A 107,706-nucleotide genomic window follows, 5' to 3' on the forward strand; every position below is an offset into this window, starting at 1 on the left:
GAAAGTTGACATGAAAAAATGTAATGTTTGTAGTAAAATATAACACATTTTCCAAGTCTATAAGGTGTAACAATAGTTAGGGTCAGGTTTAACAGTATCTACTGATCCTAAATTCGTCAGCCTCCTGTGACCCATGCTGCACTGTCACCTATCGATCACCTCTGATCTGCGTGCTCAGCCAATCAGGTGTGAGAAAGGCGGTCCGTTGCTAAGGAGGAAGTTTGGTTGAGTCTCCGCGTCGCAGCCATTCAGCAGCGGTGGTTGAAGCGATTGGACTAACAGCGTCTCTCTCTACGCTTTCGGAGGAATTTGAATTATCCAGGCACGGTACGGTTCGGCATACGTAGGTGACTGCATAGCCGGGGGCGTCTTCTGGGTCGCGGTGGTGATTTGCAGGTAAGTGTTAAGCCCGTGTGACTGTGTATTTAATTCAGACATGTAAACCACCACCACCACCAGCAGCTTGTTAGCCCGCGGAGCTAAGCTGCACTAGCTTGTGTGTTCGGATGCGGGGCACGCAGCTACCGTAGCTCCTAGTTACACCGTGGTTAGCACACTGTGCTAACAGCACACACCAGCGGGTAATGTACCGTATCCTAGGAGTGTCTCCCATGGCAGCTGGATTAACACCGAGTGCTTGCTGTGTCAGTAACTCTAGCGTTATTATTAAAAGCAGCCATACTCAAGTTACCTGGAGAACTCATGGCGGTACTTTGTGACGTGACAGAGAAAGACTGTGTGAAATGCTGTCACTTTCCAGAAAAAAAAGCTACCGCCTATGTAAACAAGTGTTCAAAATACCACAATAGCTCGATATTATAAGTTTCAATCATTTAACATGTTGGTCTTATAAGTCTAATTTTAAAATTATACACCCTACAAGTTGCTGCTAGTTAATTTTTAACAAATGCTTCAACAAGCAGGGCAATAAACTAGTTATTGGACTGAACTTCTAAAACGATAGGGTTTAGTGATGCCAGTGATCAGACTATTATTATTGTACTTTTAATGTCATTTATATCATATAACAACAGGGAATAAATAAAGTAACATTAGTAATGGTAATACATGTTCCTGTATAATATAGTTTAATGGATGAAAAGTCCAATATTTACACTACCTTGCTCTTTTAATCAACTACTTTAAATACTTTAGTCATTTTTGACTGATATGTTCATTAATACACACATGTATACTTGTGTCCTCTTATTTTTATTTATTTAGTTTTAAAACATTTGTTACCACTGCTATTCTGGAGTCTGCTTACGTCACTCCCATTTCGCACCAAACTTTTACTCACATTCATACAAGGCAAAGTGGGTGTTGCTATTTGTGGGTTGGACATCATCATGCTTATCTCCTGAGCTAATGCCTTTAATGGACTAATGATATCTCTACTAGGAGTTCATTTTAAAGTAAGCAAGCCAGTAATTTGACATATTAGGTCATCTATTTATAAGACATTTCTGCCAGGGTTGGGTTAAAAGCAATTTGTTAATCAATTAAAAATGCTTTTTCCATTGATTTGCCCGACATCGATTTCTAAAATACTAAAATGGATTATTTAACACGTCTTTTCTACAGTGTTGCATTCATATTTATAATACTGCACCAAGTCATAGTTAGTTTCTACCATTTACAGTATTTAATTTCTTAGAATCTCTTCCATATTATTCAAGTTAAATTGGTACTGTGACTGAAAAATCATTTACTGCGTTAAAAATTTGATGGAATACATAAAATCGCGTGACGTCATGACACACATCTGGGACATTTGATCTAGTAACTTGCCCTGCCTTTTTTTAGGGGTTCCAACAATTACATAGTAAGTACTACTGAAAGCGACACACAATCTCTCACATTTCTCTACCTTTTTGAGCCCCCGTAGAATGTTTATCATGCCTAAAAGGTGTGCTGCTTTTGGATGCGGCAACCATTCGCTGCAGGGTGAGAAGGTATCGTTTTTCCTGTTCCCAACAGAGTCGGAAAAACAATCGAAATGGGAACAATCTTTAAGTAGAGTCAAGACTGACGGAACTCGATTTGAAATGACTTAAATATGCGTCATTGGCAGTGAATGAGTTAAAAATAGCCATGCCTATTAGTCTTACCTCAAAAAAGATGTATGCCTCAAGACTTTTGTACGTTTGCATTTTCTCTTTTGTGAACACACCAGGAGTCTCGACCAGGTACTCGTAAATAGCCGGCCACTCCAGATCAGGCCACCCAGTTGGGTTGTCTTTCCACGAACCGTGAGGATTTTGGTAGGACAACACTCCAAACCGAGCAAGGACAGCTTGTTTTCATACTAATCCCAGTCTATATCAGAAAGACATGGAGTTTTCTTCACCAGAGTCGAGTGTGTTGCAAGCTTGTTTGTTGGGACCTCTCAAAATGGGGGGGCGAGTTACCAGGCCGAGTGTCCCGGATGATGACGTCACCGCGAACAGTTCTATTGAACTTAATCACTAACTGAATAGAGTCTTTGTAATGCAAATTGCTTTGATACCCAGCTCTAGTTTCTTCCTCTTATTGGGTGAAACTTCCAAGGTGATGATTAAAGTAGTAGTTTCAGAGTTATCTGTCAATACAGCCCAGTTTTTTTTTTTTATATTAGAATGATTATAATAACATACTGTTTGACATGTAAAATAAGATGTGCCCTCAGAGACATATTAGAAATATGTAAATAAAAGTATAGACTGTTTTTTTTTGGCAAATATATTGTGTTATTTCCTGGTCATCGGACTATTGCATGTATCTCTTGTTCAATGTCCTCGTCATAAATTTAAGGCGTGTTTAGTCTCTTGCAGGTTAATGGTGTGATGTAGCTTTTTATGTAAAGAATAGTGGCATAATTTAGCCACTAAACAAAAACCACCATAAAAACAGAGTTAAAGTAGTTGCCTTTTCAGCAGCCAGCTGTCAGGCATTACCCTAAAGATTTAACAAGTGACTCACAGCCTTAACAAAGTCTTTGGTGTAATGTGTGTAGTCATGTAGTAATCATAACTCGGCCTCTATCCACAAATGGTCTCATTTAAGTTTGAGGTACAGAATAACTATGTTAATGCTCAAGACGAGATTTAAATGCTATAGTATGCTAGTATGGTTCAATATAAACAAACCTTTTAGATTTCATTAATTCAGGCTATGCCAGTGCACACTAAATAGGCCGGGGCAATATTTCACATATACTATTACAGGTGCTGATATATCAATCTGTCCATGGTAGCTTTTAGATAAAATAATGCCACATTGCATTGCAGCAACTGCAGATATCCTGACATTTATTTAGAGATGCAGGTGGAAGGAACTTGCATCTTAGTAGGTGTTTGAGAAAGCTTGTGGCTTTATGATGTGAATGAGTTGCATTGGATGGAATTATGCTTTGAAAGCACTTTGTCTTCATTTGCTCTCGCCAACGACCAACGAGCCCTTCATGATGGGTTTATTTGATTGACAACAGAGCCGCACACTCGCAACCAAAGTATCCTGTTTGAATCAAGATAACCTTATTTGGCTTCTCTCATCCGGCTATCATGTCATTTCAGTTTTGTTGATGAGGAAGTAATGAAGTTTGTTGCTAAGGCCATCTTTAGTGTGTATTTGTGTGTTGAACCCAGTGTTTCATAGGACAGAACATTGATGGAATCAAATGTTTTATGTTGGCTTTTAAATGTTTAGGTTTTGTACACTTCTAGTCTCCCTTTACACTCGTCTCATTTTTTTAATCCAGTGTGTGATGTCTTGGACCAAACGGACAGTGGGCCTCATGATTGACAGGTAGTTAAATGGATCAGATTCAGCAAACCCTTCCCAGAGCACAGCCTTATTTTAGATTCAAGAAGGATGCTGGCAACACAACCAAATGTCGAGAAGTCATGTCCTTTGGAGAGCTGCTTTGTGCATCATCCATCGTCTCCTGCTCTCTCTTCAGGGATGCAGGGAGTTGGAACCTATCCGGGTTTAATCAGGACTAAAAAGCAACTCCATCACTTGGGTGATTTTATTTTGATGGCAATGATGAATCGATTATTAAATTCAAAATTTTATTTGTTACATTTTTCAAATTGTAATAAAAAACAGATGATTCCTCCTAATTTTAATCACACTATGCATTATTAAATGCGCTGTGAGGTGTGAGGATAATCAAAAATCAAATCAATAATTGTAAATAATTGAAAAATAATTTGCAATAGAATGAGATTGAGAAATTTGGGATGATTAACCTCTAGTTAATAGTGGTGGGATAATTAATGAATGCATCATCACCATTGAGACCTAGCAATCACTAGTTGATTCATACATTCCCATACGTTTATTTAAAATGTAAGTTAGAAGAAATCCTGTAACTACTTAATAGACACACAGTAACATTCACTTATAGGTCTGTATTTTAACAGTAATGTTTTTGGCTGCAAGAGGAAAGTTGGACCAAGGCATTAACCCTTGACTTTTAGATAAGGCCAAAAAAAATAATAGTTATGCTTCCGGTTATGCGACCGACCCTATTTAAAAACGTCAACCCTAATTTTTTTTTCGTGGTCAAATCAAGTGCAGTCTATAAAAAGCGCCACCATGTGGTAATGCAGGAAGTTTGACGCATCAACTTCCTGTTTGTGTAATAATAATAATAATAATGATAAATATAAAGGATGAGGGATAAATAAAGGATAGATAGAGAATAAAGGATAAATAGGATAAATATAAATATATATATATACAGTGCAGCAGATAATGTCATCATGGAGGTGGTGATCGGGTGGGGGGGTTCAGTGGGTGAGTTGGGGTGTGTTCATGTGGATGGTGGCAGAGGGAAAGAAGCTGTTTTTGTGTCTGGAGGTTCTGGTCCTGATGGACCGAAACCTCCTTCCAGAAGGGAGAGATTGAAATGCCTCGTGTGATACAGAAATGTGTTGATTTCTTCATGGAATATTTCTTTAAAATGCTAAAATTTCTAGCAACAAAACATTGGTTGATATCTCTGAGAAAAATTTAAGGAAAAAAATTTGCGTAGCAATAATTGCAGCAATTTTCAACATTGCGCATCTGTTATTTTATGTGTGAAAGTATTGCTAAATGTGAATTTTTGTGTAGCAGTCACATGAAATTGCATTGCAAATTGCTATGCAATACCAGATACATTTTTCCCTGTATCTTATTTTCAAATCTGCTAAAAGCTTTATAATAGGTCTTTAGTGTTGTGCATAGATCTACTTGTCATCCATAATAGTATTGGAGTGTAATATTGTTTTTGCAGTGTAATACCATATTTTGATTATATACACATGTATTCGGTACTTTTAAAGGCCAAATTTGCACAATTATCAATGTAAAAAAAAATTGCAAAAATGTTTTTTTCTCCTACTTACCTACCTACCTACCTACCCTATTTCTAACATCTACGTAATTGGAAGCACAACTATTTTTTTTTTTTTGGCCTAATGAAGCACCACGCTGCAGACTATTGCCAAGATTTGTGTACGTGATACTTTACGTACTGGTTTTTGTACCACTGTATATTGATTATTTGTGCAAAAATATGAAACTCTAGGGACAGTAAATCCGATAAGGCCCAAGGCAATTTAAATGTGATTGATTAGTCTGCTGCTTAAGTAAGGCAATTATTATTTTGCTTTGTGTTGCTATGTTAAAGTTCAGAAAGTTTTAATTGCTTCACTGTTTATTGCGATGCTTCACGTTTGAAAGTATGACATGATTTTTCTGCACCTGCTAAAATGTTCTCCAAATTGTTTTCAAGGCTTTTCTGCTCATGAAATCATGTAAAATGAATAACTTCCCATTTGCATTTTGTTAGTCATTGATGTGTAGCTCATTTCACAGCAAGTTTGGCCATTGTCCACCAAACCCACTGTGAAAGTCTGTCAGCCGTTTTATAGAGGAGAAGAAAACAAGATAAAAGTCTGTGGCCGAAGCTGTATGATTCACTCTGCTGGAGAAACATGTTTTCAACTTATCGCCCACCTTTAAAAAGAAAAGTCTTTCTCTTTGAGCCCAGCGCTTCATGTGCATACCGAGTAGTGATGCAACACCAGGGGATAGACTGCTTGTGCAGAGAAAAGGCAATCAGAAAGGCTTCACTTTTGTCCCCTGATAACAGAGAGATAGCTGAGCCTCATGTTGTAACCAGAGCCGGGGCCAATTTAAACTCCGCTTTTAGTCAAGTCTTAGCTGAATTGATTGTTGACAGTTGGAGCCATGCCTCTGTGTTTGTGTTCTTTATCTTCCATAAATCGTCTCGGATCAGTGCCTTTAGTCTGAGATTGTGTCCTAAATACTACCTTCAAATGGGCACTTTTAGTTTGTGTAGTTGTTTTCATCCCTTCCCGCAGAACATCAGCTTTTACTATCACTGTTGGTGTGATCAAATAAAATGCTCCTCTGATGTTTACTTGCATGCTTTGACCTGTGTGGGAATGTGAGAATAAGAATATGTAAACTCAAGCTTTATAGAGAGGCCTGAAAATCTGGTTCTCAAGTAAAAAAAAAATAAAAGAAAAACGACATGTTAATCAACAAAATGAAGAATGTGATTCAGATGTAGTTTAAAATTATTGACAATACAAGAAAAAAGATCGCTATCTTTATTAGGGGTGTGTATTGCATGGAATCTGGCGATACGATTCATATCCCGATACATAGGTCACGATACAATACGATATATCTCGATATTAGAGTATAAGGCGATTATTACGAGATATTTATTTATATATATATATATATATATATATATATATATATATGTGACTTAAGAAACAACTTATCTGTAAATGTGTACACCATCATGAGAAAATTATGTATGAAATATATTTTATTGGCATATTTTACACTTTAAACATTGGCTTTAACAAGCCATGTGCCAACAACTTAAAATAAAAAAAATATCATACAATCTGCCTGTGGCTTTTAAACCAACTTTGACTTATAATCTGAGGTATATGCTTATGACAACAGATAAATGCAGAAAGTTAGTACTTTCTTTTTAGCTTTTATTGTCTCCTGCAGTGGAAAAGATTTTCCTGGTTAAATAGAGGTAAAATAAAAATAATAATAATTTTAATAAATAAATTAAAAAAAAAAATCGATATTGATGCATTTAGAATCAATTCGAGATTCGCGCAACTGAATTTTTTTCAACACCCCTAATCTGTAGTAACTTTTGTCCTTTTAGTCATCGGAAAGATGGAGCACAACCAAGTAGGCTGCCTTCAAACTTCAACCCATAATGCACCAGAGTAAATAGGAGTTTTAAACCCAAGACCATGAAGTATTCATAGCTCAGTATTAACATGAAAAGGCAGGCCAACATTTTTGGCTGATTGGGATGAGATCCAGTCGGGACACTGAGAGAGGATTTAACTGGAGGGAGTTTTCGTGAGCAGGTACTCAAATGTGCGGCTGACCCCATTTCAACAGGAGCGGTCTAAAATAGGCTTCACTGGATTGATTTGAACACATCCTAGATGGAGATGCTGGCGAGCAGTTATTACCCCACAAAGAAACAACCTTAGTCAACCATAAAATAAAATCAGAATCGATAAACATTGATTGTAAAATTCCTTGTTTCGCAAAGAAAACTTAACCCATTTTGAGATTAATGCACAGCAACCCGCTGAATACAGACCATTTAATATGCTCTACAGACATGTACATATAAACTACTAAGTTTCTAGCCAGCTGGGAGTTTTTTGTTTAAGTCGCAGAGTTTTGTTACTTATTGCTTAGAAAACCTCAGAACTTCATTCACACAAAACACTTGCTCAACAAAGGCTGAAAAATGGTATCGGCATTTAATTTTGAAGTTGTATTAATGGTAATATTGGCATATCAATGAAATCAGTTAAAATCATAATTAAGAACATGCTGTCTGATCTTGAGGATTAGAAATAAGATTTCCCATTTTTGTCTGTGTGGTTAAGCTTTCTTGTATCTTTCAACAATAGTTAAGTAAGTATTATGTGGTTTTTGTATTGTTTCCTAATTGAGGCGTTAGATTTATTATAACACACATCAGTGTGAGGTCGTCCCCCTTTAGGGACTAATATCTCTAGTTTTTAATTAGGTCCAATGGGCATTGGGCACTTCATCTTGCCTATCGTGATGCCTAAAAACGAGGATTAGCTTCCTGATGCGTTGCAGGTGCGTCACTGAGTTGTCCTACAGGTTTTTATGTGCGTATTGCCTCTACTGAGGTGAATGTATGGGGCTGAGGGACTCCTTTTGTCTCCCTAGATCCCTGTATGCTGTGATACCTGAGCCTCCTGGGTTGGAACAAGTCATGCTTTATTCAGCCCTCACATCACTACTTTAATTATGAGTGACCCAGCACATAGTGAACACTGGTTGGTTCTCACAGGACACAAAACTCTCACAGGCACTCATTCTTTTGGCATGGATGGACCCATTTTACTTTTGACTGACCAAAAGGCCAGGCAGCCTGCCAACAAATCTGCTATCTTCAACATATATTGCAACTTTTCATAGGGCTAATATTACAATACGTAACCACATCCAATTAGACTTGGGCGGTAATACCGTATACCACAGTAAAATAGGGAGGAGGTTTGACGGTATCAAAATTTGGATACTGCCCAAGCCTACATCCAGTTATAAACAAGTATTAATCCACTTATTTTTTTAAGTGACCATGGTTCTCTTTTCCCTGCCGTCTCCCTGGATGTGGTTGAATCCACGTTGCTGTGGCACCAGTTTCCCAGTAACCATCAGAGGTTGCTGGATGATGCAGTGATGGGAGTAACAAGACCAAACACAACATTAAGAATGGTTTCTTAAGTTGGAATTAATGAATAAAAACATCTGTTTTGTAAAATAGTGTGTAAAACAACTAGAGCTGCAACTAACCATTAGTTTTGCTTAATTTTTTCAATGAGTGAAGATTTTTTTTTTCTGTTTTTAAGCACGTTTTTGGACTGCTATTTTAACACACTTCTTAAAGGGGACATGTCATGCTAAATCCACTTTTTTAGCCCTTAAATGCATTTTGTTGTATATTTAGAGTGCTTAGAAGTACAGAAAAAATCAAATTAGTCTCTTCAGGTGCTCCGTTGATATCTTTATATTCTGTTTTGCTCATATTTTTCAATCTGTTTCGATTTTTCTATTCTCTATTACGTTTTTTGAACTATCACATCATAGTATTTGCAGCAGAACTGCCAAATTAGTACATCAACTCCAGGTCCAACACTTCGAGCAATCCGCCATTTTTATTTCTCGCTTTTATTTTGTAGTCCAAGCTCAAGGATGCCGAAGTTACGAGAGGATAAGTCAAAATGTTCGGTTGTTGGATGTAGTAACCGACACGCTTCATTACACCATCTCCCAGCATCAGAACCTTTTCAAAGTGCCTGGTTGAGTTTTATTTTTCACGGAAATGTACCCACATCTGTGGGTAAGGTCATTTTTGTGTGCGCGAAGCACTTCAAGGGTGACTGCTTCTGCAACCTCCGCCAGTATAAAGAAGGATTTGCCGAAAGACTTTGTCTGATTGAGGGTTCAATTCCTTCTATCTTTGGAGCTGACGAACAGAGCACTTCGGTAAGCTGTAAATAACGCTAAAAAGTGTGGTGATTAGACGTCCCTGTCATTGTTTTGTTAGCATTACCAGTTGCACCGTCTTCAGACTTCATATGTTAGCGCTGTGTGCTCGTTTTAGATCCTTGATGATATGGCCTACGTGATTTAATTTAAGTCTAAAGTTTTCATTAGTCGTTTCATTTTGCCGTTTTTGTCTTTGAAAAGACTGTATTAAAATGCATTTCGTAACGTTAGCTTGGCGCTACCGTTAGCTCGGTGCTTGTGTTAGCTCACTTGTTAGGGTTCTGCAGGTTCATCATCTTCATTTTCATCTCGCTCCGCTGGGTCCGACTCTGGCTCGAACATGTAAGGCTGGATGGACAAGTCTTCTGTTGTTGACATTTTGTAAATAACCTCTGAATAAAAAGTTTATGCGCCGCTACATAGCCATATCTTAAACTACAAAAATGGCCGAGCAGGGTGGAGTTGAACCGAGTGTCACCTGAAGAGGGGGCGGGGTATGGAGTGTCTCATTTGCATTTAAAGAGACCGCACCAAAACGAGTTGCTCTCAGAAGCACATCAGAAAAGGGGTAGAAAAGGGGCCTGTGGAGCTATAATAATGAGGAATTCAGACCCAAGCATTGCAGTTCCGCTTTATTTAGACCACAACTGTATGATTTATATGTAAAAAGGAAGGATTTAAAACCATGATTTGTCCCCTTTAAATCTTCACACCTGTGAAAGTTATCCTGTTGTACAAATTAAAACAATGACACATTAAATACCTTTTTAACATAGTTGTAATCACTTAAAGTCCCTCAAGGATATTAGCATTAAAACTTTGCTACAACCTTCCTTCATTTCTAACTTGTTCACCCTGGCAAGTCAACGTTGGACTAGTTCTGTTTGCTAACTGAGTTTACTCAGGCTCTTGTGGATGTTTCATTGGGCATTGGAACTAGTCTTTTGAATGTGTGATTTTGGACAGAGGAATCTGAAACCTGTTCTTACCTGTTAGCTCTGAGGTTGACCACTAGGAATTTTATAGACTGCTTTTCCATGCAAAAACAAACACAACTTGACATACTTCCAATATATATATTCCAATGTATACAAGTACACACAATATATACTTAGTGATAACTGAATGGTTAGCAGTATTAGGAGTATTAATGTTTTGGTATTTCTGATGCATTGCAGCATTATGTATTAACAGTGTTAAGCTAGAATTCAAGCTTCTTCCTAAACCAACAGTGTTGCAAAATAACACTGCTATTTTGATTGTCTTTAATGGAGATACCGGTTTTGCTGCGAAATCGGTTGACTGTTAAAAAGAAGGCGATTGGTGTAACACACAAGGTTTATCCTTGGTGCGGAAATTGAAAACATCATATAAATCATTATCAGCATTAAAAAGGGAGGAGGTATACCACTTTGAAGTTCCTTGTTTTTGCTCTCTCTCTTTGACTCATGGTTTACAGGAAACCCACTTTCCAGCCTTTACTAATCTAACAGCCTGCTGTAAAACCTCTCTGTGCCAAATCCAAAGTCCTCTGGCTACTGAGAAATTATCAAGACAATTATGTTTTTCAGTGTAATCAAGGCATTCATCTGTGAAAAGGTTATTGTAATTACCCTGGATCAGTTGTTTGGTTGCTTTCTACTGGGAGTTGACAGCAGAGACAGGAGCAGCACTACAGCCCAGCCTGATCAATAGTGAACGTTCCACAGTGCAAGAAGGAAGTAAATTATTAATGATCTGAATATCATGTTATGTCTCAAGCAGAGATGCAGCAAAATAAGTCCAGCAAAGTTTTTGATGACGGATCCCTTTAGCACTCGCTGCATATAGTTCAGATGCCCACATGCTGAAATGAAATGAAAAAGAAGCAAAGAGCACACAGGCAACAGTTGGACTTTTTTTTCTCTTGTGAAGGTAGCCTTTGTCCTGGGAGTTAAAGGGTTATCGGTTATCTGGCAGGTGGACAAGGAACATGTTTGCTGTGTGTTGCATCACTATGAGCCTGAGGCTGCTTGTATCACTGCAGTGTAGTTTTCACTATTGAGATACAGGGACAGGTGTCTGACCAGCATGTTCGTGCACATTAATCCTTCCATTGTCTGCATGCTGATTTCTGTAGCATAAGAATATAGTGTGGGGAAAGCTAAAAAATTGTGTATTTTGCAGGTTCAAACACATACACACGCACACCAAACTCTGTCACACCATAAGCCCAGAATCAAGTAGTCTGTGCGTAGATGTCTGCAACACTGGCCAGTGAGAGCATGACTGTGCTGAGTTGACAGGATGGGAACAATGGCTGTACTGTGCTGCCTGTCTGTTTGGCTGACTTCATAAAGCATTTGAGCACAGGCCACCATCAGTCTTTGGCTCCGTGAGCCTTGTTGACCAGGTTTTTGCCTTCTGGGCACTGACCCGTTGTGCCCATGCTGGCAGAGGCTCAACAAACCTCTGAGGCTTGCCGATTATCCCACAGTAATTGGTGCCTGGGCCCTGATTGATCAAAGGTGTCCAGCTGATTGTCAAGCTGTAGTAATTTTCCGTTCTCTAACGCTTCATAGCTTTTGGCCTATTCATATACCGAGAACTATTTTAAGATAAGAAGAGGAAGGCTTCACCTTTGTCAGCTTTATTCCACTGTTAATTTTGTCAAGAAAAATGTGTAAATATGTTGTGCTCAAGCTTTTTTCTATGAAGATATGAGACAATGATGAGCTAAAAATGTATCTTTCCTAATAAAAACAAAGTTTATAGGTTTATGTTATTTGAATGACAGGGGTGTAAACAGTGTGAGTCATTGTCTGCGTGTTCCCCCTTCGATGGACTGGTGCCCTGTCCATGGTATACTCCCACCTAGTGCCCAATGAGAGCTGGAGATAGGCACCAGTAAACCCCTGCAACCCTGAAAAAAGGAGTAAGAAGGTCAAACATGGATGGATGTAAACAGATTACAAACCACTTTGGCAATTATATTCTAAACCAGTTAAACAACCATCTACAGTTCTGACCTTCACACACGCAACAAGGTGGATAGTGGGTCGGGTCGAAAACAGGCTTCAGGTGCATACTGAATGTATGCACTCTCACAGCACAGTTAGCCTAGTGGCTAGCCTCTTCTTACCAAGTGCCTAACTAACAGAATTTAAAAGCCAACACTGGAAAGGTGCTATCATCATTCAGTTCTCTGTGGATTTCTGGTGAAGTCCGACAATGAGTAAAAATGAGTAGATAAGATAAAGGCGTTGTGCCAAAATTGTACTGCTGTGATCGGGTTAGTTGCTATGCCAACATGTCTGCTCTTTGGAGATAAAGTGCTTTGAAGTAAATTTTTCTGACAAAATAAATTTAAGTTGAATGAAACTTGACTGTATGATTGGCATCAACAGCACAAGCTACAGCTGAGCTACAAAAGAAGGAGAGCTAGCAAGATGTCCTGGGTGAAAACACTGGTCAGTGATCTTTGTGTGTTATGAGGATGTATGGCAAAGAGCTGCTTAATCATTGTGAATGCTTTTTTAAAACTAAAATTACACAACAACTTGTAATAGTGGAAGAATCAGTTGGGGGAAAATTGGTGATGCTTTGACTATTCAGCCACGGAAAACATTCATGTGGCACTTTTTTCATCGAAAAAACCCGACCAAAACAGGATGTTGTGATGACACAAGCAAATACTGTGGCCAGCACACGCTGGGCTAGATATGGGCCAAAGAGACTGCTGTGTGAACGTACTGTATTTCAGTGTATGCAAGCACTATGGCATCTTCTAAGCAGAGATTGCGACGGACCATGTAGTGAAAACAATGAAAAGTAAGCTCTCAAGTGAGATTTATGTTTCTGCGTCACATGGATGCAATAGCTACGCTAGCCCTCTGCGTCGCCGCGGACTCCTATGCCAAAGCGCGCCTACAAAAAATTCTAACCACGCTTCCGAAGCATAAATTAGGCTTCAGAGTTTGTCAGCTTACGTTTCACAGCGATCCTCTGCACTTAATCACGACTGCACTTCATGTTCTAAAGATCATTGCTTGGATGTAGGAATAAAGCAGCGCGCACAGGAAATTGTCCATGCTGCTGGGAGACAGACATGCGAGAAACAGACTTCACTGTGATAAAGCAGAGAAGCTACTCTTCATTAAGAACTGAACTTAAATACATTTTGTTTTTTATGAGTGTACATTTTATTTGACTACCTTTCATCAGCCCATTCAGTTATAGGCCTGTACATTATTATTTAATGTATATAATCTGGTGGGGTCAATTAAAACATTTTCTTGTATTTTATTTTATATTTTGCGTTTAATGTCAGTGCTAAATATTTTAATATATTTTAATCTATTTTTAATTGATTTATTCCTTGAAGTATTAATATTTATGTATGCAGTTGCAAAGCCTTGGTTTTAGTGAGGTTATTACAGTCATAGCCATAAATGCAATGGTACTGATGAGTGTTTTGGTTTTTGTTTTCGCCCAACAATTTTCATTCCAGTGCATCCCTACAAGATGTAAATGTATTAATATTTATCCTACATGTACACCACCCCAAAACAATGTTTTACTTAGTTTGAAATGAGACATTGATGAGACAGTAATCGCTTTTTTTAACCATGCTTTTTTTTTTCTTAACTTGTACCACTCTTTGTCAAATGTGAGTGATCAATTCAGCAATGCCCTAAATTTACTCAATTAGTGCAGACAATAAAATGATATCCTATGTAAATCACACATCTGAGAATATCACTTCAACTGCTAAAACGTCCTACAACACCGTGAATTCTGCCCATTCTCTTCTACACTATATTGATAATGCACATATTTAATTACTCTTAAAGATTTGAAAAGTTAACATACTGTATGTGAGTGAAATCCAAATCAAAGGCATGCTGTATGATTTTTTGAAGTGATGGTTTAAAAATATATTCAATGTATGAATTTAGACTAATATCAAATGATTACGTTTCTGGACGCAAAACATCTTCAGTGTGTGTCGTAAGAAACACTGGTTATCAGTATGTTACAAGTGTAGCTTTTGTATTAATTAATTAAATACTTTACCTTAATGCTCGTCAAAATTAATCAGCCTTAGTACAGAAGATGTGGATTATCACAGAAGATGTGGATTCTTTCCAGCTTTTCTTGGTGGAGGATTCAGGTTCACTACGTGTGGCTTTTCTTGGGTCAAAGAGGGAGTTCCTGGAACGGTTTCTGTGGTCGAACATTTGGCTTGTTCTCTTTGGTTTGCTGCACTTACGTCACCTAGGATCTGTCTTTTCCTCATCTTGAGACTCAAAGCACAAAATAATTTAGTTTACAAAGTAAATTATCATTAGCATTTGGGTTGTCATATTCAGACTGTGCTGTGTTGTATGGAGCATTGATTCTAGCCTTTTGAACTGTAAGTTTGATATGCATAATGTTTCTGATTTGTTAAGGACATTTCCCCATTTAAGATATGTTAGCTTTAACCAGTTTAGAAGTTAATGAAACTAATCCATACCTGAACAACATTAGTCAACTGTGGTACAACATGGTAACAAACACAAACAGATGCACAAATTAAATGTTGCAACTAGGTTTGCAAAGTTCAGGGAATTTTCATTAAGGCTGAACGATTTTGGAAAATAATCTAATTGCGATTTTTTTTTTTCCCCTCAAAATTGCGATTGCGATTTATTATGCGATTATTTTAAGATTTATTTAAACTTTAAATGAAAATAAAAAAATTCAATTTTGAAGCACAGATAACAAGAATAAAGCAAACAAATCTGTGGCTTTCCCTCTTCAACATATCTAACTAACTTCACGTTTCATTAAACATGTGAACTGCACTTCTTAAACACACTCTGAACTTAACAGGACAGGACAATAAAAAAAATTTGCAGCCTTTGCGATTAGAAAATCACGTTTTATGATATCACGATAATATGCAATTAATCATTAAGCCCTAATTTTGTGGAAACTTTCCATGGGAACTTTACAGAATTAAAGGTTGGCTCTTAGCAGGGGTGTTAAATATACTGTAGTTACATTTGTGTCAGCATCATTTTCAATTTAGTATCATCTTAACTTAATGATTTCATGCAAGTATACTTGAGAACTTCTCTGTTATTCCTCGGTCACACATTTTTCCATCAGGAAGAGGCAACTTACTGAAATAGTTTTGAACAGGGCTTTTTTGTTGTCAGGGAGATGAGTAATGTTTTACACAACATTGATATTTCATTGTGAAATAATAATTTGAGTTGAAACAAACACTGCACTGTTTGTGCTTGAGGAGCAATTATTGGTATCAGTTTCATTGTTTTTTACCCCTGAGAATAGCAGTTATAAAAGTATTGAGTTGAAATCACATTTTTGATGTTTAAAATCATTACTTTCTGCAATCGTCGTCGTTAGGGAAGTGGGCATTGAGTAACCGGTTCAAACCCAACCTGGTCCATCACTGTGTGATGTTAAGCAAGTCCCTTAACCCTTCTGCTCGTGTTATACGTCGCTTTGGATAAAAACATATGCCAAATTGAATTGTAATTGAATAATTGTAAAATTCTACTTGCTTACAAATGAATCTGTTGAAATGTTTGTGTATTTAATTGTATTTTTGTATGGATGCAATAAATTATGTTTGGATATAATAGTTATTTAAAATTACTCCCAATTTCCAGTTAATTCCAATAACTAATTTGTATGAAAAGTTTCTACTTTTGGATATTTCCGAGACTCTGGAGTTTAAGATTAAAAATTACAGGAGATTTTGCAACCCTAGCTGAAACTTACCTAGTTACTGAAAGGCTGCTCTTGTGTTGATAGACGTAAAATCCGTAAATCTTTTTATTTTCCATTCTAATCCCTTAATTTCTGACTGCCTCCCTTCAAAGTCAATGAACCAATGCAATGCTGCTAATCGGTGTATGTGCTGTTTGTAATGACTCAAGTGTGCATTGCCTAGCCATTGGAGCTAACCTGTTGCATCATTTGATACTCCACAGTCTACATGACAGACAGTCAAACCATGACACAAAACAGAGCAGTAAAGTATGTGTGAGGCATTCTAGGAGTGTGTAATCGGCCTCCCAGCTGCAGATAGATCAGTTTACATTCACGCTCGCACGACCTGTTTGGTCGGCTTCCCTCACAGAAACACAACCTGGCTGTCGTCATGTGAATCCAGATTGCTGTCTTTGAGTCAATCATCTCTCCCCTTTTCAATAAGAGTTAAGCTCACACAGGCAGGCGTGGAGTTGCAAAAGTTCAGATATTTCTATTAGTTTATAACACTTTGATGCATTTTAAAGGGATACTCACCTAAGTTATTAAGACAGCTTAAATATTTTAATGTGTAAACTTTACTAATAGGAATGAGAGGTGATTTACAAGCTGCATGTGCAATAGTAAGCACTGACCTAGTGACCCAGAATCCTGTTTCTCTTACAAGTTTATTGACAAAAATATATCAATTTTATAATATGTTCAATTGTTTTTTTTTTTAAGAAAAATATCGATTTGAATTCAGCCCTCATCACGCAGCCCTAATTAAAGTTGTTAAATCTTTAAAAAAACTACCTTTAGTGGTTTTTTTTGTGTTTTTTTTTTTTTTAAAGAAACTGCTGAATTTAGTTAAAAGGCTCATCCAAGTTAAAGGCACTCCTTTTTTCAACTGAGAGGGAGATTTTTTAATCATTTTATTGTTGTTTTCATGTTTTACTGTTGATTTTTATTGTTATTTAATATTTAAGTGGTTAATGTTTACTGTTGCACTTTTGAAATATGTAAAGTATACTTGTGTATGAAATGTGCTATACAAATAAATTAGCCTTGCCTAGAAATCTGCACGTTTTGATAATCGGTAGTACATTAAACCCATTTCATACATGACTAGTACAGGTACCCTTTAAGGGGCTATAACTTGTATATCAAGTTGCTATATGATTCAAATTAATAACACACTTGTTGTGTTCAGCTGTAGGTTTAGAATTTTCATGTGATGTGTTGCATGTCAAGTTCACAAATGTTCTGTCTTTTTGGGTGAACAAAGACAATAAAATAACAAACCTTTTTGGGAATTAAACCATATGACAGACTAAACGTACTGAAATGAAAGTGGCTATAAAACAGACATGTTAAATCTGGCTTTGGGTGAGGTGGTTAATCAGCCCAGTTTCCTAATTTCATTGGATTATGATTATTGAAGTCACAATTAGATTACAAACCAATTTTCAATTTGATCTTCATTTCCATCTTTCATCAGTCAGCTGCTGAATTATTATTTGACTTCTTTTCCAAGTAACTCCTCAAAGCCCTTTCAGAGTGCTGATTTGTATTACAATTTAAATCATTTAAATAAATGATTTTTGGAATTTAATAATAATTTCATTGCACATTATTATAATTGATTATCAATGTTGTTGTTTTTTCACCATGCCTTCTTTCAGGGCAGTTCTGCAGAATTGAAATATGAAAATGATAACAGTAGTTAACTCAGTTGATTTCATTAAGCATATTTGAAATTATTTTGGACAGTTGGTAATGACATCTAAATAGAGGGAAAGCAAATGAAACAACAACAAAATAGAAGAGGGTAAAAACGAATGCAGAAATGACTATTTTAAATCATAATCTAGTACGTATCATTTTACTTCCAGTTTGCCCTTTTTTCCTCTGTGGTTCTCATCTTATCCAACCTAAATGTTTTAATAGCGATTAATTCACAGTACTACATGTTAGGGATATCCCGATGCAACTTTTTCACTTCCGATACGATACCAATATTGCAGCCTTGCATTTTGGCCGATATCGATCCAATGCGTTATCAGCACAAAACATCCAACCATCTTCAAACCCGCTAATTCCTGTTTATCAGGGTCGCGAGGGTCTGTCGGTGCCAATTTCAGGCTCTCATTGGGCGCTGGGCAGGGGTACACCCTGGACAGGGTGCCAGTCCATCGCAGGGCGACAGCATACATACTTATATCTAGCACTTTATTGATTGATTAATCGATTAATCGGATTTTTTTTTTTTTGACGTTTTTAAGCAACCAAAACAAATAATGCATAACAAAAATGACGTGTAAAATAATCAAGCATTTGGGTTTTATTTCTTAAGCAAACAACATTTGGCTCCAAAACTAAGCCCATTTATTGCAATTTAGCCATGCAGTGTTAATAAGTGCCAGTGCCAACAATTAAATAACAATACAGTTAAGTCAACCAAACAACTACTAGCAAATAATATATAATTTCTGGGGTGAGCCTATTTGCTATGGTAACCTAGAAACCTGTGTGTATGTGTTTGACAAACACTGGAATTATGTTTTCTAGCAGCTGAGAAAATGAATTTATCTCGGGCTCAATAAAGTATTTCTATTCTATATCAAAAATAATGTGCTGCTGACATTATTAGAATTGTCACAGTGATGATCAGAGACGGTGTTTAAAATCCACAACACTTCAGAGCACAGACATTGAGGCGTACCACAATATTTAATGCTACAATTTCTCAAATTTAAAGCCCTTTTTTCAAATGTAAAGCTTTTAAGGCCTTACAGTAAATTTGGCTACATGAAAAAAAAATACCATACCTTTTTAAGGATTTAAAGACCGTCTACCCTGGTTTGTGTGTACACGCGTGTTGTGCGTGCTTCCGATCACACCGCTGACATCTATCCACTGGCGGACAATGCTGGTACAAGGCTCCGCTGCTGCATAGGCCGCTGGATGTAGCCGCTGTAGCAATCCGAAGCTGTTTGATTTACATAAATCTAAGATTGCCTGGCAGTCGTAGACAATTTTAGAGTAATTACGCTGCAGGTTCACTGAGAAATTATTAGAACTGACTGAGTTATCTGCTGTTTTACATGCTTTGCTAATGATAACCTCTGCAGCTGCAGTCAACACGCACGCAGCCAAATACACATGCATATGGCCGGAAAACTTCTGCGTTCATTTTCATTTATTTTCCGGTTAATTTATGTATTTATTGCTAATCGGCCCAGTCCTAAATTAGCGCTACATTACCTTGTTTCAGCGACGCTTGTTGAAACAGCTTGTGGATGCTTTCGGTTCAGATGCTGCATCATTGAAGTCGTACTGCTGTGCTATGCCAGGTATTGTTTGCAGTAAACACATGATTGCACCTTGTTTTCTTTTTAGGATGTAATGATCCCAGACTTTTGACGTTCTCTGTCGCGTACTCTCCTCCATGGCGCCAACTAAATGCAGAATGTTTGTCACGCATTGATGACGCGCTAGTGGTGTGCGGGTCCTGCACTGATAGTGCGCGTCATAGGAATGTAATGATGCTTCGAGGCACCATATTTGCCTCGAGGAATTTTTGTAATCGAGTTAATTGAGTAACTCGATGAATCGTTTTAGCCCTACTTATTTTGTATTGTGGATTGTTAGAAAAGGCTTGATCAAGTGATGTTACTCAAACAGAGAACATAGTCAGCAACAGTAGGTATGAGAAAAACTGACCCATTTATTAATAACCAATTGATTACATACATTTTAACCTTCAACATAATATCGACAGATGTATTTGAGTACTTTTAAATGTTAGTCAGTTTATCTTACCTTGAGCTACTGAATTCCTTTCTAAATACTGTTTACCGTTAGATTAATTTCTCAATGGTGTGTTTGCTTAAGGGTGACTCTGACGGAGAGCTGAGCTTTCTCCTGTGATAAACAACTCTGTCAGCTGAGCTGAGCAGTGTCTCTGTAAAGGATGAATACAGTCGTTCCTGCAGCTGTTTTTAGAACATTGAGCAGCCACGAGCCACTGCTCTTCGTCACCCTGTGACCACAAGTTTTTACTGTCTGGTTTGAATGCTCTGACATACTTAATGATGTTGTTGAGTTTGACAACAATACAGCTATTCATCCTATGCTCAAGAGTAATATTTTAATAAATGAGTATAATTATTGTTTATTTTTCAGCTTGTGCTGTTTTTGTTGCCATGGGTTCATTTGCATGCTTTTATGAAAAGAAACATTTACCGTATTTCAGTTGTAGCTGAGGCTGTCATCTTTCTGCCCCACATACAAACAAGATTCAGAGAAAGTTACATTCCTTTTCAGGACAGACAGAAATGGACTATGTACTCCAGCTTTGTTTTATTCCTCCACCTCTCTCCCCTTCCTCCCTAAAAATGACAATGTTTAAGAGGAAAAGCAGGGAATACCACACCTACCTGTCTTTTCCCTGCATGTCTTTTCAACTTTGACCTTCTGCAGAGACATGTAGACAGTCGCCTACTGAGAAAAGTAAAACTAATTTTTACCTAAAGGATGATAAAAAAATCCTTACATGATGCTTAAACAACTCCAATAGAACATTTGTTTGTGAAGGATTTTATTGTAATGCAAATTTAAATGTAGAGTGGAAATGTTTTTTGGCTTCTAATTCCAGGTGGATCATCTAGACTATTGGTCCTCCTAGTTGTCAATCATTCTGATTGTATGTTTACGTAAGGAAGTTGTATGTGCTCGTGCATATACTTGGTGCACACCAAGTCCTTTGAAAATGGATTTTCACTCACCAGTGGCGAGTCTGACATAGTGAGAAAAGTGCTACATTTAATTTGTCTATGATTAGCGACAGCATGTGTAAGTACAGTTTGTACGTAGTGTGGCTTGTTTCAGAGCAGGTCTGATTTGCAGTTGTTAGGATGCACTCAGCAATTCATCACCAAATAACTGATCTGTAATGCTTAATCTGTGAATGATGTGCACTGTTTATCTTTGATTCTCTATTCCCTTTTTCTTCTTTTGTTGTCAACCATAAATTGAGTCAACACTTTTGAATCTGTGCTCACACAGCAGTCGCAATTGAATCAATAATTGTTGATTTTTTTTTTTTTTTTTTTTTTTTTTTTTTTTTTTTTTTTCTTGCCTCGGAATCTGTCTGTGGCCGTCTGGCCGCCACAATTGATTGAAGCCTGCAGTCGCGGAATGTTTTGAAGGGACTGTTTTTGCTAACTCTGGGTGCAGCACATCCAGGTTAGACTTTAATCTAACATGTAACCTTTGCAGGTTTTTTGTTTTGTTTTTGGCAAGCATAAAGCAATTTTGTTCCGTCAGAAAACCTCATTTTTATGATTTGTCAATTTTGAACTTTAAATCCAACCAATGTTTAAACAAATGTGATAGTGATCTCATACAGATAGATAATAACAGGTCCCAAAACAAAAGCAATAAGCATCAAACATTGATATTCATGTGTCATTGACTAACCCACCAGCATATTCTTCTTGAGGCCACTTTTACTATTTCATTAAACTTATTCCATTTTTGACGTCCAAAAGGGCATTTTGGCGACTTTCTGTTCTCTTTGCCTACACTATTGTTTTTTTTAAATGGTGGACAAATCCATAATTATCTATTAATCTATAATCTTTGCACATTTTGAGCATATTTTTTAATCAATATTTGAGCATCATAACTGACTAATGACGAGCCATTTGGAAAATAATAGTGATATGTTTAGTCAAACATTTCAATAATCAGTGACTAGTTAAACTTTTAAAATAGCAGCCCCCGTTAAGAAATTCATATATTTCGTCTTGCACCATATTTTGGTCATTAAAGAATGCAGAGTTTACGACTGTCAGTGTCAAAAGTATTTCTTGTAATTTGTAATACTTTAGCTCAATAAAATAACTAAGATATTTCACAAATAATACCTTGCAATATAATTAATGGGGGTGGGGAAAAATCGATTCTGAAAAGAATCGTGATTTTAATCATCCACAATTCTGAATCAATTCAGGTGCAGAGCATGTAAAGTATTAGCTGCTTACAAAATAAAGTGTGTGGGATCTGCAGATAGAGGTTCATTTAGAACAGGGGTTCTCATCTGGTCTCACCCTGGGACCCACATTTTTCCATGGTCATTAAATCACAACCCACTTTTTTATTATTATTATTTTTTTTAATTCAACCAATTAAATCTAGTTTTTCAAAAATAGCTGTTGAAAACATACACATATTTAATATTTTTTAAAACATGAATCCATATATTTTTCCTTGCAACATGCATTTTACAGCAAGATTGTCAAAAGAAAAGTATTTGTTAATTTTTGACCAGCTATCCATGACCTACCCAGTACAGGTCTGCGACCCACTTTTGGGTCCCGACCTACCAGTTGAGAATTGCTGATTTAGAACACACCTACATGTCCTGCTGTAGGCGAATACTGCATTAGATTGACTTAGGATGGTCTACTTTCACACACGCAAATCACGCTGGCGCAAGCGCGCACACAAACACGCATGCACGTGCAAACAAACACTTGTACGGAGCACACAAACAAGCCCTCAAACATCTGTGTGCAGTGTGCACACACACTAGCATCAGGCTGGTTACCAGAGGCTAACGATACGTTTGGTCTCTTCTAAACAGAACAAATGTTGTAGGGATTCACCTGCTGTTGAACTCCTTTATTCACAAACGTCTGAGAACTTGGGTCTAACTCTCCACCTCCGCTTTGCATTCAACTTGTTCTGCCGACCAAACAACAGACAGGGCTCCTCTTTTTGACACAAGTTCTTCTGTGTCATCATGTTCTACTAGTTCTGCAGCTTCAGAGCTTTCTTATCCATTTACACTGTAACCAGAGCGCTACTGTTTACCTTTGCATTGCAACATTGAAAAGGCTCCAGTCTGATGCGGTGCAGCATAGCGTTCCGAACAGTGTGTAATCAATATACTGGTACGGTGGTATATTAAAAATGTATATCATAACAAAAATATATACTGGTATTTGGTATTAACCGGTATACCGCCCACCTCTATATTGATAATAAATATACATATATATCAGAGTCTTGATCGGGAGATTATGTCTGATTCCAATTGAGTCTGAAACCACGTGATCGGAAATCAGGCCCGATCACGAATCAAATCGTGAGACACCTAAAGATTCACATCCCTAATAATGAATACATGCAATACTTTGAAGGTAAATTGAAAGTACTATTAGTAATAAGGAGGGAGGGTTGGTAGTGCCAGTAATTACAGCGTATCAAAAGCCAACGTGAAGCTGTCACTATCCCTTGAAATGACAGCACTGCTGGGGCAGAGGAAGAACTGAAAGCTCAACAAGACAGTTTTGACTAGGGATCAAAACACTGTTTGTCAATGAGGATTCAAACATGAATTAGTTATTTTGAGGTGACTTAAACTCCTCACACAATTTATTGTATGTTTATGCGTGAGATTTATCATGATTCCTCCGCTTTGAGAACTGGCAGCACTCTGTCTACTTAACTGGTGAGAGTGGGTTTTCAGGAGAATGGAGTTTGATGGATCTACTTCTGCTTGTGCTGCTGCTGAGTAATATGAGCAATGTCAAGTGGAAAATGTAAACATAGCATTCACGAGTAGCTTTTAACTCAGAAGTTTAGTCAAAGTTTCCAAGGACGGCACACTTGTTGGTCAGGAACATTGTGCAGCATTTCCAGATGTGATGGACTGGAACATTTGTTATTACACGTTTCTGTGGTGACTGAAAATTAATTGCATAACAGATTTACAAAGTTAACACTAAATTATATTTCAGTGAACTGGTATTAACATATTCTTACTGGTAATGCTCTAAACATTTTTATTTATGTGCTTTCAAACCAGTGTTTTTTGTCTCTGGAAATTGCATTGTGCTTAAACAAAGTTTCTTCTGCATTTTAATCGAAATAAACTCTCCTACACTTTGAAAAGCACTAGTATAAAGTAACAACATTTTTTTATGTCACAGTAAGGTTAAAGAGTAACTAAACCCCAAACCCACTTTTGTGCTGAATACAGAAATACTTAATATTTGGGTATTAAATAGTGCTGTTTATTAATACTACTCTTCACATTTTAGTAAAAGTATTTTAATTTTACGTATTTTGTTGTAAAATGTCAGATATTCTGGCCTCTAAGGGTTGAACGCTGGCTATTACAATTGAAATTTGCTATTGGCTGGAATGGATTCTTTAAGATTCCCCTTCGTCATCAACTTTCACTGTTGGCCCTGTTCCTCCTAAAAAAACTGAGAGGAGGGAGTGGCTTTCCTCCAATCACAGCCCATGAAGTCCACTGTGGGCAACATGCGGTGATGTTTTTGACTCTGCGCTTCTATAAAGAGTAGATTCTGGTCTAATCAGTGGGTTCATCAACCTATGTGTGTATTTACAGACACATCATGCTATGAGTGTATTCCCGTCTGTCTTGCGTGTGCGCGAACGTGTGTGTCCATCTTATCGCTATGTGCGTGAGAGCAGGGCTATTTGTGTCTGTAATGCTGTGTGAGAGCTTCACATCGTGATTGTGTGTGCATGTAATTATAGTGATACATTTTATCTTATGAACTCACTGTGTGTGTGTGTGTAAAGACGCATCATTGTGTGTATTACCGTCTGTTTCTGTGCACAGCGATGTGGGCGTGTCTCACTGCTACAGCAGTAACACCCGTAATCAAGGCATTTTTTGAATTTCCCTCCTAGTGGCAGGTCAGCAGAACGCAGAGGTTTAGTTACTCCTTAAAGGGATAATCAAGACTTTGCTGACCGCGGCTCCGGTGTGAAAGGTGTTGTCTGGGGTTTAATTCTACAGAAATGCATGTTTATCTGTCAAAGCCTCCTTGGGCAAGACATTCAGCACAAAGTTGCACCCAATTAGGCCTGGATAATGTATGAAGATTAGCGGTATAACGTTCAGTAAAATGAGCATAAAGAAAAGCATGATCTGTTCTTTTTACTGCTCTAAAGGTGACTTCAACAAACATTTACCGGGTTGGTATAAATGGTTAAAATGTGTGATCATCAGGCTTGGTTTCAAAGCAGATCTCCTCAGAAATGTCTCCCAGTGGGATTAGCATTGAAACGGCTTTATACATCCAAGAGAAACTGCTGAAGGAGATTTTCTATTTTCAAACAAAAGCAGCACTATGATCACTGGATATGATGCAATTATGTTACTGTAACAGATATTAGAGCTAAGCTTTGCTAAATGGACTTGGTAAATGCACTTGATTTATATAGCGCTTTATCACCACACTGAAGCAGTCTCAAAGTGCTTTACATATCAGCTCAATCACCCAATCACTCACATTCACACACCAGTGGGACAGGACTGCCATGCAAGGTGCTAGTCGACCACTGGGAGCAATTTAGGGTTCAGTGTCTTGCCCAAGGACACTTCGACACACAGTCAGGTACTGGGATCGAACCCCCAACCTCTCGATCAGAAGACGACCCCCTACCACCTGAGCTACGGTCGCTAAGTGATGGTACATCATCTAAACACAAGAAGTGTGCCTACTCTGCACTATGACTGTAGCAAATATACAGAGAGCCACGTACCACAGCACTGCATACAGAGGAGAAACTCATAAGTGAAAATCTCATCACACTTTTAAAGGTGCAATCCTCAACTCAATCGTCAACTCTCAGATCCCTCTCTCAACCTCCCTCCCCGCTGCTTTCTTGCCCTGCCTCCAAACTTTCCAAAGTCCCTCCCTCAGAGGAGCTAACAAGCTAACGTTAGTCCGACAGCAACATCACAGTAATATAACATGCTCTGTTAAAAGCATATTACTGCAGCGCTTCACTCTCTATGTGCACAAACCTCAGCAGCAGCAACAACACAGTGTCACTTACAGTTTCAGTGAAACAATTACAAATCAAACATAATGTAAATCAAGCAGCAGTAATTACCTTTCAAGCAGAAAAGTCACCAATTCCATCTTCTACTCCTACAGACCATGCACTATAAAAAAGGCGGTGCTCTAGCTCAGGGAAAGGGGCGGGACCTGTGAGCAACAGCTGTCAGACAGTCCATCAAACACAATCCTGGCTCTGATTGGTTCTTTTTGCGCGGTCGCGTTGCATTCTGGCAATCTGCCAAAGGCTGCAGTAGGGGGACTCAATGAGTGTTTTTTTTTTCACACAAACTATTAGTTTGATATAAAGCTGTCCTTACATAGTGACAGCTTTAGCAAATATGACAAAAAGTCACTTTTATAAGAGTTGCAGACTGCACCTTTAATACCAGTGTTGGTAATGATCAATCGATCTGCCCACTGTCTACCTCTCTCTTTCTCTCTGATTGCACCCTAAGAACTGCATTCAGCAACCTAGACCTTAAAGGTCCCATATCATGCTATTTTTCACCCATCTTCATTTGTTCTAAGAACCCCAAAAACATAGTATTTGAGGTTTATTTTCTCAAACTTGCCTGTTTTCCAGAGTTTTAGCCTCTGAAAAGTCACTTTCTGAGCAACTCTACATAAACAGGCTGATTTGCGGCCAACTTATGCATATTAAGGAGTGGGCATGTTTATAGACGGTACACTGACTTCCTCCTCCAGAGGAGGGCCGGCCCTCCTCCAACCCACTCCGTAGCCAAGCTCATGCTGCTTTATAAACACGAGACAGAGCGTGGGGGCGGGCCGTTCACAGGTACATACATAGACTGTAGAAAATACATACATAGCACTGCGTGAAGGATGCTGACATGCTCACCTTCGTGGGCGTGTCTGTTTACATGACAATCACGGCAGAGAGCTTCCTGGAGGCGCGGCTTCTCCAGCTCAGTGCCACGTCAAATTTGTCATCAAAGTCGGAACGCGTCATCAAATTGGAGCGAGGTGTTTGGGCTCACCCTGCAGTAAGAAAGGAGCAAATCACCCTCTCACTATTGATTGAGGGAATCAATTAAAAAAACACTTTGGGCATGTGTATGAAGCCCAAATAGCACTTTTATCATGTTTAAAGCACAGAAAAGTTGATTTAGCATAAAATGGGCCCTTTAAACAATCCATACTATAGTACGACTATAGTACTTACACATTCCATCCCTAACAGATTTCTCTTTCTGGTAAGAGTTCATCAAGAAGGGAATATTGAGACTTTTAGCATATGTCCCCCTTTTGAGGAAAAGAAATCAAAGCATGAGTGTTGGTCCACTACCACCACCACCTGACAACGCTTTGTAATTCTTTAAACTGGAATGACAACAACTGACACAAAAGACTGCACACAACTAGCTTTTGGTTTAAAAACCCCCGACATGTATAACCATTATTTCAAAAATCAATAACATACCGTGCAGATTTTTTTTTTAAGTGCAAAAAGCAAAAGTGCACACGTGTCTGTGCTGAAGGGATGAACAAAGACTGAGAGATGGGAAGCAAACAGCCCTAATATGTCATAAATAGGTTTTGTGGCTCCAGGTGTATTTAATTTGGGCCCCAATCAATACATTATTTTATCGCCAATGGCTTGTGAACTCTGATTTAGATGAGTGCATCCTAAAACACCAGTTTCATTAACATGTTCTTTTTTGGTTTTTGCTATATTTTTACTCCTCGACACATTATGTTAACACTTAACTATGAAAACATTGGCAAACATATGTAGGGCCCTATAAAATCAGTTATTTTTTCCCAAATTCCATTCCCCCAGTTTGCTTTTTTTAATATTTATTAGTTTTTTTTAGAAAACATAACTTTTTTTCCTACTGTGAGTAAACAAAAATTATTTATATAAATATTAAAAAAGAAAACCAAAATGTATGTAAATAAAAATGGCTGCTCACGTTTTCACGAAGCACACCGGCGCTTGACGAGAAAGGGGCGGAGCTTTACAGACGGTAAAGTTACGCAGGAACTGAACGGCTCTGTATTTTGGAGTAAGTGAAGAGTTGCTGAGTTCTTTGGCGGTTTAGACGGTGTTTCGGGTGGTTGCTTCTACATGTTGAAGTAGCCAGGACAGGAGTGGGGCGGGCGGTGGACCGGAATGAGCAGTCCCCATAAACGTTTCCCTGTAAACAAACACACTTGCCTCACAATCAATCAATCAATCAATCTTTTATTTGTATAGCGCCAAATCATAACCAATGGTATCTCAGGACACTTTACAGTAGAGCAGTCTTAAGGACGGACTTTTCATTTTATGGATACACACATATGCATATATACGTTTATACACATACATTTGTATCCCACACCCAACATGAATTCATCATGGCGGCAAGGAAAACCTTCTGTTTAGCAGCAGGAACCTTGTGTGCATCCCATTCCTATGATGAACAGCCATCCACGTTATGCTGTGTTGGGTGTGTGCAGAGGAAAGGGTGGAGACAGAGTTGTTGAGACTCTGTAACTCCACACTGAGGATCCCACGGACCTGCAAGACAAAAGCCAGAAGGAGTACAGGAGCAAACACACAAGGGAAGAAGCAGACATAGAGGGAGTGTTAGAGAGAGGAATGGGACCCTCTCCGGTCCCTCTCTAACCTAAATGACCTCTCTCTTAACGCCCTCTCCAACCTCTCTCCAATGACGAGGTTTCATCCTCTTTCCGTGTTCAACAGTAGATTCTATTTTCATTAGTCGATTCCATGATTCCGTCCGCGATTCCGTTGGAAATTATAGGGCTCTACATACTGTATGTAAGACCCTGGCATATTTTACCCGACTGCTACGTTATTGGCAAGTAAGTTTTGAACACTGATCCAGACCCTGAGTATCGATTCAGTCTGAATCATTGCTAACTAAGGCATGCCTGTAGGGAGATGATACAGTGATTGGCCAGTGGCCACCACTCTGTAGCAGGGTGCTGCATCCAGCTGTTAGAATGTAGTCTCAGCTATTATCATAGTGACATTGACTCACTGTGTTGAATGGTCAACTGCCTTTTACACTTGCCTGGCTCCCTTAATTGAATGCCTGATTGTTCCTTCACTCTCAAAAAGAGGTGGATTCTGATAGAGACAAGAGCACCATAATATCCCCTGAATAGCAGATGGTCTCAGTCCGTGCCCTATTTATCTTCTATATGTAAAGGAAACTGAGGTCTTCTGGTCTTGCTAAAGGCAGGAAACAGTTTGTGGGAATCAGACTTGTACAGCGAGTCAGTTAGCAGTGCAAGCGTAGCCACTATTTCTATTTGCACTTATTCTTGTCTTTGTGGAGCACCACCCATTTGTACTACGCTCTGATGTGGAATGTGGTTCTCCTCATTTTCAATCCCTATAAATAGGGCTTGAACTGATGTAAGGGTGAGTCTTTATCCTACTCACATATTACTAATAGGTTATTGGGCTCTCTTGGTCACTAAATACAAATACTAGCCATATAACTTAACCTATAACCAAAAACAACAACATTAGATTGACTGTATTACAGTCAACTGATTTAATTGACTTTTAAAGCCTCGTCTATCTACCACAAGCTTGGATCCACTTCTTCTTTCTTCCTCTTGATTTAGTAGATATGTGGTACTTTTTAAAGAAGTGAAAGTAAATAAAGAGTTGCATCGTCAATAAGCCACTGTAATTTATTCCAGGTCACATTTCTACACGAGTGGCTGAGTGTATTACTTTAATTGATTAGCTATAGTCAGATGTGACCCAGAATCTCATGTTTGGATATTGATGAAAATAGCAGCAGGAGGTTTTATTGCAAGCTGTTTCTTTTATACTTGAAATTTGTATATCAGTACCAGACAGTCAAAAAAATCAATTTCAGCCTCAAGCAACACCAAAATACATCTGTTTAAAATTCCCACTGAGTCTTCCTGAATTAATATAGTAATGGTAATGGTACTAGTCCTGACCTTGACCGTAACAGGGGGTCTAACTGTGTGTTCCATGTAGTATTTCCTAATTTGTCAGTGCCATTGAGGCCATTTTAAATGCACTAAACACTGTCTTCAAGTTTCTTGTGTGATATTTATAAAGCATTTGACTTTTTATTCTATACATGACAGCAGAGCTCCCAGATATTGGACTAAGTTTAAGGGACCCTCCACCTTTCTACAAGTTTGCCCTAAAGACTTCTAAACAAGCTCATTAAAATATCTGTGCTTAAGAAAATGCCTTTTATGCCCCATATTAACTTGATTGTCTTTTAAAGACGGCCTTTATCGATTCTGTAATATGCAGATGAAGTATATCGAGGGACAGTTGAACTTGTTTTCATTATTTTTACTGCCTGTTCTTATGCTTTCTAATTTGTTCTGGCTTTGAGTTTTTCTCTCCTCTGGTCTTCCTCCTCTGTTTCATGTCTTGCTCGTTGAAGCCAACCACAATACTCATCCCTACGATCATTTTGCAAGGATTAATCAGTTCTCCATTCCTGGAGAGATTATTTAAATACTGTTACATCTAGCCTGCCAGCATTGGCACTCCTTTCTGCTTTCTTTCTCAGGGAGCTGCACTGGATTCACTGCTGGGAAAGTCCTACTTCTATTCTTTGTTGTATTGTTCATTTTTTATTAAATTGTGTAACCTATAACAATCCCACTATTCATTCCATTTTGTATGGGTTAGGGCTCTACGTTGTCCAGATATTATGTTGAAGGTTAAATGTATGTAACCAATTGGTTAATAACAAATGGGTCAGTTTTTCCTCATACTTACTGTTGCTGACTATTGTTCTCTGTTTGAGTAACATCACTTGATCAAGCCTTTTCTAACATTCCACACTACAAAATAAGTAATGAAAGTATGTATGATTGGTGCTGATATCATATCGGATCGATATCGGTATCGGGCAATACTCAAGGCTGCAATATCGGTATTGTATCGAAAGTGAAAAAGGTGTATCGGGACATCCCTACATACCACGTTCCAGAGAAGTCAGTAAAATGATTCGGTTCCACCTAGTAAAACAAAATAAATTGTACGACGTAAAATGGTACATACGTTGAATTGCCTTTGAAACGATATATCAACATGACTATGTTCCGATAAATTTAGAAATTACTGGAAAAGGGTGCCCCCCCCTTCAAAAAGGTCTCAGAGGCTCTTGATGTCTGCTCAAAAAATATCCATGTCAAATTACAGCCTGATTCAACAAGCATTAACAAAGGAGTAGTTATTTGAAAAATTGGGCCCCCGTGGTACATACAGAGTAATGGGCCTCATTCATATATTGGTATGTATCAATGATTCGGAACCACCAACTGTCACAATATTTGACTCACAAATAAATGAGAAAACATCTTTAATGGAAATTGCCTAAAAAAGGGGAGTAGGCCCCTAATCGAATTGTGCAAGGCATAATCGTAATCTACGTTGAATTACCTTTGAAACGATGTATCACACGACCATGTTCCCATAAATTTGGAAATTACCGGAAATAGGTTTTATATATATATATATATATAAAAAAGGGCTCCGAGCGACTAATCATATTCATTCATAGAGTGTTCATACCAAACTGCATACCAATCTAACGAGAACTAACGGAGGAGTAGTAATTTGAAGAATAGGGCCCCCATGACACGTACGGGGTAATTGGCCCCACTGGTATGTGCCAATGATTCGGTACTAATATTTGACTTGCAGAGAAAATCGGGCTCTGAGCGTTGATGCGTACGCATTCATAGATTATACCTACCAAATTTCACCAAATAACAGAGGAGTAGCGATTATAACTTGTGTACACAAGAACAACAGCAAAGTGAGTGGCGTTTTGAGTCCGGTAGCTCGGCCTAAAAATAACAAGTTCCTCTCAGATTTTCAAAGTGATTCATGCTTTCTGCATTCAAGCAAAGAAAGCACAGTTGAAGAGGAACCATTATTAAGGTTGCATGAGATATAGCTTGTTTGTTTATTTTTTGCACTTCCACAAGAACTGGCATGCACTCTGTTCTAGATTAGATTTTTTATTGTTTTATTCATTTTTGCAACTGTTGGTGAACAACTGATTAAATTGGCTGTTTAGCATCTTATTGATTGATACTGTTTAGGCGATACAGTACACCAAGGCTTCTAATTGGAATGTCATTGTAGAAGTTGCATATGCAATAAAATGCATAATACATGTTTGATAAAGTGTGATGTAGTGATTACTCAAGGAATAACTCCATTCATGTAACTACTAACTTGTTTTATGAGGTTAAGGCGTCTAATTGTTCTGATCAAAGTGTAGATCTCCCTGTTTTAATATTCACCTTTAGATCTATCATCTAAAGTGCATTCATGTGATGGGTTATCTATTGTTTTCAGAAAGATTACCTTAGAAATACATTTGGAAAAACAAGGTGCTGCATGTCGTATTAAGTAAGCTCTCATTGTTGATTTATTAAATAGTGTGGTTGCGATTTTGACGCAGATAAGTTGTGTAAATGTATGTCTTTGGTTCAAAAAAAAAAAAATCAGAACCAATACAGGTTTCTTTCCTAATTTACCTTGCAATAGTTGCAGTCTGTTTGAGAAGTACTCTGTCCCAGTCCTTGTTTTCCCCTGGGCCATCCTCTCTGCCTCCTGGCTTATTGCCAAACGGGGACTAAACTGGTGTGTCCTCTCATGACTCACACTTACCCTCACCTCGGCTCTCTGTGGCAGGCAAAACAGCCCAGATGACCCCTTCTTTGCCCCTCTGGTTGCTTCCTGCTGACTGACCTGTGTCCCTCTGACTGCTCATTTTCTAACCAGAAACACACACACACACACACACACACACACACACACACACACTCTACTGATGTTGCTACTGCAGTGTTTAAACACTATTCTTGTTTACCATGTGAGGGAAGCTTGTGCTCAGTTGACCTACCTTGCTTCTATTTCAGGTTAATCCCTCATTGCTGCTGTTGACACAGACCTCCCTTTGCAACTTTAGCATATGTAGCTAAGAGATTCTTGACTGGGCTGCAGTAAACAATTATTTTTGTAACCGAATAATCAATTCAATTTGTTAATAGATTAATCGGAATATAAGAATTTGCCATTTTTGCTGTTTTTATTAAAGGGCTTGGCATGTAAACGCTTGGAGTCGACTGCCCAAAAAGGGTGATAAATGTAAAGCAACACATGAAAAAAAAACCCACAACAAGAACATTTTAAATGGTCAATGTTCTGATGGTAAATACACAAACAGCGGCACATTTGAACGTGCCATGCTGTTGCACGCTCCCATGCATGGAGCTTCTGTGCATTGAGATGATGACGGCTCGAAAGAAAACTTGTGCCGTCTGGGAAAACATTCTGCTAAAAAGTGAAAAAGTTGAATACAAACTGCACAATACAAAGTTTGATGCTTTATTTGAACCAGGTCAAAGCAGAACCTCATTAAACAGCAGCTGGATGTTAGCACACAGGCTGATCACAGCTAGCAAAGACAGAGCAGTTCTGCAAGCTAACGTTAATTTCTTATATTCATTTGGTAATGATGTCACAGCAGAGATATTATATCTAAGAAGTCAACTCAGCTACTTGTGAGTGAGTGTATTTATTTGAGGTGTTTGTAAATCTAACAACGATCATTTGTATGATTAAGAAGTCAAGGCTTGACTTTTTTGTGTTCAGTAATATGTGGATATCTCCTCTCACTCTATCTTTCTGTTGATTAGAAATGTGAGGCCTCAAATGTTATTAAGAGCTGAAGATTCATTCTGATGAGTGATTTATTATCTGATTGTTTATTTTGTTCCCTTTGATCCTAATACTACTTCTGCGTGTTGGACTGTAGGGCTGTTATTGTCCAAATGTGTTTTGTTCAGTGCTTAGTTTAAATTAAATAATGTGGAAATGCTACACATTGATTCCAATGGTCATTAGCTTCTTTTCAGTGCGATTAGCTTCCTTTGTTCAGCTGTCTCACACTGTGCTCATCTCTCAGTAGAATTTCTACCAATAACTTCTTGCTTTCTACCAATCAATTGATGTTGTAAAGGTTGGGCAGAGGGGAAAAATATTTTTTTCCCAGTTACTTGGTTTCCAGCATGTAAAAATTGCTGCTGTTAGCTGATTTACAAATTAATACGAGACAGTTTTGTAGTCGACCTAATCGATAATCGTTGCAGCCTGACCATTGATTCTGCCTTCTAATGATACTAATGGTTTGTTTTTTTTTTTTAGTGTGAACCATAAGCCTCTTTCATTTACTGTCAACTCTGTCATTTAGAAAATATGAATTAGACATTTATTAATCTGTAAGGAATCTGTGACCATACTTGCGGAATCTGAAATATTTTTATATTTCTTTTATCTATGATGGCTCTAAGCTCTGTTTGGACTTTAGAATATTAACTCTCTAAAAGGATTTTGTTTATTTATTCTTTTACTGGTACTTTTATGGATTTAATTTGGGCAAAAGCAACTCTGGAGTTGAATTAAACCTTATTATTCCACAACTTGCAAGCTAGGTTAGCTACAGCTTTATAAAGTTACTGATTTACAAAGTGTTTTTGTTTTTTACTACTGCTTTTTCACTTCAAACCACTCGCACATAGTTTGTATTATTAAATGTTTCCTCTTTTATTGTGATGATAATGATGTTTTATGTTGGAAATATACCAAATACTGTGTTACAAATGCATGTTTAAAGTTTTTTTTTTTTTCCCCACTGGTGTAGGCAGGTGCATTAAAATAGCAATCCAAAATATGTGCTTAAAAATGTAAAAATAATTAGGACTAATCAACTAAAATGAATCATTAGTTGATGCTCTTTTTTAATGAGTTTTGAAGAATAGTCACAATTTTAACTTTTTTCAGGGAAAGTGACATTCCTTATCCATTTTTGCTAATGTTTTGTCCAAATCATTTTTCATTCTTCAAAGGGGGTTGCAAGAGGAAAAGTTTTGGAACCACTGGTTTAGACAATGTTCTAGTTTACACTATTTTACCTATTTTGGGTCCATGGCTTATTTGGAAGTATTTTAATGGTCACAATAAGCTTCAGCTAGGTGCCATTTGTTTGGGAGATATAAGCGTAGCTCTCTCTTATCAATGATTCATGTTTAAATTTGCGACAACAAATTATTTCCCATTCTACAGACCTTCTCTACTCTGCATACATCTTGCTTAAGCCCTGTTACCAAACAGGATTTGTATTATAATTAATCTTTCTTTGCACAGCGCACATAAACATGTCTTTTTCTGAGGATTTAGTCGTCTTTTCTTCTTTCTTGTAGACACTGTTTGTATGTTTGGAGGTTGTGACCTGGTGGAAAACAAAGTGATAACAGTGGGAGTTTAGGAAGGTGCTGAGATCAAATAATTTCATTATCAAATATTGAACTATCCAAAGTTAGTTCCAATATTTTGCTAGTAGTGTTGTGATACTTTTGCAAATATTGTATCCAGATAAAGTGTTTTAGTGTTTATTTTTTGGGTAAGCGATACTTTTGACTCTTTATGACACATGTCAAACTCCAGACCCGGGGGCCAAATCCAGCCATTTAAAGCATCCAATTTGGCCCGCAGGAGAAATAAAAAAATGACAGAGAAAACATGAATTATTGTGTAAATGACCAAATAATCCAGTTGTAGATATTTAGGCTTGATTGTTTCTTTTGTTTAGATCACATGAATGCAGTCTTTTTTAACTGCAAATTGTGGAAAGAACTCTCAATTTCCTGCAAATCTTGCAATTTCTCACAAACGATTCCCCAAAATTCCTCTAATATACACAAAAATTGGTAAAAAAAAAAAAAAAATCAAGAAGTTTTGAAGTGAAGTGAACTATTTAAAACTAGGGATCAATAATGTTAATGTAGTTTTTTTTTTCCCACCTAAAATCTACGGCCTACTTGAGGTCAAACTGGTCCATATTTGGCCCTTGAACTAAAGCGAGGAAACCAATTTCATGCAGCCTCAGCTAAAGGAGCTGGACATCTTAAAATACATGTGTGTATGCATGAAAAAAGATTTTCATTCATTTTAATCTTCCCCTTTGGGTCAACAGAAACTACCTCATTACACAGTATTTTGTAAAGATTATAGCACAGGCTATGTAGGCGGAGCCTAACGACAGCTGTGTGCATGTGTAAACATATCGACTGTCTTCTGAATATATTTGGATATGATTATCATGTCCATGATATCATTGCGCTGCATTTTTTTTTCTCTGCCAAGCTTCTCCTCATCCTGCAGCTTTGGCCTCTTCAACACAATACTGTGTTCTCAGTGAAAGAATAACATCAGATTTTTAGCATTAAGTTCTGCAACAACATGGCAAAGTTGATAGCTTACAATTTATGTACAATTGATTCCAGATAACATGAGTTCTTTCATTACATGAGGTTAGAATATCATATTAACAATGGCCACTTCGTTTCACTGTTCTCCTGCATCTTACACGCAGTACGTTTTATATTGCTCTTGTTTTACAGACAAAATCTGATCTCATGGGAAAAAACAGCTCAAGACGATGGTGAATTTAATATTTCAGTATTTTATAAAAACGATGCATGTTAAAATCAATTCAGGAAGATTATAGTATTCTTTAATTGCAAAATAGCTATTTATTATATGTACTTCTTAGCAATGATAAAGCATTTTTAGGACCTTTAGGATATTGTATTATGCACAAAATTAACAAATTCAAAAGTGCTCTACTTCAGAGGTTCTTAACTCATTTGTCGGTACCCACAAATGGATCTTGAACTTATTTGTAATAGATCATATCCTTTTTTTTTTCTCTAGCAAAGTTTGGGGGATGTTACTGATGCAGGCATTTATTTTATTTAATTTGAACCTTTATTTAATTGATGTAATGCTCTTTCTATGATGGTGTAAGAGTTGATTCTTTGTTCTCTTTTAAATGTCAGCATTTAAAGTCCTTTTTATTGCATATGCAGCTTATAAACCACCTCTGTCAAACAAATAAAATGTAGACCATATTCTGGAACCATTGATCTTCAACCATGAACAGTGGGAGAATGTCCATAATGATCATGTTCAAAATGTTCTCTGTAAGATCAGCTGCCTGCTGAGTTGAACTTTGGAACAAAGCTGTCCATAGGAGTCTGCAATTTAATGCGGAAAAAGAAGTGTATCATTGTTTATTCATTATTAGATCTTCGTGAATATTAATCTTGAATAAATGTCACTGGCTAATCAATATTTTAAAGGTTGAGCTGACTGTCAAAATATGTTTTTAAGTGGTGTACTTTAACTACCAGTTACTTGGTTTCCAACATGGAACAATTAAAATGAAATGAAAATGCACTGCAGCATTCAAGAAAAGTTTCTTCATAAAATCACAATTTGTTGAACTACTATCTTCCAGGGGGTTGTTCAACTAGAAAATTATTCTTTAAATGTTTAAATAAATAACAGTGCAATGGTTTTTAAAGAAAAAAACATTTAATTGCACTGACATATGCATAGCACATACATAAGACCTTGTTAAACTACCTCATTCTTCAATGCATTTTAGCTTGGAAGTTGATTGCACTTTATTTTCATAAAACATACTGAGTACTTTTATAGAATTTAGGAACAGAATCAGTCTGTTGTAGAAGCAGTTTGATAAACATACCACTTATTTTTGATATTGGTAATTTCATTACAGCTGGTTAGTACCATTTACTTGTTCTTGCAGGTTTTTAAAGAAATTAAATAAATTGTATTTCATACTAGGGGTGTGAACCTCTGGGTACCTCACTATATGCGATACAAAGCTCACGATAACGATTATCTCACGATATGACAATACTGAGATTATCAATATATTGGTCAGAAATCAATCTATGATAATCCATGACATAACAAGAAAAAAAGAGATTAAGTAAAAAAATAAAAGTTTTATGTTAATTTCTGAAAGACAGTAAATTAAAAAAAATGTCCTATGAACAGTGACACTATTTTAGTGCAACATTTCTGTAAATAAATGTCAACATACCATTATAAATGAATAAGTATCTCCAATAGTGCTTTCTGTAAACAAAAAATAGGGTCTTTCTTACCAGTGACACCATTATAAGGCAATATTCCAGTAAACAAAACATTGACAAAATTTCTGTGAAGCTCTACCTGCATATTTTAGTGAAAAAGCAGAAAAGGTTTTGAAAATAATATAATAAATCTTAAAGGTCCTATATCATGCAAATCAACTTTTTTGAGCTTTTAACCTTGTTACAATGTTAATTCCTTATCAAAAACACCCCCAAAGTATTATTGGGCTTCCTTCCTGCATCTCTGAGAAATCCTCAATAATCCTGCTCTCTAAGTTGCTTCTCTGCCCTCTTCTGAAAAACGAGCGGTTCAAATTCTAGTGACGTCTCCTCCAGGAAGTGCCTACTGCCGGTGCCGTGCCTCCACAGTGAACGCTGCAGTTTAGGCACCCAGGGAATAGACGTGACGTGTTTGTGACCCAATGCGACTCAACAGTTGAGGTGATAAACAAATGATATTATCGTAGTTACACTATTCCTGTATTTAATAAAGATGAGAAGTTGAAGAAAGTGACTTAACAGCTTAAAACTCTGGTGAGCGTTTGAAGCTGCTGCTGCTGCTGGAGTAACACACAGCGCTGAGACGGACTTACACAAAAGCCGCTTAAATATCCATGTATTTTAGGGTAATGTGCTGTTTTTTTTTTGGCTGAAAACAATAACAGTGTGTGGATAGCAAGATAAAGTCGCTTTGGTGATCACTGATCTGCCTCACAGCGAGTCATGCAGGCAAGCCAGTGTATAGACACGCCCACTCATGAATATGCATAAGGAGGCAGCAAACAGCCTGTTGGTCATAAAGTGATTTTTCAGAGGCTAAAATTCTGGAAAACAGGTGAGTTTGGTAAAATAAACCTCAAGTTTTTAAATTGATACTTAGCGCGAGCATATCAATAATCGATCGTGCGGAAAAATAATTGTGATATATCGCCGTATCGAGATATTGTCACACTCCTATTTCATACCATGTTGTACTTGTTGCGATATATCGTAATGTATATCATATTGTTCAGTATCGGTATATGTCGTATTGCGACATGCAAATCATGGATTGTATTGTATCAGATTCAGGGCAATGCACACTCTTTGTAACATGATAAATAAACTTTAACATTGACTGCTATTTTTTTCATCGTAGTTCCATGCCGTTCCTTCTGAGTGACAATCTATGGTAAAATGCTGTATATTCTAATGGGAAAGGAAATTTGTTCGCTGACGCAAATACTTAAGTTTTAGCTTGGTGTTTGCAATTTTGTGTCTGGCTTTGTAGGTATTTATTAAAATAAAATAAAAAAATTATAAAAAATTATAAAAAAAAAAAAAACACCTGATTTGTCAAAATGTCTTCCTTTTATTGGATCTGAGACTCTTCTAAAGAATGCACATTATTATTGGTCTTCTCATGTGCTTTTCCTTTAGTGTGAGGTGAATGTTTGATAGGTTTAAACATATTTGGTGTCCTGGTCAGGGCTCAAGCTTCACTCTCAGGGCTGGTTTTATTTATTATGCCACCAGACGACACAGGCCCATGACTTTTTGCTTGTCTGTGTTAAAGTAATTCTCTCTCTGTGTGTGTGTGTGCGTGTGCGCGGGTGGCAGACGGGATTAAAAAAACCTTTAATCCCACCAGATTCTAATCAGAGTTAGTGGAGTATGCTCTGCTCACATGTTAAACGTCAGGAGTGCATGGCTCGCTGACTTCTGGTCCCTGATTACAAGTTACTTTCAGAAAGGTGAGCCATGCTGTCGATAATGGACGCAGCTTTCAACTCTCATTTAGATCAGCTGCTTTTAATTGGAGCTCTGCCTTTTGTGCCTCCTGATCCCCTTTTAACCTCAAGAAGACATGCTTTACTGTTCCAAACTCTGGCGTCAGTGTGAAGTATTATGCTACATGTTGTCAATATAGGTAGTTTAACTTTTAACTCACTAAAGAGAAAATGGACCTCGGAATTTTACCAAGTGTAGTTTTTGTTTTTGCTCCATTTCTCTACATTTTCATGTTTTCTTATGTTTAAATCAGGATAAAGATGCTGATGACTGAGCTAAATGCAGATCTTCTCTGTTAAATGCGTTTTTCATACACAAACACACACTGGTATGATTGGATTCACACCTTTCATAAATGAGCCCAAAATACACAATGATGTAAACACACCTAACCTGTTACAGCATGAGCACACCTTAGATTCTCAAATTAATCATACAATGCTCAAAAACTGGACATGTATGTTATTTTTTAATGTACTTGTGTGCATTATTTACTTTTTCTTTCTCATTTCGTTCTGTTATGTTTATATTGCACTATATTTCCATTCATTTCTGTTTTTTATGGAAGCATAAAAATGACAATAAAAAAACTTGTACCTTGATTAAATATACGTATGTTTTGCTCCGTGTCTGTAAACATGTTTTTTTTTATTTATTGATGATTTATGTGTACAGTAGTACATAAGTATTTCTTTTTAACTGCCATTTATTTCTATCTATATGTGGATGAATCCATGGCTGATGTCCGAGTGCCGTTAAAAGCCGAACTGAAAATGTCAGACCGTTTAATTTAAAAAGGGTCTATTAAAATATGGATTATTGTGTAGTTCTAATCCTGCAGTCTTTTTGCAATTAGCAGATAAACATTTCTTTTGGTAAAAGCAGTATTGCTATTTTTAAGCCCCTCAGACTCATTGAGAATAATGCTTCTCACATTTTCTGTTTCATTTCTAAGCCGGAGTCACCCATTAGGTGACTTTGGCATACACTAGGATGTTAAATGTAAAACATGCAATGCAATTACTCCACGAAATTGCAGCAATAATTAACTTCTTTTTTTGTTTTTGCAGTATTTCCTTTTAACCTTCCCGTTACTGTAATTAACTGATATCAGCCATTTGACAACATAGTAATAACTTTTACAGAAGAAGGGCAGTGATGTACTTTCATTGCTTCATTCTTAGCCAAAAACTCATATCTTACAATTGGTAGAAAGAGGTAGTATATAACGCATGCAGAATGATCCATTGAGTTATAAACATGATGAGATGCTTCATGCGTCGTTACACGCTGCGTCTGGTTGAAGCATACTGTTTATATTGTCGGATGATTACGGTCACCAAGCGGAAGATGCACACAGGCAGCATTACGGCAGCATGTGGACTGCAGGTGTTCGCTGGGTCATCAGGTAAAGACGGGAGCATCCGAGCTCATCGCGTGTATTAAATGGACAGGGCAGCTGATGTATGCGTTTCTCGGTTATGGAGATTAAAAAGAGTTTAAACACCACGGTTATGCCTGGAAGTGTGCAACAGTTATTACGATGGTAGTAATTAAAAAAGGACGCTGGTATAAACACACCGTAGGCAACATCACACGGGGCGGGGCCTCTACACTCAACAGCGCTGGTGAGAACTAGTGATAGACTGCTACATCAGCTGGCCGATATTATCGGCCGTTTTTTGCATTTTTTACGTGCATCGGCCGATGCAGGCTGCTACGTTTGCCGATCCGCATTATTTACAGAAAGCAGAAATATTTTTTACTTGTTCTACATCACCTGTTTTTAATATTTGTTAAATATGTATTACTTGTTCTTGTTCTACATCACCTTTGTTAATTTCAATAAATGTTCTTTTTATAAAAATTGAGACTTGTGCTATATGTTATAATCATTGTGTAATTTTTATGATGTAAATTACGGGAACAAAAGGAGTATCAGCTCCAAATATTGGCTCAAGAAAATTGGCAGTCCGTATCAGTCATCGGCTAAGGCTGATTGAAAAAAAAAAAAAAACGGTATCGGCATCGGCCCTAAAAAAAAAAAACCACATCGGTCGATCCCTAGTGGGAACCCTGTATGTCTTGTTATCATGTGGGGAGATGCTGTGGGCTATGAGTGCCACGCTTAATGTAATCATTATCGTACTATATGATCCTGTACAAATGTTTAGGAGAATATGTTCTACACTGTTATGGACTCGTACAATTTTTAATAATATCTCAATAATCCTGATTTGTAAAAAAAATATATATATTTTTTTTCCCCCCCCTTTGCTTTTGCTATCCACATCGTCACCCCAGGATTAATGAATTGTCCCTTCTTATTCACAGGGAGCTCAGTGATGAATAAGCTACGGCAGAGCTTCCGCCGCAAGAAAGATGTGTACGTGCCGGAGTCGAGCAGACCCCATCAGTGGCAGACAGATGAGGAGGCGGTTCGCAGTGGCAAATGCAGCTTCGCAGTCAAGGTGACTCCCCAACACACCAACACATCGGAGCACTTTCACATTTCACCCACACTGTGTAAGACTAATATCTCTGAGAAACCTGTAGGTAGTGCCTGCTTCCCCAAGGACACAGCAGTGATTAATCAAACGCATTCAGAGAGCGCGAGCACAGCTTTTATCTAGGCTGCAAGATTATCTGCAGTAACCATTCGAACCCTTCGAGTGTTTGTTTGGACTCTGTAAAGTTAAATCCAACTCCCGGACTACATAGATACCACCAAACATTGGATTCATAATACAGTTATTTACAATAGTACTGACAATAGATATAAAGTAGAGTCCATGCTGCACACATTACGCTCACCCGGCTGTGGTACCACTCATGACGTAAAGAGTGCATTTTATTTTGGCAACAAAGGTGCTTACTTTTGCAAACAGAAGTGCAATGGTACATTTCCTCCCATCACATGAAAGTAAAACCCTCGCTTCACTCTGTATTAAGGAGAACAGAATGTTTAAACTTTATTAATGATCAAAAGGTTTTATTCAGATTTAATTTTACTTTTAAAAAGTGTCAAATAAATATTTAATTTTAAAAAGTAAATTAATACCAAAGAATGCAAAGCAATTAATAGGTGTTTAATTGCTCATTGCAATTTAAACACCTATTACTTTATACATTGTTAAAGAATGAATATGGGTCGATGACTTTTAAGGATTTCACTGCATATTTCATAAAATGGGTGTCATCGGGCAAGGTTTGCTTGAATATTTTGATGGAAATAAAAATAGAAATATTTTTGAAATGTTATACAGGACTGATGTAACTAAAATATGGCATAAAATAAATTTTAATAGATTTAGAGTAATTTTAAAGATTTTTTTCAAAACAGCAGTCATGGCCAGAAAGTCGCACCACATGATATTTCAACACTTTGAATAACAAAATCAGTTGATAAATAAAGTGTGCACATATATACTAAGTTACTAAATATTTGGCATATTTTTATGCACTTAACCCTTTTTTTTTTTTTTTTTAAACTAAAAGTAATGCAGTTGGACAGAATATTTAGGTGTATATACTGTATATATTTCTTTTTTTTTAAATATGAATAACAAATCTTTGAATATACATGCATGTTCACACATTTTAATTGTTTATTTTAATGACATAGAACAAGTACTAATATTAAAAAAGTTTTTCAGCTACAGTAAAGTAGACCTACAAAACAAAGCCATAATTTTAGCTGTAGATAAACTGCTTTATACAGTGTGGATGATATATATACACACAGTTTTCTGTCTTTTTTGTAATGCTTACTGTTTGAAGTTGTCTACTTTCCAATTGTATATCTGCTTCAAATCTGCTAGCAAGGGTTTCCAATTGACACAGTGTAGTAGTTTTTAGTGTAAATTTGTGACCTTTTGCTCTTATTAATTGTAAAAGTGTTGTTCTGGATTAAGGTCCTATTCTGACATGTGAAAGTACAGACCATCAATTACAATGCAGAAACTGTAAATAGGATTACATGGAAGAATAAATTTGATTGATTGATTGATTGATTGAGGTCTGGTCTCATTGCAGCCTAGTTCCTCTACAGAAAGCTCATTTATCTTTATTCTTAGTGACCTTGCTTTGTGCTTTGATAATTCATGCTTAAACAGGTAAGAAGAAGTGGCACAAAATGTCTTGTTGTGCTAGCATCTATCTAATAAATCAAGGAAGTTCTGCATGCATGCGTATGTGTGTGTTTGTGGAGTGAATTTCTCCCTGAGTATTTGTTCCACCTGAAACTATTTTGACTGGTTGCACATAGGTTGAGTGTGTGCATGCATTATTTTGGACTTATTTGGTGTTGCAAAACGTTTATTTTAATTGTGTTTAGCCCGGACGGCACATTCATGTTTACTCGGAAATAAAACCTATTCAGCTTTTGATTTCAATGTGAGGGGGCGCTAGCGCACCAATGTGTTAATTTAAAACCTCTAATAATCAGTAGAAGAAAACCCTCTTCCAGTCCACAAAAGAAGGCCAATATTAAAAATGTTTTTGTACTGCTAAAAGTTCTTTAAGTGTTGCAAAACGTTTATTTTCATTTTGTTTTGAGATTATGGCTCCCAATTTTGATCGCGTCGTGGTACTTCCGGGTCCGTTTTTTTTTTCCCCCCCCTCTCTCAATGCGTGAGACAACCTGTGACTGAGTATGTGCATGGGCGCGGCGTGTGTGAGAGAGAGAACCCACAGAGGAGATGGAGAGAAAAAACTAAACCAATTTATACAAAAAGTGCACAAAAATATACAAAAAGGCTCCAAAAACACACAAAATGACTCCAAAAAAACATACATTACAGAAAAATACACCAAACGACAACAAAAATATGAAATTGAGTCAAAACACAAAATAAATATTTTAACAAAAAATCCACAAAATGACAAAAGAAATGCACAAAACTACACTAAAAAATATACGAAGATACACAAAATCACACTACAAAAACAACAAAAAACAATGATTATTCAAAAATGCACAGAAAGATACAAAAATACACATAATGACTCCTATAAACATACATTACAGAAAAATACACCAAATGAAAAATAAATAAAAATGAGTAAAAAAACACAAACTCACTCTTTTATCGCGTATAATTAAACCAGGGAAATCACACACGCTATTTTACTTTGCACCTGCAAATACTGTATACCCCTTTATAACAGTACAGAGTATGTACACCTCTTTGTACATCCAACATTCAAACGCATACTGATTTGGCCATAATTGACAACTCTACTTAAGCTCCACTATATGAATGCATATTTCCGACGGGCACTGTACTAGTTCAGGGTTCATTTCAATGAAACCAACCAAGAAAAATCCTAATTTAACAAACAAGTGAGGCCATCACTGTTCTCCTGCCATCCATTGTGATGCAAGTCTTCACTGCAACAGTCTCCAGTGTGCTTTATACTGTAGTATGTGGTTTGCATTGCACTTGTCATGAAAACACATTTTTTATGTTGTCTATACATCATTTTTGAGTAAGTTTGTCAGCCACTTTGTGTGTGTGTGTGTGTGTGTGTGTGTGTGTAGTTGTTGAATTTGGGAAAGTTTCGATATCTATGTGATGAGAATGGAATTGATTAAAACACTTAAGTCCAAATATGTTGTAGTTTGTAAGTATGGTGTACTTTGATTGCTACCTTCTGCTAACTTTGAAGACATTAAATCAATAAATTAAAAGTTGCCATTAAGTTATCATGCTGTGATATTTCCAATTAAAGATAATTGTAAAAAAATTATCAGTATACATGTTTGGTGTTTCTAAAGCCTAGAAATCTGTAAAAAATGTCTTATATATTAGGATTTTTCCGTTGTGTTGCACATCAGATAACAGGGAAAAGTTTTTTTGTTTTTTTTCCCCCCACTTTTAAAGGTCACAATATGTGTGAAGCTAAATGAGAGAGAAACCATTCAAGAGTTTTGTTTACTCCATAAATATATATTTTCTTTTTTAAATCAGACTAACACGTCTGACTGACGAGGACAGATGTGTTTCCATACTTACTTGTACTTGTTTCCTTGCAGTGTTTTTATGGTGAGGTTTGACAGCATGTCCTCTGTATCAGCTAAAGACAGAATTTTGGGCATTGTATTGTGGCACAAGGAGTCCTGTAGATGATAAATAGAAGTGTTTTTAATTCATTCTTAGTATGATTTCTTGTCTTTTCCCACCAAAACTCTGCCAAAGTGACTGTTAGGTTTGGGGTTTACACAGAACAATCTACATTAAATCTGGCCCAAATTGAATGTGGAGTGAGATAATATCACTGTCCACTGTGTTTCCATCAATGTCAGTAATAGTGTTTACACTTGATTTACTTTCTTTTTCCACCAATTTATATTATTGATCTGATGCCTACACTGTCTTTATCTGACAATTTTTATCCCCCGCCACAAAATGTAGAAGAGGGCTATAGCTTTGAGCTCCATGCGTCCGTCCATCTGAGTTAAAGGGGACAGCTTTTCTTAGAAACTGTTTAAGACAGGAAAACCAAATTCGGTGTGTGGCTACAGGGTATCAATACCTTGATGGAGTTCGAAAATGAGAAGTGCTCAATTATTTCTTCCGGAGTTATTGCCCTTGTGCCGTTTTTTTTTTTGCTCTGTTCAAGGTATCTGCAAATGGGGCATCTTTTCTTCGAAACCGTTTAAGATGGTTAGTAATTTTATATTATGATGTGATAATATTTTCTTATGTATACATCTAAGTTAGATTTAGGACATTTAGGAAATGATTGTGAGTTATGAGAACCAATTTGGTGGGGGATGTTGATGACTGTCTTTTTGTTATTATCATTTTAATAGATTAACTATTTAGTGTAAATTGACTGTAAATTAACCGCTTCAGGTCTCAGAACCATAACCTTTACTTAGTACACGATGTTGGTTCAGTTTGTGGATACCTTTCTAATTGCATATATCTGGATTAGAAACTCTTCTCCTTCTCCTTTGTTTGTGCCAGTGAATCACTAACAACTGTTGGTTAAGATGCTGCTGTAACGCATCTGCTGTGACAGTCTGACCCCCACCGATCTAACCTCTGTTACATCTTCTGTCTGAATCCCTATTAATGGTATGGCTGCTTTTATTCTCTGTGCCACCCACCGCTGCTTCTTCACACCAGTGTAGGCCTTACACACCCACAGTGTTTTCACACACATCTCTTTAAACATACACGATTGTGTACACATGTGTATTCTAGGCGGTGACTGTGTGATTCACAGCTGTTGCGTCACATCTTAAAATAGTTGGCCCAGAGGGTGAGCTGGTTGGGGGTCGGGGGGCGGGGTCAATGACACTGACTGCGAGCGTGTATCTCAAAGGAAAGGGTAAGGACTTCCTCCCAGGCTCAGCATGCACAATGGCCTCTGGAGTGACACACAACATTGTGGTGGTGATGCAGCTTCAGGAGGAGGCGGCGAGTGTGGTCCAGGAGGCACGGCCCTTTTCCACATGTGAACTAATTCACACAGTTTGGGCTAATTTAGCATTTTTACTGACACATTTTATCAAATAAAAAGTGAATGAAAATTACAATAGGGCTTATTTTAACTTGTTTCACACTGAAAACATTTGTGCACATTTTTTTATTTTTTATGTTATTGTCAACCGATATTTATTCAACCAAAACATATTTATGTTACCATAGCTCCCAACAATAATAAACTACTGATAGAGAACAGCTCAAAACACAAATGTAGTGTAATATAATCTAATTTACCCAGAGTTCTGGCGTCCAAAGAATACATTAAGACTAGTCTACTACCAGGGTTGGAGTCAATTATAATTGTAATTGTGTAATTGAAAATTAATTACAATTATGACATAATTGTAAATGTAATCTGGCCCTGTTGTAATCATAATGAAATTGTAATTAAATTCAGATAATATTTTTTGTAATTGTAATTGTCATGGAAATTCTATAAACACTGTCAATAACAATTTCATTAAACACAAACTTGGGTAAGACGCCCACACCAGTAATATTAATACCAATATTTTCATTGATTAGGAAGCCCAACAAGGTAACCAAGAGAAACAATTTAGATGATGGATAATATTTGTGTGTATTTTACTGCTGAATTAAGACATGAGTTAAAATGGACCCATTATCATAAGAGATGCTAACAGGAAGGTTACGTTTTATGGGCTTATTTATTAAAGGCTCAGTAATTGACTTTTAGGGGAAAAATAACTATAATTTTGATTGTAATTGTATAAAATGCTGACCACCGTAATCCTAATTTAGTTGTAATTGGGCATGGATAATTGAAGACGTAATTATAATTGAAAACTGTATTTGACCCCAACCCACAACATTACCAATCGGAAAGCCAAGAAAAGATGGATAAGACCTATTTTGGGTTGTGCTACCATAGTTTGAGAAACTGTTATAACAATTTGATGTAAAACTTTACTTGACCACATGGAACACTGAAATCTTGTTATCACATTAACAGTCACTGTTCATAAAGCTGAAGCCAAACCTGCCCAGTGTGAAAGTGCCCTCAGTTTGGGTTGGTTAGAAAGGACTCTGCATGGTTGATGCACAGGTTTCCAACAGGACAATGGTAAATGGAGTCAAAGTCTAACGTGATCAATTATTTACTGTCATTTCCTGTGCTGAGCCTGATAAATCTCTGCACATCTGGCCTCTTGATTAAATAGGTAAATAGTTGATGTTTTATTATTATTGTTTTTTTTCTTCAAACTTTTAATTTCTATTAGTCCATTTAAAAGATGCATGGACTTTGTCATATGTTTGCGGTACATTTGGATTCATTTCATCTTACCCCCAATTTCCACTGGATGCGACTCCGCTGCGTTACGTCACGGCCGCGTCACCGGAGCTGATAGGTTTCCACTTAAGTCTGTGTTAATTTCCACCGGATCCGCTGTGGTGCGTGTCTGCTCCTTCTCAGCTGCAGTAGTCCGGTGCCCTCCGCCAGATATATGCAGGGCTTCTATTTCTGGTGGAAACTGGGGCACGACGCATAATTCACCACAGAGCAAATGAAGCTAAACAGGAATTTAAGCACGTATTCCGCAATAAAATAGTGGGTTACCTTTCAAAATAAAACACTTCAGATTATTTTTCAAGTATCTACATCACTTTAACGTCATAATGCGTAAAAACAAAATCACATTCACTCAATTGTTTCCTCTCATACTGTAACTCACTGTAAACTGCAGCAACTTTGATTTAGTTCATGTTTTACTGGTGCAGTTTTATCTCTTCTCTGTTGGCTGTTGATAAAAAATGTGGCTATGACAAATCCAGAGTCCAACCTTCTTGTTCTCCTTCATTAGGAACACTGACCTGTTTATCTGTTTATTGTTGCATTTATAACACATACCTTTAACTGCGTTATCGCGTGATTATATAAATATCGTGAGAACTCCTCTGTCTCGTGACGTCACAGTCGTGACAAAGGAACTGTAGCACTTGTTGATCACTTCTGTCCACCTGCTTACATTTCATATAAACCAGTTTTCCCACAGTGGTAAACCTTGTGTTGGAAAGATTACAGAGAAGTTGATTACTTTTTTTTTCTGTGAAAAGCGTTACGTGGTCTGATTTCACTTGACTCTGACTGTATTCACTAATCAACAGCTTCACTCATTAAGGTCATTATACTTAAAATAGGATTACTTTTTAAGTCCTGAAAGGTACTGAAATGTTTGGACTTTGTGTTTTTTACCAGTGAAAAGCAGTCTATAAATAAAGATTGCTTACTTAGTAATTCAGAAAAGGACCCAACTACTGTTTCTGCCAGTTTACTTTTTATGAGGAAAGTTATTAATGAGCTGGCAGCATGTTGATCATGATGAATTACTGGTTCTTTAACTTGGGGTACAGGCTTTTTTTTTGAGGAACAATGTGATAATCTCCAAGAGGAACAACAACAACAAAATTCTCCTTAGTTTCTATTAAACTCTGGATTTTAAGATGTCACAAAATCCTCAATATCTGATTTGTCATTTCACAGGTTGATATTTATGATTAGTCAGCTGTTTCTAAGCTTTGAATATTTACTCACTCTTTCCGTCTGTGTGCCTCTCTCTGCCCTGCAGTACTTGGGACATGTGGAGGTGGAGGAGTCCAGAGGAATGCACATCTGTGAGGAGGCAGTGAAGCGGCTAAAGACGGTAGGTTTCACTTGAAAACCCCAGTCTGTACCTCCAGGAACAAGAACACTCGTAGCAGATGTCCCGCTGCCTCTCTTTCTAGCCTTTCTACCGTATTCTCACATTTTTCATTGTCTGTTAAACTAACCTCCATGTGACCTCTTCTAACCCTCCCTACATCACTTTCTCTCCTCCTAGCTTCATCTTTATTTGTTCCTACTTTTTTTTCATGGTACATAAAGACTGGAGTGTGGCTGATGTCTGTTGCTTGTCAGTGTGAGTCACCATGAGTGCCCTCCATGACGTGGAGTCCACATTGAAATCCTTTTCCTCTGCTCGTGTACACCGTCTAGGCCGGCATGTACTTCCTGCTACCATGGATTCCGGAGGAGTTGCGTAAAAAGGAACAAATTCCAGTTTAATGAGCTGGAGGAAGGGATGTTACGGGGAATAGCAGAGCAATCACTTTTCCATTTTGTCAGTTGTTTGCTCCACCCAGGTCATAAACTCCTGAGGGTCTGTGTGGTTGTGGGGACCTGACAGGTCTGCTACTGGGATCTGTTGCTGTCTTTGATCTTGTCTGAGTATATTCAGCTGGATTAACCCATAACCCTCTGGCTCTGCAAAGATTTTGGTTTCATTTCTCTGCCAGAAAAGATTATATAACTTGTTATACAGTATATACCGGCACACTTACATTTTCTTTAGTTGAATAGGGCTAATAGGATTTACACCTCGGATTTTTAAAAAAAGAAAGTCTAATTCAGGGACTCAATACCTTGGTGGAGTTTGTAAAAAAGTTCCTCAAACCTAGTAAAGAAAAACGGAACAAGGGCAATAACTCCGTAAAAATATTTGCACACTTCTCATTTTCGAACTCCATCAAGGTATTGATACCCCGAAGCCACACAACGAATTTGGTTATCCTATCTTAAACGGTTTCCGAGAAAAGCTGTCAGTCAAAAAAATGGAACAAGGGCAATAAAAAATAATTGCACGCTTCTCATTTTTAGAGTTATTGTCCTTGTTCCATTTTTTGACTATGTTTGAGGTATCTTCAAAGGAAACAGCTTTTCTTAGAAACTGTTAAAGATAAGATAACCAAACTCGGTGTGTGGCTTCTGGGTATCAATACCTTGATGGAGTTTGAAAATGAGAAGCATGCAAATATTTTTACGGAGTTATTGCCCTTGTTCCGTTTTTCTTTACTATGTTTGAGGTATCTTCAAAATGAACAGCTTTTCTTAGAAACCATTTAAGATAGTTAGTAATGTTATATTCTGATGTGATAATATTTTCTTATGGATGCATCTAAGTTTTTAGATTTAGGACATTTAAGAAAAGGTTGTAAGTTGTGACAACCAATCTGTCAGGGGATGTTGATGTCTTTATGTTTACTCTGTAGTGTGATCAAACTGTGGCTTTGCGTTGGACACAGTGTTGCATAGTTGACCAGCGTGGACATCATTCTGAGGTCTGTCAGAGTTTAATTCACGAGCTGCAACTGACGTGCGCATCGCGACACAGCTGATTTGCTCAACGACGCAGCAGCCACAATCCTTCCGCCTCATCTGACATAATGCATGTAGCCGCCTTGACTGGCTTCATTACCTGGATAAGTTTATTCAATATCCCATCCAGGGTCAGTTGGTCTGCTGCCGGGGGTCTTATCTTGCTTGCTTTAGCTTTATGTCTGGATGGTGACGGACAAGACGAGCAGTAATGTTCATTTTGTTACACAATGCGCTACTTGTCCGGAGCAGAGTTTAATACACCTTTGGTCATGTCTAAATCCGTTCTCCATGGAATCGATCAAAATTATGTCCATACTTTTGATTTAAATCGTACAGGTGCAGGTTTAATCACGGTTGTTGGTTTGTTAAAGGGAAATCCCAGCTGCAACTCTTCTTCGTGCTGCAGGTGTTCCTCGTGTTTGCACTCACTTGTTGGTGCATTACCACCACCCAGTGGTCAGCCACTAAAATGTGGGAAAAAATGCAATTAAAAAAAATTCATACTGGGAAGCAGAATCAATTTGTCTTCCCACCCTTACTGGTGATAATGTAGTATGTGATGCATCTGAACATTGTGCTGCGGGTTAGAATATGAATGAATGAATAAATGATTTGCCAGTTACTTTACAAATGTTTTTTGCACAACATTTGAAATTTGCACAGCAAAAAGTGTTTTTATTATGACTGCAACTACCATGTAATTTGATCCCTTTACTTCATTAGAATATTAAGGGCCTCATGACTGTAAAATAGCTCATTCTAAGCCAATTTATTGCGGTATTTATTCTCAAAATGATTAAATGTAGTTATAATCCAGTCAGGCTTGAAATGTAAAACAAAGTCATATATCATGAAACTGACATAGTTTTGAATTTTATTGTGACTAAATTCTTGCTCAGCACTAGTATTAGGAGTCTTCACATGTGTTCTAATTAGCACTGTGAGGTGATGGAGACAGATGGATTTATGGATTCACATTTAATAAAGGGCAACACAACGTAGATGTTGTGGGATGGAGCTAATCAGTGCATGACTTGTGAGGATTACCCAGAGGCAAACCCAACAAGCATTCCCTGTAAGTGCAGAAAACACAAAAGCCGAACACAAACATAAGCCAGCAACAGGAACACGCTTGTGCTTGATGAGGTCACATGGTTTACAGAGCCAGGAGCTTGAGGGTCTGATTGAGTTACACTAACTTAAACAAGGAGGTCAAAATGACGGTGTCTTCTCCCTGCAGCCTGGACCATCTGAGCCTCCTCAAGCTAATGATGTTTCTCTTCTGCTGCTCTCCGTCACTTTCTCAGAGACCTCATTTGTATGGCGGCTTACGACAAGCTTCATTGATCTGAATCTGCAATCCGGTTAGATACTGACTCACATCATGGAGGAGGCTGGAGTTCTTGAGGAAACAAGTCTTTTTTTGGCCTTTTTGCATTTTTTTTTTAAGAAAATTGTTTAAAGTATGGATTTTCTGTACTGCATCTATACAGCAGATATAGGCAGCTGGAGGCCTGGGGGCCACATACCCTTGATTTAATTTTGTAATGAACAGTGAATGAACAAAATGACTCCAAAAACACACAAAATGACAGAAAAAATACAAAAAAAATAAAATTGGAAAACAGAAATACACAAAACGACAACAAACATAAGCACAATTACTCCAAAAAACAAAAACAAAATTACAGAAATGACATAAAGGGACAACAAAGTACACAGGTTTTTTTCCCCTGAAAAATACATGACGGCTCGTATACATTGTGTGTACAAGTATACACAAATTAACAGAAAAACTAACAAAACGACAACAAAATATCACCACAAAAACACCCCTAATGAGAGAGGAAAAAAAGACATGCACAAGGTTACAACAATTAAGGTCCAAAGCGACGCTCAACACAAGCAGGTAGGGTTAAGGGACTTTCTCAACATCCCACAGTGATGACCTAGGTTGGGTTTGAACTGGTGACCCAATAACATGTTTATTACTGGTGTATTAAAGAGCTGAATTGATTTCTGATTTCAATATTTTTAGCTGTTTGTTCCCTAGGGCAGAAGGTCAGATCCAGATTTAATTCAAAGTGTTTTTGTGTGCTGTAACAGCCACAGTTATGGTATTTGTTTTTCCCATCATCCTTTGGGGCAGTAATGAGAGTTTTCTCACAGCTCTGTGTCCCATGACTCAAAAAGGGAGGATGAAGGTGGTGGTGGGGGGAGGGAGGCTGCACTGCGGCACCTACCGGTACAAACTCTTGGAGCGTTCTTTTGTCATTGTGACGTCATGTCTGGCTGCTCTTGGCTAAAAGCCCAGATGTTGGTGATGTTTTTGGTGTTACTCGGTAGCTTTGAATCAGGCCTGAGGTTTTCCTCTGTGTGATATGATGGATCTACTCTACAAGATGCTGCCTGACACAACCTGTCTTTTAATAGAACCCATGGACTCAGGGTGTGTTTAGACCACTTTTGCCATCACTTTTACTATTTAAATATTTACGACACTTAAAAATTTTTCTGTCATATTTTAGTAATAATCTGTATAATTATGTGGGGCTTTTTTCTTTAGAAGATGTATCTTAAATTGGTACTCTGTGTGCACACTTGTCTATACTACTATACTCTGTTAAACAGGGGCTTCTTTATTTGTTTTTGGGGGGGGTATTGTCAGTTTTTCACACAGGGCGTTGCACCCATATTCAGACAGTAGTAGCCACAGGTAAGACATTTTTGCCAGAGATGCACGATATTTACGACTCATTTGGCTAATAACGGATTCCCATATTTTTCCCACAGCTATTTGCCGAGATCATTTAGTCTCTGTAGAGGAATTAACATACAGAATTATTCTGCATAGTCTTTATCATGTTGGATGGCTGGCAAACGCAGATATAAGACAAAGGAGAAAATTATATAATCATTTGTTGTGCGAAATAAGAAAAATAATTTACCTTGCGTTCTGTAAAACATTTGATTTTTTTTCATGAGAATTGTTTTTAAACCAAAAAATGAAGATAATTGCCTTGAAACAGTTACGACCTACTTACATTTTGTATTTGTGTCATAGCTACAGTATATATGAAAACCCTACCGTTTGGAATTGGGTAACTTAAAGCTGATATCTGGAGTTTCTGAGAAATCTGTTATTTATGATTCTTTTGGAATGCGAAATAATACCTAACGAGTCTTTTACCATGGTCTACTGCCGGTGGTCATTCATATACATTAATGTATATAAGTCCCGCCTTTGTCCATACACCCCTATACAAATGCAAGAAAGCGCTGATTTCGCCCCGCCAATAGGTTTCGACTTCCTGGAGCGGGCCACTGTCACAGTGAATGTGCGTCCATAGTCACAACATGTATCACTGAGCCATGGAGGAGAGCTCCAAAACCCATTCCACTATTGCCAACGTATAAATCTTCTACTAAAAAAGAAAAGTCCGGGACATCGAGACGTTCTCTCAGAAACTCTGGATAGCAGCTTTAAGTGAATAATTGTACTTTGAGATTGTTCAGTGCCTCATGTTTTTGTTGATTTACAAGCACTTCTGCAGTCTGCGCCCCTCACCCAAGACAATGTGGCGATTAGTCACGCCTTTCCACTGGTGACGAGGCGTCTATGTTTATGATTATCAAGGAAGATGAGCCTGTTTTTAGATCTGTTAATTATTTCGGCTAAATGGCCAATGTCCTATACTTGATTTTAAAGCTGATTTCGTCAGGTACTGATAACGGGTCGATAATATTGTGCATCACTACATTTTCCATGCTTTTCACCTGTGACTTTTATTACTAAAGATGCAGTTGGATGTCGTACCAGTAATAATAATTGTTTTGGCAACAACATGACAGTGCGTTTGCTAAATGTCGTCGTCTTTGAATGGGGCTTTTAAGTGTGGAGTTCCCAAATGTGTGTGGGTTTTCTTCACTTCACAGAAACCATCAGTGTTGTAGGCTGATAATAGCACCTGAATGCTAAAGCATAGTGTGTGGGCTGTGGTCTACAAAATAGTCTTGGGTTAAAAGGTTTTGCTGGATTATTTTACGTCATTTCATCCCAGTTAATTTTTCTTAATTGTCAAGACTTGTCTGTCATTTATTCTAAGAATGGTTTTCCCCTACTTCCTCTACCTGAATATTTAAAAGTTGTTTTTATGTATATTTTTTGTCTTTTTGAGCAGGTTTTTTTTTTTGCAGAGCAATGCCTTCAAAGCTCCCTCCCCCATCCCTCTCATACTAGTCATCCCAACCTTTCACCTAACTAGAGCTTACTAACACTAGCTGTGCAGTCTTTTCCTTTTTTCTAATACTGTGTGGGTTCTCACAGTGAATATGCACAGAAACGCACACACACTAGCAAGTGCTTAGCTCATTTCAAGTGCTGGGTAACACGTCAAATCATGCATTAACATGGTGCTGGGAGTGCCGTCTCCTCTATGGCTGTAACAGGAGCAAAGTGGCACTCCTTCCCTCAGATCAGAGGAGGAGAGGAGCTCTAGGGCAGCAGGGAGGCCAAAAAGGGGATTAGGATCAGGCCAGGTCTGGCTTTATGAATTTCTGTGGTTGTTTAAGATAAACTTGACCTTAAATTTCTGTCTGTGGGAGGCCATTTCTGTCTGCTGAACAAATACACACACACAAAAACATGTTTTTGTCAAGGAATGAGAAGAAGAAGTTGTTGCCTAAACATCTGCCCACCTTATCTCCAACTGCTGAGTGTAATCCTTGCTGTGGGACTTCATGTCTGAAATGTTAATGACTCTCTTGATAATGTCAACTAGCAAACATGCAGCTGTAAGGTTCTGTGATCAAAGCATTTCCTCACAGTTTTGTATTGAATTTAGATTTGTTGCTTTATTTTTTCTCATTACTGACCGATACTGTTGTGCAGCATAAACTGTATCAAACAGAAAAGACAATAACCTTACATAGATTTCCCATATTGAAGTAGTTACAGTGACTGCTTTTTTGTCATTTATCATGTATCTCACTGTAGGATACTGTAGATCCCTCATAGCGATTCTAAGTTCATCACTTTTTAAAGCTGCTATCCAAGATAAATTTTTAAAGATAAAATGATAGTGTATTATTGATCAATAAATCAATCATTGTTACAGAAAAAGGTTGAAATTGCCTCTCAAAGGTTTCATTTCATCTCCACTGTAAATCCTCTGTTATTTTTGTGCATTGCATTGTGGGATGTAGAGTCCAAATGCATAGAAGTCTTTCATAGCCTGTGTTGGAAATTGCGTACTTGCGTACTACTCGTACTAAGTCTGACATCAAAATGAGTATGCAGTGCATTTACTTCACATTAGATATTATGAAAAGATTGAGTATGCGAGAAATACTATATATACTATATGGGGAGATTTTAAGTGTGCAAGATGGGTACACTAGTCATACTCAACCGTGCCATGATACATTGCAAGCTGAATGTAAAATCATCCTGGGACCGGCTTCAAGCTAAAAATCAAACATCTCCTTTTCAAAATAAAAGCATCTCTTCATCTTTCATTAGTTTAACGCTTTTGTAAATAGGGCGTTTGTTTTGAAGTTAACTGGAAGTTTTGTCACTAGAATAATGGCGGGTCTCTGAAAGTCTCTGAAATGTCAGAATAAAATGTGTATACGTGAGTCCTATGCATCAAATGACCACAAGTTGATCATTTACTTGGTCACTTTCTCACTTAAATTGTTTTCAGAACTTTCAAAGGTGGAGAATTAACGGAGATATTTAGCCTCAGTGTGCTTCAGGTTTAAGTCGTTGTAGGTTCGATTTGCATCTTGGGAAACTTGGAAGTATACTTCAATGGGAAAGGTCATCATCCAAATCCTTCTAACCACACTTATAGTATATAGTATATACAGTATATACTTATATTGAGTTTGTAGTGTAATGTACACATCCATAGTATGATTTCTTGTATTTCTTTGCGATTCGCTTGACACCATTTATTCCCTGTATTCCCCGGGATATCAGAATAAAGTAAAAAAAAAAAAAAAAAAAAAAGGTTCTATACATCCGTCTCCGCGACTCCACATCCCACAATGCAATGCGCAAAAATGTCAACAAACTCAGCGTTTATGGTGGAGACGAAAGCACACTTTTGAGCAGCTTTTTGGAGTAAATGGTGTTTTTTTTTTTTTTTTAAATGAGGCAGACTATGATTTTATCTTGTAAAAAATGTAGGTAACAGTTTTAACACTGAGCATTCATCATCCATCCATTTACCATTTTATTTAGTCCCCCATTACACCAAAGCTCCATCTTTACCAATGAAGGATCATGGAAAGAATTCCTCTCTGTGGGCTCGAGGGAGTCTCTAGAAATCCTACGTAACATTTTCATGCCTTGTTCCTCCCTCCCTCCCATCCGCCCCCTCCCCCCTCTCACCCACCCTCCCCATTTCACCATATCCACTTCCAGACAGGAAATTCTTCAAAGGATTCTTTTCAAAGTAAGTTATTGCTTGTGTGTTTGAGTGTCTCTCCTCCCTTTTACTCAGCGTTCTCGTGATATCATTTCCCTCTCTCACTTCACTCTTTGATCACTTGTGAAGGTCTGAAGATGCACACACACACTCACAGACACGGGAGAGACAAACAATGATGCATGTGTCTGTGAGCAGGTGTGGTGGTTCAGGCTGGGGCAGGCCACTTCTCTATGTTGTGTGTTTTGTATTACAGGCGTGCCTTCTCGCTGCCTTCAGTCGTTCTTCCTTGACCCAGAATGGAACAATGAGAAGTTTGTGGACTGAGCGTTTCCTTTGTATTGTTGTCCTTCTAACCAATGGGGTTATCACAGTCCACTGCATCAGAGCACAACATTTCAGACCCACCTTTTAATCAAATTTTTTTTGTTCCAACACAGCACTAAAAACTCTTTGTCTTTTATCTTGCTGCTTTCTTTGAATTCACAGGTGTGATCTTGAATGAGTGTGTGTGGTGTTCACTGATTTCTGTTTCTGAGAGTAGGTGCCAAGGAATAACACAGGGAAGTAACCCAAGGCTGGTGTTGAAGGCACACAACTCATTACTGTTCCTGTTGTGTTTGTGTGTGTGTGTGTGTGTGTGTGCGTGCGTGCGTGTGTGCGCGTGTGCGTGTGTTTGCAGGCTGGGAAGAAGCCTGTGCGAGCCGTGTTGTGGGTGTCGGCGGATGGTCTTCGCGTCGTTGATGACAAAACAAAGGTAATAATAAGTCCCTTCAGTTGGAAATGCGTGCATCAAAAGGCTCAGGCACACAGAGGGTGTATTTGTGAGTTTAGAGGCTTTAATGGCTGAGCTCAGGCTCCATGTCATGATTGTCATGTTGCCCTAGTATTGTGTGTGTAGTGACCTCCAGACTGATAGAGCACTGCAGCAGAGGTTTTCAGGTTCGAACTGCATCACAAATGCTTATATTGACACCTCCTGGATATGATTGGTATTGCATGTTGGATGATTGGATGCTTGTTTCAAGTCAAATGTTTTTTGTTAAAGGTTAATTTAGCCACTCAGTGTGAAAACGTTACAAGAGGGAAAGCTGATTTGTTCCTTTCTTTAGTTTTTTCCTCTGACAGTAAACAATGTTTGGAGACCAGAAAGATCAACAACAACTAGGTACATACATTTAATTGGTAGATAAAAGAAATACTGTGATTTTTATAAAAGTTTTAAACTTATTCTTTTTTTACCTAATCTGCACATGCTTCAAAGCTCAACACTACATGTCGTGCAATCTTTTAGCGACAGCTTTGCGTGTATTATTGAAATCCAATAAATACATTTAGTTTATTGCATATTTGTGACCATCACCAGCCCTCCCCAAGGAAGGGTAAGAAACACTTTATTAAAGGGAGAAAATAAAAAAAGAGGGCAGTGTTACACAGTTGTTTTTTTCCCTATAGAGAAATAGTATTTTTTATAGACTGTGGTGGATTGTGTTTATCTCTATTGCCTAAAATCAAAAGTTCCATACAGAATCCTCTCATTATGGTCATTAGGATGTGGTTGATGTAATTAATATGTTTGTCTTTTTCTTCTAATTTATTAAATTCACAATTAAATGCCTCAGTTGGCCTTTCTTTATTGAGGTTCAATGTGTACACATGTGTTCCCAGGACTTGATTTTGGACCAGACAATAGAGAAAGTATCGTTCTGCGCTCCAGACAGAAACTTTGAGAGGGCGTTCTCATACATCTGCAGGGGATGGCACCACACGCCGATGGATTTGTCCACTGCTTCATGGCCATCAAAGACGCGGTAGGAGCTGACGTTATCAGCCTTTGTGCTAATAGCTTTCTGCTATAGCTTTAGCACGAAGGCCATTCAGTCCATTTAGTGACGAGCTAACGTCTCTTTCAGGGAGAGCGTCTCAGTCACGCTGTGGGATGTGCATTCGCCGCCTGTCTGGAGCGAAGCAGAAGGCCGTGAAAAGGAGTGTGGGGTCAACCGCTACCTTCGACGCCAACAGAACCACTTTCACCGCGCGAGGGCTCATTTCGTGTTACTACGGCAACAGAGGCGGCAGAGCGGGATGAAGTGATAGAGGCAGCTACAGGATGCTAAAAAAAGGTTAGTTTGGGGGCACCGTTTGTCTTGTATTATTACTAAAATAATTTTGAATCTAACTCCTGATTATATTATTATAATATAATTCTAGTGTTTATATTTCATATTGATGAGTCTTAAAAGCAGTTTGTTGGTGCCACTTATCTAGTTTGCTTCCTGACAGCAGAGACAGATGTGAAGGCCTCGGTGAACCCAGTTATCATCGGTACGAACTCTATCCACCAACCAGGGGCTCGCCGTCCCCCTCGTCCTCCCCGCCTCTCTCAGGGCTCACGCTGGGACCCTCAGGCATTCCTCGCCGCCACGCACCAGCCGATGCGCTGGCCAGGCAGGTCTCCTTCAGAGGCTTCCCGGCTCTCAGCCAGAAGACGTCGCCTTTCACACGGCAGATGTCGCTGCGCATGAACGAGGCTGGCCGTCCCACCATGCAGCGCAAGTCAGACTTTCCCATCAAAAAACACAGGTGAGCCTCAATGCTGAATCCTTCAGTTTGACAGTGTCCATTATTTCATGCACCCGAGGTTATAAATAGTAGTTATATATTCTACTCAAATGAAGTAACTGTTACTTTGATTGAAGTTGTACTCAAGTCATACATAAATACTCAAGTACAACTAAAAAGTAGCTTAATTAGATAGTACTCAAGGTAAAAGTTACTAGTTACTTTCACCCTCCATGTTTATTTGTGGTAATAACTGTTCCCTTACAGTAAACATCTCATGTATAAACTTAAAAAGGAAAAGATTCAATCTTGTACAACTGGAACCTAATTTATTTTCCACAAAGGCATCGGTATAAAATAAAAGGTTTTCAAAATGTAAATTTATTTTTAACACCAATGAATTAAATTCAAATGAAAAACATTCTCAGGCTCTACGTATAGCTACATTTATGAACTCTGAAAACAGTGCCATGTGAGTAACAACATAATAGGTAGAAAACCTAACGTGAAGCCCAAGAAAGTGGTTAAAATAACCAGCATTAAATGTGTTTTGGCACTGTGTATTACGTTTAATCTGATTGGTCGGCTATGATGTGATGCATTTGATTGTTGTCTGATCATTTAGTTTTTTGTAGTTTCACAATGTCTGTTTATTGTTTAAAACAAAAAATTATAATTTACTCGGTAACGTTTTGGTGTAGAAATGGAACTGATTTAGAAATATACTCAAAAAGTACAAGTGCCCATAAAAGAAACTCAATTACAGTAATTGAGTACTTGCAATGCGTTACTTCACCTCCGTCTTGCGTGTACCAGTGTTCCTAACCTTTCTCTGGTATTGTTTTAGTCCCTGAGGTAGAAGCAGAGGTGGGACAGCATCAGCTCTCTGTGCACTCAGATCACCACAGCCTTCAGTGGACCTCCAGAGGACCCCTTTTCTCAGCTCCGATGCCTAAAGCAGCCTCATCCCCACAGTCTCCTGAAGCAGCAGCAGGTACAAGTCCAAATACTTTATCTGTTCTTCTAATAGGATGTTAAACAAATGATCTAATTGTTCACTACAATAGATATATTATTCTCCACTAAAACAGACTAATATCACTCTTTTGTTTAGATGTGCATAAATGTTATTTGTGTCCATTTCTATTGTTTGCACCCACTTTGTCTGAATGTACTGACATTACTGCACTGCAATAAAGAAACGTGCACTTGTGATTGTTTTGCATGTACAGTACTTTCCATCTGACCGTGTGCTGTTTTACATTATTTATAACATGTGTTTGTCCCAGAATGTGCACGTCTGACTACCTATTACTTCACATGCTTGTATGCACAGTCCTGCCTGTATTAGTTTCTGTCTCTGATTGCTCTAGTGAATGGCACGGCTACTGCCTTCTCTGCTGCTGTTGCTACAGCTGCAGCTAACCCCCCAGCTCTGCTGCCCCCCCGCCCTGCCTGCTCGAGACACTAACCCCTGGGCAAAGAACCCAGCAGGGGCTCCTGGCCTCGGTGCAGACAGGTAAGCAGGTACTCAGACGGTGGTGAAGTTCTGTCTCAATGTTAAGAGAAAAGGCTGCTTGGAACCGTTTTTAATGTTTGTTATGGAAAGAAGCATCGATTACAACTAGAAGTGTGAGACTGTCAGTGCTAAATAGCTGCAGATTTACAAGAAAAGGAGGCAGCAGTCAATCAAGCATTAAATTCTATCTTGTTAAATGTGTAAAATCTCTACTTTTCATTGTCAGTGATTATATTAATTTAATACTTACAGAAACACTGTTTTGAAGAAACAAGGTTCATAATAAAGCAGGAGGCATCTAAGGATGCTTTCACATATTTCCTCAGATAGTCCTGGTGGCAGGGTCACCTTTGGCTTATGTTATTCTGAAATATTATTAATTACGTTTCTCGGGGGTTTGTTTTTAGGATTTCTTTTGTAAAATGCTTTTTTTCTGACCGATGTATTTATTTTTGTCGTTACTGGAGGCTGAAGTATTCTGTCCAATAGAAGAACCGCCCTTTTTTTCCACGTTATGTTTATAAAGTTTGTTGCACTTGACAAAGTGTAGTGTGAAAGCGGACCACACAAAATTAAAATGAAACAATGTTGCAGATTCACTGCCTGAACCGCACCGAGTCCCGCGAACTACATACTGTATGTGAAAGAACCCTTATGGCACGTTCACACCAAACGCGTCCAAAGTGTCAACAGCATCAGGTGTACATACACAATATATGGTGGACACACTTCTAGGGACCATCAAAGGTCCCTCGTCTCCTGTGTGGCGTGTTTTAAAGCTTTTCACGCGGCGGACGCTGTGCATTTTGAGATTTTAAGTTTTTGACGTGCGTCTGACGCTGAAGTTGGGATTGTTAAACTTTTGGGGCATATCGTGGTGCATCGATCAGGAGCTTTCCCCAACTTTTCCCCAAAGTATCAAAGTTGGAGCCCTGCCTTGCTTTCACTCTTTCTCCCATTGACTGAGGTTACTCATTGAAAACAAAGGTTTCCCAGGGCCTCCAGCGGGCCCATTTTGGACTCTAGCCAAAATGGGCCATTTTTGACAAAATTAGCAATTTTTTTTGCAGGACCAAGTGGATTTCATTCTGCTCCTCCCCAAGGACACAATTAACTATTTGTATGGCTTTGTGCGTCTCTTTGTGTCCACTACAACTTGCTACTTTGCACGATTTACGCATGAATTCTTGCGCGATATCCCAAGTCCTTGCTGCAACGGATTTGCAGAAAAATGGAGGCGTTTTTGATTAACGGACGGCACATTGCCCTGCAGCGGAGCAGTTATGGCTCCAGTGGAAATCCAGTGTTAAACATGCGGGACAGGGCCCTTTAGGACCAGGGTCATGCACCCCTTCTGCCAGAGATCTTTATTTAGTCTCTTTGAACCCCTTAGTGTCAATTTAATGTTGTTTAAATCCAAATTAGAGTGTTTAAGGCAATGTCAGAGAACACATGAGAACATGTTTAATGAGGTGGTGTTTATGCAGACTGCAGAGAACGTTGGACTGGAAATCATTACATTATATTTTCCTTTACATTGTACAAAATGTAAAGGAAGCTCAGTCATGTACAAAGCGTGACCAAGCTTTATGACCTAGTCATGAGTTTTTATGACAGGGATTTGATTTGTCTTAAACATTGTTGTGTAATTATTGATATTTCTAATGATCATAGAACTAATTATTTGTTTGGAGCTCATTCCTTTTTTCTTTCAACAGGTGGCAGCTGGTCTACTCCCACCCCGATGATCATAGTCCCCCCCACATCTTCTCCAGCTCTGTCCTCTCACAAACGCACCCCGTCTGAAGCCGACCGATGGTTGGAGGAAGTCACTAAATCTGTCCGAGGGCCTCAGCCCAGTCCCATCCTGGCAGCATGCACACCTCCCTCACAGTCCTTCACTCCCCCGATGACCATGCCTGCATCATCGCTCCCATCTATTCCACCAGTGGCCTTCATACCTCCCCCACCCGCTGCTGTCCCAGTGCTGCCCCCTCGCCAGCCTGCCTTCCCCACGCAGACTCCAACCTCGTTCCCCATGTCCAACGGTCTGCCGTATCCCCAGCCCAGCGTACCCGTGTTCGGCATCACCCCGTCACAGATGGTGGCCAACGTCTTCGGTTCGGCCTCGCAGCCTCAGCCCTTCCCCCTCCCCCTCCCAGCCCCCTCAGTGTTACAGCACGATAACGCCGCCCACTTCGTCAAACCTTCACCACCCGCCGCAGCCACTCCCACCCCCCTGCAGTCGTCCAATGGAAGCGCGACCTTCAATGGGGCCGACCGCTGGGCCGCCTCCTCCCCATCCACACAGCCTCCACGGCAACCGGAGGAAGATGCCTTCGAGGCGCAGTGGGCAGCTCTGGAGAGCCGCTCACACCAACGCACGTCACCCTCCCCCACAAACCCCTTCTCTACGGAGCTGCACAAGACCTTCGAGATCCAGCTCTGAAGACTGGGAGTCACAAAGCACTGGACAGGCAGGACTTGGTTGAGCTGGTTGGTGATTGTCTACTGTAGAGATGGGAACGCCCCCCACCCTGCTCACTCTGTGTGTCAGTGAGGAAACGATGAGAAGGGACGACAGCGTTGATCAGCAGTGAAACTGTGAACATGAAGCCATCCAATCAGAATCATTCACACTGTTCTCCTGTCTTCATCCTGTGGAACATCCAAACCCATCCACACCTGCCGTCAGCTTGCCTTTACGCACATCCAGCTTCTAGCGCCCCCTATTGGCAGCAGATCTTCAGTGCAGCAGTCAGAGAAAACTCCTTAAGTTCCTGATCCATGAGACAAAAAGTGAGACAATGCCAAAATCTTTATTTTTTATGCATCTAGTATATTTTCAATAGCTTTGGGAAATTAACAGAAGAGATGCAAGTGATCTTGCCAAAGGCACAGACGAGCGATAATGATACATGTACACAAGAAATGGTTTATATTATATAGTCATAAAAATGTATATATCTATAAAGAATCTATATTGTACACACAGCTCAAAGCAGTGCTAATTTTTAATGTAATGTAAGGAGATTTTGTGAAGGGACAGCTGCTTTATGTTTGTGCTTTGTTGAAATCCTTATTTTTGACGATAACGCTCTTAATGGCTGTTCTGTGGACGGATGTGAAGCGTCTCACTGTAAATAAGGTGTCATTGCAGCAACAATCATTGTGGACCTAGCAGTGGCGCTGAAGCCCAACTGGTTCCTGATGGTTTAGTACTTCTCAGTACTTGACTTTCTACCGCTCCTGACGTTGTCTTTCTTTTCATGTGTGGTAACAATCTTTTTAATTTTATTTAACACAGAAGAATGCATCATCTCATGCTTCGCCACCTCTTTTTTTTTTAATTTTCTTTTTAATAGTTGATTTTTAAATTCTTCTTTTGCACAAGCACTAAAATGAATGATTTGACCTTACAGGTGACCTTGATATAAGTGTGTGTGTGTGTGTGTGTGTGTGTGGGTGCTACAGTACCTGCCCTGACCTCCATTAGCCTGCTGTGGCTCTGACTGGCAGCAGAAAAAACCTGCAGGGAGATTTAAAAAAAAAAATGGGTTCTTCTGACTGTCTGATTTTTCTTTATCATTGATTTTATTTTTTTAATCAAACATGAAAATGATTACTCTGATATATTTTTTTTTTCTCCCCATTTTGTAATTATATTTCATTACTTTATTCGTCTTCTTTCGAGAAATACTGAAGTAAAAAGATTGAATAAATGTATGGTGGTAGAGGACAAAGTAGTCTGTGTTTTTAGTGAAACATGCACCATGAAGAGGAGCTAATGGGCGTGGCTGTAAAGACCCTCACCAGGATGACTGAATGAATAACAGCACACACACTTACACCTACACCACACAGCCCGTTGGAAAGGGAGATATCAATATCAATCACCAACTTATGTCTAATGTTACAAAATGGTATTACAGTTTTTTTCAGTCGCTAACAAGCGTTTGTTCAACCATTTGTCACATTTTCAAAACTCTAAACACAATTAGAACAGCATCAGTCTTTTGTGGCCCGACCATTCACACATTTAACGTCGTTTTCACACAATATGCAGTCAGTGGACACATTTCCACAATGCTTACATTTTCATAACAGACAAGCTATACCTCCCAACAAAATTATGGATTGTTTTTGTATTATTTACGAATGTAAACACACAAAATCCCACAATAGCAAAAACAATATTCTAAACCTTAGATACAGTATAAAAACGTCTGTTCAATAACGATACACCTCAGCTGATAACACATTATTCAATAATTGACACACAGCTGATTTGTGCTGGGTAAATTGGCCCAACCACAGCTAATTCCAGTCTTGCTTAGTGGCAGGGGTTAAAAGGAGGACTTTGAGGAGTGATGTTCTTGGAAACAGAAAAAAAATGTTCGGACGAGGAAGAGTAAGAGCAAGGGGCCCAGGGAGAAGAGCAGGACTAAGGGGAGGGCAAGGTAGAGGTGTAAGAATGTGTGGTGGCAGCATTCCAAGGGCTGCAAGAACAGTAGTCTGTGATGAAATTTGTGCCACTATCATTGACCATGTAATCAACCATGGTCTTTCACTGAGAGAGACTGGTGAAAAAGTGCACCCCAATTTGAGTCGGTCAACAGTTGCCTCCATTATACGCATCTTTCAACAAACCAACAGGTAAGTATTGCATTCTACATGGATTGTTTCTATTGTCACTTGACGTGTCAATAAGGCCATACAATAATGCATATGCTGATTTATTTGTCCCTCTAAAGAATGCAATGTCTTCCTCTGGGGGAAGAGGAAGCTCCTCAATAATGATCGAGAGCTTGCTATTGTAGAAATTGTTGTTGCAAATAATGCAATAAAGCTGCATGGAATTCAAACTAGAATTGTGGAGGACTATGAGATATTTGACAATATCGATAGCATCAGCCTCACAACCATTACGTGGACATTGTCCAAACACAGAGTGTGGATGAAGCAGCTCTACACTGTTCCCGTTGACAGGAACAGTGTAGAGAGTCAAGGAGCTATGGTGACAATATATCCAGGTATAGTACTGCATATTCAATTCAGTGTACGGTTCTATAAGCTTTGCATTTTGCAAGTAGGTTACAGTACAGTTTGGTATACAGTAATGAGATTTACATGAACTTTGTTTGAGAGTTATGGAATTGGAGGCTAACCAGGCCTCTCATGAATTCATATACATAGAGGAGGCTGGATTCTATGTGGCCAAAAGGCGTCAACGTTGATGAAATGTAAGTAGAAAAAGGGCCACAGTTTTCCAGGACCGAGAAGAGCAAACATTACCATGTGTGCAGCAATAGCAAATACAGGATTACTGATGTCAGGTTGGACCCTACAATACTGAGCTCCTCCTTGCCTTTCTCAATGATCTCCACCAGCACCTGGTTCCAGAGCAGGATCAAGAGGGTGAAAACATGAGGACCTTTGTAATCACCTTGGACAATGTGGCTTTCCATCATTCACAATTAAGCAATAACAACAGGGTTAGAAGTCCACCCAAGACTGGTACGTCTCTTCCTTCCACCGTATTCACCTTTCCTCAACCCCATAGAGGAGTTCTTTTCTGCATGGAGGTGGAAGGTTTATGACCAGATGTCCCTCCTTGAAGCCATGGATGCTGGCTGCAGTGACATCACAGTTGATGATTGCCAATGGTGCATCTGACATACCAAGCAGTTTTATATCAGGTTCATCGCCTTGGATAATATCAGATGTGATGTCAATGAAAACATGGTCTAACCCTTAAGATCACAGAGATTAGATACAGTAATCTTGTGCTTTTTGTTTTTAGTTCCCATCTTCTCCCCCCCCCCCCCCCCCCCCCCCTTTTTATCTGGGCTTTTTGCTGTTGTTTGTTCCGAATGCTCTTGTGTTTCATAGATATTTTGTTCACTCAAAGCTACTGTAAATCTTTTTCTGTTCTATCATATTGTAAATAGTATTTCTACTGTACCTCCTGTAATAAACAGTAAAGGAACAAAAAAAAAAACGATTTGCTTTTTAGTGGAATGCTTTTGAATGTGGGCATACATACAGTTCCCAACCAAGAAATTTAGTGTAAAAATGGTGGGTTGCATGTTTTTCATTGCAAATACCTGTAAAACTGAAACATAAAAGTCTATGCAGTTCTTTGTAACGTCAACAATAGCCAGTATTTTGAAACCAGGTGTACTTTGATTGACTGCATGTACCTTGTGAAGTGAAAACAAGTGTTATTCGTTGACAGGATAATTTCATTTTGAATCAGATTTCCAGTGTTTTGGTAAAGTTAGTGGGCAGAGAAAGATGTGAAGAGTTAGTATTTATTTAACAAAATGTGTTTTTGAGAAGAAAAGTATCAATTTTGGCCAATTGTGTACAACAACATATGTTTGCTATGGGGTGTTAAAACAATGAATAACATAGATAAATAAAAGTTCAATGTATATTTTATTATTACACTAATCTCAAGTTTGTCTTACTCTTGCCCTGCAGATAATGCTGAGAGTTCAGTTCACGTTATGGGTAATACTGAGACTTTTACTTCCCTTTATAAAGTGGGCTGGTCTAATTAGAAATAAGTTAAATTGATAACTTCATTATAAATATTGCAGGGTTGTTTCATCACTGGAACGATAAATACATTTTTTTTCTTCTAAAAGTCTACTACTTTTTTTTTTGAGAACAAACTTCAGTTTTGCTTATTGGAACTAGTTAAACTGAGAAGTTGTGATTGTCATTATACAAATCTACTGTGTGCGCACACGCGTTCTGGTACGACCTTAAACTCAATCCTCTGAATCCTGAAATATGCCGGAACCAAAGTTAATCAGAACTGAAGAAGTCCGTTACCTTAAACACCTGGCCAGGAGTCTCATGGACTTATAGATTTGTATTATTAATTTATTTATTCATTCATTTTCCCCCCTGTGGATGCTGAACTACATGGTGGTTCAAAACTGATGTGGAAAAGAGCATCTCTGTCAATGTACTGACTTTTCTTATTGTCTTTGTTTGCTGCTTTAAATGTATGTATGGCCTGTAGTTTGGGAGCCAAAGTGAACATGGTTTTGTTGTCGTAGTTTTTTTTCTCACTTTTTCTGGTAGTCTAGGGCATGCTTATCATGAATCGGGGGCAGTGACTATTGATATCTGTTGGGCAACTCATGATATCGGATACAGCCAAATTCAGAAATACTTCAGATTCCTCTGAACAAACTTGAAATTTGCTTATATTCGGCAATATGTGATGTTGAAGAGATTGTCAGAATTATTTTTGGAGTTTATAATTGGGAATTAACCCTTCCCCTCAAATTTGCATATGGGCTGGGTGTTGGTCATGAAAGAATTATGGGTGTCACTTTTGTTTTGCCCTTCATGTCTTATAGATTAGTCTAGGCCGAGTTACTGAAAAACACTCACATGTCCCTGTACAGTCACTATTGTTTTAAGCACATGTTTACCGTGCCTTTGTTAAAAGTTATTTTGCTTAGGAAAGACATCAGACCATGACTAGCCACTCTTGTGAAGGCACCTAATGTCAGTAAAAGTACTAAAGCATCACTAGAGTTGTGTATGTTTACAGTTTGACCAAGTTTAAGGCCAGTTTTAATTATGTTTTAATAGGATCAAGCGAGCACTCACAATTAGTACTGTATGTGCTAGCATCTTTTCAAAGCCAGTGCCAAGTTCTGTCAACGATGAAAATGCCATCGTGATCGGAGAGGTAATGTTAAAGGACTTTGAGCAATGGCCAGAGGGATTTTACAGGATCATCTCTAAGAAGCTAGAGAAGATTCTAGCAAATCTTTGAAGATTGGTGAGTCCAAGGGTTCTGACCTGAATGCCATCCAGTCAAGGGTCATTAGCCAGTAACAGATATGTTGATGTGAAGGAGGTGTTTGCCTGTGAGCTTGTATAAGGCTGCTTGTATGTGGTAAGAATAATGGGAAGGGTCATTAGTCTTTTCCAGACTTGCATGTTCTTCTACCAAAAAGGGAAGCTTTGATTGAAAATGTGATGAGGGCCTATTTTCAGACAGTTCTATTTCAAAATCCCGGTTCTGACGCGCCACAACTAAACCCAGAAGACTTTGGATGGGAAAAGGACACAATAAATAAATCGCTCTGCCCAATTGCTCTTCCAGAGAACTCTAAACCTGCTCCAGATTACATAACCTGAACTATTGCCGCACAGTCATTGCAATGTTGTTAAACTCTGAAAGCTTTTTTTTTTTGTGTCATTTGGTAAAAAATCTATTATCACCTTTAAGCATATTGTAATACAAAGTGTTCTGACAGGGCACTTTTACTCCTCCTGGCCCTATTAATGAGATTTATAAATCCAGGAGCATGACTCAACCTTTCAGCCAATCAAAGATCTTTTTACAGAGTGCTCCGCAAGCTGTTTCTGGGCATGACTATTGGCTAAAGTGATGTGTGTTCAGGTCTTCTGTAGTAAAGATCAATGGTGGACGTTCCATGGGGAGAACTCTCCATCACAGCGTTAGACACAGTGGTTACACGGCAACGACAGAGGAAATAGGAAGACCCACGTGGAAAAGAAACAGAATCAAGGACAAACACGCTGAGGAGGAACGGACTCACGGAGATGAATCACGTGTAAACCTCATAGAAACACATCCAAGGTGGAGAGAACAGATGCAATTCATTTGCAGTCTGGATGCCGAGTGGAGTGGGTCTGACCGTCAGCTGGGATCACTGCTGCCTGTGAGTAGTGTGGGGGGGAGGAGCTACAGCAGCAGCTGCCGTTGCTTTGGAGGAGAGATCAATAACTAGAGAGTGATACAAGCTTTCATGTCAGAGTCTCTAAAACATCAGAAAACTCTCCAATGACACCAGAAAAAGTCCCTACATTAGCCACAAGTCTCTATGGAGAGAAAAAAGTCTCTAAGAGCTCCGTAGTTGCAGCGTTCATGGGAACACCGGTAAGGGACAATAGGTTTCGAAACCGGAAGGGTGGAGCCTGGTTGTTTTTATACAAGTCTCACAATTCTACATGCTGCAGCTTTAATGTCATTCCTCTGTTTACAATCTGCCAGCTCAGTGACTATGCCATGTTCACCTGTTCACTTCCAAGGTCTTTGAATGAGACATTGTAGCGAGGCCTAGTGAATACATGAAATAAATGATTGCTAGATTTCTAGGCTTTGACAAATAGGGAGAAACTTCATATTACTGTCTTCAACATTTTGCATTATTATTTCTTTTTTACTTCAGGTATTCAGGTAGTCTTGCTGACAGAATTATGATAAATTGCTTTGTAACAATGGCCAAAAATGGGTTAATTATTTTCTACTTGGATTCATATGCCATCCAGCAATAAACACTGTATAAATAATTAAGTTTCACAAATTTGATGTGTTTAATGCAAATGACCATGGAATCATAGGAAAGTCCCATGTTCTGATGATTTGGGAGTGTCAGACATGAAGGGGTTAATAACTGCATAACTTAATAGCTCTTTGGGATAATAAAAGTTGTCTTAATCCAAAATATCTAAATCTAAATTTAACAAAACCTTTCATAAGATGGCAAGAGTTACCATTAAGGTGGAGTTACGATGGATTCAAGTAGGGGATAAAAAGTGGGTGGCAAATAACGAAAGGTGCAACAGATGAATGTCACAAGATGTATCGTTGAGGGTAAAAGTGATATCGCAAGACGGGTTGGTCAGAAAATAAAAAATCCAAATGACTGAGACTTACACCTCAGATTGTTATTGTTTATTTAGATTTTTATATATTGGAAAAGGTCATACCCACAGTAAGTATGGACACGCAGAGTTAAAGTTAAATAAAAGCCTGATCGTTATTTTTCCAACTGCGATTCGATTTGGTATTTTTCCCATTCCACAAACACTGTATTGTTAATTGTTCCTATTATGATCTACCGCAGTGGTTCCCAATCTTCCCAAACTCCTTTGTATTTTTTGTCAAATCATGTGTACCCCATCTTAATAATAATAATAATAATAATAATAATACATCATTTTTATAGGGCACTCTTTTGAAAGCGCTTTACAGAATCAAGGGATTATTCTTTCACTCCACACTTAGTGGTGGTAAACTACTATTGTAGCCACAGCTGCACTGGGGCAGACTCTTAAATACTTAGAGTCCATAATTTGACATGCTTTTTTCCATTGTGGGGCAGTGGGCTCTTCTAAACCCCTAACTGTGTCTCCAACATTGGTTCCTTAAGGCTTGATCTACAAATTAAAAACAATATGTGTAATTTAAAGTGGATTTTTTTAGAAAAAAAAAAAAAAAAAATACTATTCATCTTAATGTGATTACTTGAGTAGTAAGTAAATACAGTCTCCTTTATAAAATGTAGCTAATCTGTCAGAAATGTGATAAAATGGCCTCTACAGCATAAAATAATTTCAATAAATTACAAAAAAATGTAGTACTTTGTTGAGCAATAGTAGTTTGTGATAGTTTGTGGTGAATTTGTCCAAAAAAAAAAAAAAAGCCTGAAAATAAACTTATATAATTTAATTGTTAAATCTTTCTGAGTACCCCTTGCAATTTGCTCCTGTAAGTACCCCTAGTACATGTACCCCTGTGTGGTAACCACTGGTCTATCTTATTTTCCCACTCTACAGATAACCATAACACTCATGCTACTTTAAATGAGTTGCTGTTGTGGATACTCGTACTTTTATTAAATATATTTCTAAATCGGTAATTCTACTTGTATTTAAGTGCGTTTTAAAATATGTAAAATATTTAGTTGAATTTCTACACCCAACCGCTACTGACTAAATTATTATTTTTTGTTTTAAAATGATCAACGGACATTGTGACAACAAAAAATGAAATGACGAGACAACAATCACATCATAGTCGACCAACCAGATTAAACGTAATGCATGGTGCCAAAACAGCATAAGCAGAACCTAATAATCTCTTTATTTTGATTTATTTTCCTCTATGTTAATTTAAATATAATATAAATAATAATAGCAATTGTACATTTTGACAAACCTTTTATTTTTTACAAATGCCTTTGTGGAAAATAAATTAGGTTCCAATTGTGCAAAATTTCAAGTCTTCCTTTTTAATATTTATACATGAGATTTTTACTGTATACAAGGGAACCGTGGCAAGATGTACTACCATAAATAAACGTGTGAGTAAAAGTAACTTGTGACTTTTACTTTGAGTGCTATTTAATTGATTTACTTAATTAATTTATTCTTTTTCCCCTCTAAACTAATTCACAAGGACGACATTGCAGCTGTTATGTAGTTGAGTCCTCCGGCCTGTAGAGGGCGCTGTCCTCCAGACTCCATCAGTGTGTAGCGGAGCCCTGATAAATAAAGGCCGGAAGAGCCGTAGCTGTGAGCAGGTGTGTAAGGCTGTGACTGAGCGGTTACCTCCGTGAACAGGTAGGAATGAAACTCCCCTTTATTATGAAGACCAGCTGAAGCTCACTTACCTTTATTAAACGGCTAATGTAGCTAGAGTTCATCTTGGGGCTGAAATATACTCCATTTTGCTTTTAGAATGATTGTTTAGTTTCAGGTCTGATGTCATCTGTTGGTTGACGTCCTCCTCACAAAGTGTTACTAATATATTGAAATACAGCGAGCTAAGGTAACGGGTGTCACGGAAATCCTGCACCCGGGTCATCTCATTACCTTAGTTACAGTAACACCTTTCACCTGGTACTTATCAATCAGCGACTTTCCTCTTTTCTGCTAATGAAGGGATGATTTTCTGCATCAGGAACTTCTTTTTTAACTGTTGTTCGGTCACATACCTATCAATGAATATCATTTTATATCTGGAATAGGAACTACTCAATATTATCTGATAATGAGGTCAGTTTAATGAGTGAAACCACAACAACTGTTTAATCTAGACAGATCTATACCTCATCCTCTAAAATGTATTTTTTTTTTTTTTAAATACCTTTTAGTTAACAACTGAATCTGATGTTTTCAATGAAATCTGCCAATTCCACTCATTTATTTATTTTTCAGGTTTATTAATGTTAGTAGTTTTATGTATTTTAAAGTAGGGCTCATTTCCAATATGATACCGATATTGCAGCCTTGTGCATCAGCCGATACCGATATTGATCCGATATCAGCATGAATCATACTTTTTTTTTCTTTATTAAAAAATAATGACTTATATTGTACTGTGGAATGTTAGAAAAGGTTTGATCAAGTGATGTTACTCAGAGAACAATAGTCAGCAACAATAGGTGTGAGAAAAACTGACCCATTTATTATTAATCAATTGATTACATACATTTTAACCTTCAACATAATATCTACAGTATTCTACAATTGAATAAAATAAATTAAAAAAATGAATGAAAATAAAAATAAAAATCGGGAAATTTGATTTCAGGCAGATATCGGATCTGGGCACCCTAATCGATTTATAGCATTTGTTGATAAAAAATGATTTTTATTTTGGAAATTTGAGTTTTAAAGAAATTAAATTATTTTTTCCCCACCACAGTTTTTTCAGACTTTTTCTCGTTCCGTCCTTGTGGGTTACAGTAGCGCGATGTGAGCCCGCCCCCCTCTTTGTTTACATGTGTGCATAGGCATGTTTAATTTTTTTATTTGCACTATGCTGAGATTCTAAGATTTTTTTATTGTATGTTATGTTATAAAATTTGTAGTTATCTGATTTCTTAATCAGAAAATTGAAGCTACTGTGAAGTTACTGTTGCACTTTGCTTAACCTGGATTAAAGCTTGTAATTGTTGAATGACAGAGATTCATTTACTTTTTATTTTGGGATTGTTTTATGCATTTTAACTCTTGAAGAGAATCACAGCAATAAAGTTGCACTTTTGACAATAATCTGATGTCTGCAGTCATTTTAAAGTGCATTGAAGAAAAAATTGAAAATCCAATTGAAAACTCAAATTTTTCTTTAAAAAATCTGAGATTTCCCTTTTTTTTTTTTTTTTTTTTTTTAGGCAAAACCGGAAATGCATACGCAGAAAAAGATATTAGCGCTTCAGAACTATTTCATGGAATTTGGTTCAATATTTTTGAAAATTGTGAAAAAAATGTGGGAACCCTGTGTAAAAAGAGGAATTTGTTGTTGCTACATGCCTAACGTTCTGAACTGCTTAACAGAGGTGTGTGGTAAGAGACAGCTCAGCAGATTCACAGGGTATATGTATGAATGTGTGTGTTCTTATTTCAGAATGTGCAGCGTTTGTTTGTTGTGAGCCAAAGAACCGAGGCAGGTTTCCACTAGAGGTGGGCACTACAGCATTGCCATGAATCTGACAATTATATGATACTATCACGATTTGCATGTGACGATACTAAACAATATGAAATACATCGCAAATCAATATTTACACATTCCTCCTTTACAAGTGCAAAATGGTGTAAAATATAACTCATTTAAATTGTTTTATACTTGTGAGCACAAATAAATGGTAAATAACTGTAATTCAAGCACCAATATCAAAAACAAGTCCTAGTGGACTGGGAGGTTTACGTGCTATGCATATGTTGGCACTATTAAATGTTTTTTTTTTTTTGTAAAAAACAAAACAAATGTTGATTTGGACATTTTTTGGATCGATATGATAATCCAGCTGTGAAATATTGCGATATATCGCCCAATCGATTTTTTTCTTACACCCTTAGTTTCCATAGGAGCTCACTAACATGAGTCAGGTAATGGATTAATGACCTTTAAATGTAATGATCATAAATTACATTCTAACTCATTGTTAGAGATGGACCGATATGGATTTTTTTTTTAGAGCCGATACTGTTTTTTTTTTTTTTTTTTTTTTTGTCTATCAGCCTTAGCCGATGACCGATACGGACTGCTGATTTTTTTTTCTCCCTCAATTTACATCATAAAAATTACACAATAATGATAAAAAATGGTACGAGTCTCAATTTGAATTGAAATTAATAAAGGTGAGGTAGAATGACAAGTAAAAAATATTTAACAAATATTAAAAACAGTTAATGTAGAACAAGTAAAAAATATTTCTGTTCTCTGTAAATAATGCAGATCAGCGAACGCAGTAGCCCGCATCGCCCGATGCACATAAAAAAACGCAGCAGAGAATATTGTCCGAGCGATTTATCGGTCTATCACTGCTCCTTGTGGGTGAAGAGGTTTCACTTTAATGTTTTTACAAAGCAGAGCTTTTCAGCTTGTGGGTCGTGGGCCTGATTTCCTCATCAAGAAAGGAGAAAAAGGATCTTGTGGTTTTAATATTGAATTTAAAGATTACTTTAAAAACAATGTAAATGATGCGACTTCAAACGAACTCCCTTCAAGTCACCCGACTTGCATGATTTCAGCGACTAGGTCGCTTCTTTCTTTCTTGTTTATTCTTTTATTTGTAATATTTCTCAAGCCTCAAGTAATTTCCCCTGGGATAAATAAAGTATTTCTAATTTATAAGGATTTAGTTGTGAATCCAAGCAATGCTTTCACTGAAATCTTCAACTGTTTATTGGGTGGAGATGTTTCTGAGGTCTATTGATGTTGACCAATGAAATCAAAGCAAAATGACTGTTAGAATGTAACTGATTTCTGAGACTCTTTGTGTATCTTTTGATTAGGACTCACATCTTCTATTGTTTTGGTTTCAGGTCTGCTCTTCCCAGCTTAAGTCATGCTGTCTCATCGAGCACCTTTAACTGCAGTTCTAACCACAGTACTGGGGGCCACCCTGGGGGGACTGCTCCTATGGCGAGTGTGTCGCACCAAAAGGAAGAAGCTGCCCTTCCATTCAGAAGGTGGTTGAGCCTGTGACAGAGGAGCCAGGAGCAGAGCAGATCCTCCACAGCCAGCCAGCCCCATGTGCAGAGCAGAAGGACAACTCTGTGGAGTGTCAGACCCCTCACGCGGCCCCCCCCTGTCCTGGGTCTGTCCTCTGGGCAGCTGCTGGGAGTCAAACCAGTGATGGTGGGCTGTGAAGAGGAGTGGCTCCAACTGTGGCCCCAGATGGAGAAGGACCTGACGGTGCTCCCAGTCCTGGGGCTCGACTGTGAATGGGTAAAGACCAAAAGTGTAAGAAATACCTTTTGCATGTTTCTATAAAAAGCAGACGAAGCAGTAGGAAAACGACACATCTGTCACACATCTGTTCATTATGTCCCAGTGAGCTGATGTTTTGTGTCTCAGGTGTCAGTGAAGGGGAAAAGCTCTGCTGTGTCACTGCTGCAGATGTGCTCGTACTCGGGTTTGTGTGTCCTGGTGCGGCTTCAGGGTTTCCGCAGCAAGCAGCAGTCCTTCCCCCTCAGCCTACAGGAAGTGCTCAGAGACCCCCGCGTTTTTAAGGTGGGTGTCGGCTGCTACGAAGACGGCAAGCGCCTCGCACGAGATTATGGCCTCTCGCTGTCCTGCACCGTGGACCTGCGTTACCTGGCTTTAAGACGCAGGTAGGTGGAGAGTTTGTCACGTGATGATGATTTGTTACTTTGAAACTAGTCGTGTTCCTCTTTGTGTTGCAGGCCAGCTTCTGTTAGCAATGGCCTCAGTCTGAAGTCTCTAGCTGCAGATCTGTTACATGTATCTCTGGATAAATCTCTGGAGCTACGCTGCAGCGACTGGGAGGCAGATCCACTCACACTGGAACAGGTGGAGCAAAAAGTAGGGCCGTACCTTTTGATTAAATTGTATTCAACTTTATTTATATTGCGCAATTTGCAACAATAGTCATCTCGAAGCGCTATCAAATACAAAGATTCTTAAGAAAAAAACCCAACAAATCGACATGAACAAGCATCAGCTACAATGGGGAGAAAAAATTCCCTTTTAACAGGTAGAAATCTCCAGCAGACCAAGGTTCAGAGGTGGCAGCCATCTGCGGCAACTGGTTAGTGGACAGGAGGAGGAGAACAGAACAGGATAGAGGGATTGAACACCAGAGGGTCCCAGACTAGTAGGGCTGTGAACCATGGGAATAATCTTTTCATTACACATTTTTGGCATTCACAAATGTGTAATTTTTGAGATTTCCACATTTGGTACTTTAATTACGTGCATTTGAAAACAAAACAACGAAAAACACGATCAATGGTAAACAAAAACAAGTCAATAACACAAGCAACTTAAAAGCACTCGGAGAGCGCAGACCTAAGCCAAGCAGCTGTCACGGTAACATGGTACCATGACTAAGTAAGTAGTTTATTTATAAAGCGCTTTTTGCAGATAAAATCACAAAGTGCTGTACAGAGTTGTGGTATAAGTACAAGTGCTTATGACTACCTGTCGACATTGAGCTGTTTGACTCTGAGAGAACCCATGACATCACAAGATCCACAGTGTGGATGGGAAAGTTAATGGGAGATATATAAACATCTATATATTTTCTTTTGGTAGCTAGAACATCACCAAACTGTAATCACCTGTTCCTTGTCCCATTTATCATTTTTCCTGAAAATTTCATTCAAATCCGTTCATAACTCGTTATTTTGCTAACGGACTGACAGACAGACAGAATGACAGACTGACGGACAAACTGAGGGTAAAACATAACCTTACTGCGCTTCGCTCTTGGCGGAGGGAATAATTGTAGTAGTGGGAATAATAGCAACAATAGTGTTAAACAAATATTCAAGCAAAGCAATAGATATTGGATACCCATGAAATTAAGAGGGAAACAAGCAATGTATGCATACACATGTATATAGACACATACCCATAGATATACAGTATGTTCGTATACACGTATAAATAACAAAATTTACAAAGTAAATTCAGTGTAAATAAATAAATACACGGAATAGAAATTAAACGCACAAACAAAATTCAAATAAGTAGAAAAATTGAAATTATATAGTTAGAAAAATAAAATCATCAACAACCATACCAGTCATAATGTACCATTGTGTGCAAAGTTACAAAAAAATATGTACGATACACATCAATCAAAACACATTAACAAGAACAAACAAAACACGGTCTACCTAGAGGTACCACGACAGATGAACAGGTAATCAATAAAGGTAATTTAATACAAATGAATAACAAACTATTCTCTATCTGGGCAAAATTAGTTTACATTATTATTTTATTCTCCAGAAGCTTTTTTTGTCATTCCCTGAAGCTGGAAATGTCACCCGTGTTTTCTTTGTTTCAGATGACATACGCAGCCCGAGACGCTCAGATCTCCATCGCTCTCTTCCTCCACCTCATTGGTCAGAATCCCGACGCTGACCCCGCCTCCTTCAGCGGGAGCTCTTATTCTGAGCTGGCGTCACGCTGCCAGGGCCTGGTGGACGTTCCCTTCAGAAGCCGAGGAGACGCAGACGAACGAACCGGTGACGGACAGAGGAGGCAGAGGGTGCGGAAGCAGCCGACGCCTGGGGGGGGCGAGTCTGGAGATCAAGAAGTCTCAGACCCTCGAAGAAATAACAAGAGAAAACCCCTGGGTGTTGGTTATTCAGCCAGGTGAGGAGAGACTGGTTAGACTGGGGCACAAAGATCAAATGTCTCTAATAGAATCCTCTTTTTGTTCCAGAAAGTCTCCTCTGTACGATAACTGCTTCCTCCACGCACCAGATGGACAACCTCTGTGTACTTGTGACAAGAAGAAAGCTAAATGGTACCTGGATAAAGGAATAGGAGGTGTGCTCACGGCTTTATTTGGAACCCAAAGCATGTGTGTAGAGCCCTATGAAAACAATTAGATTTCTTTTCCAAATTCCATTTTTCACATGAATTTTTTGAAATTGTTTTTTTTTTTTTTTTTAGAAATGTATAAATTTTTTTCCACAAAATTTTAGTTTTCAATTCCTGTGAGAAACAAAATAAAAATATAATTATACAAAAATGGATGTTAAAAATAATTTAGTAATTTAAAACCATGTGTAAGCTACAAATTTATAAATGCTGACTTTCTATTCATTCATATTCATAGTCATATAAATATGTATGAGAGCAGCATTAATGTCACCCAACTGAATCAGAGCAGGTTTATTGATATTAAGTTTTGTTCAACTTCATTTAAATGATCCTGATGACATCATTCCAGAACATAATGATTAGACAAAAAATAAATGTACACAAGCGTCACAGAGCTTCAAATACATGAGTTATGTGGGAACCAGGGTTCTTGTCACTTATAATCGTAATTGATGATTAATTACAATTATGATGTAATTGTAGTTGTAATTGGAAAAAGCCATTGCTGTTGTAATCAAATTGTAATTAAGTGTAGATAATTGGTTTAAAAATTCTACAGAAACTGTCAATTACAATTTAATTAAACAGATATCTGGGGATCCATGTTCCAATTGAAATCTAGGGCTATACTGACACCCACACCAAAAATATTAATATCATATTTTCATTGATTAGGAAGCCTAACAAGGTAACCAATAGATGAAAAACAAATTGCATGATGGGTAATATGTTTCTGTGTATTTTACAGCTAATTTAAGATATGGGTCAAAACTTACCAGTTATCATAAGAGATGCTAACACAAGAGGAAGGTCACGGTTTATAAAGTTATTCATTAAAGGCTCAGAAATTATTGATTAGTTTGAACTTTAGTAATTGAGAATGTAATTGACTTTCAGGTGAAAAATATTTGCAATTTTATATATATTTATATTGGAAAAAATGCCAAAACCATAATTGAGTTGTAGTTGAACGTGGATAATTGAAGATGTAATTGACCCCAACCCTGGTGAGAACTGGTCGGCTTTGTATTATGGAATGATTGACGAGTTGCGTATTGTTTTTGGGCCGTTTTGTCTGTGTTTTGGGCAGAGACTCGTCCACATGTTGGGGGCGGGGCGAGGGGTCGCTAAACATTTCCTAGAGAAACCTCACGTTTAATTCACATTGTGTCTATTTCAACATTCAACAGTTGATTCTGTGATTCCGTTACCGGGGAAAACGTGTGTGAGTGTGATTGTGACCATAAGGCTTTGTGCTGAATGCAGTTCTTCAGAGTGAAGATCCGTTCATCGTGAGGCTTCTGTTCGAGCCGTCAGGACGTCCAGACTCTCAGCAGGACTACTACCTCACCGCTAAGGAGAACCTGTGTGTGGCCTGTGGAAAAGCAGACTCCTACATCAGGTCAGAGCTCTGCCATCAGGGCCATTTGGCCCTCAATTTAGCCCCCAAATACCTTGTTGCATGGGCTCCTAATTATTTGGTCATCAACTTATTATCCTCCTCCTGCGGACACATGTGACTGTGCTAAGAGCTAACGCTAACCACTTCATAAAAAGGAAGAGACTAGTAAAAAAGTACATGGCGTACTGTCATCAAACCACAAAGAACCACAGATTTACTTATGGTCAGATTTAACACTTGTACCAAGTATAAAAGCTAACATGTCACACATGGCGTGAAATAAATGTTAGCATTAAACTAATGTCACTATTAATCTGTCCCAACTTGTTTAATGCAATATTTTTAAATTAATCACAAGACAAAGCTGTTCCCATTAGACAGTAATGCACCTACTGTGATTATTACACCTAAAAATGTAGATATTTATCAACCATAACTTTATGTAACTTATTATCAGATGTAAAATCAACCAGATTCAGCAGCAGTGGTTGAAATTCAACAGTAAAAATAATATTGGAGTTATTTTAGCTTTTCGTGTGCTTTTTTTAAGAGAATTTCATTATAAAAGGAAATAAATGCCAAAATTGCCACCATAATATTTTCTTAATTTAGTACGCTGCCTCTACATCCGCTCTGTCAGGAAAAACATCGTACCTCACGAGTACAGGCGACATTTCCCCACTGAGATGAAGGACCACAACTCCCACGACATCCTGCTGCTGTGCACCAGCTGCCACGCAGCCTCCAACGTGCACGACGGCTACCTGAAGCAGCAGCTGGCCGAGGAGTTCAGCGCTCCTCAGGGCTGTGAAGAGGGCGTCCGACCCCTGGAGGACTCTGACCGTTGGAGAGTGAGGTCTGCGGCCCGCGCTCTGCTCAGCGCTGGAGAAGGACTTCCAGAGAGACGACGAGCAGAGCTGCAGGCGGTGATTAAATCCTACCTGAACATGGAGGAGAAGCAGGAGCTGATGGACGACGTCCTGCAGCACGCAGCATCTTTAGAGACCAGGTGAGTGTTTAGCTCACGCTGTTTATCCTCTGAGTAGCAGAAACTCATTTTAGTTCAGGGGTCAAATCTGGACCAGTTTGACCAAGTCTGCTGTAGATATTTAGTGGGGGGGAAATAATAACTTTCACATCATTGTGCCCTAGTTTTCATTATCTGTTCAATTCACTTAAAAAAATCTTGATTATTGTTACCAAATATAATGTCATTTAGAGGAATTTTGTGGAATTGTTTGAGAAATTGCAAGATTTGTGAAAAAATTGAGTTTGAGTAGAAACAAAGGAAAAATGGAAAACTCCTAAAAATATTGGAGAGTTGGTGAAATTGAGAAATCTTCAATTATTTGGTAATTTACACTATTGTTTTCTGTCTTTTTACTTTCTCCTGCGGGCCTAATTAGATGTTCTAAACCTTTTCACCCCCTGACCCCCACAGTGTCAGTGTTAATATTGGAACAATTAGTTTAAACTGGCAATGACTGGGCTTGTCAAATGGTGAATGTGGTTAAATTGGCAAAAATAAGCATGAAAGCATAAAAGCAATTTAATTACAGTAATGTGAGTACTTGTAATCCATTACTTTCACCTCTGCATCTGGTGACCCCCCCCCACAAAGGTCTTGCGACCCCAAGGTTGAGAACTCGTGCTCTAAAGGGCCAGATTTGGGCCCTGGGCCTCAAGTTTGATGCGTGTTTTAAATTATTGCTGTTCTACAGCCTGTGTTTCTGCATCTGTGCAGAATCTACAATGAGTCGTACGTGCCTCACGGTCTGAAGGTGGTACGAGCTCACGCTGAGCTGGGCCTGCAGGGCCTGATGGACCTGGAGCGGCGCTGGAGGCAGCACTTCCTGTCCACCATGCGGCCGCGCCACCTCCCTCCTCTGTGGTCGGTTACCCACAACCACAGCAAGTTCCTCCGCAAGTACGGAGCGGACCTGCCCATCCAGCTCAACTGACACTGAGCGGCTGAGACGACCAATCAGCCGCGAGCGAGTAGGCCGTCGACATGAACTGAAGCTCAACACTAAACGTGCAATGTCATGATTAACATCATGTAATTGCATATGGACACTTTTTTACGATGAATATATAGAAATGGCTATTTATAAAATGCAGATTGATTTTTAGACAAAGCTGCTCCTCTTTATCTTTGTGTTTAAAATGTCTCCTGCAGGTCAGCAGCTGATTATCTGAGTTTGAGAGGAACTTCTTAATCTGTTTGGACAGGATTCCCTTTTTCTCTTTTTCTGGCCCAAGCAGAGTAAAGTTGGCACTTTTTACATTTCCCCCCCCCCAAGTCAATCATGTCACTTCCTGTGTGCGTCTCCTGATGGTTAGGACTTTCTCTATGGTTAATGTTTTAATTTGCCTCCTAATCCCCAAACCAGACTGGAGACGTTATCAGGACGCTTCACCAAAAACTGTCACTACGACGTCGTTTTCTATCACAACTTCAAATTCAATCTGGTAAAAGAAGGGGAAAAAAAGTTGCTAACTTTGATGTGAAAAATGAAAAAAAAAAGACTTTAAATTATGAAAATAAATAAAGAAATGTGAAACGTGTTTTTTGTTTGCAAACCAACACACAGACATCGTCACAATCAGTTTTTATTTCTTACAAAATCACAGTTTAATAAATAGTCTGTAAAAATGAGTACAAAAGTGGTTTCTTAACATTTCATATATGAATCACTCGTGACTTTCAGGTCAAAGGAGTCTTTAGTTGGACTTTTTCTTTTTTTTTCTTGTCAGGAATGACTTCTCTACAATCTAGTTTTGCTGAATTAAGGCCTCTTGATTTTGGCATCTGAACAATCTGTCAGTCAAATGTTTTTCGTATCTGAAGTTGAATCCGAGTTATGAACTCTTGGTTTCACAGTTGAGTCAGGAACAATAAATTAATAAAGCACATGAATAAATAAAAACCCATGGCTCAACGTGCAGAAACCAAACAGTGTTTGACACTGTGGTGGGAACGATTGCACACGAGGCTGCGTCTCTGAAAGGGATTCCATCAGAGAACTCTCATTCATCATCATCTCTCACACACACGTCCTGTTGGCTGTGGGAACACTTTGGGAAATACTTCTCTTTATGGAGCGAGTTTGGGTGGAAAACCCTCTAAGAAATGGAGTGGTGACAGAATAGTGCAATCCTGACGTCACTGACATCTTTACTGCATCAAAGTGAAACCTCTGAGGGTGGACACACACACACACAGAGAAACATTCAGTTTGAGTTTAAATCTGTCATTTTGGGACGGTTTATGTACAACTTTTGTAAAAAGTCTGGGTGATATGGACCAAAACTCTATTCTATTCTTCTCTAAATAGTCTAGGTAGAAAGACTATTCATCAGGGTTAAATTTGCTGATGCAAAATGCGACACAGGCACATTTATTAACAAACGGCTTCATAATATGTGCTACTTTTGGCTTTTTCTCCTCTAAGGGACAGCATGTGTGAGTGAGTTCTGTAGTGTGGCCTTTAGGGGAAGGTCTGGGTCAGAAATCCATCTAATTGTGCTTTTTATGCTGTTCTGAGAAGTAGCAAAAGCAGCGACTCAGTGTTTTAATACAAAATAAACTATAAAATGAAAATATATAAGTAGTTATAGGCGATATTGTAAATTTCTATATCGCCAAGATAGAAATTTTGATACACAGTATCTTGAATCTCGATATATTGGCCAGGCCTAGTTCATAACATGGTCAGAGCGACTGATTTGTGACATGCATTGTTTTTTGGAACTAAGATTCTTATTTTGTTTCTAGAAGTGCATGATTCCACTTCTGTTTTTAGATAAGGAAATTAAAATTGCAATAATAAGACAGCGTATTAGGGCCACATTAAAATCAAAATCTGGGCACTACGAGAATAAAGTTGTAATATTTTGAGAATAAAGTTGTAATTTTATGAGAATGAAGTCATATCTTAATGAAATCGTAGTTTTATAAGATTAAAAATTGACTAGGGGTGTTGAAAAAAATCGATTTGGTGCTATATATCGCAATATTACGTTGCACGATACTCAGATAGATTCAAAATGCATCCATATGAATTTTTTTAATTTAAATTTTAACCTTTCTTTAAGCAGGAGTAAACTGTAAAGTAATTGATCTTGTCTGTGATTATACTTCTCTTTAGGTGAAATACTGAGCCTTTTGGCCCATTGTCACCGTTAACACTGTTATCACTTTGTTCAGACCAAAGAACCAGACTGATTAGGAGAAAATAACCTCTTTAGTGGAGGAGGAACTGGCTGGAAATGGTCCATCTCAGGGCTATTGGTGTTACCTTCATTTCAACAGGGAATTCTGAGCACTATACCATTACGACTTATTTAAGATACGCCTTTAATCTCATAAAATTACAACTCTATTCTCAAAATATTACGACTTGAATCTCGTAGTGTCTCAGATTTTTTTTTATTCTAATGTGGCCCGAATGTGCCGTCGTACAATATAAATCAAATGTGGACAAAAGCATAATGTCCAAGCCCTAGTAGGTACTGTATTTATCATCAATCAATAATCAAACCCTACACACTGTCAAACGGCTGTGACTGTTTGCCAATGAATGATTCCCAACCCAGCGTGCACTGCAGAAGGCCTGGTGGGAAACTGTTCTGTTCATTAAGCCAGTTTTAAACTGATTTAAATCGATCTTCTCCACTGACGTTAGACGGTGAAGGAAAATTGCTGAAATGGTCCAAATGGGAGTGAACGGGTGCATTTCACTGTTAGACATCGGCACAAGCGGCAAAAAGGCAATCAAAGAGAATCCAGAGCTAACAGAGGTTAGCGTCAGGTTTTTCAGCCTTTAGCGTCATAAATATAATATAGTGTGTGTGTGTGTGTGTGTGTCCACCCGATCTACTACAGAGAGCTTCCACACTAAATTACTGCATATTAAGCTTCCTTTTGTGCATTCCCACAAAAGAACATTTAACATAGACACATAGAAACACTAAAGGAAATGATTTCAAACCCAAATCTCACGTTTCTTTTCACTTCTTTAGACGGAAGAATTATTTTCATTCTTTTTTTTTTTTGTTGCACTATTTCAGACTGCGCCATCATTCTCATTTATTTCTTCTTTTATTCAAGAAACACTGAATTGACTGTAAGGCTTTTCTAATTCCCAGGTAAAACTCCTACTCCTAGCAGTAGCTCCAAAAAGATATTTTGTGGAGGACATCATTCAGTCATACGTCAAAGAATTAAAGTCATTTTGCAGCTTTTTGCATAATGACCCTGTGGGAACGTTTTGCCTTCAAAAATCGTTACACATTTTTTTACACCGACAGAGACTGAGAAGATTGTCACTTAACAGAAAAAAAGTTTCCAAAATTAGGACAAATTGTTCAAAAACTCCATCAACCTATTAGAAACAACCCAAAAACCTTCCTGGACACAGACAGTGTTAAATGTGAAGCATTGTGACTTCCTTTAGTTTTTGGTCGAAGGCTGTTTGTTGATGTGTTTGTTTGACAGTCTGTACACGTCCTGTCACTTTTGGTGTATTTTTATTTTATTATTTTTTTAAATTGACTTTTTGTAACTTTAGATTTGTTATCAAATGGTCATTGATGCCGCTGAAGTCGTCATTACCAGCCCTTCAATCAAATGTTTGAACATCTAAACTACAAAGGCCAGGTTGCCATGACGATGAGCATCTCTCACTGCAGGAAAACAATCTTTAGCAAGTCAAGGCCTCATCCATCCAGACAAATGGCTACCCAGGAAATCCACCCCCATCTCCTGACATGTTTCGACTGTCAACTGCCAGTCTTCGTCAAAGGCGTATGCTAATCGCTTTAATGTTTCATTTGAAGTTTCCTTGACTTCCGCTTAGTAATTACGGCAAGATTCTTTTTGAATAGCAAATCAAGGCCTCATACATCCAGACAACTCCTACCCAGGAAGTCCACCTCGATCTACTGACCAGTGGAATGTCAGGAAACTTCAAAGGAAAACATCAAAGCATCAGGAAATGGAGGTGGATTTGGAGGATAGAGATGGTAGTTGTCTGGTTGGATGAGGCTTTGACGTGCTATTCAAAAAGAAGACAAAAAAATCTTGCTGGAATTAAAACAATCTTTGTTTGCCTCAAATATGCAAAAAAAATGTCCACGATCCTCCTTTGTTGTATATTACTTCTCCTATTATTGCTTGGCATGTGAATGCACACAGGAATGGGAAACTGGAAATATTTCACAGTTAGACTCAGCATAACTGACAAGACAGCAAGGGTAGGAAACAAAAAGCTGAACTGTGTGTGTGTGTCTCTATGTCTGCATGTGTGTGTGTATGAGTGCGTTTGCTGGTGTTTTCAGGATGCTGCGAGTCACAAATTCTTTGGAGTTTTCATTCGGAGCCGGCGGGACTTTGTCTCCTCGTCCCGCCATTGGATGTTGTTGTTCACACACACTCTGCTCATTCACACGCACACACACACGCACGCATGCACACACACACACTCCTCACACATTCGCCACCTTTGCTCAAAAAAACCCCAATTGGCACAGATTATCAAAATAAATACCCTGGAAGCTTGGCACTATGCAAAAGGAAAACTGCACATTTGTAAAAGAAATCTGATAAAAAACTATTAAATAATCTCAGTCTACGCCACGTTGTTATTTCCGCACTCTCACTATGATTTAGATGCTATATTAAGCTGATGAAGGTTACACCAGTGTCGTAAACCTCTGAATCACTACCACTGAAACAATAGAGCTCCTATTCAAATAGATTTTGTTTTTTTAAGGTTTTTTTTTTGCACAAACGCACATCAAAATGAAGTGTCTAACATCTATAGGTCTATAGATAGTGCTGCTGCTGTGTGGTCTGCATCTCTTCCCAATCCTTCAGAATAAAAGCCCCCTAATGGGGGTTTACCTCACAGGTGTCCCTGCAGGATGCTGGTGACAGTCTGGTCCAGAGCCGGGCCCTGCAGCCGCTGCAGCTCCAGGATGCTGTCGATGGCGCTTTGCAGGTGCTCACTGAGCACCATGTCCTCCTGCAGGGGTGGAGGAGGCGGGCTGAAGCGCTGCTCATCCAATCGGTAACATTTGAGTTTGGGGGCGCTGACATCACGAGGCAGCAGCTCTAAAGCAGCGTCCTGCTGCTCTGACATAGGAAGAGGATTATGGGATGGGATTGTATGGACCTCCTTGGTGGGGGGACTATGCAGATCTCCATTGGAGATCTCCTCTTTATGCTCAGGATACTGCAGCTGTGGGGCTCCGCCCCCATTGGTCAGCTGGCCCTTGTGGTCCCTCTTGAGGACCAGGTCACAGGCTGAGTTGTGGACCACCTTACGGGAGCCGGACTCCTGTTTGATGGTGAGTCTGAGGCCGCCCCGGTTGCTGGAGCGGTACGTCTTCAGCCCAGGAGGACGATCTGACAGCCTGGCCCAGGGGGGCGGGGAGGAGGGGCTGCTGTGGGGGCCGGAGTGGGAAGACGCAGACGAGTGGGAGGGACCCGGGGAAGACGATGATGTGGCGAAGGATGCCATGAAGGACTCTGCAGAGGACGAGAGGACCTCCAGATCAGAACAGTTTAAAGCAAATATATCGAATACCTGATTATCCACAGTGTGAAAATAACAGTAAAAACGTTCATAATCAAGTTAAACTTCATATTGTTCAGCTCCAGATGTTGATGACTGAATGCTGTGCAGATCTATGTGTTCTATTGATTCATATCTATAAATAAATCAGTGCACAGTTACAAAAAATGCTATAAAAATGATGCCCAGCTAGTTCCTCTCCCTGCAACTGAACATGCGCCAGTTTTGCTTCGGCGCTTCTGCCTTCGTCACATCCGGATATCCCGCCCTAAACCACAACACTGCTTCATGATTGGTTCCAACTGTTTCGATTCGGATTCGAAAGGCAAAGGAGGGAACAGCACAAGATGGATTCTGGTGTTTGTGAACACCAGAATCCATCTTGCAAGCAAGGTTAGATCTATGAGGCTTTTAATATAAGTGTTTATTAGACAACTTTTCTCAGGAAATGTACTTTGATCTCCTGGCACGTTTTGACTGTCAACTGCCAGTCTTCTTTTGAGGCATCTACTGATCACTTTGATGTTTCCTTGACTTCCGCGTAATAATAAATTATTCAAAAAGAAGACAAAATAAACTTTTTGGAATAATTAGGTCAGCACTTTGTCTTTATCTGATAAAGTTTATCAACAGCAGCAGCTTTAACTCACAAAACTCTAAAAATATTTGCCTCTTTTTCATATTTTCATTATCCTTGTCATTATCATTATCGAAACAAATACAATAATTCAAAAGTAAAGAAATAAATAAAAAATTGACAGTGATCTGATTAACTCATTCAGTGCCAACCATTTTCAGATTTTCTATCCCCCTCAGTGCCAGCCACTTTTGAGCATTTTGACTGATTTTAAAGACCCACAGAATATTTTCTACTATGACTATCTGAAATCTGACACCAGATTCTGAAAGATTGAATTCTCTACTTTCATCAAAAAAAAATTGTTTCTGGCTTGTTTCGTTCTTTTGTAATCAGCCGTTGAATAGAGCAAGTTTTACACAAATCTTCAGTTTCAGAGCAAAAAGCTGAGAAAAAAGCCTTTTTCTAAAAAAACCCCTGTCAGTGACTTTAAAGCTATTTTTTTGCTTTAGTGACAACTCTAACATCTGAACATTGTTTCCTTATATAAAACTAAAAAAAAAACACAGACCGGGCTTTTGATGGCAAAATTATTATTATTAATCTATCTGGGTCAGAGTTGAATGGATTTCTTACTGTATTTTGGCGTTCCTCCAACTTTCTTTCCCGTCAGTCTGTACACACGCAACTTCCTCCTCCTCCCGGACATACAGAGTGTCACTGCTTACCCCGTTTTTTATGGTTTTATCTCACAATCGCCACATTATCACATGAATTCCAGACTTGCTCTGGTCGGAGTGTGCGCTGCTGGGAATGTCAGCTCTGCACGTAGCGCCATTTTCTGTCTCGGAAAACTCCTTTCCTTTCTCCCTCTGAGCTCCGATGAGCATGGATGATCTCACATCCAAAGGTGCGCTGCTACCTCCTACATGTCACCTATTATCTTGCTATCTGGCTCACAGGCTGGGGGTATTTTGTACCCACCTCCACACCCCCCCCTCCTCCCCCCTCCCCCGACACGCAGGGATGACCCGTTTGGCCCGGATAGTTGATGGTTTTATCTCACGATCACAACATTATAAATAATCCACTCAGGTCCACACATGTTCTGTGTTAGTATGTGGTGCTGTGAGCTGCTGGATACGTCACAATATCACCTCATAGCGCCATAATCTCACTTCTTTTCCTGCTTCTTCCTCCTTTGCTGGGTAGCATCAGTGGCTAATCTCTCATTTAAAGGTGCACTGATGCCATCTTCAGGACACAGTTGGTCACTACAACACCCCACAGCTTAGATATTGATGAGAGACCTCCACCAGGGTGTTTTCTAGTAATCCCCGTGAAAAAATGCAAATGACGAGATATCTCGTCAATGGCACTGAGCGTTTGGATTTGAAATGACGAGATATCTCGTCAATGGCACTGAATGAGTTAATCAGCCATAATATTTTGACCGCTGACACAATAATTGACTCATTGTTTATTGGTTAATCATGTGGCCCCTCCCCCTCCCTTCACCACTGGACAGACGGTATCATTATAAAGGAAAATGTCCTCTTTTATCCCAGGTAAGGTCTACTCTGCTGGCAGCATGTGACACTGCTGTTAATGGATCATCATTGGCTTCTAAGATGATATATTCAGATTCAGGGGCCAGGTCTGATAACTTCCACCAGCTTTCATTAGGACTGATCCTCATTTCCAACGTTTTAATGAGCATGGCAGCCTTCCTTTCATTTAGCCCAAACCTCTGAGGTGCAGCCTAGCTCTTCATCACCATGTGTTCACAGCTCCACATTTACTCAGCTAAATTACACATGCCCACCTGGGAGCTGCTCCTCAGCAAACACAGAGACTGAGTGCTTTCACACTGATACGCAGTGAAATGTGTTTGTGAGGTAAAGACTTGTAAATAATAATCAAAGTGCGCCATCATTACATGTGATGAAGACGAGGGTGATGTCACTAACCTGGGTCTCTGCGGACTCGTCGGCGGTCCTCGGCTAAGGCGTAACGCTCGGCCTGGAGGAAGAGGCGCTCTAGCATCACCATCTCTGCTGATGGGCTCTCCTGCTGGAAACCAGTAGACAAACCATCAGAAATATGTCCATCACATTGACCCTGATTTATCAACCTACCATGAAAACATATGGTCGTACAACAGGACCAACGTGTGATTTATGAAACAGGGTAAAGACTAATGGGGATCCTGTTTCAATAAACAATAAACTCATATCTGACCAATCCTAGCGTACAAATGATCAGGTGTTAATAAATACGGTGGCTGAATTTGATTGTCATTAACATGATACGCCTTAAATCTTCCTGGTTCTGAGGCCCTGCCCACTGAGGTCAAACAAACACTGGCAACAAAAGAAAGGAAATCTTCACATCTGAGGTGGAGCAAAACAAAGATGTGCTTTCTGACAGTGTGAAAACTGGACTTGAAGGTATAGTTTTGCAGTATTCCTGCGTTTGCAGCATTTTGCTCTTTGCTGCGCGTGTGCGCCTGTGTAAAGGTGCTCATAGGTGACGTCTGCCCCCCTGTGTGCGCTGTGTACAATTTAACAGCAGAGATCCTGGAGAAACACACCGAAATATACCGTTTATATCGACCTCAGTTATTGGTTTAGGCAATAAATAACACGTTAAAAGAAATTAACGAAACCCTTAAAAATGACTAAATGTTGGTATTAATGATACACAGCTGCGTTCCCCTGGTCCAATATAGTGCTGCACTCCTCTGTGTGTGAGTGTGTGCACGCACCGTTGAACCTTTATGGTATATGGTATTCCGTGGAAGGAAAATCAATAAAGTAGTATCCTTAATAACGTGAGATTTTTAAAAATGTATTTTATTTTGTTCTGAATTAGTGTCTGCTTATGCTTAAATGACAGCTGAGACGTGTTTAATACTTTATTTTCAGTCTCAGTCAGACTTTACGGCTGAACCACAAATCCACACACTCAGATTTACGTACACGAGGTCAAACCTGACGTGAGATCTGATCATAGCGTACGCTCACTTCAGAATTGATAAATACCGAAGCTTGCGTGAATTTGATCGAATGCACGTCGTACACTCAGATCTGAACGTACAAACGATTGACAATGAGGGCCAATGTGATCGGGTAATCAGTCTAAATCTGATTTAAATCCCAGATTTTATAGTATGACAGTGAGTGGAGGTACTAACGACTGCTGCGTCTCACCTGAGTTTCTCTGAACAATAGCTGCCTGTATTTGTTCACCATGTCCTTGGTGCGTTTCAGCAAGAAACCCGACACCGTGTCAAACTCCTGGTCCACTGTGAATTCAGAGATCACGTGTTACACTGAGATCAAAGTCCAATCAGCGAGAAACGTGAAGAGCAAAAAGCCAGAAATTGAATGAATGTGTTTTATTCTGTAACTCTTTAATAGACACAAACCTAAGCTGAAGTCCTCCTGAGTTGGAAGGTAACCTGCACAGCTGTGGTACGGCAGCAGACGTCTCACAGCATCCTTCAGAGTGAAGAAGGCTGGCCCGGTGAACGACGTCTGCACGGTTCCTCGGTCTGAATAAAGCTGCTGCTGGAACCTGGAGGACAAACTAGGCTGTATTAAACCACCAATAGTTTAGTACTTATTAACAAAGAATTTTAAACAAAAGTATGTAAATGTCATGTCACTTCATAAAGGTTTCAGCTGGAATCCTTATAGTTAATGGCTTTGTGTGAATTCCTGTATGTGCCTCTAAAAACCCTCACAGAGCATAATGACACGTTACTGAGGGAGTTCATGCAGAGAAAGTTTTGTTCTGATCAACACAAATTTAATCCTCACTGACGTAAATGCATAAACAAAGGTCATCTTCTCAGGAAGTATGACTCATCGTTTATCATGTGGATGTGATCGTCTCTGTTTTTCAGACCTTTGAAGGACTGACAACGTGTCCATGTTCCCTTCAACGACCCACAAAAATATGGTGATAACGTGGCCCCATTATCAAAATCCGTATCAGCATTTAGAACAATGACCAATAATAAAGCGTGTCATTTTATGGGGTTTTTTTGTATTTTTTTGGTGGGGTTTTTGTTGTCATTTTGTCAAATTTTCTCTCATTCTGTGTATTTCTATTGTCATTTTGTGTATATTTATTATCATTTTGTGAATATTTCTCTTATGGTATGTGTTTTTGAAGTCATTTTCCATATTTGTGTATATGTATGTATGTATATATATATATATATATATATATATATATATATATATATATTGGGGTGTTGTTGATATTTTAAACATCTTTCTCTCATTTAATGTGTCTTTGGAGTCATTTTGTGTATTTCTGTTGCTGTTTTGTGTATTGTTTTCCTATTTTATGTGTTTATAAATAACTTTGTGTATTATTGTTGTTAATCTGGGTTCTTTATTTGTTTTTGTTGTTATTTTGTATATATTTCTCTCATTTAATGTGTCTGGAGTTATTTTGTGTATTTTTGTGACCGTTTTGTGTATTCTTGTCATTGCTATGGGTTTTAGGAGTAATCCTTGTTGTTATTCTGTACGTCTTTCTCTCATTTTATGTGTTTTTGGAATCATGTTGTGTATTGTTTTTGTCCATTTTTCTGTAATTTTGTGTGTTTTTGGAGATGACTTTGGGGGCTGCACAAAATTAGACTGAGCGCTGCATGTCTGACCTAGAGCATGATAAGATGGTGTATATTGTACTTAATGGATCATGACAATAGATTCCTTGATGTTAAATTCCATCAGGAAAGAATGAGGCTCAGAGGTTGTCAAGTGTTCTTCTTACCTGTGCCTGCGCACTGCTGGTGTGAGCGTCTCGTCTCTCTGGGGCTCCAGAGGTACACACAGGGCCCCCTGGTACACACACACACACGCACACACTTTGAGTTCACAGCTTTCTAAAGACATGAACTGATAATTTTCGGCCCATAATAACTGGTTTCTTCAAAGCCTGTTTGTCCTTTCTAGCAGCAGCAGAGCTAAATTTGAAATATATGTAATTGTTAATTAAAAAAGATTATAGACCCAACTAAAACACTGACAGTTTGTTACCTTGGTGCTGGACTGCTGGTTTATCTGAATATTAGCTGGAGAAGTATCAACTTGGACCCCAAATGATGTTGTTATTGTTGTTGTTGAAGAAGGAGGATGGACATCAAGAGAAAATGTTTTACCCTCCCCGACAAAGGCAGCTTTTGGCTCTGAGAGTGAACACAGATATAAAAATGTAGTTATGATGATGATGATGATGATGGTGGTGATGAAGGAGGAGAGAGTAGACAGAGAAGTAAACAGAGGCTGGACTCACTGTGTTGTGTGTGCTGTGTGACAGCAGGGTGGTCTCTTCCTTTGGAGACGGGAGCGACAGCAGCTGTGGAATCAGGCACCGACACGCTGACATGCTGAGGAAGAGGAGGAGGAGGAAGAGGAGGAGGAGGAATAGTAGTGCTACGCACCAACAGCTGAGGCTGACTAACTGGGAGCTGCATCTGGACCTGGGAGTGGGATGCAGGGCTCTGAATGTGGGCCTGGGGCTGAGAAAAGGCTGTTTGTGAAGGTTGGAGGTGAGGGGGGGCTGGGGGCTGGGTTGGGGGCTGGGCTAGGGGCTGAGTGGGGAGCTTGGCTGTGGCTTCCATCTGTGGGACTGAGCTGTCAGTCTGAGATCCAGCAGGGGGAGAGAAGGTCGTGGAAGGAGGTCTCCTACTGTCCTGGTTCTGCAGTGGTGTTTCCTCAGAGGAAACCTCCACAATCTGCTCTGACATCACAGCACGGCTGTCCTGACTCGGGCCTGGGGGGTTTGGTGGTGGGTGGGTCTCTCTGTCAGCGCTCACTGGGGAGGAAAGTGGCTCCATTGGGACGACTGGCAGCGTTTCAACCAACAGTTCAGATGAGATGGGCGAGCTAAGTGCTGGCTGTGGAGAGAGAGGATACATCACAGAAGAATAAAAACATTCCTGTTTATACAGGATAACATGGAGAATATTTATAATGAGGCAGTGAGTAGATTTAATGATCCTTGACAAGAACTTTTTTTAGAGTTTATAACCACTTTATTATTTTCCTTGCAATAAGCTACAATCCAGAGCACAGGGACCAGTAACCATAAATGTATAAAATAACCAAAAACTGTCTAAAAAACAATGTCAATCTTCCCCAGGGCAGCTGTAGCTACAATAGTAGCTTACCACCACTAAGTGTGGAGTGAAAGAATAATGCAATGCAATGTAAAGTGCTTTGAGTGTGAAGAAAATGGCTTTAAACTCCAATCCATTATTATTATAATTATGATGATTATTATTAACATGAACATGGAACCTTTTCTGTGAGATTAAAAAAAATTGCAGCACGCTAAATATTCTTTACTAGAAATGGTTTTAGTCAGGTGCAACCTTTTCAGATGGGAGTAAAAAAAAAAAAAAAACTATGCTTCATTTTAGAATATGAAATACTTTTAAAAGACATATTTTATGAAACTCCTAAAATACAAAGTGAGCAAATGAAAATCAAACCAACAGTTTCTGATACAAGTTTACTACGTCTGTGATTTTGTAGCATTACAGTCGTGTTATTAATCAACCACTGACACCAACAGACACAGCTAGAGGAGATTAAAACAGTTACTAAGGAGAAGTTATAGAAGATAGTTTTAATGTCACAACATCAGGAAATGCAAAGTAGATGAACAACAATATTAGATCTATTTTTTTTCTTATGTCCCTTGTGATGACCTATTTAATTGAATTTACAATTATATATATGTATATACAATATTTTTATATAATATATTAATATGAACTATTTGATGAGTTATTAAATCTACAATTATATATATATATATATATATATATATATATATATATATATATATATATATATATATATATATATATATATATATATATATAATGTTTTTATAATGAAATACAATATATTAGTATTCCAGTGGTGGTTAACCTTATCTAATCAAAGAAGCTCTTGGTAAATGTATACCATTATGAAATAAATACCTATCTTTGCACAAAAAGATTTTTTTTATTCCTTTTGTTTTTTATTTTCATTTTCCCTGCTTGAAAAAAACAAATAACTGAAATGACTGAAATAAAATCTTTAAAAATAGCTTTTAATAAAATCGTTATTGTTTAATCCTCGTCTGTCTATGAATGTTTTTTTAATGCTTTTTTGGTCACATGATTGTCACACGATCTCTAGCACAGCACGTAAGCACCTGTTTTTACTCTTTTAATCATGTCCTGATGAAGACTTGGCTGCGTCCAAATGGATGATGTCACAGGGTTAAGGAAAGGTGTTAGGAGACTTCCTAAAGGAGTTAGGGAAAGGCCATCATGCTGTTTTGACAATCAGACGCACTTCCACTAGGTGATGTAATAATCAGACTTAGGTGAAGGTTAGTGACGTCTTCCCCCTGTGCCTCTAACCACTGATATAATCTCAAACAACACAATGTTTGAATTTAAATCAAAGGAAAACCCTTTAATGTGTTTGTTTTACAACATCCGCATAACATTTATAGTTTGGATATGCGTTTTAGACTATTGAAAGTTGTTCAGGGAATATTATTACATTGATAACTTACATGATCTGCGTCCATTTTCAGTCATTGTGAGTTTCCGTGAGCGCTGGGATGAACGTGTCCCTTTTAAATGTTGTCGCCGCAAGGAATTGTGGGTCAGCATTATCTGGTCTCCTTTGGTAAAGGATGGATCAGTGTTCCCTAGGCTAAAGGAGGTTATAAAGGAAGCATTGAGCCTCCTTTCCTTAGCTTTTAGAGAATTTGAATGCTCCTTATCATGGCCACCACTTAAACACTTTCGGGGGTTAAGGAAAACTAGATAGGAAAGGAGATAGGAGGGACTATTCGGATGCAGGCCTCTGGGAGTCAAAAAGCATTTCCATGACATCCCTGTAATAAATAAAGCATTTTACAACTCAAGAGTGCCTCGGATCTTCAGTTTTGGCTGCCACTGCTACTTTGTATTGTTTTTTAACACTAAAAAGGCAAGTCTTCAAAATATCAAATCTATTTTGCTTGGATCTTTACTCTTTTAGTACGTAACATTTTTAAAATATCAAAATTTGAAATCAATTTTTCAACAATGTGCTGTCTTCATCCACAGCTTCTTTGATGATAGTAGTCCATTGATTTTAGGGTTCTGAATGTTTAAATCTGCTTTTTCACTATTTAAAAACATTTTCTTAAGTTTGACCAGGATCAGTTATTTTGGCGTGTACAGTAACTGATTTTAAAGGGCTCATGTTAAACTAAATCAACTTTTCTGTGCTTTAAACATGATAAAAGTGCTATTAGGGATTCATACACATGCCCAAAGTGTTTTTTTCATTGATTCCCTCAATTGTTAGTTAGTTAGAGGGTGATTTGCTCCTTTCTTACTGCAGGGTGAGCTCAAACACCTCGCTCCAATTTGATGAAGCATTCCCACTTTGATGATGAATTTGACATTGCACTGAGCTGGAGAAGCCGCGCCTCCAGGAGGAGGAAGTCAGTGTCCCGTCTATAGACACACCCACTCATGAATATGCATGAGTAGGCCACAAATCAGCCTGTTTTTGTAGAGTTGCTCAGAAAGTGACTTTGCAGAGGCTAAAACTCTGGAAAACAAACTTCAAATACTATGTTTTTGGGGTTCATAGAACAAATGAGATTAGTGAAAAATAGCATGATAAGGGACCTTTAAAGCATCTTTAAACAGTGATACCAACCTGTTGCAGGTTTGACATGAAGGCCTGGTTCTGACTGACGGAGTGGGAGACTTCCTCCACGGGTTGTGTGGAGTCTGCAATGGGAATCAGTAGTTTGGACATCTCTAAAGCTGGATCAGGAACCGGGGGAGGCTCAGCTGGAGGCTGCAGGACAGTAACAACAGGAGGGGAGGAGGACTGCAGCCCTGCTGAGGTGGGCTGCATGGAGACATGTTGAAGAATGTGTCCTAAGGGCTGCAGGAGGACACACAGACAATACACTGCTCAAAATGTTTTATTTCCCCTTGAGACAGTTTTTTATGGTCCCACTAAGCCAGCATTACCTTCTCTTTTATCATACTTCAACCTAAATACTTTTAAGACTTGGATTTAATTAAATTATTTGTTACTTGATAGCCATGATATTTGAGTATATTTAATGAATAATCAGCTAATAGAAAAAGAAACATAGGCTGTGTTCAAAATAACTAACATCAAAATTTGTATTTTGTGCGTTCACATTAGATCGTATGAAAAGATTGAGTATGTGAGAAATACCCAGATGTGTACTATACATTTTTTAAGTATGCACACTAGCCATACTCAGAGCCTTACAGAGAGAGAGTTACGACAACTTGGTTCACTCCAATGGTTCGGTTTTTTTTACAGCAATGGCGGCTCATGATGCCTCACATTTGTTCCCTGAAGTGATCAGTTTACTTTAGTAGCTGATGGAGCTAAAGTGGATAAGACGGTTTGTGATGCACTTTTGAACGATAAGACGTTATTATTATTATTATTATCAGCATATCTAAACCCATTAACCTGTGCATTAAGGCATGTTAGTCGATTATTCACTTCTAAACTAGTACATTTTTATTTTCATTTTCATTTTTTATTACTATTATTATCATTTTTTTTCGTTGTGAAATACACTGCTGTTGTTTTCATGTTCAAAAGAAAGAAATATTCTGAATTCTTCTTAGAAAATTAAGGGATCCGTAGCAGATAAACAGCGTTTACTTCACACAGTTTTATCTACCCACGTAGGCTACAAATCTTCTTCTTTTTTAAATCAAACAAGAAGCTTTTCCATTGTGTTATTTGTGGAAAAAGTGGAAATGAAGTGTTTGAATATGATCGCCTCACAGATTTTTTTTGTTCAGGATTGTTAAAATCCTGAATTTTTATTTATTTATTTTTTTAGCTTGCTCCTACTGACTTTGTCTAACCATTATTTCTTTGTCCTCTCTGGTTCAGTTAGGAAGCCATACATTTGACCTCCTTCCTCAGAACAAGTGTAGCATCTCCATACAGCACAGCAAGTTATTAATGTTTCTGTCTTTGTTAGACATTTATTTCATTAATTCATCTTGGTACATAAGTGCATAGTAAAAAATCATAATGTCTATTTATATATACAGTATGTATGAACAGAATAAATATGTTTTCAATGTGTCCTGTCTGGATGTGGTGTTTTTTAATGCCCCCCCCTTTTTTTTTTTAAAGAAAATTCAAAGCAATACATCCTGTATACAATACATATTAACACATTTTTAAACAGGAAGTTTAGTCAGTAGCACAATGGAGGGTCTCTGAAAATCTCAGAAATGTCAGCATAAAATGGGTTTCAGCAGTTTTTGGATCAAATGACCACATGTTGATATTCTACATGCTCACTTTCTCACTTAAAATGATTTCAGAATCAACAGAGATATTTAGCCTCAGTGTGATCAGGTTTTTTCCATTTTATTTCAAAACAAAACAAGGTTTTAGATATATATATATATATTTATATATATATATATATTTATTTATTTATATATATATATATATATATATATATATATATTTATATATAAAACATTGTTTTATTTTAAAATACTTGTTTGATGAGTTGCTGCTTTTGCTACTTCTCAACTCACTCACACATGCTGTCCCATATAATAGAAAAATCTAAATTTGGCACATGTTGTGCAACAGTTTTTCCATAAATGTGCCTGTATAGCATTTTGCACCAGAAAATTTCACCCTGAATTGTCTTTCTGGTAAGACTTCAATTGAAATAAAATTATCAAGATTTCTATCGTAAATCGACATTTTGAGAAAAAATATTAAGATATGAGTTTTGGTCCATGTCGCCCAGCTCTATTTGGAAGTATACTTCAGTGGGAACGCTCATCATCCTAATCCTAACTATGCTTACAGTATATAGTAGACAGTACATACTCATTGAGTTTGTAGTGCATAGTACAAAGTGTGATATTTCAAACACAGCCCTAGTTGTTGACAGAGGGCTATCCTCCATGATGGCTGACCCTCACCTGCTGCAGGTGCTGGTAGTTCTCCTCAGACGTGCTCCTCTCCTCCCCCACTGTTGTTCTCTCTGGCAGCAGCACCACAGAGGTCGGCTGCAGGCTCAGCTGTGCCTCACCCACCCCCGTCTGCAACGGCAGCCCCTGGACCACCGAGGGCCCGTTGACGATAGAGATGGAGGTGAGATCTGAGGGAAGCACCCCCGAGCTGTTGATTAAGGTGATGTGGTTTCCCAAAGCCGGACTGTGGACCAACGTGGCCCGCTGGCCCTGTCCTCCAGCAGTGTACGCTCCAGCCAGCTGTGCAGGCATCTGGAAAACAGCAGTAGGTGCAGACTGCAGCTGCAAAGGTCCTGAAAGCACTGTGGTCTGACGGAGGGCCAGCTGCCCTGTGGGGGTGGTGAACACCGGGCTGAAGTTCAGTTGCCTCTGGGGCATGGTTAGAATCTGTGAGCCGTCTACAATCTGCCCTGCACTGGAAGTCACGCTGTGGAGTGCTGGGCCTTGGTGGTGGCCAGGTGTAAGAAGAGGGTGAGCTGTGTTGCCAGTTTGGGGGATTGTAACAGGGGACTGGCCTGGAAGAAGGAACTGGTTTTGGCCTGAAAAGAGTCCCTGAGGCTGGAGGACGAAGGAGCCGCTCTGGTTAAGCAGCTGCAGGCTGACTGGTTTGGGAAGCTGCTGGGAGCACTGCACCGATGGAGCTACACTCTTCTGAACCGGAGCTTGGGACAGTAAAATATTGGACGAAGCAGTCCCGTGGACAAATGTGAGCCCGGGAGTGGGTTTCTGTCCTGTTGGCTTGGGGCTAATCTGGACCAGTCTGGGCTGGATGCTTATGGGCAGCTTGGGCTGGATGGGGAGAGGAGCGCGCTGCAGCACGATGCCTGGAGCTGCTGCGGTGGCCCTCAGGGTCGGGGTGAGGATGGGGCGACTGGTGATGTTTGGCACGGCCTTGTGGATGATCATACTGGAGCGTTGGGTGTGGCTTAGAGAGAAGGAGGTTTCTGGAGAAGGAGCAGGAAACACATTTCCAGGCAGAATCCCCATCAGGTGAGCAGGAGCGGCTGCAGGTTTTAAAGAGGGACATCCTGGTCCTACAGCCAGGAGGGAGGGTTGTGGGGGCTCCACTGCTGCCTGGGTGTCTCTGGGCAGCGTCATGGCCTTGGTTATAAACGGGGCGGTGGGTGCAGGTGAGTACAGAGAGAGAGTGTCCCCTGGAGGGGCCAGTCCTGCTTCCAGAGCCATGGTCTGCTCCGTGATCTCCGCCTCCTGCAGGCTCTGCTGGAGGATGTCACACTCCACCTCTGCTTCCTCCTCCTCCACTTCTCCCTTCTTCGCCTCACATTCTGCATCCACAGGTGGCCCACCCTGCACCACCTGCAGGTCTTCTTCCCCCTCGGGAGACGACAGGAGGGCCTCCTCCAGGAAGGACAGATCCACACAGCCAGATGGAGGCGTGTCGGGGGAATCCCTGCCGTCTCCCAGCAGAGACACTGGACTCTTCAGGGGAGAATAGAGGAGAAAGTGTGATTAACAGAGCTAACAGGACACAGACGGGAGAGGAAAACATTTCCCTCCAGGGGGAGAAGAAGCTGGTTGTTGTGACGCTACTGGCTGAGGATCCAGACACTCACCGGGGCATCTGTGAAGAGGGAGGGCTCCCCGGAGGAGGCGTTAATGAGCAGGTCTTCAGTCTGCAGCTGGTGGGATAAAACCAGGACACTTTAGCTTTTGGAGTGCTCAGTTGTGTTAAGAAAAGCCGTCTGTGTATAACATCATGCCCTCTTTCACACATCCATGAGGAACGATGCTACCCAAGCTTCTACCCAAGAGCTGTTGACATGAACGCTGAAATTAGTAGGAATCTGAACAGCTGCTACACTGTTTTCACTGTGCACATTTTTTTATTTCAAATGTAAATACCCATAGGGGTGGAGCAATGATTTTAAAAGTGAGGGTGTATTAAGGGTAGGGCAACCGTCGACTCCCAATTTAGTTTATTAACTTAATTTACTAAAATCATGAAAACGCTGTTATTAGGTCAGTGATGCTCAACATGTGGCTCTTAATGTCTTAAAGGGGCGGTATTATGAAAAATCACTTTATAATGGTTTTGCTACAGTGATATACTGTACATCCCTTTAGCCTCATTCAGAGGGTCAAAGTTGAAAAAATTCTGTTTCCTCCCTCCCTTGTTATTCCACATTTTGTGAAAAGTCAGCTCTAAACGGGCGAGTTGGATTTTTCTCGCCAGGTGACATCACCTAGCGGAAACTCCGCCTCCCCAAAGGAATGTCAGCTCCTCCGTCTCAAACTACCTCACAGCTAAAACAAATACTATGGCTTAATATAGAATATATATTATACTTTATTGTCATAAATGTAAAGCTACATACACTAAATGTGTTCTCTGCATTTAACCCCTCCCTGAGGAGCAGTGGGCAGCCACAGTGTAGCGCCCAGGGAGCAGTTATAATCAGTTCCATTTTTAGCATCCGTTATACTGCCTCATTTTGGTTTTGAGATGATCTGACGCGTTTGTGACCCAATGCGACGCAGCGGTTGCACAAAATAGTGGACTATCAGGAGAAGATTACAAGAAAGCGACATAGCAGCTCCGGTGAGTGTTTGAAGAAGCTGAAACAGCTACTTGACTGTGCTGCTGCTGCCAGACACACCCTGAAACAGTGTTCGTCTGACTCACAATCACAATAGCAGCTTAAATAGCCATGTGTTTTACAGTAATGTGCATTTTTTTGGGCTGAAAACAATAACAAGAGTGTGTGGATAGCAAAAAGAAAGTTGCTACTGTTCAGCTGCTGTGTGGAGTGAGCATCTACAGACACATACAGTATGAATATGCATAAGTAGGCCCCAAAACAGCCTGTTTTTAGAACTGCTCAGAAAGTCACTTTGTACAGGGCTAAAACTCTGTAAAACAGGCATGTATGGGAAAATAAACCTCAAATACTATGTTGTTGGGGTTTTTAGAACAAATGAGAGAGGTGAAAAATAGCATAATACTGGACCTTTAATTTTATTATTATTCTCCCAGAAAACCTTAAAAGGTGGAAACCCTTTAACCTTTTTTTTTTCTTTTCTACCTTTTTCTTTGGCCATTTTGCAACTTCCTTTGTCCCATTTTTGCCCTTTTTCCCAAAAAAAAGGTTTACATTTTAGCTTCCTTTTGCAAATAATTAACCCTTCTTCCCAATTTTAGTCAAATTTTGCAGGGGTTTTTTTGACACTTTTATCCAATTTTTGTCGATTCTTTAACCATTTTTAAGCTACCGTTTGCCCAATAAATAACACTTGTTTCCTTTTGACTCTTTTTGTTCCACATTTTTGCCCTTTTTTTACTATTGTTTGCCACATTTTGCTAGTTTAAGCCACTTTTGCCATTACATACCACCTGTTTCCTCTTTTTTGTCATTTTTGTCTTTTTGCCATTCTTGACTGCCTTTGGTCCATTTTAGTCACTTTTCACTCTTTTCTTGCCAAGTTTTTGCCACTTTTGGACCATTTCTTGCCACCTGTTACTAATAATTTTTTGTCACTTCATTCATCACTGTTAACTCTTTGTTTACCTTCTCGTCAAATGACTGGCTGTGATTGGCCTGATCGCCATTCAATCAATCTAAATGGGCCAATACGTTTTCAACAATGAATCCCTCTGTCAAAAGTGAAGGGAATAAATTTTGGTTTTTATGAAAGTGTGGGTGTCGCATCCCCCTCATCCCCCACGAGTGACACGCGCCTGAATATCCATGTCCATCTCACCCTTTTCTTTTTTTATTTCATATTGGCCCTTGTATTTATATATACTATATACAGTATATAAAGTATTTTTTATGTTCATTGCCTACATCTTTAACACCATTTTTTTCTACACTGTCGCTATTTTTCAAAATTTTCATTGGGCTTTTCTTGTACAATGACAAATAAAAGGATTCTGAAACATCTCCATCCCTAGGTATCACTTCCTTCTATCTAATATTCTCTGTTTGAGTTCTACTCTGCTCAGGAGTCTTTTATTACCTCATTGGTCCCATGAAGGAAGTCGTTCAGGGCTTGGGGGTCACTGCAGTAACAGAAAAAATATACACTGCTGTAGAAACAATTGATTTCACTCTCTCACTATGGAATACACACATTATATTATTATTATTTTTATATCAACTCACCACAAAACATCAAGTAGACAAGTCCCATCTTCATCCTCCATGTCAACTGAGGGAGATGAGAGAAGCATTATGAACATGTGGAAATAAGAAAGTGACTGAGACAACTCATACATTTTGATTCCTATGTTCATTTATTTCTTTAGGCCTATTTTTAAAAATCTGTTATGTGTGTATGTATTTCCAAAAAACTAAAGGAGAACAAAAAAGGTTGAATATAAATGTTTATTTAAGAAAATTCCACACAGATGTTTTGTTTTTTTTTTAGTTTTCTCTTTTCTCCATCATTTAGACATGGACTGGTGCATATTTCAGGTACAAATTATGTATTTGTATTTTCTCTTCTCTATATTTTCTATTTCTTACCAACCTTCAGTGCACAGGATGTAAAATGAAAACTCTATTGCATGGTTGTGTTTTATTTTGGGCTAAAAGTAGGAAGGAATCACGTTTATACCTAAATACAAATATTGTCATTTATATGACAAATGTCATATTCTAACTAATGTTAGAACTCAATAACCAATAGCTGAGGTGAAAGTGGATTTCTGAATAGCCACTGTCCTGCATGCTTTGGACGTCTCCCTGCTTCAATCAGATGAAAATGTCAAACACCATGTTATCATGACATGATCTTCAGATTGTTGTGTTGAAGCTGCATTTTTTTTCCCAAGGTTTTCTTTTTTTTTTTTTTTTTTTTTTTTAAGTATGAAGTGAGAAAAATGATTGGATGGATGGTTGGATGTAGGGTTGGATGGATGAGTCTTCACTAGGGCTGGGTGATACATCAAAATTCAAGATATATCAAGTTTTCTATTTTGACAATATAGGAAATTACAATATCGACTTAATCAGTATACATATTTATTAGGGATGTCCCCGATACAACTTTTTCACTTTTCGATATGATACCGATATTTCAGCCCTGCGTATTGGCCGATACCAATATTGATCCGATGCGATATCAGCACTAATCATACATACTTTCATTACTTATTTTGGAGTGTGAACCACAGTCACATATGGATAGAAGTGCTGTATCTGTGATTTTAGATGCAGTCCGATAAAATCCGATATTCGTTTTTTGGCTTTTATGGAATATCAATATCGGATCGGGACACCTCTAATAATTTTATAGCTTTTTTTCCCTTTTAACATACTTGTTTCACTACTTCACTATTTCTCAAAGCTTCATTAAAACAGATGGATTTCTGAGTGAGTCCTAACCCAGACCTACATTTAAACATCCACACTACACACGTGTTCATAAATGCGTCTGTGTACCATTTTGCATCAGCACATTTAACCCTGAAATGTCTTTTTGGCAAAACTTCATTGATATCGTATGTATCGCTGTTTTGAGAAAAAATACGGAGATATGAGTTTTGGTCCATATCGTCCAGCCCATCTCTGAAGTCATGAACCTACCTGATATGTGGGAGGCCCCATACAGAGCGGACTGTGCTGTGTTCAGTTAGCGGCCTCATGGGAAGCCGTGGCCGGGCTCCAGGGTCTGTTTGGGCGGTGGGGTGCCAGGGCCGAGACGTGGGGTCGGACACGAGGGTGAGGAAGACTCCCTCCACCGGGGCATCGTGGCTGCTTCGTCCCAGTGGGGGGGCGGGGGTGGTGGAACTGGTGGTGGAGCTGGAGGGTCACGCACGCACACACACACACACACACACACACACACACACACACACACACACACACACACACACACACACACACACACACACACACACACAGTATATGAGGTCAAATGAGGTTGCCAGCAGCCAAAACACACTTGACACACTCCATGGGATCAATAAATGGCTGATCGATCAGAGGCTGCAGTGGGTAACCTGGTAATGCTGATGCTGATAGTGATGCTGATGCTGAGGGGAAGGGGTGATGGTGATGGTGATGATGCTATTGTTGATGTGAAATAACGGCTCGTGTGTCTCGGAGGTGACTGGCGGCTGATGGAAAGCACAGTCCTGGAGAACAACAGCTCTACTCCTTCATTGTGTTTACAACCGGAGCCCAGCGGACCCAGCCTGGGGCACCGCAGAGCCCTCATGTAGACCCGCAGCGGTCAGCGCCGCTAAAGCAGAACCAGTGATGCGTTCACGGGTTACATAAGGTGAAGGCACGGGTGTGAATGAAAGCGTAGAATGTCCGTGGGTCAGTCCAGCTGTGCCTCACATGTGTCCTCCTGCCCTGAGTGACCGCGGTCCTCTCTCTCCCCCCCTTCACCCTCTCCCTCTCTCTCTCTCTCTCAATAATATCGCGGTAACAAAAGAGACGCCTTGTGTTAAACAGCGTCTCTGCGCCATCACTGGAATCCAAACATTCCGGAGAAACACGAGCACGAGCAGAGGGATAGAAACTCACCCCTTCTTTGTGGTTTATTGTCCTGTCAGGCGGGCCTCTGCGCCATCGATTCTCACTCAGCGGTGCTTTCAGATGCTAAAAGGAGGAGAGGAGAGGGTGGGGTGGATGGAGGGGGTAGCAGGAGCTGGAGCAGCCCTACCGGGGGTGGGAGCGAGTGAGAAACGCTCACACACACAAACACAACACAAAGGTGGAGGAGAACCACCACACACACACACACAAGGAGCTGCTCTGCGGCCGTCGGAGCTTCAGTCAAAGGCGGCGTGACGCCTCACGTGTGTCCGCTCCTCAGCTCCGGAGATGTTACACGTGAGTGTGAGTCTGAGCATGTGTCATTGATCTCCCCTCTTTTAATAAACGCCCTCCGACCACAATAACCAGCACGCTCCCTCAGGTACACGTGGGAAATACAGATCAATATTTAGAAAGGGAAATATATAGCAACTAAAACTCACGAGCATTGTTTAACACTATACTTAAAAATAAAAAAAGAGTCGTAACAATGTAAACATTTTAAATATAAAGTAGGGAAAAAAAGAAGTAAAAATAAAATAAAAGATAATAGTCTGTAGGGGGGGAAAAAGTCAAACTAAATGTGGGGCTTGTATAGCAAAAATTGGAATTACTGTCAAAGTTGTTAAAACCTGAGATTATCAGACAACTTTTTTTTTTTAAATTATGTTAGAAATACAATACAAAAC

At 38.8% G+C, this 107,706-nt stretch overlaps 3 protein-coding genes across 5 annotated transcripts; 2 read left to right on the forward strand and 1 right to left on the reverse strand.

The window, feature by feature from the left end:
* Positions 1-245: 245 nt before the first annotated feature.
* On the forward strand, positions 246-68,007 carry numb (NUMB endocytic adaptor protein). Its single transcript, XM_028437330.1, is given in 19 exon segments — positions 246-396; positions 42,354-42,490; positions 50,107-50,181; positions 58,791-58,865; positions 59,777-59,863; positions 59,865-59,891; positions 59,893-59,919; positions 60,022-60,084; positions 60,086-60,106; positions 60,108-60,143; positions 60,145-60,204; positions 60,206-60,231; positions 60,392-60,685; positions 61,513-61,540; positions 61,542-61,605; positions 61,608-61,664; positions 62,044-62,108; positions 62,110-62,173; positions 63,884-68,007. Coding segments are annotated over 18 exon segments (1,950 nt in total). The 5' UTR covers positions 246-396; positions 42,354-42,364; the 3' UTR covers positions 64,639-68,007.
* A 5,492-nt stretch (positions 68,008-73,499) lies between these two features.
* Positions 73,500-83,814, forward strand: exd2 (exonuclease 3'-5' domain containing 2). The gene is given in 11 exon segments (XM_028437875.1): positions 73,500-73,595; positions 76,809-76,939; positions 76,941-77,065; positions 77,067-77,229; positions 77,344-77,600; positions 77,673-77,799; positions 79,304-79,614; positions 79,685-79,791; positions 81,115-81,250; positions 81,891-82,259; positions 82,995-83,814. Coding segments are annotated over 10 exon segments (1,920 nt in total). The 5' UTR covers positions 73,500-73,595; positions 76,809-76,831; the 3' UTR covers positions 83,212-83,814.
* Positions 83,815-86,800: 2,986 nt separating this feature from the next.
* LOC114456235 (BRD4-interacting chromatin-remodeling complex-associated protein) lies at positions 86,801-107,302 on the reverse strand. 3 transcript variants are annotated; one of them, XM_028437874.1, is made up of 14 exons: positions 107,006-107,302; positions 106,058-106,273; positions 104,633-104,678; positions 104,487-104,529; positions 102,083-102,148; positions 100,458-101,948; positions 98,155-98,388; positions 94,724-95,327; positions 94,468-94,616; positions 94,202-94,269; positions 92,838-92,986; positions 92,620-92,714; positions 91,378-91,480; positions 86,801-88,784 (listed from the first exon to the last, which is right to left on the reverse strand). In XM_028437874.1, exons 3-14 carry the CDS (start codon positions 104,671-104,673, stop codon positions 88,159-88,161), a joined length of 3,669 nt encoding a protein of 1,222 aa, XP_028293675.1. In that variant the 5' UTR covers positions 104,674-104,678; positions 106,058-106,273; positions 107,006-107,302; the 3' UTR covers positions 86,801-88,158. The 3 variants fall into 3 exon arrangements, with proteins under 3 accessions (XP_028293675.1, XP_028293674.1, XP_028293673.1); XM_028437873.1 differs by having other exon boundaries at positions 91,378-91,477; positions 92,838-92,998; XM_028437872.1 differs by having other exon boundaries at positions 92,838-92,998.
* Positions 107,303-107,706: the final 404 nt, after the last annotated feature.

The sequence above is a fragment of the Gouania willdenowi genome, chromosome 22, assembly GCF_900634775.1.
Source record: "Gouania willdenowi chromosome 22, fGouWil2.1, whole genome shotgun sequence".
Lineage (NCBI taxonomy): Eukaryota > Metazoa > Chordata > Actinopteri > Blenniiformes > Gobiesocidae > Gouania > Gouania willdenowi.

What these genes read in the sequence shown, in the direction of transcription:
- LOC114456235 (XM_028437872.1), bottom strand. Translation starts at nt 104,673, where the DNA reads ATGGAGGATGAAGATGGGACTTGTCTACTTGATGTTTTGTG. An exon ending in ACTACCAGCACCTGCAGCAG is followed by an intron (nt 98,389 to 100,457) that starts GTGAGGGTCAGC and finishes GTCCTCCTGCAG; the next exon opens with CCCTTAGGACACATTCTTCA. An exon ending in CACACAGCACACACAACACA is followed by an intron (nt 94,617 to 94,723) that starts GTGAGTCCAGCC and finishes GTTCACTCTCAG; the next exon opens with AGCCAAAAGCTGCCTTTGTC.